Source organism: Peromyscus leucopus, chromosome 4 (assembly GCF_004664715.2).
Source record: "Peromyscus leucopus breed LL Stock chromosome 4, UCI_PerLeu_2.1, whole genome shotgun sequence".
Taxonomy (NCBI): Eukaryota; Metazoa; Chordata; class Mammalia; order Rodentia; family Cricetidae; genus Peromyscus; species Peromyscus leucopus.
Genome location: NC_051066.1, coordinates 8,377,291 through 8,518,061, shown reverse-complemented (window position 1 = coordinate 8,518,061; position 140,771 = coordinate 8,377,291). Strand labels below are relative to the sequence as shown.

The window sequence follows — 140,771 nt, the reverse complement described above, 5'->3', positions numbered from 1 at the left end:
AAGTATTTGTCTAATAGAACAAGGTTTGCAAGCGCTGTGTGATTTAGCAGGACTATTCTGTGTACACATCATTCTTTAAATGGATTTTATATTCTTAAGGCAATGACTGCTTCAGCAAGGGCTTTGTCCAATAAGAAAATACATTTAATGACAGCCTTCGCCTTGTTGTTTGTTCTGGGGACAGGGTCTCACTGTGTAGCCCAGGCTGGCCTGGAACTCACAGAGGACTGCCTGCCTCTTGCCTCCTGAGTGCTGAGACTAAAGGCATGTGCTACCATGCCTGGTCCTAATGGTATCTTACTTTCAAGTCCTCCAAAATGAATACAAAGTGAATGCTTTTTCTAACAAACCATTTCAAGGTACCTGTTATAATAACTTTGATCTTTAATAAATAATTTTAATTTTGTTAAGAAAGCAAGACTATTGATGTAGTTTACCTATGTAACTGTTGGGTATCTAAGATACCATATGTTTTCTGTGTTTTAAATACAGCCTCCTGAGCTTTTATTGAAAATCACCTCATTAAAATGTTTTCCAAATTTTGTAGCAACAATGATAATGTTAAAGTTAAAGTATGTTGTAAAAAAATAAATATAGTTGTGCCAGGCACGGCGCGCGCCTTTGATCCCAGCACTCAGAAGGCAGAGGAAGATGGACCTCTGTGATTTTGAAGCCAGCCTGGTCTACACAGTGAGTTCCATGACAGTCAGCGCTACACAGAGAGACCTTACCTCAAAACACCAAACTTTAACATAAACAAATAAGGTGGTTGAGTAGTGTGAGGATGGTAACGTAATTCTATTTAAAAAATTTTTTTGAAACAGCCTCTAACTCACAGAGATTCATCTTCCTCTGCATCCCAGAGATGGAATTGAAGATATGGCCCTCCTGGCTGAGTGTAGGCAGTGACTTCTCCTCCTCTGCCTTCAGATCTATTTATTTTATTTTTGTGCGTATGGGTGTTTTGGCTACATGTATGTCTGCGAAGCTCATGTACACCATGCCTGTGGAGTCCGGAAGAGTGCACTGGAGCCCCTGGAATGGGAGTTACAGATCCTTGTGAGCTGCCAGGTGGGTGCTGGGAATAGAACCCAGGTCCTCTGGAAGAGCAGCCCCTACTCTCGAGGGCTGAGCCAACTCTAGTCCCAGGTCCATGGGCTTGTTACGAGAGAGGCCGGATTTCTTTGATTTTTAAGGGATGTGCTTGTTATCTCTCCCTTGCCACAGGCTGGGGGTCATGTGCAGGAGATGAGTGGAGAGAAGCCTTGAGATTTTTTTTCCCTCTCTTGATCTGGCTAGCAGGACTCTAGCCAAGAGGGGCCGTCCTGGAACTGCCTGGAGTTTACCACAACTCCCTCCTCGGCATTTCCCGGGGATCAGTGAAGCAGCTGTTGGAATTGGCCAAATCTGAGGACTAGGTCACAGGACTCTGAAGAGCCGAGGAAGTGACTCCACCCCAGCTACTGGCTCCTGACCCCTGGCCCCTGGAGTAAGAGACTAGGTTTCCCGCAGCCAGAGACAGGGAAAGCAACCCTCTGGGGTAAAAAACTAACACTAAACGGACTGTATCCGAGTGATCTTTGAAGTCAGGCTTGCACTGTGGTCCTCACCCTGCCTGACCCTGCAGAGGTCAGAGGTCAACTCTCAGAAGTTCTCTTCCACCTTGTTGAAACAGAGATTCTGGCTTTCTGTGGCTTCGCTGCTGTGCAAGCAAACTGGCTTTTGAACTCCTGGGCCATCCTCCTGAATCGGGTTCGAATCTCATTTTAGGGGTTTGTTCATTACAGATGTGGGACTCCGTGGGTTCCTGGGATGAGACTAGGGTCATTAAGCTTGGGCTGTCACCCTGGCCCCAGTGATGCCCAACTCCACAAACCAGGCGAGCATGCCCACAGTCCCAGTCCATGTGTCTGCCATGTGACCCAGAACAGTCAATAAAGTTCTTGACATCTAATAATGGTGACTGGTCCAAGCAGAGACCTCCCGTGAGAGTTTCTGTGCTGACTGCCAGGGAGATCTTTTTGGGTTCTGAGATGAGTTGATGAGATGTTGACCTGAGTAGGTATGCAGCCTCGTCTCTTCCTCCAAGCTGCCCATACGCAGAGGAAGAAAGAAGCCCAGCCATTGGCTCTGCCTAAAAATCCAGAACTTTCCATCTTCGCTCAAATGAAAACACCCTTCCCTTGTTCGGAACCCTGCGATGGCTCCCAGCTCAGGCAAAGGAAAAGGCTGAACTGTCCCTGTGTCCCCAGCCTCCTGTTCCCTCCCAGTCACACCACTCTCCTCAGGTGAGGTCCGATCCCTCCCTCATGCCTCTGAGCCTTCCCTCTGGCTGGTCCCTCTGCCTGGAATTCTCCCTGAGGACCCAATGGCTGTCACCTCACCTCTTTCCAAGGCTATGCTGGCGTCTAGAACCTGACCCATTTCTCAGTGAGGCCCACCCCGAGCTTCTTAGCGGTCCCTGTCTGCTGCAGCCACAGGCTCGGAGCCAAGCCCTGTCTCGGCTCTTTCCACAGAAAGGATCTCCCAAGGCCACCCATGCCACACAGCCACAGCGGACTACAGAGGGAGGCAGATGAGAGGAGAGAACGGAAGAGTCCTGGGTAACTGGCTTTACTTTCTTCCTTCGTGTTTCTTTATTGTGTGTGTGTACGTGCGGGCATGTGCACCCCAGCACATACGTGGAGGCCAAAGGACAACTTGCAGATGTCAAGTTTTCTTCCTTCCCCCTCGTGGCACTGGGAGATTGAATTCGGGGCATCAGGCTTGGCAGCAAGCACCTTTGCCTAGTGACCACCTTACCGGCTCCGCTCACTCACTGGCTGCGACCTTTACCCACATCACACAGATAGAGCAAACACAGTTTGGTGAACTGAGTTCAGTTAAACCAAGTGATCTTGTCCCTCATAACCTGGACTCCAAACCGAGACTGGTGGCGCTCTTCCTCTTCCGGGATCTGGTTCTGGCTCCTGCTCTGGTCTGCCAACCTCCCGGAACACCTCGGGCCGCAGGCTCTTGAAGTCTGGGTGGAGCAGGCTGCCAGGAAGGCTAGGACAGAACTGAACAACAGGAACTGCCCCAGGCACCTGTTCTGGTGACCACTGAGTTAGGAATAAGAAAGATGGAGGGTTCCCTCCACTTTTGTGTGTAAAGATCAGGTCTCACACTGTAGCCTGAAACTCACGGTGTAGCTGCAACTTGGCCTCAGAGTTGCAGCTATCCTCCTGCCTCAGCTTCCCGAGGCACTGAGATTAGAGGTGTGCTCTGCCAGGCACAGCAGAGATGGAGTGTATTGTGTTTAGTCTGTTTGGTGAGGGAATAAACCTCACCCAGCGGTAAGGAAGCCCAGAAACTGACATTTACTGACAGCATAAGAACTAGATAGCAAGAAGCCTGCCATGGCCATACAGTTTATAAGTAATATAAGTCTCTGTGTGTTTACTTGGGTCTGAGAGGCTGCGGGCCCTGGTGGGACTGGAGAAAACTCCAGCTACAAGAAATGGATTAAGCCGGGCAGTGGTGGCGCACGCCTTTAATCCCAGCACTCGGGAGGCAGAGCCAGGCGGATCTCTGTGAGTTCGAGGCCAGCCTGGGCTACCAAGTGAGCTCCAGGAAAGGCGCAAAGCTACGCAGAGAAACCCTGTCTCGAAAAAACCAAAAAGAAATGGATTAAGTTGTGAGTTCCAGGACAGCCAGGACTGTTACACAGAGAAACCCTGTCTCGAAAGACAAACAAACAAAAACAAAAAAACAAACAAAAAAAGAAGTGGATTAAGTTGTAAGAGCTAGTTAGTAACAAGCTTGAGCTATTGGCTGAGCATTTATAATTAATATAAGCCTTAGTGTGTTTATTTGAGAGCTGCTGCCAGACAGGAAAGCTCTGCCTACACGTGACTGCTCTTAAGTATGGCGGAGGAGAGGTTTATTGTAGATAAAGGGAGACATAAAGAGGCAGGTACATCTTGGAGAGTCCAGAGTGGACATGACCCTTAGCTGGGCAGTATGAGGAGAGGGGGGGAGGGGAGAGCAGCTGCTGATCAAAAGAGGCAGACTGGGTGGAGAGACTGTCCAAGAGAGTAAGTTGAAAGAGACCAGAAAGCCAAAGTGGTTGGATTACATGTGCAGGGCAGCTAGGAAGGCAGCCCAGCCCTGCCTGGCCTGGAGAATTTAGGGTAGGGGTCGTGTTAATCCCACTGGTCAAGAATAAGACCATGCCACAGTTGAAAGTCAAATTTGGAGCAAGATTTAATTAAATAATGGCTAGGTGGATGGACTCTGGCCAGGTCCACACCTGGGTTTCCAAGAAATAGCCTGATCACGTTTTGCAGGGATTTAAAAAGGCAAAATCCATAATTCACCAAATTTTCCATGAGATCCAATCAGGGGCAAGGGTGAAACCTGATACTTTTCCTACCCACATCCCTCCCACTCACATGTGATCAAGCACGTCCCGTGAAAATGGGTCAAACAAACTTGCTTAGGGGAATAAAAAACATGTGGCTTGTTATCGCCCATAAACAACAGCCTCCAGCATTTCTGGCACTCTCTGTCCTTGGGCAAGGGGCTTGCAGATCAGAGGCATTTTTGTTTCATGGATCTCTTGGGCATAGTAATGCCTTTGGCTCTCACATTGGGCATGCCAGCCAGGAGGGCCCTGAACCAGGTAAGGACTGAGGGATGCAGCTCGTAGGCCAGTGTCTGCTTTGACACATTAAATAGGCGTCTCAGCTTTTTGTCCCAGGTTAGAAACCTAACACTACATATATGGGATGAGTGTGTGTGTGCACCCTACATGATGCACGTATAGAGGTCAGTACAACTTTTCGGAATCGAATCTCTCCTTCCAGCAAGTCACCAGCAAGTACCCACCGAGTCATCTCAAAACCCTAATCCCGCCTGAAAAGCTAAGGTGGACCTGAAGGCGACCTCTGGTCTCCACACACACACATGACCATGTAGATACAGACAGAGAGGGTAAGGGAGGGGAGGAGAGAGGCCGAGAAGCTCAGCCTTCTGTCTTAGTGGTGGCTACCTTCGCAGTGGCTACCATTGTGTGTTAGCAAAGCAGAGCTTGGTAATTACTTGCTGACTCGGGCCGTCTGCTGCTTCAGGATTTGAGGACTTGAATCCCATCACAGAGCTTGGGGTGGGAGGAAGCATTTCCTAGAACTAGGTGACAGAGAGGCTGATGGGATAGTTCCAGGGAATCTACTGTTTTCTGAGTACAATCTTTGGAGTCAGGAATCCCAAGATCTTCCCAGGCTGGTGGCCACCCAGGCAGCTCACGTGCATGGCACCCACCCACAGATGCCGCTATCCCAGAGGCTACGGTGCAGATGGGCGATTTGGGTGTTCCGTAATCTGTTTGGCCACTTCAGGGACCTTGTGGGGACACTTGGCGTTCTTCAAGGGTTCGGCCAGTGATGGCTGTGCTTTCAAAGGCTGGACTGATAAGAATCCTTCCCAGTCCTCTGACTCATACAGCAGCCTCCAAGAACCGTAACAATTCCCTATTCTCTGCACACACAGCACCACCCCTCCCCTCTGGCTTGTCCTGGAATCACACTTCATGCCTGCTTTGTGACAGTCGTTGAGTATGCCAGCTGCTGACATTCTCAGGCAGCCCAGTGCCTGCTTCCTCCTGTCCTCGTGACGTCAAGTTCATCTCTGCACCACGCTGAATGCCTGCCTCAGCCTCAGCTTTATACTGTAGTAACCACAGCAAAGGCAGGCATCCTTCTCCAGCCTGCTCCAGAGAGCCTGGCGCCCTCTGGATGCTCTGCAGACAAGTCGACCACTTCATCCTTTTAGCAGGCTGAAGGTGCAGCTCAGGACGCAAGCCTGGAGCTGTGCGTGTCTTATCAAAAGCCCCTGGGGTGGACGGAAGCAGAGTCATCTCCAGGCAGAGGATGAGAAACTCACCCTAAAAGAGCTGGAATCAGGCAGGCACTTCTCACCTTGCAAGCTTTCCACACCCGCTGTTCCTGAGAGCTGAGCCTGATCAGATGGGCACTTTAGGGCGCTGTAGGAGACACACCTCTCCCCTCCCCCACTGCTCTTCAGCGCTAAATCAGGCCTCCGGATCAAACACTGGCCCTCGTGGGTTCTCTAGCCTGCATACCAGATCTGTCCGGCATGTGCAAGTCCCGCATAGAGGGCCGTGCCCCACATTCAGGGCCATGCCCCGCATTCCAGAACCCAGGGCAGGAAATCTGTTTCCAGGAAACCTATCACTGCCGAGGGCACAGGAAGAATTGGGACTCCGAGCAGGTCTGGCCATGTCCTTTATGCAGCCAGAAACAAAATGAAAATGCAGAGTCCTTTATTCAAAAGTTAAGAATGTTAAAGGGCTTGGGTGTAGTTCAGTGGTAGAGCGTGTGCAGAGCGTGTTCAAGGCCTGTGGTCAAGCCCCAGTGCTTGTGATAATGCGTGGACTTCAAGGCAGGGACAGTAGAGGCAGGCGTGGTGGCACGTGCCTATAATCTCAGCACTTGAGACAGAGCCAGAGTGATCAGGAGTTCATCCTTTGCTGCATAAAGAACCAGGGCCATCTTGAGCTACATGAAACCCTGCCTCAAAGACAAAGCAGACGCACTATGTATACTGGCAAAGGTCTACATACAGTCCCAGCACTCCAGAGGCAGAGACAGGCGGATTTCTGTGAGTTGGAGGACAGCCTGGTCTGCCTAGCAGGCTCCAAGCCATGCAGGGCTACATAGTGAAACCCTGTTTTTTTGTTTTTTTTTTGTTTGTTTCAATTAATTTACTTTTGCTTTTTGAGGCAGGTCTTACTATGTAGCTCTGGCTGTCCTGGAACTCACTCTGTAGACCAGGCTGGCCTGAAACTCAGAGATCTGCTTGCCTCTGCCTCCCAAGTGCTGGGATCAAAGGTGTGCACCACCATGCTAAGCCCAAGACCCTGTTTTAAGACAAACATCAACAAAAACTAAAGAAAATAAGTGCAAAAGAACGATGGGGGTGGGGGGGGGGGGGGCGGGGCGGGGGTGGAGAGACCGTGGTGAGAGCAGGTGCTGATCACACAGAGGACCAGAGTTCAATAACAGCCCATGCTGGGCGACTCCCCACCACAGGTAACCCCAGCTCCGGGCCTTTGACATTCTCTTCTAACTACTACAGATACCACGCACGTGGGCTATACACACAGAAACACAGATACAAAAATAAAAAGAATACTTTAAAAATTCCATTTTTTTAAAAAAAGACAGGGACAATGAAAATATGAAACTCAGTAGACGAAGCCGGTCGGTGGGATGCTTACTTCCCACTCGAGAAGCCCTGGGTCCGTCCCCAGGACAGTATGGACCTGGCATGGTGGTGCACACATGGTTTTCTTTTGGTTTGGTTTTTGGTTTTTGAGACAGGATTTCTCTGTTTAGCCCTGGCTGCCCTGGAACTCGCTCTGTAGACCAGGCTGGCCTTGAACTCAGAGATCCAACTGCCTCTGCCTCCCGGGTGCTGGGATTAAAGACGTGAGGCACCGCCCACTGGTGGTGTACACTTGTAATCTCAGAAATCAAGAGATGGAGGTAGGAGGATCAGAAGTTCAAGGCTGGACACATATCCATTTCCAAGCCAGCCTGGACTATATAAGACGCTGTCTTAAAAAAATTAATCAAATAAGCATCAACAGCCATGAAATAAAAAGTCCTTTCTAAGCATGGGTGGCCGGGTGTGCCCACATGAAACTGGATCTGAGTCTCATCCAGAATGAGTCAACACAGCTAATAGGCAAGGTTGTTCTAGCCAAAGCCAGCCTAGGCTGACATCAGCACCTCACCTGCTCTGTCAAATCTCCAGGGCCAGGAGCCTTGGCTTCTCATTATTTCCCCTCAGTGTTTATCTTGAAAGATACCATGAGCCACAGCAGACTCTGGAGCCAAACTTCCTGCAATATATGTTTTTTTTTTTGTTTTTGTTTTGTTTTGTTTTGGCTTTTTTGAGACAGGGTTTCTTTGTGTAGCTTTGCGCCTTTCCTGGAACTCACTTGGTAGACCAGGCTGGCCTCGAACTCACAGAGATCCACCTGCCTCTGCCTCCTCCCGAGTGCTGGGATTAAAGGCGTGTGCCACCACCGCCCGGCAATATTTGTTTTTATGGCACTTATATAATGCTTACCACGTGCCAGGATTAACTAATCTAATCTTCATATTACCCAGATGAGGTAGGCTTTTGTAAATGCATTATTATTATTCTATGTGCGTGAATGTTTTACCTGCATGTATGTATGTGTATCGTGTATGTGTAAGGACCTCTGAAGTCAGAAGAGGGAATTGGATCCCCTTGGGACTGGAGTTTAGGGATGGGTTGTGAGCAGCCATGTGGGTGCTGGGAATCTAACTGAGTCCTCTGAAAGAGCAGTTAGTGCTCTTAACTGCTCAGCCAACTCTCTGGCAGCACCCCGCCCCTTTTGAGACAGGGTCTTACTATGTAGCCCTCCCTGACTGACCTGCACAAAGCTATGGAGACAAAGTTACCCTCAGACTCACAGAGATACACCTGTCTCTGCCTCCCAAGGACTGGAATTAAAGGCGTGCACCACCATGCCCAGAGAGGTAGATTGTATTATTCCTGTTTTATGGATGAGAAAACTGGAACACAGGAACTTGGGGGTGGCTCAGTTGGCACAGTGATTGGCTGGTACACAAAGCCCTGGGTTCCACCACCAGGGCTAAGAAAACAGGTGTGGTGATGGATGTCTGCAGCCCACAGCTGTTCAGTGAATTCAAGGCCCACCTGAGTACATGAGACCCTGTGTGGGGTGGGGGACTAACCCAGTGGTTACGGGTGTGTAGTGCTCTCACTGAAGACCTGAATTCAGTTCCCAGCACCTATATTGGTTAGCTCACAGCCACCTGTAACTCCAGCTCAAGGATGCCCTCTTCTGGCCCCCACAGCGCTTCATTAGAACACACACCCCACACACAGGCACACACACACACACACACACACACACACACACACACACACATATTCTTAAGATTTACTTATTTTATGTGTATGGGTGTGTGTCTCTGCACATGTGTACAGTGTCCACAGAGGCCAGAAGAGGGCATCAGATCCCCTGAGACTAGAGTTACAGATAATCGTGAGCCACCATCTGGGTGCTGGGAACCAAACCAAGGTCCTCTGAAAGAGCAGTCAGAGATTTTAACCCCAGCCACCTCTCTAGGCCCTCACGTAATTTAAAAGAGATGAGGGGCAGGGCACGATGGAGCACAGAGCAACCATATAACATACCAGTTACGGCCCACCTGAGCTCTTATTTCAGAGAGGTTTCCTGAGGCTCAGAGGACACATAGCCACAATGTACTGATCTCAAGTGGGGGAGTCAAATCCAGAACCTCCAGTTCTGGAGCCCACACTCTGAGTTCTTTGCATCCAGTTCTCACCAAGGACCCAGGCTACAAGCATGCCTTCGGTAAAAGGAAAATCTTAACCTCCCCTTTACCCCCCACCCCTTGCCCCAAAGAAAAGTCCGCATCATAGCTCCTGGTACCTGGGAGTGTGAAATCATTTGGAAACAGTGTTTGAAGTAGCAGCCTCCAGAGGGACAGTCCATAGGATATGCATGTGTACATATACATATACATATACATATACATATACATATACATATACATGTGTGTAGTGTTGGGTATATAATGAGGCTTACTTTGCGCGCGCACGTGTGTGTGTGTGTGTGTGTGTGTGTGTGTGTGCAAGAGCAGATGTGCACATGTCAGAGTGCCCTTGGAAGTCAGAGAAGACTCAGTTGTCAGCACTTGCCTCCCCCCCCTCACTTGAGGCACCAAACACTCCAGGCTGGCAGGCTAGCAGGCCTTCTCGCTTCCGGAAGTTCTCATCCCACTCTCATGTTCCTATCAGAATCCTGGGGCTACAGGCCCATGCTGCGGTGGCTGTCTTTATGTAGATGTTTCAGATCCAGACTCAGGTCCTCACACTTTACTCACTGAACCACTTCCTCAGCCCCAGGAGAGCTATGCCAGTGTATAATTGGCTCCTGTATAATGATAATGAATAATTGTTTGGAAAGTCCTGTAAGCTGTGCATAGAGGTGCACATCTTTAATCCCGGCACTTGGGAAGAAGAGGCAGGTGTATCTCTGTGAGTTCAAGGCCAGCCCTGTCTACATAGTGAGACACTGTCTACATACATACATACATACATACATACATACATACATACATAGTTCTCCATATAGATTCTCTACAGGCTACAAACCCAGGGAGGTCAACAATATAGTTCAGTTCAAGGTCAAAGGCAGATGGTGGGGGCTGGAGAGATAGTTTAGTTGTTTAGAGCACTTGCTGCTCCTGCAGAGGACCCAAGTTCAGTTCCCAGCACCCACATCAGGCTGCTCAAAACCTCCTGTAACTCTAGCTCCAGGAGATCCGAGACCTTCTGCCCTCTAGGAGCACTCACAGAGACATATCACCAAAAATAGACCTAAAAGAAAGAAAGGTTGATGGTATAAATCCATCTGAAGATGGCAGATCAGAGATGTCACAGCTCATGTCTAGCTTGAAGAAGACCTCCTCCTTCTGCTGTCTGTTCTGGTCCAGCCTGAGTGAGCGGGCTGTGGATTGGGTGGTGAGGACCCTCTGTGTGTCCATGAAGGACCCTTTGTGTGTCCATGAGTTCAACATTTAACTTCATACGGAAATACCCGAAGACGCACCCACAAATAATGCTTTAATCTGGGCATGTGGTGGCTGGTTAGGTTGGCTCAGAAAATTAAACCACTACAAATCCACCCTGTGTGGATTTTGAATCCAGACACATCTCCTGAAACCACCCTTAATCTCCCAACAATGGCAGCAGAAAACCTAATCCCATCAGGCATGATCCAGCTGTCCAACCCAGCCCCGAACACACTGGTCTCTCTTCCCGGAAGAAGAAGGAAGTCCCCAGCCTGTCATCCTCTGAAGTTCCCACATTGTGCGGTAAAGTCCGAAGCCCTTAGCAGCTCAGCCTCCCCCAGAGCTTAGATCACACATGTGTCTCCATGTTGTGCTCATGGCTGGCTTCTTTCTTTCTTTCTTGAATATAATTTATTTATTTTTATTTATTTGCACTGGTGTTTTGAAGCACATATGTCTGTGTGAGGGTGTCAGATCTTAGAATTACAGACAGACAGCTGTGAGCTGCCATGTGGGTGCTAGGACTTGAAGCCAGGTCCTCTGGAAGAACAGTCAGTGCTCTTAACCACACTTTTTTTTTTTTTTTAAAGATTTATTTATTTATTATGTATACATTGTTCTGTCTGTATGTATCCCCACAGGCCAGAAGAGGGCACCAGATCTCATTACAGATGGTTGTGAGCCACCATGTGGTTGCTGGGAATTGAACTCAGGACCTTTGGAAGAGCACCTTTGGAAGAGCAAGCAGTGCTCTTAACCTCTGAGCCATCTCTCCAGTCCCCTTTAACCACACTCTTAACCACGCTCTTAACCATTGAGCCATCTCTCCAGCCCCAGCAACAAACACTCTTAACTGCTGAGACATCTTTCCAGCCTCTCTCTCTTCTTCCTTCCTTCCTTCCTTCCTTCCTCCCTCCCTCCCTCCCTCCCTCCCTCCCTCCCTCCCTTCCTTCCTCCCTCCCTCCCTCCCTCCCTCCCTCCCTCCCTCCCTCCCTTCCTTCCTTCCTCTTTCCTTCTCTTCTTCTTTCGGTTGGTTGGCTGATTTTTGAGATAGATTCTCACAGTGCAGCCTGACCGGCCTAGAACTTGCTGTCAGTCACGCTGTCCTCAGACTTACAGAGATTCATCTACCTACCTCTGTCTCCAGAGGGCCAGGATTAAAGGTGTCTGCTACCAAGCCTGATAATGATAGTTGGTTGAAAAATATATTTTAGCTAGGCTCAAGCCTTTAATCCCAGCACTCGGGAGGAGAGGCAGGCAGATCTCTGAGTTTAAGACCAGCCTGGTCTACAGAGTGAATTCCAGGACAGCTAGAGCTACATAGAGAAACCCTGTCTTGAAAAACCAATATATGTAATATGTGTATATATATATATATATATATATATATATATATATATATATATATATACACACACACATGTTTTCATTCAGCATGTTTGTGTGTGTGTGTGTGTGTGTGTGTGTGTGTGTGTGTGTATTACAGTGCATGTATGGAGGTTAGAAGACAATTTATGAAAATATATTCTCTCCTTCCACCTTATGGTTCCCAGGGATTGAATACAGGTCATGAGCTTGGCGGCAAGCATCTTTACCCCCGGCCCCCTTGCAGGCCTGTATGGCTGATATTTGTGACTCCTTCCCTGTGCCCTCAGTAAGGCCCCTCAGCTGACACTGGTCCTTGGTCATGTGAGGTGACCCAAATATTCGTGCCCGAGTATCCTGGGTAATGACTGAGTAGTCATTTTCCCTCGACCTAACTTAAAAATTGGTTTGAGCCGGTGGTGGTGGTGGCGCATGCCGGTAGGATTTGCTGAAGGAGGCGGAGGCAGGAGGATCACGAGTTTGAGGCCAGTAAGAAAAAAATAATAATAATAATAAAAAAGTAAATTGGTTTGCCCATAGTTGTGTGTGTGCTGGGGTGGAGCAGCACTCCACACAGAACATGTGTGGCGGTCAGAGGACCGGTCTGTGGAGCTGGTTCTCTCCTCCCCTCCATGTGAGCTCTAGGGACTGAACTCAGCCTGGCAATGCTTGGCCTTGCCGAGCCGGCTCACCAGACCCCTCACTGGGGCTCCCGTACCCCTGTAGATGTCTCTCTCTCTCCTTCATTGAGAAACAGCGTCCAGTTTCCCCATCCTGGAGAGACCAGAGTGTTTAGTCACCCAGCCAGCACCGTGACTCAGAAGCACGGTGGAGTTTAGCTCATGAGTCTCAGCCTCCTGGAGGAAGATCCTCCCTCTGGGGTGAGGCAAATGTTTTGCCAGTAGGTCACCGGGTAATGGAGAGCGACCCTCCTTCCATGTCCATCCTTCACCCCACACTGGCTGTATTAGCCGGCGTTCTCTAGAGGAACAGAACCCTTGGAATAACACACTTGACCAAAGGGGATTGCTCAGATTGGCTTACATAACATGGGGCTGAGAACTGAAGACACTCCATCCCTGAGGCTGCTGCTGAAGGCCTGGGGGATTCCTGGGGAGCAGGCAGTCCTCAGTCCATATGGGAAGGCCGAATAGCCTGGGTCCTGATGTTAGCCAAGGAAGCATCGACAAAACAGCTTCCCTTGCTGAAGGAGGACAGATAAACGCAGCCGCTTCCTGGTCAGACCTCTTCGTCAGGGGTGCACCAGAACGATCCTTCCAGAACATGGTCTCACAGACCTGCACAGAGGTGTGCCTGTGGGTTGAACCCAGATCCAATCCAATGGACACTGAGACGAACCATTACCCGGGTGAGCCCTCCTACTGTACTGGATTTTGACTCAGAGCTCATGGAAGCTTCTGGAAAGCCTCATCTCAGCCCTGCTGGCAGGGGCTGCCTGAGTCTTCAAGGTGGTGACAGTTTCAGTGACTTCCATGAGCAGGGCTTTCGGGCGGCACTTCTCCTACTGTAAAGTGGACTGGAACTTGTTGTGATCCTCCTGCCTCAGCCTCCTACGTGCTGACATTCTTGGTTATTTTACATTTTTAAAATTTGTGTAAAGTCTGGAACCCTGTTGTGAGTTCACGCTTGCACACCTCCCCTAGCCTTCTGCACTCCCTGTGTTTGGGTACTCAGTGACCACATCTGGTTTGTGGCAGTCATGATGGGCAGTTCAAGGTTCTGTGATGACAGACTGAGCCCCACACCCTTTTTCCCTGTGTGACAAAGAGCTCCAGGGATCACACTTTTCTGACTTTATGTATTTTTTAAAAAAAGATTTATCTATTTTTTTAATGTGTCTGAGCATTCTGCATGTACACCACATGTGTGCCTGGTGCATGGGGAGGCCAGAGAGGGTGTTGGGCTCCCTGGAACTGGAATAATAGACAGCCCCGAACAACCATGTGGGTGCTGGGAACCAAACCCAGTGCCATCTCTCCAGCCCCACGTTTCTGGTTTTCGTAAGACATGTAGCACAAAGGTCATGAACATGGGTAGATTCTCAGATGAAGCACATGTCTGCTGGATCAAACCCCAAGCCCTGTGAGTCTGGGGCAGCTCCCCTTGAGGTGGGTGAGCACCCAAACCATGGCACCGTGGCTGATGTCACGTGTGCTGGTCATCACTGACAAGAGTAGGGTGTGATGACGCATGCGGGCAGCAGCATTAGGAGTTCACGCCAGCCTGGGTACGTACTAAGTCTGGGGACAGCATAGGTTATATGACTCAAAAAACCAAAATGCCCACCATCAGCGATAACTGTGCTACCTAGAAGGTGTTTCGGTGAGAAAAGTTCTTATTTTTCTCTGACTGCCCCATGCATTAGGTCCACATTCTTATTTACTTTGTGTGTGGGGGGGGTGAGTGCCACAGCTTGAACGTGGAGGTCAGAGGTCACTGGTAGGACTCGGTTTTCTCCTTCCACCGTGTGGATCCCGGGATCAAGCTCAGGCTGTTACACTTGGTGGCGGCAGCCTTTTACCTCGCGCCATCTTCCCAGCTCCTTATCACACTCTTAAAAGAGGGGGAAACTGAGGCCTGGAGAGACCAAGGAACCTGCCCATGGTGAATTGACTAAGAAGCAAGGAGGAGCCCAGGTTGGAAGCTACGCCTGGTTCCTGTTTAGAGCGCCTCCCTGAGCCTCAACTTCTGTCTATAAAACGTGCTTCTTGGAATGTTCCAGACTGCAGGAGCTGTAAGTGCCCTAAGGGTAAGCTATTGCTGCTGAGAGTGTTGCTGTTACTGTGTATGCATGCATGTGTGCGTGTGTGTATGTGTGCATGTGTGTATGCATGAGTATATGTGTGCATGTGTGTATGTGTGTATGCATGTGTGTATGTATGAGTGTATGAATGAGTGTATGCATGTGTGTATGTGTGCATGTGTGTATGTGTGTATGTGTGTATGCATGAGTGTATGTATGCATGCATGCATGTATGCATGAGTGTATGTGTGTATGCATTCGGTGTGCATGTGTATGCAGAGACTAGGGGTTGAAGTTGGATGTCTTCCTCTATTGCTCTTTCCTTGTTTTTGTTCTTAAAATTTCCATGTCTGTGTCTGGGTGAGAGTGCCATGTGTCCAAGTGCCTGCTGGGGGCATACAATCCCCTGGAGCTGGAATTGCAGGTGGTTGCGAGTCCTCTGACCAAACTCAGGTCCTCTGTGACAGCAGCCAGTGCTCTTAACTGATGAGCCATCTCTCCAGCCTTCCACTTGTTTGTTTGTTTGTCGAGACAGGGTTTCTCTGTGTAACAGTCCTGGCTATCCTGGAACTCGATCTGTAGACCAGGCTGGCCCTGAACTCAGAGACCTACCTGTCACCTTACATTTTTCAGACAGGGTCTCTTACTGAACCTGGAGCTCTCTGACTGGGCTAGGCTGGCTACCCAGGGAGCCCCAGGGGTCTGCATGTCCCTTCTTAGGTCTAGGACCCAGCCACGCACCGCCACACTGGGTTTTCACATGGGCACCCTGGGCTCTACCTCCGATGCCAGGCTTGTATGGCAAGCCCCCCCACTGAGCCTTTTCTCCAGCCTCTGCTGTCGCTGTTTCCAGAACTGAGATTCAGCCAGGCCAGGCTCCTTCCCCAGGCAGAGCGTTTACACAGAGGATGAGCTGTATCCAATCCAGCCAGCTACGGGGGGCAGGAAATGAGTCCCCAACATTTACTTAGAGTCAACAAACATCTAACAGCCACTTAGACACTCAAGGAAGTTGGCTCATCTGCGAATGTCCCTGCATCTCAAATCCAGGCCAGCACAGGCAGAGGAGGGAAATTTGGGGGCGAATTATGCAACACCTCACTTCCCTAAGCTGGGTGAGGCTGGCATCTTTCTCCGGGGGTCATCTGGCAAACACACACAGAACCTCTGACAGAGGCCCAGAGGCTGGGGACACTGGTGATGCTTGTGACCTCCACACACAACAAAGCAGTCCTAGAGGAGTGCAGAGAACCAAGAAGGGCTTCAGGGGTCTCCCAGAACCTGGCAGGCAGCCAAGCATATACCGAACGGGGTCCAGAGCTCAGGCCTCTGCAAGATCCCTGGGAAGCTTCTTTCATATACACAGATGGACACAACATCCCCCAGACCAGCAGCCATAGGCAACTGCTCCTGCCACAGGGGCGCAGCTAACTGGACAGCAGAGAGCGCCTGACCACAGGTAGCCAGTGTATGCTTGGCAACCACCAATGAGCTCACAGCCCAGTGATGGCACACATGGTCCTCTGAGGAACCCAAACAGACCCAGAGGAAATGGAGCTGCGGGCAGCTGGGACACAAAGGCTACACCCTCAGGCTTAGAGAGACGGCTCAGTTGTTAAGAGCACTGGCTGCTCCAGCAGAGGACTTGGGTTCCATTCCCAGATGGTGGCTCCTCTGTAACTCCAGTCCCAGGGGAGTCTGATGCCCTCTTTTGGTCTCTTCAGGCACTACATACATGTGGCGAGCATACAGACAAGCACACACACACACACACACACACACACACACACACACACACAAATAAATTTTAACGGGAGGGTCATGAACTCATCTGAAGATGACAAAAGACCCTTCTGGAAATCTCCTTCAGACACTGACTGGCTCCTCACCTGACTGCCATGTTGTGAGGCCTCAGGCCCCGAGAGTGCCCTCCTCAGGCCTCCTTCTCCTCGAGTCCTCATGGCACCTCTGGCCCGCCACAGCACACCAGCTGACAACGGTCACAAACCAGAGGGGCTCCTAGACTCCTTCCGCCCAGGGACTGGGGACCTCACTTCCTCTGGATACCTTAGGGTTTATGACATTTTGTGTGCATAGCCCCTTGATTCTCCGTGTCTCCCCATCCCATAGCTCCACCTTGTCTCTAGACCCTCCCCAGCACAGATGCCTCAGTGATACCTCAGGATGAGCCCCTGGCTGCCAGAGAGGCAGCCTGATCGCACTTGGGACGAGGCTCTTCTCCAGGCATGGTTCTGGCCACGAGAGTGTCCACTGGTGCTGTGTGTCACGCTGTAAGCCTGCTGGTAGCAGTGGCTGAGAAAAGAGGCCACTCTGTACCCTGGAGAGGGGACCACACCAAGGCACAGGGAATTTCTGGCCAAGCAGACGACCTGGCAGGAGATGGGGCTTTGCTGCCCAGCCAGCAGAGCCCAGAGACTCACTTGTGCTGCAGCTGGCGCAGGAGTGAGCAGTGAGGCAAGCGGAAATGGCCGCTGCATGCTCGCACAGGTGACAAGCAGACCCACGCTCAGCTTCAGCCAACAGACACGTGCCCAGGGCTCTGTGTATTCCCTCATTGTCCCGATATCCAACCTGCTGTTACTCATACTTCAATTTTTTAGGTTTTGGGTTTTTGTTTTTTGTTTTTGAGATAGGGCATCACTATGTAGCACTGGCCTGGAACTTGCTGTGTAGACCAGGCTGGCCTTGAACTCACAGAGGTCTGCCTGCTTTTTACCTCCCCGGTGCTGGGATTAAAGGTGTGCACCACCAGGCTGGCTTCACTTTATGGATTTTTTTTTTTTTTTTTTTTTTTTGAGACAGGGTTTCTCTATATAACAGCTCTGGTTGTCCTGGAATTTGCTCTGTAGACCTGGCTGGGCTCGAACTCACAGAGATCTGCCTGCGTCTGCCTCCCAAGTGCTGGGATGAAAGGTGTGCTCCACCACCGCCCTGACACTTGAGGGTTTTATTAATTTGTTTCTTTTTTCAGGCAGGGTTTCATGCTCCCCAGCCAGGCCTTGAACTTGCTATGTAGCCAAAGATGACCTTGAACCACTGATCCTCCTGCCTCTTTCTCCCATTCCTGGGATCACAAGTGTGTGCCACTGAACCTGCTTTGTGAGGCGCTGGGACGGGACTTGGGGCCTTGCGCAGGCTGAGCAGGTGCTCTATCCACTGAGCCCCACCCGAGCCCCACACATACCTCAGGGATGAGGAAACCGGGGTTCAGAGGAGGGGCATGACTCAGTCAATGAATGACATGCTCTAGATAGCAGACTGAATTTGGATACGTGAAGTCCCCCAGAGAGCCCCGGAGGACCGAGCTGAGAAGCAGCTGGTGGCCAGGAGGGCCAATCTGGGCTCTCAGAACTGTAGTAAGGGAGCAGGCACCTAAGAACATCCTTAGTCATTCAGATTCCCACCCCAAGCACAACGGACAACCAAGGACCTAGACATGTGAGCCCGACAGTGCCAGGGCTTGCCCTGATCTCACCCTCAGGGTGTTGGGAAGCCCTGGGAACTGCTCTGCCTTGCGCTCTGAATTGTACCACATTCTAGAAGACATTTCTCTTCGTCCTCTTGGCTGGGGGTGGTGTTTGCAGTGGCCGTTAGCTCTCCCCAGCTCCACATACACTGAGTCTGCACATCTGAGAAGTAGACATTAGGCTCCAGCTGAAAAGCTAAGGCAGATCCTTGAGGGAGCCAAAGAGGGAGCACCCCGGAGGAGCAGTCAGCGAAAGGCTGGCCTTCCAGCTGGGTGTGTCTGGGGTCTCTCCAAGACTGTGCTCACCCTGACCCTCCAGGAGCCAGCCAGTCTCAGCCCTTGCTGGCCTCTTACTTGTCCCCAGGTGCCTCTGCTGAGCTCATCCGTAATGACTTCCCCATGTCACACTGGAGGCCTTGGCAGCTTGATATCCAAGGGGTTTCAGGGTTCTCTCTCTCCTTCCTTTCAGTATGACTCAGGCCAGGAGACACAGGCTGGGGCAAGGCTGTCCATTCTTGCACAATTGCTGTCCTCATTCAAACCACAGCCCTGTGGGCCGCCTCAGGCTCTCAGCCACCTGAGGGTCAGCGTTCAGAGCCAGCCCACTCTTCTGCTGGTGCCAATGCTAAAGATGGCGTCCTTCTCCAATGCCTTGTGACCTGTACATCCATGCCTCTTCTGGGGCTCCTCTGATCCTCCTCCCTTCCCCCTCCTCCTCCTGGTTTCTCTTTCTGAACACAAAACTCACTTTATAACCAAATTCTCCCAGGCAGTGATGGGACACAGATTTCCCAGAGGATGGCCATGTTTCTGAAAGTGTAAGCCTGAAATAGATCATCCACCCACCCACCCACCCACCATCCATCCATCCATGCAGAGGTGGTAGAGTATTTTGAAAGCATGGATTCAGACAGGTATGGCAGCACAATCCCATAATGCTAGCACTTGAGAGGTGGAAGCAGGAGGATCCAGAGCTCGAGGCTAAGGGGCTGGAGAGGTGGGTTAGTGATTAAGAGCATTTAAACTGCTCCTCCAAAAGACGGGAGTTTAAAGCCCAGCACCCACAGAACACCTCACAACCATCTTTAACTCCAGTTCCAAGCAGCACCCTCTCCTGGCCACTGAGAGCACTGCATTCACTTGGTGCACAGAAAAACACCCATACATGCAAAAATAAATAAACCTAAAAAAAAGGAATTACAAAAAAAAAAAAAAAAAAAAAGTTTGAGGCTGGGCCTGGAAAGATGTTGCAGCAGTTAGGAACACATGCTGCTCTTGCAGAGGATCAGGGTTTCATTCCTAGAACCCCCACATGGCTGCAACTCGCTTTCCATGGGAATCCGATGCCCTCTTCTGGCCTCCTTGGGCTGTTGCGCATGTGCAGTGCATATGAACTTATAAAAGCACACACACATACATATGGAGTTTGAGAGTTGGGCATGGCGGTGCATATCTTTTTTTTTTTTTTTTTTTTTTTTTTTTTTAGGATTTATTTATTTATTATGTATACAGTGTTCTGTCTGCACATATCCCTGAAGGCCAGAAGAGAGCGCCAGATCTCATTACAGATGGTTGTGAGCCACCATGTGGTTGCTGGGAATTGAACTCAGGACCTTTGGAAGAAGAAGCAGTGCTCTTAACCTCTGAGCCATCTCTCCAGGCCCTGGTGGTGCATATCTTTAATCCCAGCACTTGAGAGGGAGAGGCAGGCGGATCTTTGTGAATTGAAGGCCAGCCTAGTCCACTGAGCAGTTCCAGCAAAGCCTGGGCTACATAGTGAGACCCCCCTCCCCACTCCCAAAACAAATAAACAAAACAAAACCAAGCAGAGCTTGAGGACAAGCAGACCACATAGGGAGACCCTAACAAGGACACAATCACGACCTCAGGAGTAGGACAACTTGGGTGGGTCCCAGCTCTATAAAGAGTCGCCTTTGCCCCTGTGAACCAGTGAAGTCCCACCATGGGACATGCCTCCATTCCCTCACACCTCCACTGAGAGCCAGCGTGAAGCTTCAGTGAGGGCGCTCGGCTGTCAGAACCCAGCCCAGGACACGGGGTGGGGTGTGGGTGGGGTGGGGTGGGGGGTGGGTGGGTGGGTGGGGGTGGGTGGGTGGGTGGGTACAGAGCTCCAGGGGGATAGACTTCACCTCACACTCCGGGGAGCTTTTGGGGAACCTCGGCCCAGGGCCGGGATAGGATTAGGTGTCCGGCCGGGAGGTGGCCAGGGCCAGGGGAGCCAGGATGGGAGAGGAGGAGGCTGTGGAGGGAGGAGGGGTCTTTCCAACACTGAGAGACAAAGACTAAGAAGGAGTGTTGACCACAGGCAGCTTTTCGCGCCTTTTCTTAAGCAGTTAAACAGGAGAGCCGGTGCTGAAAGTGCTTCACCGCAGGGGCTGGAGAGGGAGAAGAACGAAGAAAGGCCCAGATCCGGATGAGCGGGGCTGAGCTCCTGCAGGAGAGTGGGGGTCAGGGCAGAATTTTGTTTCGTTTTATTTATTTTGCTACAGGGTCTCCCGTAGCCCAGGCTGACTTCAAATTCACTAGGTACCCAAGGATTACCTTGAATTTCTGATCCTCCTGCCTCCACCTTTCAGTGGCTGGGATTATGGGGATGCACCACCACGCCCTCTCTAATATGGTGCTGGAGATGGAACCCTGGCCTTCGTGGACAATAGGAAAGCGCTCTACCAGCACCCCCAGTCCCCTTTTAAAAGTGCGTGCTTGTGTGTGTGTGTTTATGTGTGCACATGTGTGTGTGTGTGTGTGTGTGTGTGTGTTTACATGTGAACATGCACGTGGTGGTCAGAGGGCAGCCTTGGGAGTCTTTTGAAATGGTCTCTCGTTGGCCCAGAGCACACCGGATTTGGCAAGGCTGACTGATCAATGAGCCCCGCTGCCTCTGCCATCCCAGGACTAGAACGACAATGCGCAGGTGCCAGGGATCAGATTCTCCAAGGTCTTTAAACATTTTTTTCAATCGATTTTGTTTATTTTGCTTTTTCGAGGCAGGGTCTCATGTCACACAGGCTGGCGTCAAAGTCACTGTGCAGCCAAGGATGATCCCCACAATCCTCCTGCCTCTGCCTCTCCGGTGCTTGGTTAGTTTTCTTTTCTCCTGCTAGAGACAGAACTTAGGACATGGCGTGTGCATGCCCTCTGCCCCTGAGCTTCACCTGTCTCCCTCACTGGGGATCTGAAAGCTGAGGACTTTCCCAGTCCCCTTTGGCTGTGACAGGAAAGGAATTGTGGCCTGGTGGGCAGAGAAGTCAAGTACCCCCGAATAAGTCATATGTTCTCATCCCTAGGAGTCACTGCTTCAAGCATCCTTGATGGCCACACGGAACCACCAGCACCCCAACACAAAACCAGAATGCTTCTTTAGTCTGTGAGAGCCAATGTGAGCTCTGCTGACAGAGAATCACAATCTAGAACCCTCCCTCTACCTACAGGGTATGACCTGCAGGTCCCCCCTCCCCGCTAGGGGCATGTGGGTTCCTGGAGCCAATCAAGAGAAGACTGGCTGTCTCCAAAGGGGACTGGCTGAAGAGTCTACAAGCCAGAGGCGGAGCTGGCCCCAAGACCAGATGTGTTGCGGAATATTTGTTTACACTGTGAAGATGAATCTTTGCCAATGGGCCATCTGATTGGTTTAATAAAGAGCTAAATGGCTGATAGCTAGGCAGGAAGAGGTTAGGCAGGACTTCCAGGCAGAGAGCGAGAAGCCGGGAGAAGGAATCTGGGCACACGATTTTGCCAACTGACTCAGAGCAAGTCAGAATTGTTGTACTAAGAAGAGGTAACCAAACCACGTGGCAGAACGTAGATTAAAAAAGAAATTGGGTTAGTTAAGTTATAAGAGCTAGTTGGGAAGAAGCCCAAGCTAAGGTCAAGCTTTCATAATTAATAATAAATCTCCAGGTCATTATTTATGGGCTGGCAGTCCAAAATAGTCCAACAAGAAAGCTTGCTACATTGGTACTTTTTCAAAGGAAGTGTTTTCCAACCACTTGGAGACTCTGGGGACAAGGACACACATCCTGAGATCTGAGCATCCTCATGGAGTCTATCCCAAGGCTTAGGGGAGGGATGAGGAAATTTTGGCACTCCAAAGAGGAAGGGCTAGAAGCCCACCTCTACCCCTACTGCTAGCCTGTCTATTGGGCTTGGCTGCCATAAAAAAAGAAAATGCCACTGAGAGGCACATGCCACAGGAGTACACATGACCCAGTCTTCTGAGAACTGGGAGTCCCATCTGGTGTCTCTCACTGGCTCCTCACACTGCAGTTGAAGGCTATCTGGCCCATCCTCAGTAGACCAATTAAGACAGGCAAAGAAGGCTTATCCAATGCAGTCACATTGGGAAGAGGACCACCCTTGCCCCCCTACAAGTATTTCTTAGGGTCCCAACATGAGGTTCAGATTTACATAGAGGGCAACCGGTATTCGTAAACACAGTGGTCCTGGGCAAGGTGTGGCCCTGCCCATCAATGACCCATCAAAGTCTCAGCTCTACTCTCCTGACAAGATGCGGGAGCTGCGAGATCCCCTTCCTGGACACAAGCCCATGTCTAGCTGGTTCAGCCTTTCCTTCTCTCAGCCCGAGATCCCTGGGAAAGTCCAATACCTTGGGATCCGTTGTTTCAATAGTGAGATAGCTGGGGGAGGGGTGTCTTTAAAATATATCTGTTCTCTGGGAAGGAAGTATGTGTGGATTCTTCTTACAGAGACGTTCACTGCGGAAACCCACACTCACAGCCTTGTCTGACCCTGACTAACCACACCCGAGACTGAACCAGACTTTTTCTTTTAGGCCACCAACCAGCTCCCAAATCATGACACGGAGACTTCTAATTAGTTATGAATGCTTGGCCTTGGCTTAGCTCTATTTTAATCCGTTTCTCCTTACGTTTTGCCTTTGGGCTTTTTACCTTCTTTATGTCTTACTTTCCTGCTGTGTCTATGACCAGCAGCTACCTGACTTCTGGCCCCGTGCACATTTCTCTTTCCCCTCATTCTTTTCTCCTTCACTTTTCTTTTTCTCCTGTGCCTAGATTTCTCCTATTTATTCTCTCTGCCCGCCAGCCCCGCCTACCCCTCTCCTGCCCAGCTATTGTCTGTTCAGCTTTTATTAGACCAGTCAGGTGCCTTAGGCAGGCAAGGTGAAACAAATGTAACACATCATAACATCATTAGACACACATCCTTCCATCGTTAAACAATTGCAGCAGAAACAAATGTAACACAGCTTTACACAGTTAAAGTCATTTCCACAACACCTCGCCTCCAGCGCCTCTCACCAGGCATTAGGCGTTCAACACACTGATCCCAGGGACACAATTCCACCCCAGTGGTCTGTGGCTGCCCTGCTCAGGTTCCCTGCCTCCTGGAACGGTACCCCACCACCATCTCAGAGCAAGCCCCAGGGCAGTCTCCTCATGTTGTCTGAGAAACACTGAAGTGTCCTGTGCTGGGCATTGACTTGGGTGTGGGCACAACAGTGGGTATGGTGGCTGAGTCTCTGCCCCGGTGTGCGCACACCTGCTGCAGCTGGAGGGTGAGGCTGCGGCTGGTGGAGCCAGGGGCCAGGGCAGGTCCATTCTGCCTGGCAACTGTCTAGAATGTCCTTCAGTCCTCTTTCCCAGTTATAGGACAGAGGTTACCTCGCTTCTGTAACCAGAGCTCAAATCCAAAGCTTTTAGACACCGCTATTGGGCAAAACCATTCTAGAGCCGGGGAGGTGGCTCAGTTGGATATGTGCTTGCCACACAAGCGTGAGGGTCTGAGTTCTAATCCCCAACACCCATGTGAAAAGCTGAGCATGATGGCACACACCTGTAATTCCCATGCCCAGAAAGTGAAGACAGAAGGGACCCTGGGGCTTGATGACCAGCCGGTCTACTGGAATAAATAAGCTCCAGGCTCAGTGTGATCCAGGCTCAGTGAGAAATCCTGCCTCAAAAAACTAGGTGAGGTGGTTAAAGAAGCATCTATGTAGCTCTCCAGTCTCCACACATATGGACTCTCTCTTTTGTCCGCCCGCCCGCCCGCCCGCGCTCACGCGAGCACACACACACACACACACACACACACACACACACCACAGTCTTTTAAAAGCTGACATTATTTAATAACCTGGTACAAGGCCCTGGGTTCTATCCCCAGCCCCATGATGAAAAAGTTTAAAACATCATTAACTATGTAAATATATACATCATACATAGCATATAGAACATGCATCTCCTTAGGAGTACTTTATCCCTGCCTTAATTCGTAATTCTCAAGTCAGAATTTGTGGTTATATCAGTTCATAGAATCTGTCCCTTCCCCAAGCCCCAGGCCTGGTCCTGGGGGTGACAAGGGGTCATGCCCCATGACCCACTGGGGCAGGTCTGCCGGCCCACTTTGGCGGATGGCTGTCCTGTAGCTCAGAGCCTTATCTGTAAGGCAGTGATGGGGACAGACGGCCATAGCACACTGCTTCACGTCTTCAAACAGCAACATCTACGTGTCCAGTTTTTTATTTTATTGTATTTTTTTAAGAAAAAAAAAAGCTAACAGGAAGATGGCTGACTGGGTAGTAGGGGCTTTACCACCAAGACTGATGAGCCGGTCCATTCCTGGGACTGACTCCCATAGGGGAAGAAGAGAACCAGCTCCCATAGTTACCTTCCAACCTCCACATGCCCACAGACAATAAATAGATGCAAAAACATCCCTGTACGCTGTGCCTGGAGTTACAGACCTCCTGATGGGAATCCCACCCAAGTCCTGCAATCAGAGCTACAGGAGCCGCCGCCATCTCTCCAGCTCCTGTCCACTGTAAAACACTTACTAATGTGTGTGTGGAACGTGTAGGTATGAGTGTGGGTGTGGTGTAGAAGTCTGAAGGTTCTTAGATCACCTTGTTTTTATAATTTTTGCTTAATTAATCTATTTATTTAACTCATTTTAATATTTATTTTATTTACATTTATTTATTTTATATTTTGGGGGAGGGGGTTTTGAGATAGGGTTTCTCTGTGTAGCCCTGGCTGTCCTAGAACTCTCTCTGTAGACCAGGCTGGCCTCGAACTCACAGAGATCTGCCTGCCTCCGCCTCCCGAGTGCTGGGATTAAAGGTGAGCAGCCCCACCTCCCCGGCTTCTCTCCAGTGTTCTGAGGCAGCCTCTCTCTTGCCATTTCTGCTCTGCCGTGTTCTCCAGTAGGCTCATGAGCTTCTAGGTGATCCTCCTGTCTCCACCTTCCATCTCACCGTAGGAGATGGGACTCTGGCCTGCACGCCACTACAGCCGCTGTTTTCCTGGGTTCCAGGGACAGAACTCTGGTTGCAGGCTTCTGTGGCTCCTGCTTTTGCCGGCTGAGCTGCCTCCTGAACCCCTTTATCTTTTCTTTTGTTTAACACTTTTCTTTGTTACTTTTTTTTTTTTTTCTCTGTGTAGCTTTGCGCCTTTCCTGGAACTCACTTGGTAGCCCAGGCTGGCTTCGAACTCGCAGAGATCCACCTGGCTCTGCCTCCCGAGTGCTGGGATTAAAGGCGTGCACCACCACTGCCCGGCTTTCTTTGTTACTTTTTAGACAGGGTCTCTTGTAGCCAAAGTTATGTAGCTGAGCATGACCTTGAACGGCTGAGCCTCTTGCCTTCACCTCCCAAATGCTGAAGTTACAGGTGTGCATCACACAGGTGTGCATCACTCTATCCAGGTTATTTGGTGCTGAGGATCAAACCCAGGCTGTGGCTCTAACCACTGGGCCCTCGGCCGGAACCCTCACAGTTTAACTAAGGACAGTAAAGCAGACGGGACACAGGTTGAGCAATGCCACGGGGCAGCCAGAGCCCACTCCCGAGGGTGGGACTTCCCGTGATTCCCGCGTGGGTCTCCGTGGCTCTGCTCTCGATCGACGGTTCTTGAGGTCCCACAGCCTGGAGGGGCACAAGGCCTGCGTAGGAGACGCCCACGTACAAACCAACCGGGAAGGATGGCTGGGGCTCGGGGAGGAAGTCTTAGTAAGACCGCGTGGTTTGGATTCTTTGGTTTACCAGGCTCTGAGGCAACCACGCTTCATCCCATACCAGACGAAACAGTTCTGCGCTGGAAAATGTGAAGTCACTGTTTATAAAACCACATGCTTTGTTACCAAAACGATTACCACACCGTGCTCCTTAAGTGGCCTCTCCTGAGGACCGCGACACCTCCGGCAGAAGCTCCGCTCCTCCTCCTGCTTGACTCTGGCCCCAGGAGACTGGAAAACTGAGTCAAGATGCCCTTCTGTGAGCATGGGCATGCCTGGTGCCGGCCTGGAGGCTGGTGCTGACGGGAGATATGGGCTGGAAATGACGAGGCTGTGCTGGAGTAGGGGGTTTCTGTTTATTTTTTCTCATTGTTTTGTATTTTTTGAGTTTTTTTTTTAGATTTTAGAGACAAAGTCTTAGTAGGTAGGTTGATTAGAATGATCTCAAGCATACTTTCCTATGTATGGTGTATTTACTGACTGTGTGTTGACGGGGTGTGTATGTGTGTGGAGGCCAGAGACAGATGCCAGCTGTCTTCCTCTGTCTCTTTCCACATTATTTATTTATTAATTATTATTTTTTTCCAGACAGGGTTTCTCTGTGTAGCCCTGGCTCTCTTGGAACTCTCTGTAGCCCAGGCTGGCCTCAAACTCACAGAGATCCACCTCCTGAGTGCTGGGATTAAGGTATGCGCCACCACATCTGGCTAGGCTCACCTTGCTTTTTGAGACAGGGTTTCTCATTGGAGCACAGATTGCTGATTCAACTAATCGATCTGGTTCTCTAGTCCCAAGAGCCCCAGAGGGACCTGCCTTCCGCTGCCTCACCCCACACTGGGAATATAGACGCACACCTCCAAACCCTGCTTATGTGGGTGCTGGGATCTGAACTCAGGTCCTCAGGCTTGCCCAGCAAGCGCTTTACTGAAAGAGCCATCTCCCCAGTCCCTGCTGACTATTTTAAAAATACCACAAACCGTTGTTTGATGGGGCGGATGAGATGGCACAGCCGTTCAGACTATGTTCTGCATCGAATGTGCAGGGCTCTGGTTCCCAAAACAAACAAAACAAAACAAAAAACCCAAGAAGGAACGTACATAGTGTTCCACATTGTGAAGCTATGAGGTTTCTAGCTGGTCCTGTTATTATCGCTAGTCTGTAGATGAGAATTTACAGAGAGGTTAAGATAGTTTGCCTAGAGCTGCACAGCCACTCAGGGCCAGAGCCAGGATAGCTGGCGCCTTGCACCCAGACCCAGGTACCCCAGCAAATGCCTCCGAACCTCCTGCAGTCGGGGCCCCCAGCAAGTCAGCGCACCTCTGAGTCACTCAGTGAGCAAGAGCAGAACGTTATCGGACATCAGTACAGGAACTGGAATTTCCCAGAACCCCTCGTTGACATCTATTTTGCTGAGTTACAGCTGCGTTTGCGGTGATTTTTAAAGACTAGGGAAAAAGTTAACATCTGCGAAGGGTTCTGCTTCAGCAGGGGTTCTTTGGTTACCTGCGGTCTCCTGTGGGCAGTTCTCAGCCTCTGACTCTGGGGTAGAACCACAAGCAACCAGAGTCTCCCTGCAGGTCTGTGCTTATCTGTGCCTGCTCTGCCACCTAGTGGCCAGAAGTGGAAAGTGCTCCTCCTCTTCTGACCGAGTTCGCAAGGTGATACTTTGTGACCTTCGGTTCAACCACGAAAATATTAATAATGACACTCTTCAGGTTAGAGGCCAGGTTCGCCAGACGTGAGCTCTTTTGGGTTGGATTTTTGTGGGAGTTCTGTGGAGTTTGACAGGGTCTCATAACAAAACAACGCAAACAAACGAAAACAACCAAACCACAAAAAAGTTGTCATCAGAGGATCCAGTGGTGAGAACTGGACACACCAGACACCACCACGCCCTCTGTGCGCGCGCGCGCGTGCACACACACACACACACACACACACACACACACACACACACACACACGTCCCATTTCTGCAGTACTGGAACTGAATCTGAAGGATGCACTATCTGGACCAGGCTGGCTGTCTTGTTCAAGGCTGGAGAAGACGGGACCTCAGCTTTCAAGTGAATAAAAATATGGGAGATGCATTGAGCATCAGGGAGAAGGACCTGAGTCCTCAGGCCCAAGGGAGGAGTCATGGTCCCCACATGGCCCCCTTCCCCCTGAGGTTGGAAAAGGCTGGAAGGGAAGATTCAGGAACGGCACACCAGGTTAAGCTCCTGCCTTCGGCTCCTCTGCACATCAGCAACATTAGCTTAGCAGAGAGATGGAGCAAGAAACGTGGGTTCAACTGTTAGCCCAGACACCCCAACAGAGACCATGCCTCTCCTCACTTTCCAGCACCAGGCTGCCTCGGTGTATGAGAACAGTGTATGAGGCAGGCACTGTGAGGTTGAAGGAGGAGCCTGATGGAGGACGGCATCAGAGTGCAGAGCACTGTGGTGACTTTCTGCTCCCCCAGAGTCCTGGGTCACAGCAGTCAGTCAGAGTCAGCTGCACCGCCCCCACCCCCACCCCACCCCCAGCCAGGCCAGGGTAAGAAGCCCACAGCTTCTGCCTGTTAGTATCCACTGCTAAAAACTGTTCTGGGAGGCCGACCGTGGTACTCAAGAGCATCGTGAACCATAGTCGTTATTACTCAAGATGGTTACATTTTGGCTGGAGAGGTGGCCCAGCGGCTGAAGTAGCCTTGGCTACACAGGGAGTTGAATGTTTGTCTGGGCTATGCTAGACTTCACCTCAAAACAAACATACACACACCAACAAAATCAAAACAGAAATGAGAGAACTCTGAGCAAGATGTGGTGGTGTTTACCTGTAATTCTGGCACTCAGGGCTGAGGCAGGAGAATTTCTAAGAGTTCAAGACCAGCCTAGGTTACATAGAAAGACACTATCTCAAAAAAGTGTGTGTGGGGGGTGGAACAGTAGTAAAATGCTTGCTTCACATTCATGAGGACCTGAGTTCGAATCCTCAGCATCCATCTGACAGTCAAGAAAATGCAACGTAGACTTGCCACAGGCCACTCTGATGGGCCCTTTCCTCCGCTGAGGCTCATTCCTCCAGACGACTCCAGCTTGTGTCAAGTTAACTCGTACTAACTAGTACTAACTAGTATGGTCACTGATGCTTGTTCTGAACTCTGCTCCTCTGGGGAACCTTGGGGATACAGTAGCTTATGTGACGCACATAGAGCAATAATGCCAGAGAACAGAGCGTTGGCTGACGGGAGTATGAGGAGACAGGTGGAGCAGGGACAGCAGGAAGCCACGAGAGAGGGTGGGCACGCTCATTTTTTTGTATCATTTGTCAATGATTTTGTGGCATGAGTGGATGTTAACACTTACCACATTGTACAGAGGAGTCAGTCTATTGTCTCAGCTGTATATCAATAAAACGGGTAGAAAGTTAAGTATTGCGCCTTTAGAGAAATATTGTGAACACACCTGAAATCCTGGCATTTGGGGGTGTAGTTGGTTGCTTTTTACTCTTTTTACTCTTTGTTTTTTGTCTGCCACCCAGCTCCCAAATACACATAGGCTTATTCTTACTTATAAATGCCCAGCCTTAGTTTGGCTTGTTTCTGGCCAGCTTGTCTTAAATTATCCCATCTACCTTTTGCCTCTGGGCTTTATCTTTCTCTATTCTGTATACTTTTCATTACTTCTTACTCCATGGTTTGCTGTGTAGCTGAGTGGCTGGCCCCTGGAGTCCTTCTCTCTTTCTTTTTTTGCTTGCTCTTTGATCTTTTTTCCCCCTGTCTCCTCCTATTTATTCTCTCGGCCTGCCAGCCTCGCCTATCCTCTCTCCTGCCTTGCTATTGGCAGTTCATCTCTTTATTAGACCATCAGGTGTTTTAGACAGGCACAGTAACACAGCTTTACAGAGTTAAACAAGTGCAACATAAAAAAATTCAACACATCTTTGCATCATTAAACAAAGGTTCCACAGCATAAACAAATGTAACACATCTTAAAATAATGCTCTACAACAGGGAGGTGGAGATAGAAGGATCGGAAGTTCAAGGTCATTGTTAGCTACGCAGAGCTGTGTCTCAAACAGACAAACAGAAAGGTTTTTAGACAAACAGGGCCAGTGAGATGACTCAGCAGGTAAAGGCACTTGCCACCATGTGGGAGACCAGCTCCCCCCGCCAGGGTACACTTGCCGGTCTGGTGGTGTTGGGTTCCACAGAATTTTCCTAGTGAGAACTGAGCTTGCTTTACACAGCAGGGCTGCATAAGGGGATGGATGAGGGATAAGAGATTTAGATAGAAATATAGAGGAGAGAGACAGAAACACAGGATAGCCTCTGGAGGGCCCAGGTCAAAACCTACCAGCCCCTTCTGTCTCTGCTAAAGGGCTTTTAAAGGAATGCCAAGGAGTGGAACAAAAGACCTCCCCCCAGCACAGCCTAGTGCAGACCATCCCAGACACCTGGTTAACCACACACATGGTCAATCCATCCCCTATGCAGCCCTGCTGTGTAAAGCAAGCTCAGTTCTCACTAGGAAAACTCTGGCAATCTGACCCCCAGAACCCACATCTAGTTAGGGTTTCTATTGCTGTAAAGAGACATTCACAACCACAGCAACTCTGTGTGTGTGTGTGTGGGGGGGGGAGTTGGTTTTTTTTCAAGACAGAGTCTCTCTGTGTAGTTTTGGTGCCTGTCCTAGAACTCACTCTGTAGCCCAGGCTGGCCTTGAACTCACAGAGATCCACCTGGCTCTGCCTCCCCAGTGCTGGGATTAAAGGCAGGAGCCACCACCACTGCCCGGCTCACAGCAACTCTTATAAAGGAAAACATTTAATTGGGGTGGCTTACAGTTCAGAAATTTAATTCATTATCATCATGGCAGGACATGGCAGGCAGACTTGGTGCTGGAGAAGGAGCTGAGAGTTCTACACCTTGATCCGCAGTCAACAGGACGTGAAGTGTGTCACTGGGTGGAGCTTGAGCATATGAGACTTCAAATCCCACTCTCACAGAGACACACTTCCTCCAACAAGGCCACACCTCCTAATAGTGCCACTCCCTGTGGGAGGCACTTTCTTTCAAACCACCACACCACAGGATGCAAAAGTGTTTTAGTCATATAAAAAGGATTTATCAGAGTGACTTACAGGCTGTGGTCTGACTAGTACAGCAATGGAAAGTCCAAGAACCCAATAGTTGTTTGGTCCATGAGGCTGGATGTCTCACTGGCCTTCAGTAGACACCAGAATCCTGAGGAAGTAAACTCTGATGCCAGTGAAGGAATGGACGTGCCAGCCAGAGTGAGCACAAGCTGGTGAAGAGCAAATGCCCCCTTCTCCCAGGTCCTTACACAGGCTGCCCGCAGAAGGGGTGGCCCAGATCAGAGGTGGGTCTTCCCACCTCAGATTTTCCAACCAAGAAAGATCCCTGATAGGTGTACTCAGCAGCTTGGGTTTTAGTTAATTCCAGATGTAGTCAGTCATGATGACAAGAACAGCCACCGTAAAAGGGAAAACTGACTCTCAAAAGTTGTCCTCTAACCCTACACTTCACTATGAGACACACACAGACACACACACAGACACAGACACACAGACACACAGACACAGACACACACACACACACACACACAGAGTGAAATAATTGAATGTAATTTAGTTTGTTTTGAGAGAGTTCCACTACGTAGCTCTGACTGGTCTGGAACTCGCTCTGTAGGCCAGCCTGGTGTGGACACACAGAGACTCCCTACCTCTGTGTTCCCAGTGTTAGAATTAAAGGCGTGTTGCTGCCATATCAGGCGAATGTAATTAAAAGTAGAAGAAATCAGGGCTGGAGGCATGGCTCAGCAGTTTAGAGCACTGGTCCTCTTGTAGAGGATCTGGGTTCTGTTCCCAGCACCCCATGGCAGCTCACAACCACCTGTAACTCCAGTTCTAGAGAACCTGACCCTCACTTTTGACCTCTGTGGGCTCCAGCATACACACACAATTAAAATAATTTTTTTAAAATGTAGTGTGTGTGTGTGTGTGTATGTGTGTGAAAGCCATATCTCACATGAGTTCCTGAGTGTAGCACTAAGAGCTTAATGGAAAACAGCTGGCATTTTTTCCCTTTAAATCTGAAATTTAAATAAAAAGTAATGCTTTGCCAGGTGGTGGTGGCACATGCCTTTAATCCCAGCACTTGGGAGGCAGAGGCAGGTGGATCTCTGTGAGTTTAAGGTCATGCTAGTCTACAGAGCAAGATCCAGGACAGGCACCAAAACTACACAGAGAAACCCTGTCTCGAAAAAACAAACAAACAAACAAATAAACAGCAATATTTTTTGTTTTGTTTTTTGAGACAGGGTTTCTCTGTGTAGCCCTCGCTGACCTGGAACTCACTCTGTAGACCACCTGGCCTTGAACTCAGAGATCCACCTGCCTCTGTCTCCGAGTGCTGGGATAAAGGTGTTCGCCACCAGGGCTGGAGAGATGGCTCAGCGGTTAAGAGCACTGACTGCTTTTCCAGAGGACTCAAGTTTGATTCCCAGAACTTACATGGCAGCTCCAAACCATCCATAACTCCAGTTCCAGGGATCCAATGTTCTCTTCTGGCCTCTGAGGGCACCAAAGACAAGGCACACAGACATGCATGCAAGCAAAACATTATACATGTAAAATAAATAATAAAAACTTAAAAATTAAACCTGGAGGCCGGAAAGATGGTTCCGTGGGTAAAAACGCTGCCATGCAAGCCTGATGATGTTTGATTTCCTGGAGTCCGTGGGTCTTGGTCACTTTTCTGTTACTGTGATAAAACACCATGACCAATGCAACTTACAGAAGGGAGGGTTTCTTTGGCCTTACAATTCCAGAGGGTTAACGTCCATAATGGCCAGAACAACATGGAAGCAGCTGGCTGGGCTGGAAGCTGAGAGCTCGCACATCAAACCACAAAAAGGATGCAGAGAACGCACTGGAAGGATCTGCTAAGCCCGCCCCCAGTGACATACTTCCTCCAGCCAAGCTGCACCTCCTGCACCTACCCAAACAGGGCCATCAAATGGGGACTAGGTATTCAATCATCTGAACCTACTGGGGGACGTCCCATTCAAAACACCACACCATTTAAGGGCAGAAGGCAAGAATCAACTCCACAGGCACCATGAATATCCACCCACACATCACTCACATGCACAATAATAGCAAGCTGGGACTTGATTTTTTTTTTTTTTTTTCTGATAAGGTGTTGTTTATATACCCACACCTATACCCAGTCCATCCTCAGGAGGGCAAATAACAACCGAGAGGGCGCGATTTGAATGCGTGTGAGGCCGCAGACTTGCAGCTCTCTGGCCCCCTCTAGCGCTCGTTTGGTATAAGTACACGTGTCTTCTCGGTATCCTCACATCCCCAGCTCCCCTGGCAAACAGGTGAGGACCAGGGAGCGCTGTCTCTGGTCCTGAAAAATCTCCTCCAGCGTCCAAACCGAAGCATAGAGTCCTGTCCACAGCAGAGGCGCCATCCGAGCCCTTTTCGCTGTTGTTCCCTTTTTAATTTTTGAAGCCCCCAGAGGCCCCTCGGAATGTTGTTGGAGTAACAACGGAAACACTCTAGGCAGTGCTTCAAGAGAGCCACAGTAGGAAGTGCAAAGGAGAGCAGGGAATGGAGAGGGTCCAGGGAGCCAGCAAAGGAGCGGCATCTACCATAGGCTCAGGAAACTCATGGCAATCAAACACACTGTCTTTAAACCGAGCCAGGGGTCTGGGGGGATGGCGCAGTAGGTATGGTGCATGACAAACAGGCATGATAACCTGAGTTCTGTCTCCAGCATCTACATAAGCACAGCATAAAGCCAAGCATGGTGGTGCACGCCTTTAAGCACTGGGGAGGCGGAAGCAGGTGGATCTCTGTGAATCCGGTTATCCATGGCTACAGTGAGACCTCATCTAAAAGCAGAGCATGGTAGCCAGGTGGATACCGGGGCTCCAGCCTCTCCCAACCACTGAGTTCCAGGTCAGTGAGAGACCTTATCTCAAGTCACAAGGTGGGGACTGGGAGGATGTCAGTGGTCCTTGTAAAAGCCAAGTACAGTGGCCTCTGCCTGCAGTCTCAGCACCGGGAGCTGGAGGGAGAGACAGGCAGATCCCTGGTGCTTGTTGGCCAGCCAGGCTTTGGTGAGCCCCAGGTTCAGACAAAGACTGTGTCTTAGGTTATAAGGTGGAGTGAGATGAAGGAAGGCATGTGATGTTCATCTCTGACTTCCATGTGCCCATGCTCACACATGTGAACACACATGTGTGCATACACACTGTACATACACACATGGAAACAAAAAACATTTCTGAAGAAAGGCAGACAGGGTTGACTTCTGGCCTCTACACACTTCTGCACATACGTCAGTTCACATGAGCACACACACAAAATGCAGGCCTATAATCCCAGCTACTTAGGAAGAAGAAGCAAGGGGGAGTTGCAAGTTCAAGGCCACCCTGCACTACAGAGTCAAACTAGAACCAAGCGAGCATTCTACTACTGAGCTCCACCCCGAGCCCAAATTTCTTGTTCACTAGCCTGCAGCTCACTGTATGTCAGAGAATGACCGTGAAATATTGGTTCTCCAGTCTCTGCCTCCAAAGGACCAGGTTTACAGACACCTGTCACCATGCCCATAATTTCATGTGGAACTGGGGATTGAACCTAGAGTTTCTTGGATCCTGGACAAGCACTCTATGAACTGAGATACATCCTCAGACCCCAAACACTTACACACTGTGGTGGGGTATTTTGGTTTAATTAGATTTATTCACTTATTATCTATCTATTTATCTATCTATCTATCATTTATCTATCTTATCTATTTGTTTATTTATTTATTTTTGGTTTTGCAAGGCAGGGTTTCTCTGTGTAGTTTTGGTTCCTGTCCTGGATCTCACTCTGTAGCCCAGGCTGGCCTTGAACTTACAGAGATCCACCTGGCTCTGCCTCCCAGGAGCTGGGATTAAAGGCGTGCCCCACCTTTATTAAAGGCATGCGCCCGGCTTTATTCACTTATTTTATGTGTGTTCCAGAGAGCCTGCCATGCCGGGCACACGGAAGTAAGAGAACAACCTGTGTACACTGGCCTCTCCCTCCACCGTGTGGCTGCTGGTGGTTAAATTCAGGAGCTGAGGCTTGGTCCAAGCACTTTTACCCACTAAGCCATCTTGCCTGAAGAATGCGTTTGCTTTAGAGACGGGGTCTCACCATGTGGCCCGGGCACTCAATATGTATCACAAGATCTTGCCTGGGTCCTGGGATCAAAGGTGTTGCTGCCATGCCTGGCTGGATTTTTTTAAATTTAAAGATAGGGTCTCAGCTTAGGTAGTCCAGATGAACTGTGGGAGCTCGTTCTCGGGTTCCTTGTGGCTTTACCCAGCAGGTCCTCATAGAGGATGATTAGGACCATGGGCCGGAGTGCAGGTGTCTGAGATGGTCTGCACTTGGCTGTGCTGGGGGAGGAGGTCTTTTGCTCCATCCCTTGGCATCTCTATAAAAACCCTGGGGCAGAGACAGTCGGGGCCAGTGGAAAAGGTTCAAGGGCCTCTCGAGGCTATCCTTTATTTTCTTTCTGTTTATCTCCACAAGATTCTCCACAATAAATCCTATCTAATTTTCCTGCTGTTCTCACTCAAGAAAACTCTGGGGAGCCATGGGGTTGGTGGGTAAACACCCCACAATGAACTGAGCATGCCGGTGTACACTTTAAATCCCAGCACTTGGGAGGCAGAGGCAGGTGGATCTCTGTGAGTTCCAGGCCAGCCTGGTCTACATATTGAGTTCCAGGGCTACATAATGATATCTTGTCTCAAAACAAATAAGAATCTGTAATCCAGGCTTGCCTGGAACTTATGGCCATCCTCCTACCTCAGCCTCCTGAATAGTAGTATTACAGGCATGAGCCACCATACCCTAAAATTTCATGTATATGTTTTTCTGGTGACCACAGAGCTGCCAATGTTAAAGGTATTTGGGGAATTATTTTTAGCATATGATTGCCAACAAACAACAGTAACACATTATAAATTTTAAAGTAATTATTCGTGGTAGTCAAATTAGAACTTTATGGACTGTATCTTTTTTTTTTTTTTAAAGATTTATTTATTTATTATGTATACAGTATTCTGCCTGCATGTGTCCCTGCAGGCCAGAAGAGGGCACCGGATCCCATTACAAGTGGTTGTGAGCCACTATGTGGTTTCTGGGAATTGAACTCAGGACCTCTGGAAGAGCAGTCAGTGCTCTTAACCACTGATCCATCTCTCCAGCCCCTATGGACTGTATCTTTACACTTATTTTTATATAGGCAGAAGTTTCTCTCCCACCTGCCTGTTTCCAAATACCCAGCAGCCACTTCCCAGATAATTGACTCAGAGACTTAATATTATTTATAAATAATGTTCAGCCAGTAACTCAGGTTTATCACTAACCCTTACACTTACATTTACCCATAATTTTTTTTAAAGATTTATTTATTTATTATGTATGCAGGATGTATGACTGCAGGCCAGAAGAGGGCACCAGATCTCATTACAGATGGTTGTGAGCCACCATGTGGTTGCTGGGAATTGAACTCAGGACCTTTGGAAGAACAAGCAGTGCTCTTAACAAATCTCAACACAGTGTACAAATATCCTGTAACATGTATCTTAGTAAGATGGGTCAGGAATGCTGGCTTAAGTCAAGGAAAGACCAAAGGACTGCCTCCCCCGTGCCCACGTCAAATTGGTTCAGTCCTTTCCTGTCATCATGGAGGAAACTCCTTCCTAGAGCAATTAAAGAACTCAATGCCTATTGTAAAAACAAGCAAACAAAAACCATACTGCTCTGGATGATAAAACAGCTATGGAAGAAGGAAGAAAAAATTCAGGAGAAATCATAAAGCAAATATTTTGGCAAACTTCTATAAATGAACAAAGACAAAAATTAAAAACATGAATAAATGACATTGTTATTGAAGGTCTTGTAGTCACAGGTGTGGATATAACTATAATTGCACCAGAATCTTGGCATCCAAATTGGCCTCTTCAGAAGATAAATGTTTAGCTTTTAGGGATTGGAACTTTATCTCACATAAAACAGAGTGTGAGATGGGTCAAATGTATAAGGCCAAAAAGACAGAGAGGAAAATTAAAGCCATATGTGGCTAACATAGCAATGAATTTATGGGAACATGATTTGTTACAGCAATGGAATACTCAGATTAACATTCCTCCAATCTCAGAAACAAATCATAAATTAACATATGTTTCTGGGAAATATATTAGAGAGTATTATAAAGAACAATCACTGACCATTCAGGTTGTACAAGAACAGGGCACAACATCTGCTGATCTTTCAAAGACATCAACAGCCCTACCTTTAAAATGGTCAACAGACAAGCCTATATGGTTTCAGCAATGGCCTTTAACAACAGAGAAACTGTAGACCTTAGAACAGCTAGCTGGCACAGGAGCAGCTAAATGCTCAGCATATTGAGGAAACAACCAGCCCTTGGAATTCTCCTGCATTTGTTATTAAAAAGAAATCTGGAAAATGGAGAATGGTAACAGATCTAAGAGCTGTTGATAAGGTGATTCAGCCAATGGGTTCTCTACAGCCTGGAATTCCTTTGCCCTCTCTATTACCTAAAGAATGGCCTCTTATAGTTATTGATTTAAAAGATAGTTTCTTCATGATATCTTTACAAGAAAAAGACAGAGAAAATTTGCCTTCATGGTGCCTACTTATACTAATTCTCAGCCTGTTAAGAGATATCAATGGAAGGTCCTCCCATAGGGAATGTTAAATAGCTCAACCCTGTGCCAATCTTTTGTATGACTGCTATTGGAAATGTATACATAAGCAATTTCTTCAATCTATAGTTTACCATTATATGGACAATATATTACTAGCTGATTCAAATGTAGACAATTTAGAAGGAATGTTTGAAGAAGTAAAGAAAAATTTGCCTTTTTGGGGATTACAAATTGCTCCTGAAAAATATAAAGGAGGAGCTGGGCGGTGGTGGTGCATGTCTTTGATCCCAGCACTTGGGAAGCAGAACCAGGCAGATCTCTGTGAGTTCAAGGCCAGCCTGGTCTACAGAGTGAGATCCAGGACAGGCACCAAAACTATACAGAGAAAACCCATCTCAAATAAACCAAAAAAAAAAAAAACCACAAAGAGGAGAATCTTAATGACTTTCAGAAATTGCTAGGAGACATTGCCTATCTATGGCCCACTAGTAGAGTAACAAATCCAGAAATGAATAATTTGTTCCAAACCTTAAAAGGTGACAAGGACTTAAATAGTCCAAGAGAATTATCAGCTGAAGCTGAGACAGAATTGGCATTGAATCGTTTGGATCCAGAGCTTGATTGCATTCTGGTTATTTTACCCTCTATGCATTCCCCTACAGGAATATTAATGCAGAAGGAAGATGTTATTTTAGAGTGGATCTTTTTACCACATAAACAAAGTAAAAAATTAAAACTTATGTGGAAAATGTAAGCATTGCAGCTGGGATGGAAAGGTTTCCTGGCAACTGGAAGCCAAGGAATACCACAAAGTCACACCTCACAACAAACCTCACACAAGAGATTTATTAGGAGGGAAAAAACCAGGAGGATGGCTGCTTCTGCTGGAGCAAGAAACAGCAGCAAACTGAACAGGATAGAGGGCTTATATAGAGCTTCTTGGGAAGGGGGTGGAACTTTTCAGGGTGGAGCTTTCCAGGGTGGAGATTGGTAGGATTTCATGTCCAGAGGTTGGGCTTTTTTCTCTGCATGGTGGGGGCAGGGTCCATCAGTTAGGGCAGTTAGAGTGTTCTGTGGGTGGAACCTGGCAGTTAGAGGCCTTGGGGGAGGGGCCTGACCACTCCTGTGCAGGGTGGGGGCAGGGTCCAACAGTAGGGAAGTTATTCTGTGGGTGGAACCTGGCAGTTAGAGGTCCTGGGGGAGGGGCCTGGGCCACTCAAATGGCTTGAGGGGCTTACATTCCCCCTTTTTTGTTTATTATTAATAAACAATCAGGTCACAGGAAAGAAGGGGGGCGACATTATCATTAGACTTCTTCCTGCTAAATCAGGGCTTTGAGATTTTTTTGGGCAATCTTGATCTTCATCATCAGGAAGTAATCAAGTGCTGCAGGTCTCTGGCTCTGTAGCTAGGGGCTGGTAATCCTGTAATAGTAACTGGTTAAAAGTCTGGTTAGAAATCTCTTGAATCTATTGTTAAAGAAATCTAGACAAGAAGTTTATAAAGCAGGGTGCAACTAGTAGGGTTAGGAAAAGAGAGTTGAGAAGGGTAGCATCCAATTTCATGTTGGACTATCAGTGATCCACTGAACAGAGTTATCAAGATGTTTCTTATGTTTTGAAGGTCTGTCTGAAGTTGCCGGATCTTATCTTTTGTAGGACTGCTAAGGGCAGCCTACATCTGGCCAACATTGACAGTGATTTCTAGTTTGATCACAGAGAAAGAAGGAATAGAGTACAGGTATTTTAGAAGTTGATTTAGGTGTCACCGGGATAAGTATCTCCTTTTGGCAACCCGCTGGTGAGAAGTCTCCAGAACCTACTGTGCAAGTGGTCTAGTTGAATCATTAAGTATAGATTTAACAATAGCATAAAGGGGAAAGAAACCTGAAACATTTTCCATTATCCTAAGTCACTTTCTTTCTTTTTTTTTTTTTGGTTTTTTGAGACAGGGTTTCTCTGTGTAGCTTTGTGCCTTTCCTGGAACTCACTTGGTAGCCCAGACTGGCCTTGAACTCACAGAGATCCGCCTGGCTCTGCCTCCCGAGTGCTGGGATTAAAGGAGTGCACCACCACCGCCCGGCCTAAGTCACTTTCTTATACCTCCAGAATATGACACTTTAAGACACTTTCTTAAACCTTCAGAACTTTCATGGCTGGAGAGATGGCTCTGTGGTTAAGAGCACTGACTGCTCTTCCAGAGGACCTAGGTTCAATTCCCAACACCCATATGGCAGCTCACAACTGTCTGTAGCTCCAGTTCCAGGAGACCTGACACCTTCACACAGACATACATGCAGGCAAAACGCTAAAGCTCATAAAATAAAATTAAAAAAAAAAAAGAAAAAAAAACCCTTCAGAACTTTCATTTCCATAACACTTTCTTGTACCTTCAAAAGTTACTTATGCTTTCACATCCTCAGACAGTGCTTTCTTAGACCCTCAGAACTAAAGTTATCCTCAGTGCTTCCTAAGATTTCACACTCTCAGACCTTTATAACACTTGTACATTCCTGTATGAGTACATGAAGGTACAGCTTTAGTACCTTACTAAACAAGCATTGTTTTTTAAATTCTATCATAAACCCTGTTTTATGATTTCTGTTTTCAGAATTGGAATTATCATAGAAGAATAGAGAAACCATGCATAGGTGATAAGCCCTAGTGAAGGAGAGATGGAAAGGGGAGTTATAAGGGACTGAATTGGCCTTTGACAGACTGGTACAGAGTAATTTCCTGACCCTATTATGATGGGCTGTTGATTAGAGGTAAGGGTCTCTTAGACGATAAACATCCATATATAAGGGCTGCTCCAGATAGGTGTCGGTAAGAAGAAATAGAGAAGAAAGCAGGTGTAGATATAAGAGAATTTTGGATAATTTGTTTGTGGCAGAAGTTTTCATCACTGAATATCGAAAATGCCAGTTTTGGCTGTTTGAACTGTACTACAGCTAGAGAGAGACTTTAATAAAATCAGAGTCTGTGGAGGAAGAGGGGAAGAGTCACAAAGTGAACTCCGCTGGAGGGACTTTCTACAAGCTCCAAGTGGGAGCGGAGAGACAGGAGACACAAGGTTGAAGAGACTCAGATGGGCTTCTGGGAGCTGTGTGGAGATTAACAGGCGGCTCCTAGGGGGAGGAGGCCAGGAAACAGGAACGGTTCCAATAGCTGCCTGCGTGGTGAGGCTTCGGAAATTTCAAGGCCCAGTCTCTTAATTTCCTTCCCAGGGGGCCCAGAAGAGACACTACCAACAGCACAGAAATGAATCTAGTTACACCAGGCTCTTTTGTCTGTTTACTTTATTCCTCTATGACAAAATTCCGTCTATACAGCTTCAGCTCCATCCTCACATTCAGCTCCTCTCTGTGCCCACTTTTCCTGTCCTCAGAGTTTTAGTAAGCTCCTATGCTTTTGACCTCATCTTCCTCCCCTGTGCCTTCGTCCTCCATCTTGCCTTCCTGACTCCTTACTCCTGGCTCTCAGAAAACTCTACCCAAGATCTGCTTTACCCTCTACAGAATCTTTGTCCTCCTCTCTTCTCTCTGGCCACAGAGTTCTGTGTCTCAGGAATCCTATTCCACCTTTCACACCACCTGGATATGCAAAAACCTCCTTTGTTCTCAGTCAATTGCTCTGGAAAGCCACTAGGCCTGAAGGCAAGGGATGGTCTGGGCGACATCTGCACAAGAAACAAAGCTATGCATCTAGGAGCCAGGTTGCCTCCAAAAGGACATTTTACCTTCGTTCAGGGGCATCAGGCACCTAGCAGGTGGTCTGGTAGCTATTCTGTTCCTTAATTGTCCTTCAATGCTTTGTTTGGAGCTGGCCCTATCTTTGGATATAGCTAAAAGGGGGTAATTGCAAAAGGCAGATACTCAATTCACATGCTAAAAAGGGAGCAGGGAGCTCAGAGGCAGAAGGCCCTGACTAGGTGACCTTATCCAAGTACTGGCCTGAGCAGGATGTTCACACATACATTGTCCTATAGGAATTATGAGCACAAGAAATTCATAACGAGGAGCAGCTGAATATTAAAGCTGAACAACACCAAATATTCCATGATAAATGGCTTCCCACTAGAAAAGTGCCTTTCTAGGTATAGCTTTAATACACAGCTGAATCTCTATAATATATTCTTGTGGCCCCCAAGAGTGAAGCCCTGGAGGGTGCAGCAGGCTCCAGGAGCCAGTGAGAGGACATTTACCAAGTAGGTGAGGAGAGATGGATGGTTAGAGCAGGTGGAGGAAGAAGAATTTGGAACCCAATAGATGGGCAGCAGAAGCCAGCAGAAACAAGGGGTCTGCACACATCTTCGGGGCCAAATCAGCAACTGGAGTCATTTTGAAATGTTAAGGCATGGGAGCTACAGGCTGAAGGGAAACTACTGCTGAGTTGATAATTTGGAGACCCTGAGCCAAGCCTTAGGTTCCACTGGTTTTTATAGCTGCGAGGATGGGGGTAGTAAAGGGAGAAGTGGGGAGCAGAAGATTCTTTCTTCAGTCAGAGATGAGAGGCTTAAGTCCCCTGAGGCTTTGGAAAGAAAGTGGGTATTGAGCCTGGGTTATATATTTGGTGGGGTTTTGTGGTTGAATGATAAGGGGTGCGATGTTTGGCTATAGAGGGGTTTTAGGTGTCCCATACTTAGGGATCTACCTGAGAGGTTGGTAAGGGAAGAGGTATGTCAGATCGTGTGGTTTGGAGGAGAAGGAGGAGGGGAATGGCTGGTGAGCCTGGGGTCAAGCAGATGGGGGAGCAAAAGAAACAGAGGTGCCCACTTTGACTAGGAGGTCATTTCCCATCAAGAGGTTGGGACAGGTTGGCACCATTAGGAAGGAATGGGTGAGGGGATACCCCTAAAGATACAGCTAAGTGCTGGGGTTTGGTGAGCCTGGTAAGGCTGTCTCCTTGCTCCAATAATAGAAGAACGAGAAGGAGAGGTAGGTCCCCAGAACTTCATCAGGACCAAAGAAGTGGGCCCAGTGTCCAGAAGGAAGGAGATGAATCGCCCTGATACTGGGATAACTACCCTAGGCTCCTGTTGGAGACAGCGGTGGTCAGGCCAAGGGAGCCCAGGCCCCTCAGTCTTTCATGGCCAGACCAAGGCGGTCAGATGAGGGGTGATCTGGGCTTGATGTCCCTATGCCACAAGGGACATGGGGGCAATCAACACCCCAATGTCCTTCTTGATGGCACCGTGGACATAGTCTGGGTGGCTTATGAGGGTTCGGATAGATCTGAGCCCAGTGACCCTCCTGAGCACATTGGAACAAGGATACAGAGGTTCTCGGGCTTTAGGAGACCAGGGAGCCTGGCCAGCTGAGAGGCCTAAGCCGTCATTGGGTGTTTTTGTTTTGGGGCTTTTTCCTCTCTCCATGGTACACCTTGAAGGCCACAGTGAAGACTTGCCTGTGGAATCAGGGGTCCTCTCACTAGACATTTGAGTTTGGCCCTAATATCAGGGAAATTCTGGGAGGAGTAGGTCATAAGGACTTGTTTCCCATCTGGGGTCTCATGATCCAGATTGGGATACTGCAAGAGGGCCTTTGCAGGTCAGTCTAGGAATCGAGATGGGTTTTCGCGTCTTTCCTGGATGATCCCTTGGACTTTTTCATAATTTACCACCTTAAGGGTGGCCTTGTGGATACCAGCCAGGAGGCAAATTATAAATCGATTCCTAGCTAGGATACCTTCTGGGATATTGTAATCCCATTCAGAGTCTTTGTTGGGGATTGCCACAGCCTAGTCCCAGACTTGCCTATGCTCCCCTGGGAGAAAGAAGATTGTTGGCAAGAATCATCTAAACATCATGGAAGGTGAGGTTGTAACATTGGGTAATATATTGGATATACAGTTGGTTTTCATAGAGCAAGGTCTCATGTGATAGTGGAGTGCTCTGCTTAATGCCACAGCCCTGACTGGTGGGCAGCCTGTTGCTGAGGAGGGGGAAAGGGAAACTATAGAAAGAGAAGGGACTATTGGTTGAGGCTGATAAGGGGAAAGTTCACTGGTGTGATAGAAAATAGTGGAGGAATTATTTGGTTTGGGCTTCAGAGCTGGGAGTTGTTTTCCTCCTTGGTTGGTTTATCCTAAAATGGCATCCCACCACATGGTTCCTTTAAGATTACCTAAGTATACATTTTTAACTATTAGCCACAGTGTTGCAGATTTCTCAGACTTGTAACCTTTTTTACAGGTCTCTGAGGCAAGATTTACACCTTAGCAAACGTTTTAGAGAACAAAACCAAAAAGCCTATGAGATGAGTAGCAATGGTCCCCAGTGGGAGTAGTCTGTCCCTTTGTTTTGTTTTGCTCTCCTTTCTGTCACATAGCAGGTGGCTCACCTGCTATGGGACAGAGATTTTGGAGGAAATCTTGTAAATAAGCATGCTTGGGTTAGAAGAGGGGGAGCCATACCCTAACTCCAGAGCCAGCTTTTAATTGCAGTGGGACAGCATAAAAGTGGTCCAACGCCACTCATACCTAAAAGACACCTGAATCCTGGTAAAACTGAATCCAGTAAGCTAACAAGGGAGGCTTAAGATAGGAATTTTTGATCCCTGGACACAGACAGAGGACCCCACAGGAAGGAGCTGAGAGATGCGCCAGCCAGGCAGGAGTGTGTGCAGGATGTGTGCATGCGCAGCTAGGTCTCCTCGGAGCTCCCACTTTGCAACAAACTTACGGATCCATCTATGGTCACTTCAAAGACAGGCCATTCACACAGCGTGGGGGTGGGGGACTAGATAAAAACATAGAGGACTCGGGCAGAGAAATAGGGAATGGGGAATCTCTTTCCCTGATCACTCACAGTATTTGTAAAGGTCCCAAATAATAATGGGATCTAAGGTGCCATTAGGTGGCCCTTTGGAATGATTATCTAAGGGGTATTGAAGACAAATTTGATTGCAAAAGTGGATAAATTTAGTGCCCTTTAGGTCGGATGTCAGGGGAAGAGGCTGGAGGTTTTCTAAAGGGGGAATGGCAGGATATGGCGTGTGGAGTTCCCATGGATGAGAGAGGTGAGGAAAAAGGTCACTACAGCCTGTAGTCTCAGGTGTCCCCTGGACTCATGGAGGACCAATCCGCTCAGAGGGTCGTCACCCAACTCAACGGGGGTCAAGTGTAGCAAGCTCAGCCTGGCTAAGCCAGTGGAGAGACTCAGTGCCTGGTACCAGGGCTTCCATAGAGTCGAGAAGGCAAGAAAAAAAGAAGCTCTAAGGGGAGGAGAGTCTCATCCAGAGGAAAGGGCTGGAAAAAGGAGGCTTTTGTGAGGAAGACAGGGAGAGAGCACAGGAAGGGATGTTATAACCCAACCGGGCCTAAGGAAACTGCCTGAATGCCTCTCCAAGGGTGGGGGGTGTGGTCAGGTGAAGAGGGCTAGCCATAGGTAGCCTTAAAGACCGTGGCTGGGGGTACCTCCGCTTCCAACAGTACTAGAGGGATGCCGGACACGCAAAGGTCACTTCCTCAGACTCAGGGAAACATTTACACTGACCAAAGAGAAAACTTACCTAATTGATTCTGGTGGATGGGGTGCTGAGTGATAGGTGAGCCAAAAGGTGAGTCTGTTTCCGGAAGACTGGAGATGAGGGATGGGGTCCCAGTGCAGCTTAGATCATGAGGGGAAATGCAGGCATTAGGAGAGCCCATCCAAGCCACATCACCAAATGTAAGCATTGCAGCTGGGATGGAAAGGTTTCCTGGTAGCTGGAAGCCAAGGAATACCACAAAGTCACACCACACAACAAACCTCACATAAGAGATTTATTAGGAGGGAAAAAACCAGGAGGATGGCTGCTTCTGCTCGAGCAAGAAACAGCAGCAAAGTGAACAGGATAGAGAGCTTATATAGAGCTTCTTGGGAAGGGGGTGGAACTTTTCAGGGTGGAGCTTTCCAGGGTGGAGATTGTTGGGATTTCATGTCCAGGGATTGGGCTTTTTTCTCTGCATGGTGGGGGCAGGGTCCATCAGTTAGGACAGTTAGAGTATTCTGTGGGTGGAACCTGGCAGTTGGAGGGGGGGTGGCTTAAGGGGCTTACAGAAAAGGTCTCTGAGTTGATTTAAAAAGGGAAATTGAGACTTCAAGTAGCAGGAATAGACCCAGCAGAAACTGTAGTACCTTTTACTAATGCTGAAATTGACTAATGCTGAAAATGAACATTGGCAAAGAGCTTGCAATCATTTTTTGGGAGAGATTAACAACAAATATCCCAAAAGCAAGAGAATTCAGTTTATAAAGAGAACTAACTGGATTCTTCCTCATATTGTATGAGGAACACCAATTTCTGGAGCCCCTACATTCTATACTGATGAAAACAAATTGGGAAAGGCAGGTTATAAATCAGGAAATTTAAATAAAGTGGCTCAAAGCCCTTAGGATTCTGTCCAAAAGTCAGAATTGTATGCTATTCTTGTGGTATTAATGGATTTTACAGAATCTCTTAACATAGTTACTGGCTCTCAGTATGCAGAAAGAGTTGTTTTACACATTGAAACTGCTGAATTTATTCCTGATGAATCAGAATTAACTTTGTTATTTATACGATTACAAGAAATAATCAGGAATAGGAATCATCCTTTATATATAACACACATCAGATCCCATACGGGTCTGCCAGGACCTCTAGCACAAGGTAAAATGAAATGGATTGATTATTAGCAGAAAATGTGCTAGAAGCCTCAAAATTTCATAAAAAACACCATGTCAATAACAAAGGTTTTTTATTGCTTTATTAGAAGGATTTTTCCATCACTTGGCTATAAGCCAAGGAAATGTTCTACTTGTTCTTTTTTTTTTTTTTTTTTTTTTTTGGTTTTTTGAGACAGGGTTTCTCTGTGTAGCTTTGCGCCTTTCCTGGAACTCACTTGGTAGACCAGGCTGGCCTCGAACTCACAGAGATCCGCCTGGCTCTGCCTCCCGAGTGCTGGGATTAAAGGCGTGCGCCACCACCGCCCAGCTTCTACTTGTTCTTTATACAACCAAACTCCACTACCTACAGGAAGTACCCAAAGGGTACTCAAAGGAATGAAATTTGGCAGATGGATGACGGGAGCCATAGGCCTAAGCGATCCTTGACACACATGCTGCCATATTTGGGTTTCTCTCCTCTTTTCTTAGATCTAGGCCTTGCTTAAGTCTCCATAGCACCAGAACCTCTTCCCACAGATACCAGAACCTCTTCTCAGATAGCAGGTGAATGAGCTGCAGTTAAGCAATTTGGCAGTTAGACAAGGGTAAATAGATAACCCTCAGAGCAACATTTCCTGCTGGCCAAACAGCCCATAATTAAGTCCCTTCCTGCTTTATTAAGTCCCTTCCTGCTTGCAACCCCCATTACTAAGTCCCTTCCTGCTCTCAACCCCCTTTGCCTACTTATGTATGCCTTGAGAGTAAAATAAAATTTTGGAGCTTGATCAGACGTCCTGTCTTGCTCTCATTCTTTGTGTCTCTTGTCCCTTTCATTCGCTGGCCCTCCCTTTAGGTCCCTGTTGAAGACCCTGCTGGCCGGGGCAGATGGATGTGTTTCATTTTGCAGAATTTGGAAAATTAAAATATGTACATCATATCATAGATACCTGTTCAGGATTTCAATGAGCAACTGCTCTGAGTTTTGAAAAGGCTGATTCTGTAATTACACATCTATTAGAAGTCATGGCCATCATGGGAATATCTGTACAAATTAAAACTGACAATACCCCAGCATATGTCTCTAGTAAAATGAAACAGGTTTTTTTTTTTTTTTTTTTTTTTTTTTTTGCTTATTACAATATAAAGCATATTACAGGCATACCACACAATCCTACAGAACTAGCAGTTATAGAAAGATCAAATCAAATCACACTCTAAAGGATATGCTAAATAAACAGAAAGGGGTAAAAAAGACCCCCAGAAATAGACTGCATAATGCTCTAATAACTCCGAATTTTCCAAATGCTAGGGAGAAAGTAAAAACAGCTGCAGAGAGACATTGGATAATAGAAAAAAAAAAACAAACTATGGAATTAAATCAGCCTGTATACTTTAAAGATGTGTTGATCTCAGAATGGGAACCAGGATATGTGTTATGTTGAGGAAAAGGTTTTGCTTTTGTTTCCACAGGAGAAGAAAAGCTAAGGATACCATCAAAATTGATAAAGGTTTGATTTGAACAAGAAAAACCTCTTAATTAGAAGAGGTGATAGTTCATCAACCAGTGTGACCATTCAGTTTAAACTAACTTATACAAATAATAAATGCTTTTCATTTGATCAGTTATAACCTGTCAAAAGGGAACCTCGAACCTCCCCAAAGTTAGGGATGGGGAAGAGTTTTGTTTTTGTCGGGTTTTTTTTTTTTGAGCTGAGGACTGAACCCAGGGCCTTGTGTTTGCTAGGCAAGCGCTCTACCACTGAGCTAAATCCCCAACCCCTATTGCCACTAATCTCATGATCCTTTGGTTTTATTTTGACTCTTTAAAACTTTCTTTTTTTTTTTTTTTTTTGGAGCTGAGGATCGAACCCAGGGCCTTGTGCCACTGAGCTAAATTCCCAACCCTTACTTTAAAACTTTCTTAAGCTATGAATAGTATATCAAAATTTATGAGATTAATATATACTTTAAACTTTTTGTTGTGATATTAATGGTCATATGGTGTACTAATTTTAGAAAAAGGACTTATCTAGCTTCCTGTACATGATTTCAGGTTTGAATCTCTGTCAAGTAACTAGGAATTAAGTTTTTGTACTCTAGATCTACATAATAAATATTGATCCTTTAACCTTTTTGAGATCTGTTACATATGACATTTAAAATGTTTACATTTTCTGCAGTGAACCAAGACCATAACTAACAGCCATCTTTGAAGTCTCCAAAAGGATGATGGGGCCCCACAACAACAATTCCACCTGGATTATGGTAACACCATTAAGCTGACAAATACTACCTAAAGATCAGCTTTGGACTACAAACTGCTTAGGACAATTTTGAGATGGCTAGCTGAGATGGTCAGCTTCACAGACTACTCTAGCTAGGACTTGAGACAAGCCCTGCATTTTCCCATTACTCGGAGATTGGACAACAAATGATTCAGCTAGCTCTCCCAGGACTTGATAATTATCCCATTTTTTTCAGAGTCCCCTAAAGATGCCATTGCCCCCAAACAGCAGGAAGTAATTTTAAGAACATGATGCCCACATTTCCAAGAGGTGGGACAGGCAGTTTTTGGTCATTCAGTGGGTTACGGATATTTGTCATTGTTTAGGGTGGTTGCTTATAAGTTGTTATTGGTAATAGTCAGGTAAAAATCTGAACAAAGGAAATTAGATTCAGGGTTCTTGTTTTGAAAAGAAAAAAAGGGCCCATAGAAATGATAGGATGAAAGGATAGATTATTGAATCTACTCTGAAAAGAAAAAAGGGGGATGTAGCATGAATCTTAAAGAGTCTTATTAATAAGAGCTAACCTGAGCCAGGTATTGGGGTGAACAATGGAAGATCAGAGAGACAGAACAAGCCACAGCTAACCTCACCTGGCCAAATTCTCAGCTGATCTTGTTTCCTCAGACTAGAAGCTTCTGAGTCCTGATCCAAATGGATCTCAGCTGAACTGTGCTGCTAGAAAGCCTGAAAGCTTAACCAGCCAAATGCTTCTAGTTTCTAGTCCTCACACCTTCTATACCTTTCTGCTTTCTACCACCATTCCCTGGGATTAAAGTCTCTCTTTCTGGGATTAAAGGCATGAGTCACCATGCTTGGCTGTATCCTTGAACAGATGGATTTCTGCCTCTGGAATGCTAGGATTAAAGGTGTGTGCTACCACTGCCTATTCTAAGTATCTAGTGGCTTATCTGACCCCAGATAAGTTTATTAGGGTACACAATATTTTGGGGAACACAATGCTACCACAGGGGGATGTAGATAAGTTAGGATAAAAGGGTAGATTATTGAATCTATTTTATTTATTTATTTATTTATTTATTTATTTATTTATTTATTTATTTTTATAAACAATTTTTTCCCTTTTATTTTATTTTACAATACCATTCAGTTCTACATATCAGCCACGGATTCCTTTGTTCTCCCCCCTCCTGCCCCTCCCCTTCCCCCCAGCCCATCCCCCATTCCCACTTCCTCCAGGGCAAAGCCTCCCCCTAGGACTGTGATCAACCTGGTAGACTCAGTCCAGGCAGGTCCAGTCCCCTCCTCCCAGACTGAGCCAAGCAACCCTGCATAAGCTCCATGTTTCAAACAGCCAACTCATGCAACGAGCACAGGACCTAGTACCACTGCATAGATGCCTCCCAAACAGATCAAGCCAATCAAAAATATGGAACGCTTCACAAATTTGCGTGTCATCCTTGTGCAGGGGCCATGCTAATCTTCTCTGTATCGTTCTAATTTTTAGTATATGTGCTGCCGAAGTGAGCACGAATCTATTTTTAAAAATAACTACTTGTTTAAAAATTTTTGCATTGATGTGAATCTTTGTATATTGATACAAATTTAAGATTATTTTTGTTAGAACATACTGTACATACATTTCTGCTATTGTTCAAGATATTGTACCTACACAACTCATTTAACAATGTAATGCAAATTTCAAGTCCTTGAAAGTTATTATTATCAACTATTTAGGATAATAAGAAAATGCAAGTTAGTAATTAGTCACTTGTCATATTAGGTATGTTATTCAAGGTCAAACAGAGATGTATTTTAGATAGACAGGTCATCTTCAAACACTTCAGAGATCTACTTAATATGGCATTTAAGATGTTTTAATAACATAGGTTATGATGGGAATCAAAGAAACTCCATATGGAGTATACATTCTTTGTGGCAAAAGTTAGCCACTGGGCAGTAAAGAGCCCTTGCCTGGACTGCTGACAGTATGCTGTCCAAATTGGACAAGCAGGACACAAAAGAAAGTGACTGCCAAACTTTACCAAGACAAGGCAGGACAGCCCTTCAGAATATCCTGCTTCATAGAAAAGTCTGTCAGATATTCTAGGCCTGTAGGCCAAAGATGGATGCCCCAACAGTACAGAGGAACCTTGGTGACTGTCCAGGCATCCAGCTGTTTCTGTCATTCCTCACATTTTTTGGAAGTTGCTTGCTTGCACTTCCTGCTTACTCAGGTAATATTATTTTCTTCTCAGGTCTCTGATGGAGTTGGAGACTTTATAGTTATAGTTATAGTTTTCCTTGTTACCAGATTCAGAAAAGAAATCCACCAAAGAAGTGTAAAGTGTATAGGGTTGAGAGACATGAAAAGATAGTTTTGGTAATGCAAGTAGAATAGAAAGTGAATTACAATCTTTTGGACTCACCAAGATAGGATAAATACGGAATATTTTGTCTGAATTTGTCAAATGTTTATGGACTTGACATTGTTGATGTATTTATTACCTGTATATATTGTATATAGTTATTGTACTTATTGTACATAGTTTTCCTTTTTTAAAATTTTATTTATGATTACTATTTTTTATTTTATGTTCGTTGGTGTTCTGCCCATATGTATGTCTGTGTGATGGTGTCAAAACACCTGGAACTGGAGTTATAGACAGTTGTGAACTGCCCTGTGGGTGCTAGGAATTGAACCCGGGTCCTCTGGAAGAGCAGCCAGTGCTCTTAACTACTGAGCCATCTCTCCAGCCCTGTGGTTTTTCTTATATTAGTTATAACCTTCTTTTCTTATTATAGACAAAAAGGGAGAAATGGGGTGATATTTTGTTTGTGCTCTAACAAATAAAGCTTGCCTGAAGATCAGAGGGTGGAGCTAGCCATTAGTTAGCCATAGAGGTCTGGAGGTCCATATAGACAGGAGACAGGAAGTGATATGGCTGAGTGGAGAGAGGAATATAAGGTGGTGATGGCAGGAGCTCAGCCCCTTTTTGGTCTGAGATGTCATGGAGGTCAGAGGTGACTTTAACTGCTCCTTTACTTCTCTGATCTTTCAGCATTTACTCCAATATCTGACTCCAGGTTTTTATTTTTATTATTATTTTTTTTTTTTTTTGGTTTTTCGAGACAGGGTTTCTCTGTGTAGCTTTGCGCCTTTCCTGGAACTCACTCTGTAGCCCAGGCTGGCCTCGAACTCACAGAGATCCGCCTGGCTCTGCCTCCCGAGTGCTGGGATTAAAGGCGTGCACCACCACCGCCCGGCTTCAGGTTTTTATTATTAAGACCAATAATAATATTTGTTTATGCTGTGGGATATTTGTTTAATGATGCAAAGATGTATTGCATTATTTGTGGAGGCCCAAATTACTCAGGGTCAGAGAATCTGAGCTTGTTTTACCCAGCAGGGCTGCATAGGGGATTATTTGACCACAGACATGCTTACCAGGTGTCTGGAAGGGTCTACACCTGGCTGTGTGGTGTGCTTTGATCTAACAAGAGGGAGGTCTTTTGCCCCACCCCTTGGCATTGTTATAAAAAGCCCTTTTGAAGAGACAGAAGGGGCCATTGGGTATTGACCCAGGTCCTCCCAAAGCTATCCTGTGTTTCTTTCTTTCTCGTCTTCGCTATCTTTCTAATATTTTCTTATCCCTCTCTCTTCCTCATAGGAACCCTGGAAAAGGTGGGAGCTGGCCTCTCACAATTATTTTATGTTGCATTTGTTTAACTCTGTAAAAGCCTGTTTAAAACACCTGATTGGTCTAGTAAAGAGCTGAATGGCCAATAGGTAGGCAGGCGGAGAGATAGGCAGGGCTGGCAGTTAGAGAGAATAAATAGAAGAATGAAGGGGAGGAGTGGGGAAAGGAGGAGAGGAGAACACCAGGAGCCATCCACGGAGAAAGAAGGAAAGAAAGGTACATAGAATAGACAAAGGTAAAAGCCCAGAGACAAAAGGTAGATGGGATACTTTAAGTTAAGAAAAGCCAGCTAGAATTAAGCCAAGCTAAGGCAGGGCATTCATAAGTAAGAATATATCTGCATGTATTTATTTGGGAGCTGGGTGGTGAGAGCCCCCTAAGAACAAGGAGTAAAAGAATCCAACTACAGGTATTTGTCATTTTATCTGTTCTTCAGCTGGTCCCAGGATGGAGAGCAGGCATGCAGTTGGGCAGGCCTAGTGTGTCCCTTGGAGTGTAGCCACAGGAGGTAGAGAAGCAGCCCAGAGCCTTGGCATCAGCCCTGGTCCCTCTCTTCCTATCTGAGTGACTTTGGACATGTGATGGCAATGTCCTGTGCCTCAGTTTCCCTATCTGTAGGGTGGGGGTGTTTTTCCTTCTTGAAGTTACTGAGGGACCAATGACACATGCCAGCCATGCAGAGGAAGTGACAGGTATGACCCCAGCTCTGACTTTCGTAAGTCCAGAGAGCCTGCTCAGGCCATGCCTGTTTGAAAGAGAAGGTTCACTGACTCTGGTGTTGCCACAGTTTCTGGGAGGATTTGGAGTGGCACTATGGAGTCATGAAAGCTTAGTCACTGGTACCTGTGACTAGTGAGATCACAAAGCACGCAGGGTCCTGTAAACATAGCGGATTGCTGCTGCGGTTGGAAAGCTGCTCTCTAAGATCCATGTGGGGACTTAAACTCCCACCGCAGTCGTGCTAAGAACAAGGGGGCTGGGAGGTGGCTCGAATGGCAAAGGACTCGAGTGAAGACCCTCAGCACTCATAGAAAAGGGCCAGACACTGCTGCATGCCTGCCCCGGAACCCTGCAATGGGAGATGGAGGGATGGAGACAGGTGGATCCCTGGAGATCGCTGGGCAGCTTGTCTAGCCAAATTGATGAGCTTCGGACTCAGTGAGGAATCTTGTGCCAAAATAGAAGGTGGAGGACAAAACAACAACAACAACAACAACAAAAAGAAAAACCCAAAAGAGAAGGTGTACAACATGGTCATAAAATCCTTTAAGTGGATCCCAGATCTCTGTGAGTTCAAGTCTCAAACCCAGCCTGTTCTACATAGCTAGTTCCAGGTCAGCAAGGGCTATGTACTGAGATTCTCACTCTCTCTCTCTCTCTCTCTCTCTCTCTCTCTCTCTCTCTCTCAGGAGATACCAAACATTGACCTCTGGCCTCTACACAAACATTCTGATGCATGTGTAGCTACACACACACACACACAGACTTGAGAGGTGGTCTGGCTCCGTCCTCAGCTGTTACACATAAGATGAACACTGGTGAGGCCTTCCTTGTCCTTTTACCTTCTGCATGGAGGACACAGAAGGAAGGCATTATGTGACAAGTCTTTCTCTGTACCACCAACTCCCAAATAATGGCATGGAGACTTATTAATTATGAAATCTTGGCCTTAGCTTAGGCTTGTTCTACTAGCTCTTATAACTTAAATCAACTCATTTATTTATTTTTTTAAAGATTTATTTATTTATTATGTATACAGAAGAGGGCACCAGATCTCATTACAGATGGTTGTGAGCCACCATGTGGTTGCTGGGAATTGAACTCAGGACCTCTGGAAGAGCAGTCAGTGCTCTTAGCCTCTGAGCCATTTCTCCAGCCCTCAACTCATTTATTTTAATCTACATTCTGTTGAATGGCTCACTACTTCATCTCTGTACTGTTCATGCAGCTTTCTCTGGGAAGAAGAAGGCAGAATCTGGCTAGTGACTCCGCCTTCTTCCCAGAGTTCTCTCCTCCCCACCCCTTTGCCCAGATGTCCAGTCTGTACCTCCTGTCTAGCTATTGGCCATTCAGCTTTTATTACACCAGTCACAACAGTACATTTTCACACAGTGTGTTGCTTGGATCCCAACGACTCCCTTGGGGGAGGGGGTGAGAAGGCACAGCATCAATGTCACAGACACCAGGAGTCAGGTGAAGGCAAACAGCAGACTTATTATTTAATAATGGGGAAGGCTTTATATTCCCTCCTCCCGGCACCCAGGCTGTGTCACAATCTGGTGGTATTGCATGGTTGTCCCTCATTGGCTGGGCATGCTCAGGAACTCTGACAGTGACCAGGAACTCTGACAGTAGGCCCTCAGGCTGACTCCAGGTTGGCTTATAAAGAAGTACATTATGTGCATGCCTTGGCAACTAGTTTGAGCCTATGGGCCTGTCCTACTACGTATCTACTCTTTTAATATGTGGGTGCTCAGTGGGAGAGTTCTTTGCTCCAGCCTTGTTGACCCCACCTCAGGGGGGGCGGGGCTTAGCAACTGGATTGTGTCTATCTTAGGTTGGCTTGCCAAACAAGCTGTTTTGTTTTTTTTTTTTTAAAAAAAAGATTTATATATTTAATGTATATGAATATTCTATCTGCATGCACAATTTTATGCCAGGAGAGGGCATCAGATCCCATTACAGATGGTTGTGAGCCACCATGTGGTTGCTGGGAATTGAACTCAGGACTTCTGAAAGAGCGGCCAGGGCTCTTAACTGCTGAGCTGTCTCTCCAGCCCCCAAAGAAGCTCTTACTAGTCATTGACTATCAGCCCTCAAAGAGCGTCCATCCCTGGGGAGTCTTCCTGGGTGGGGAGGGTCAGGCAATAGTCTTCTGAATTTCAGAAAGCCAGGCATGCCTAGCCTCCTGTGGAGGACTATGAGTTGGATGTCTAAGAGCCAGTAACACCTGTACAGTCTCCTTAGAGGCCACCTGTTGTTGCCAGATGTGCTGTAGGAGACACTTAAAAAGGAGAAAGATTAAAAAACCACCCTGCCAATCAAAGCATAAGTGAGAATGTAGGAGAGATCAAACAGCCTTTTTATATTATGCCAAACCCTTTCAAAAAATAATCAGCTGGGCGGTGGTGGCACTCACCTTTAATTCCAGCACTCGGGAGGCAGAGGCAGGAGGATCTCTGAGTTTGAGGCCAGCCTGGGCTACAAAGTGAGTTCCAGGACAGGCTCCAAAACTACACAGAGAAACTCTGTCTCAGAAAACCCAAATAAATAAGTAAGTAAATAAATAAATAAATAAATAAATAAATAAATAAGTCAAAGGCCATAACCTCTGCCTTTGTCTGATTTAATTAGAAAATTTCATGTGTTAGCTGTAATAAATAATATAGAAACTTAGCTGACCCTGAGCCCTTAATACATTTAGCTAGCTCCCGGCTTGCTAAACTAACATTCCTCATCTCAAAAGGCATCATACAAAATGAGGAAAAGCGAGGGTCCACAAGTCTTCAGCCTTTAGAGGGGCAATGAGAACAAGAAAGGGGAGTATACACATTACCCACCCTGGGTTATTTCCTCCTTGGTGGAAGCAGGCTGATCTGTGGCCGGGTGCGCATCTCTTGCTGGGACCCATATGGGAGTAGTGTCACTCTGAGGAAAAACGCAAACATACCCTCTCCCACGGGTTAGCAGCGGGGCTGGTGGCTGCCATTGGAGAGAGATAGGATCTCTCCATCTCACCAGGGGCAGGGGTGTGTTCTTTGGCAGAGATGCCCAGTGCTTGTAGGCTGGGCTGAGCTCCTTGTAATCAAAACTGAGAAAGTTCATATGGAGAAGGACTTCTGTTAAGGCCAGATGAGGATCTCTCCTAGCCTCTGGCTAGATAGTCCTGGCCAGCAGCTCCTTAAGAGTTCTCTTGGTCCTCTCCACAATGGCTTGTCCCTGTGGATAGTAGGGAATGCCAGTGGTAAGGGAAATCTTCCAGGACCTCAGAAGGTCATTGAATTGAGATGCATAGGCAGGGCCATTGTCAGTCTTAAGTGCCCAAGGTACCCCCATAACTACCATGGATGACTTAAGGGCCTTGATAGCACTGACAGCTTCTCCCCAGAAAGGGCAAGGTCATAAACAAAGGAGGAACAGGTATCTGTTACTACATTAACATTTTAAGAGCATGTGTGTAAGCACATGCCAAAAGGAGCATAATGTGTAACATCCATTTGCCAAATGGCAACAAGCCACAGGGGTTGACCCTGTGCACTGAAGCGGTCTTAAGGGGTTAAGGAGGGTGCAAGGTGCACATTCCCAGGACAAACGTTAACATTGGGAAACCAGTAATTCTGGAAGAAGTCTATGCAAATTCTGCGGAGACAGATGGAAATGGTGGTGAAGAGCCCTGGCTTGCTCTAGGAGATCCATACTGGCTGTTAATATGATGGTGTCTGTGACCTCATTTCCTCGAGTCAATATTCCGGGTAATTTGGAATGAGATCTAACATGTGACAGGTACCAAGGCTCAGTCCTCTGATTTAGGACACCTTGTACGAGCAGCATGGTGCTGGCAATGGGGGTCAGTGAGTCTTTGACTCAAGGAAAAACCAGCCCATGAACTGCCTGTACATCTTTATTGGAAGTGTGAGGAGTTCTGCTAAGATCTTGTTTTTTGGCAAATGAATGTCAATAGTTCCCGTGAATCCTGCAACTATTTCCTGGGATGAGATAGAATCTGTCCAGAGGGACTGGGTGTTCTTTAAAGCAAAGGGGAAGACAAGCTTAGCTGGCTCTTGTTCATATGTTCTCTGTGCCAGCATCCTTACCTTAAGGCCGAGTTGGGAAGACTGGTCAAACTTAGTAGTGACCTGGTGCAGGTTAGAATATGCTTGATGTATCCATATAAGGGGTTCAGATTGCCATATCACTCCCAAAAATCCCTTGGGTGTCCAGAGAGCCATTGCTAGTAAGAGTCTTTGGGGATCATGGTGTTGCAGGCTGGAGGTGACTAGAATGACCAAAACCTTCTGTAGCAACTCGTTAGCTTCTTGGGTAAGCCTAACCTGTGGAAGGACAGGTGAGGCCCTCCAACAATGGAGAGAGGTATCTCATCTCTTGGTCAGGGATGGGTAAGAAAGGTTCAAGGCCAATTGACCATGTCTCATAATTGTAATTCTGAGAGTGAGTACAACTCCTTCATTTCCAATTTACAGGAAAGGGGTGGACCTGCTTAGCAATGGGAAATCCTAAAAAGGTAAATGGGGGTACCATTTGGATCTTATCTGGAGCCACCATCAGATGTAACAATGTAAGATCTTCTAATACTCCCCTGGAGGTCTTTTGCAGAAAGGCTGCATCTGAGTGTGACAGGGGGAGATCATCCATATAATGGATCAAAAGGACATCCCTGGGGACATTGACCAAAGCTTGAGAAACATAATTGGCAAATAGTGGGGCTATTCTCCTTTCCTGGGGGCAAAACAGTCCACTGATATCTCTTGGCTGGTTTTTGCATATTGGGTTTCCATACAGTAAAGGCAAAATGATCTCTATCCTGCGGTGCCAGGGGAATTTGAAAAAAGCAATACTTAATATCTAAAACTAATAAATAATAATGAGGAATCATGCTAGGGTAGGGGAGGCCTGGCAGTGTAGACTCCGTTTTTCCCATTAGACCATTAACTACATGAAGATTCTGCAGGAGGCAGTAGCATCTGATCTCTTGGGGTAACAAGTATGGGGGTGTCATGTTTACTTGTGGATGGGTCTACGTGCCTTGTCTTTAGCTGTTCTGCAACTGATTCCTTTAGGATTGACAGCTCGGGTTCAATTACAGGCCACTCTTCCACCCATACTTCTTGAGAGCCATGTCAATGGAATGGGGAGGGGGCTCAGTCACGGTGGATATCATGGGGACAGTGGCCTGTAGCAGGAATCTTAAAAAGTTCTTATTAATAAAATCAAACCCGAGGCCAGGTATTGGGGTGAATACTGGAAGATCAGAGAGACAGAATGAGCCACAGCTAACCTCACCTGGCCAACTTCTCAGCTGGTCCTATTTTCTCAGACTGGAAGCTTTTGAGTCCTCATCCCAATGGCTCTCAGCTGAACTGCTGCTGGAAAGCCTGAAGTTTAACCAGCTAAAAGCTTAACCAGCCAAATGCTTAACCAGGCCAAATGCTTCTAGTTTCTGGTCCTCACGCTTTATATATCTTTCTGCTTTCTACCATCACTCCCTGGGATTAAAGGCTCGCTGTCTGGGATTAAAGGCGTGAGTCACCATGCTTGGCTATATCCTTGAACACATGGATTTCTACTCTGGAATGCTAGGATTAAAGGCGTGTGCTACCACTGCCTATCCTTTATGTTTAATATTGTGGCTGTTCTGTCTCTGACCCCAGATAAGTGCCCTGCCTGGAGTTTAAAGGGGTTGGTGTTTCGGCAGGCTGCGACCTGCCATCGTTTGCTCAATGACATCCCTTATTGCATCTGGGGCGTTGGGTCCTAGGTTTTGCCCAGGATCAGTCACACCACAAATGGCCTGGTTTGCCACATCCCCAGCAAGTTCTGTCTGCCTGGCGGCCCTTGGGGTGTCATCAGCAAGCTGCCTGTCAGTGAGGAGAGTGTCCAGGGAGGCAGTAATAGCGACGATGGGACCAGTGTCGGGGTCGAGATCTCTGGTGGCCTGCACCCATTTATGTGTGTCCTCTTTCTGCACAGCTGCAACCACATTACAGGTTTGGACACTGAGCCCCTCCCAAGGCAGCTGTTTAATCAACATATCTCTAGTGGGGCCGGCATCCACTCTCTGCTCTACGGCCTCATTGACATGGGCCAGGAAGTCAGTGAAGAGCTCCCCTGGCTGTTGGATAAGATTGTGAAAGTAAGCCAAGGGATCCCGGGGAGGACAGGCTCTGAGGGCCTTGAAGGCCAGGTCCGAGACCTGTTCAAAATAAGCCTTCAAGCCAATCTGTGTCTGGTGCACAGGAGGGACATATTCCCCAAGCCCTGTGAGCATATCATAGGTCACCAGGATGTTAAGTAAGATGTTCATCCTGGGATTCTGCCTGATCCTCATAGACTGCAGGCTCTAACACAGCTTTAAGCAAATGGTACCAATTGAAGTAAGTTTGTAACTTCTTGGACCATTGAGGGAGGACCTGCTGAAAGTAGGGGGAATCTGGGCCTGACTCATTGACTGCCTTACGGGTGAGGGAGAGTTCAGCTGTGGGGGTGGGAATCCAGGGCCGGTCATCGGCATTGGGCCCACATTGCCTGGGAAGGCTTCTATGGGCCTGTGGGCTGACAGTGGTGCAGGCCGTGAGGGCTGTAAGATGCCTGGCACTGCAGGAGAGGAGCCACCTCCTGAGGCAGCCGGGTTCTGGGGTAGATCACCCCAAGAATGCTGTGGAGAAGGCATAGCTGCCCCTGTGGTGACAGAGTAGAGAGGGGAGCAGCACATGACTTAATGACAGATCTCTCTGGGCCCAAACTGTCTCCTCCTCCTCCTCTCCCCCCTCCTCCTCCCCCTCCTCCTCCTCAGGTATTGTAGAGATATCCGACATGGAAGTGGTGGGGTGATGAAAAGATGACCCATCTTCTAGAGGGAAACAGTAAGCAAACAACAGTCAGAAGATGGCAGTCAACAGGGTGACAGTTTGTATTGGACCCTTATGTCTTGTGCTTAGTGGGGGACTTCCATGGTGTTTTAGGCTACGGCCGTATGCCCACACAGTGTCATCAGATAAGGGACGGCATTTGGGAGCCAAGCCCTGGTTCCACCTCCTGGAGGGTAAATCCTTATGTGGAGGTGCCAGCCGAACCAAAACAGAAAAAAAAAAAAAAACCTGTGCCTTCCTAACAGGACAGGCAGACAAACATGACAGACAACACAAAAGAAGGAAAGAAGTGGGGGTCCCAACATTTACCTGCTGAAGGGACTGAAAAAACATAACACTGAGGGGACTTCTCACTGAAACACACCGTCTTGGGGGCGCTGTCAAGCACTGTGAGTAAAGAGAGGGAGATGACCAGAACCTGTGCTGGGAAAGAGAAAGTAACAGAAACCCCATGTTCAGCCATCAGATATTGCTTGGATCTTAACGGCTCCCTTGGGGGAGGGGGTGAGCAGGCGCGGCATTAGTGAAACAGAGACCGGGAGTCAGGTGAAGGCAAACAGCAGACTCGTTTATTTAAAAACATGGAAGGCCTTATATACCCTCCTCCCAGCACCCAGGCTGTGTCCCAAACTGGTGGCATTTTGTGGTCATCCCTCATTGGCTGGGCACGCTCAGAAACTCTGACAGCGCCTGCTGCTAGGCCCCCAGGCAGACTCCAGGTTGGTTCATAAGGAAGTACATTATGTATATACCTTGGCAACTGGTTCGAGCCAATTTCTTTGACCCTGTGGGCCTGTCCTACTCCAACAGTGTCCAAATATCCCACAACAGCACCATCTTGGAAGCACTGAGCAGCAAGAATCCTCAACTGATGCTGAATCTATGGCCCTCAGGTCTTGGCTACTCCAGTTATTCAGAACCACCAAACAGACAAGACCATAGGATCTGAACAATTGAAGGCCACGCTGTCCTCCCCGATCATCTGTTCTCCATCTGTCTCCATGGTGTTCCTGCCCCCAGGAATCACGCCCTGGGCCTGGCTCCAGGTCAATTCTCAAGTCCCTTTCTCTGCCTGCCACTGCTTGTGTTTTTAGCTCACGCCACCAGCTGCTCCCTGAAGGAATTATTTCAGCTACAGAACTGGTCCCTCCCTTCTATGGACTTGACCCCTGCTAGTTCAATATAGGTCCGAAGTGATCAGAATGTGACAGGCACTGTCTCCTTGCTTGGAGGCAGTCCCTCGAGGTGACTAAAGCACTGTGAAGCCCTGCAATTGCATCTCATTGCGTCTCTCTCTCTTTTTTTTTTTTTTTGGTTTTTCGAGACAGGGTTTCTCTGCGTAGCTTTGTGCCTTTCCTGGAGCTCACTTGGTAGCCCAGGCTGGCCTTGAACTCACAGAGATCTGTCTGGCTCTGCCTCCTGAGTGCTGGGATTAAAGGCGTGCGCCACCACCGCCTGGCTCTCTTTTTTTTTTTTTTAAAATTATTTATTTATTGGTCTTTCAAGACAGGTTTTCTCTGTATAACAGCCCTGGCTGTCATGGAACTTGCTCTGTACACCTAGCTGGCCTTGAACTCACAGAGATCTGCCTGCCTCTGCCTCCCGAGTGCTGGGGCTAAAGGAATGAGTCACCACGGCCCAGTGTCTCTTCTCTTCTTGTCTCCCTCCCTCCCTCCTTCCCTCCCTCCCTCCCTCCTTTCCTTTCTTCCTTCGTGTGTGTGTGTGTGTGTGTGTGTGTGTGTGTATGTGTGTTTTGAGACAGGGTCTTATGTAACCCAGACTAGCCTCAAATTCACTGTGTACCAAGGATGGCGGCCTTTAACTCCTAATGTTTTAGCCTCTGTCTCCCAGTTGTTGAGATTACAGGTAGCTACTGTCAGCTTTTTGTTGTTGTTTGTCTTTTGGGTTTCTGTTGTTGTCTTTTGTTTTGTTTTGTTTTTTTAGATAGGATTTCTCTGTGCAGCCCTGGCTGTCCTGGAACTCACTCTGTAGACCTGGCTGGCCTCGAACTGAGTGATCTTCCTGCCTCTGCCTCCTGAGTGCTGAGACTGAAGGCGTGCACCACTGCACATGACTTAACTGTCTGATTTTACAGTATTGTACTTCAGACTGCCAAAGTGGGTTCCAGCCACCGTCCTGACCCAGTCAGCTTGGATTCCTGGAACAGGACTGATCAATCAACATCCATATGACAAGGACCTACACCAATGGCAAGCATGGGCGAGCCAGCACACCATCCCGTGAGGGTGCTTGTCTCTGAAGGGATGACTGGAGCAAGCTCCTGGGAACTGACTTGTCCCTTTAAAGAGTATGGACTCCTGTGAGCCATCATCCAGAACTAGACTGAGATAATGATCAACCAGACCACCCTTTGACCAGAAGTGCTTACCTATGAGTGCCTCTTGTCCCAATTCCTCCTCTATCTGAACCTAAAGCTCATGTCAGTGTCCAGAAGATGGACTTGGGGTCGGTCACTGGCCCCCCTTATCTGCTCCTCTTCCTAATGTTGATGAAAGCTCTTTATCTGCTTTTCACTATTAATCATCTCTTTAATTAGTCCACTGGGACAGGTCACTGAGACCAGCCTTCAAGAGCCCTGGGAGCCTTAGCTCTTTCTGGGAACCCCCAGAAATAAGAACAGTCATGATCAGTGACTCTGTAGTGAGGTCAGGAACCACACCTGTCCTGTCTTCTGATGTAAGCCTGATACTGTATATGGTGCTGGATCTGACACACAGTCAGAGTTCATGAGATACTTGTTGCAGATTGACTGTCCAAAGAACTCAGCCAAGCTTGGCAAAGCCTGGGCTAAGTATCTGTGGACTGCTGTGATAGTTTCTCTCCCTGGTGACTGATCTCTGCGTTGGCTCCCAACTCTCCCCCAGAACACAAGCTAACTTCTTTCAGCGTCTGAAGACGCTTTGCCTTCCAGTCTCGGCGCTGCCCTCCAGCCTCACCTCCTAACACTCTCCGTCCGCAATGGACAGCAGTCTCAGCCCTTCAAACTGGCGTCTACAAACTCTACTCTCTAAATAGACCATGCCACTGCTTGTTCTTTGGTTGGCCGACTCCTTGGGTTTTTGTTTGGATAATACCTTTAATCTCCAGCTTAGGCAAAAGCTTCCCTACTCCAGGGTCCCTGAACTTTGATGGCTCAGTATTGTTCCTTGTCCTCTTGCCTGCCTCCCACAAAGCCTGTAAGTCCTGAAAAGCAGGACCAGTTTGGTCTGCTGCACTCCTGTCTTCCCAGAAGGCAGCCTGGGGCCTGCCAGGGGACATGCAGCATGGATGGATGTCTGCATTTCCTTGTCAGACCCCAGCATGTGTCTCTAAGTGTTCTGTGCCCCTGATGCTTAGCCCTAGGCCTTGCTCATCACAGTCCAGGGGAAATGAGACAGGATGACAAATCCCAAATTTGGGATTCTGAGGGGCTCTTTAAAAAGGTCCTATGAGCTGGTCATTGGTGGAGCACGCCTTTAATCCCAGCACTTCAGAGGCAGACAAGACAGATCTCTGAGTTTGAGGCCAGCCTGGTCTACAGAGTGAGTTCCAGGACAGCCAGGGACGGAGAAACCCTGTCTCAAACAAGCAAACAAAGGCCCTGTGAATTTTGGGTGTAGTTTAGTAGCAGAGTGGTTGCTGAAGAAGAAAAAGAAAAGAAAGAAAAAGTAGGTCTGTAGAGATGGCTCTGTTGGGTAAGAACCCCTGCTGTGCAGGCATGCTGACCTGAGTTGGAGATCCAGCTGTTGTGGAATAGTCTTTTTGTACACTGTGAAGTTGTGTCACTGATTGTTTTAATAAAAACCTGATTGGCCAGGAGCTAGGCAGGATTTCTGGGAAGAGGGGATCCTGGGAAGAAGGGAGATGGCCAAGAGATGAGGAGGAAGCTGCAGGGGCAGGCAATACAGAGTAAAGGTAACCGAGCCATGTAAAAAAAAATGTATATTAAAAATATGGGTGAATTGGCCGGGCGTTGGTGGCACACGCCTTTAATCCCAGCACTCGGGAGGCAGAGCCAGGCGGATCTCTGTGAGTTCGAGGCCAGCCTGGGCTACCAAGTGAGCTCCAGGAAAGGCGCAAAGCTACACAGAGAAACCCTGTCTCGAAAAACCAAAAAAAAAAAAAAAAAAGGGTGAATTTAAGTTGTAAGAGATAAGTTAGAAACAAGCTTGAGCTATTAGCTGAGCTTTCATAATTAATAAGTCACTGTGTCATTATTGGGGACCATGGGTCCTGACAAAAAAATCTGACTACACCCAGCACCCGTGACAAATGCTAGGTGGGATGGCATCTGTAACACCCACCCCCACCAGAGAGAAAGGCGGCCAGGGAGTCCTGACCACAGCCCTCGCTCCAGGTTCAAGGTTCACCGAGCTTCCTATCACAAAGGAAGATGAGGTAAAGCAAGAAATCTGACATTCTCCTCTGGCCTCATACAACACACACACACACACACACACACACACACACACACTCACTATTATTATTGTTTGGTTTTATTTATTCATTTATGTATTAGTTTATGTGTATGTTTGTGCCTGAGTTTATATATACGCACCCCATACATGGAGGTGCCCACAAAGGACAGAAGAGGATGCCTGGAGAAACAGGCAGTTATAAGCCGACAGATGTGGGGGTGGGGGGGTAGGGGGGGTAGGGGTGGTGGGGGTGGGTGGGGTGGTGGTGCTGGGAATACAAACTTGCTTCCTTGCAAGAGCATAAGTACTCTTAGCCACTGAGCCGTCTCTCCAAACCCATTTGGTTTTTTTCGATTTTTATTTTTTTTGTGTGTATGGTTTTTCAATTATTTTATGTATATGAGTGTTTTGCTTGCATGTATGTGTTGTGTGTGCAATGCTCACAGAGGCCAGAAGAGGGTGTCAGAACCCCTGGAACTATATATATACACACACACACACACACACATATATATATATATATATACTATATGTACATATACTATATATACACATATATGCACATTTTAATTTAGAAAAAGAAAACTAGAAAGCAAACAAACAAATAAGACCTCTTAAAGACAAGTGTGAAGCTGGGTGGCTCTCGCCTTTAATCCCAGTAGAGGCAGAGGCAGTCGGATGTTTGAGTTCAAGGCCAGCTGATCTACAGAGCGAGATCCAAAACTACACAGAGAAACCCTGTCTTGAAAAAAACAAAAACAAACAAACAAACAAACAAAAAAGACAGGCATGACACTCATAAATGGATTCTAGATATAAAATAAAGAACAACCAGACCACAACCCATAGAACCATGGAGGCTATATATATAGCATGGAGGTCCCTAGGACGACTGTGGCTTATAATAAATTTCGGATTTACACAATTATTGAAAAAACAAAAAAACAGCCAAACGAATGGAAACACATGAACTATGAACCAAAGGCTGAGGGGCCCCCAGCTGGATCAGGCCCTCTGAATAGGTGAGACAGTTGATTGGCTTGATCTGTTTGGGAGGCAACTAGGCAGTGGGACCAAGTCCTGTGCTCATTGCATGAGTTGGCTGTCTGAAACCTGGAGCTTATGCAGGGACGCTTGGCTCAGTCTGGGAGGAGGGGACTGAACCTGCCTGGACTGAGTCTACCAGGTTGATCGCAGTCCTGGGGGGGGAGGGAGGCTTTGCCCTGGAGGAAGTGGGAATGGGGGGTGGGCTGGGGTAAGGGGAGGGGGTGGGAGGGGGAGAACAGGGGAACCCGTGGCTGATATGTAGAACTGAATGGTATTGTAAAATAAATTAAAAGGAAAAAAAACCAGATAATACATATTTTTGATCGCAAACATTGCATGTTGAGATTATGAATCACAAATTATTTAATTAATAAACATTTTCCTAAAATGCAAAAAAAAAAAAAAAAAGACAGGCATGAAATGCCTTCGAAGGTCCCTAGAGGGTTTCCTGCCACTCACAAGGATGGCGCCTCAAGCCTCCCGCCCCTTTCCAGTACGGCAGGCGGAAGTGACGCGCCGTACCGGAAGTAGGTCTGCTGCACAGCTGGGACTGAATCCGAGCGGTGCACTCCTCTCGGTGGCGGTGGCGCGCGATGGGGAGGAACGGGGCGTTCGGGGGCTCGGCCGTGCTGTGGGCTCTGCTGGCCGCCCACATAACGATGGCGTTCGAGCCGGTGAGCGTGGGCATCGCCATCGGGGCCGTGTCGCTCACCGGCTACCTGTCCTACTCCGACTGGTACTGCCGCTTCACCGAGTGCTGCCGCGAGGACCGGCCCCTCAACGCCTCGGGTAGGTGCCTGCGGGGCGCGGGCGGGCGGGGACCCACTCGGCCGATCTCGCCACACCTTCGCAGGCCTTGCGATGGCCGCCGGGGAGCTGAAGGCAGCGGGGCCGGCTGTGCGCCCCCTCAGGCGCGCACCTCCGTCCAGAAAGCCCGCCTTTGGCTCTTGCATTTTTTCCGAGCCCGCAGGGGTGGCGGGAAAGCTAGCTTGGAGCTCAGCCGCGAGGTGGCTTTTCCCTGGGTGGAAGAATCCGAGTAGCTTCCTTGTCAGACGCTGCCACTTAGGGGTCTGACTCTAGATCCTTAAGGTTGGGTTCTGGAGCCTGGCAGAGACGCTGCTGCTGGATCAGTCGCTAAGCCGTGCCCCTCTCTGGCCAGTTTCGGGTGCTTTTTGTAACGTATATTTTTCTTTCTGTTCCGGCCTGGCCTCCGCAGCCCTCAAGCTGGACCTGGAGGAGAAGCTGTTTGGACAGCACCTTGCCACAGAAGTGATTCTCAAGGCACTGACCGGCTTCAGGAACAATAAAAATCCCAAGAAACCACTGACTCTGTCCTTACACGGCTGGGCTGGCACGGGCAAGAATTTTGTCAGCCAGATTGTGGCTGAGAACCTTTACCCCAAAGGCCTGAAGAGTAACTTTGTCCACCTCTTCGTCTCGACTCTGCACTTCCCTCATGAGCAGAAGACAAAACTGTACCAGGCAAGGAAACCTATTGCTATCCGCTCAGCAGCTCTGGCCTCTGCTTCACTCTGCCTTGTAATGGTTCCATCTGGCCTCTCCCCTACGCTTCTTCCTTTTCTGTTATTTGTTTACAGTTTCACTCTAGCTCTGGCAGGCCTCGAACTCAGAGATCCACCTGCCCCTCCCTTCCTCCCAGGTGCTGGGATTGAAGGTGTGAGCCTCCATGCCTAGCCTGTAGTTATTTATACTTTGAGTTAAGGTCTCATTATGTAGTTCAGGCTGGCCTTGATGTTAGGGATCCTACTACCTCAGCTTTCTGAGGATGAGATTAACAGGCATCCACCACTTTGTCCATCTTATGGCACATGTGTTTGTGTGTATTGGGGGGTTGTCTTAGATAGTCTCATGTAGCCCAGGTTGGCATCAAATTCATTATATAGCTGAGGCTGGTTTTGAACTTCTGATTCTTCTACCTTCACCTTCTAAGTGTTGGGATTATAGGTGTGCCTCACCATATTTAGCCTTCTCTCCTTTTTAAAATTGTTCTTCCAAAATAATCCAGTGTGGGGGCCCCCAGAGGCTCCCTATTAAGGCTTTACTCTGGGTCAGAGAACCTGAGCTTGCTTTACCCAGCAGGGCTGCATAAATGGATGACTTGGCCACAGGTGTGGTTACCAGGTGTTTTGAAGGGTCTACACTTGACTGTACGGTATGCTTTGATCTAGCAAGGGGAAGTCTTTTGCCTCGCCCCTTGGTGTTGTACAAAAAAACCCTTTTGAGTAAACGACTAGGCAGCTGGGTATTGACCCAGGGCTCTCCCGCAGCTATCCTGTGTCTCTGTGTCTCCTATCTTTCTATCATTTCCTCATTCCCCTCCTCCCCCCAATAACTCTTCGACAGGTCAGAGCTGGACTCCAACAGACTCCCACAATCCAGTGAGGTAGGGGATGCTATGAACCTTGAAAGAAGGAGCCAGCCGCTGGGCGTGGTGGTGCACGCCTTTAATCCCAGAACTCGGAAGGCAGAGGCAGGTGGATTTCTGAGTTTGAGGCCTGGTCTACAGAGTGAGTTCCAGGACAGCCAGGGTTAAACAGAGAGAAACCCTGTCCTGAAGAAAAAAAAGGGGGGGACGGGATATGGAGCCAGCTAGTGTGTGTGAGACCATAGGTTCAATCCCTGGAATTTGGGGAGGGAGAAGGGGGCAGGAATGAGAAAAGATGGGCAAGAGAGGCAAGGTGACTTATCTTACAGCCTCTACTGTCACCTCCCTTCTGTCTCTAGCATGTCTCAGGCACCCATAAAGGGATTAGCCTGCCCAGCAGGGCTTGGGTGTTAGGTGGGGCAGTCTTAGTTGACTTGGGCATGGCCTCATCTAAAGCTCTCCATCTGTGCTTCAGCCTGGGCTTTGCTTGCGTGTTTTGCAGGGTGCAGAGAAGATTTCCTCTTACCAGTTTTGATTCCCATTGTCTCCTCCCACCCCTCACGTCTCAAAGAGCCAAACCTCCAGACTTTGTGCTTGTGAGCGCTCTGCACGTTTCCTTGGCTGATTCCGACTTAAATGATTGTCTTAGGGTGCTAGTCCTTCAAGGACTGGGACAGCAAACCGAAACCCAATCGAGGAAGGAAATGAAAGTGAATCCTTGTCTTCACATGAGGCAGGGCGGAGTGCCAAAGGGAAGAAATGGTTTTATTTATTTTAAGGTGCTGGGGATAGAAACATCATGTTTTGCTCATGCTGAGGAAATGCTATCCCTACCAGGCTACAGTTCCTACCACAAAGTAATGTTCATGTTTTCCAAACTGGATTATAGCTCTCTCAAGATAGAGTATTTGCAAGGGGTAGTTCATGGTGTGGCCTCCCGTATTTCGGGAATATGAGGCTGTTGCTTGGGTGTTTCAAGAAAGCAAGAGGGTTAGAGATGTGGCTCAGGGCTTTTCCTGCCAGCCAGGTCAGCACCTGTCCTCACCGCATCAACAGTCCAGAGCCTCGGTCCCCTGCGAGGCGAAGGTCTGAATCTGGTGGTCATTTCTGTGTGCCTGGTGTCTTTTCCTGTTGCTGTGATGAATAGCCTGGCTGAAGCAACTCCAGGCTTCTTTCCTTCCTTCTCTGAGGCTGCTGTATATATGCTGAGGGTGAGCTGGCCAACCAGCTTCCGCCTGATTGTCTACTTCCCATTTTGTGGCGGAGGGCTGTTACACACGCACGCATTGGCACACTGTGGGAATGTATGTGGAGGTCAGTACACGGCTTTCGGAGGTCGGTTCTCTCCTTCCACCGTGTGGGTCCCAGGGGTTGAGCTCAGGTGGCCAGGCTTACATGGCTAGTGCCTTTCTGCTTGTGGTGACCTCTGGAAAGTGTCTGCACCTGTTGTGTGGGGCAGGTATGCAGGTTTTGGCTTCTCAAAGCCCAGGGGGCTCTTCCCCCTCATCCCCTGGAACATCCTCTGAGCTGTGCCTCTCTTTACGGTTGGTCTAGGACCAGCTCCAGAAGTGGATCCGAGGCAATGTGAGCGCGTGTGCCAGCTCCGTCTTCATCTTTGACGAGATGGATAAGTTGCATCCCGGGATCATTGATGCAATCAAGCCCTTCCTAGACTACTATGAGCAGGTGGATGGGATTTCCTACCGCAAAGCCATCTTCATCTTCCTCAGGTCAGCCAAGGAGGCTTCTCAGGGACTATAGGTGCTAGAACGAGGTTCTGGCCATCCAGGACAGAGCTGCCGGCTTGGCCAAGCCATGGCTCATGTGCCATTTTTACTTCCCAGTCAGTCTGCCATAGAAACTGGCTTGAGGATGAGCCAGTGATCCCTCAGTGAGGCACTTGGTGCTCCTGCCAGCCCGTGTTTAAAATCTAAACACAGCATTTACATTCCTTGCAGGCAGACATGCTTCTTTTTGTCCTTGTCTGGTAGCATGTTGCGAACAGTCCTGGATTAAAGCTTTGGAGCGCTAGCCTGGCAGTGGTGGTGGCACATGCCTTTAATCCCAGCACTCAGGAGACAGAGGCAGGTGGATCTCTGTTAAGTTCAAGGCCAACCTGGTCTACAGATAGAGTTTCAGGGCAGCCAGGGCTACATAGAAAAATTCTGTCTCAAAAAACCAACAAGGCTTTGGAGCATTAGAAGTGGCGCACACCCGGAAGCGGGGTGTCCTATGATGCTGTGGGGACACCTACTCAGCATGCCCGCGACCCCGGGGTCAGTTCTAGCATTTGAAAAGGAACGAAGCCTTGGGTGAATGTATTTGGCAAAGAGATGGGGATAACTGAAGTGTTGCATCTCTGGCCAACTCAGTAATGCAGGTGGAGACCTGATCACCAAGACGACCCTGGACTTCTGGCGGGCAGGAAGGAAGAGGGAAGAGATCCAGCTGAAGGACCTGGAGCCCGTGCTGTCTGTGGGCGTCTTCAACAACAAACACAGTGAGTCCATGTGGAGCTGGGGCACTGGGTTCTGCCGGCATCGAGCTGCCGCTTCTCAGCTTAGGAAGCCGGCGTCACTCCTGCTTGTGGCTTTGCTGCCCCAGGGAGTTTCCTCGGAGTGTTAGAGGGCGCCTGTCTGTCACTTGACGGTCTCTGGAAGGGTAAAGACGAGAAGAATGAACTGGGATCAGATCCGGTGTGGCCAGGTGGCAGTGACAGGACCCTCTGTCTTGTTCCGCAGGTGGTCTGTGGCACAGTGGGCTGATAGACAAAAACCTCATCGACTACTTTATCCCTTTCCTGCCCTTGGAGTACAGACACGTGAAGATGTGTGTGCGGGCAGAGATGCGGGCACGAGGGGCTGCCGTCGATGAAGACATCGTCACGAGGGTGGCGGATGAAATGACCTTTTTCCCCAAGGACGAGAAGATCTTCTCGGACAAGGGCTGCAAGACTGTGCAGTCACGGCTGGATTTTCATTGAGCTCTTCACCCCACGGGGTGGGAGGGTTCAGGGGAGCCTCCCACCACCTCCACGGCCTTGCCTTGCCCAAGTACTTTGAAGACCCCCTTGGGGCTTTGCACATTTGCACCTGTGGACTCTGGGGATGCTGCCGACGCTGCCTGGCAGCAGCTGAATGTTTAGAACCCTTACACTGTTACTGTGAATCAAGTGCCTCGGAACATCTGAACACGGGAGGCCAATGGCAGCCGTGCCTCAGAGGCCACTGACGGGCTACAGCACCCTGCTGCAGCCTTGGGGAAGCACCCGAGGCTTTTAGTCTTGCCCTGAGCTGGCACTGTCAGTTTAAAGCTGGTGCACTGGTTCAGTCTGAGGGAGCATGTGGGCTTGACCTTGGCCGAACCGTCAGGGCGAGCAGTGAGGACTCCCTCTGAGGCCCGTCACACACTGCACACAGAGCCTTGGAGGCTGGACCTTAGCGCCTGCTCAGGTCCTGGCTGTGGACTGTGTCCCACTGTGTAGGGGCTGCAGCCTGCCTCAGACACTGTCTCCTCAACTGTTAGATTCACCGAAGCCTCATCCCTGGTCATGTCAGAACGGGCTGTCAACGTTGGAGGACTTTGGGGTTGGCCTGTTACACTTGCTCTGAAGGTCAAGTCAGCCGTCCGGCACCAGTTACATGCATAGGAAGAGCAAGCTCTAAGCCACACCCCTGGGCTGCTGACTGCATCTGAGGAGTGCCACACACCAGAGATGCCTTTTTAAAAAAAAAAACATGTCTTATTTCTTTTCTTTTTTTTTTTTAGTGAGCGCCAGAGAACCCCTGTCTTTTATTTCTAAACCTTAGGTAATAAAGTATAAGATGCCATGTATTTTAAAACCTAGGAAGCACCCAGTGGTGGTGGCTCACGCCTTTAATCAAGCACTTGGGAGGCCAGGCAGACAAGACAGATCTCTGAGTTCAAGGCCAGCCTGGTCTACAAAGTGAGTTCCAGGACAGCCAGGGCTACACAGAAATGCTGTTTCAAAAAACAACAAAAACCTAGGAAGGACATAGAATAAGTATTCCTAGTCTTCTCAGGTTGTATTGTTGCTGGGTATGGGGGCACAATGTGCATGATCCTAGCAGGAAGATCAGGGTTCCTCTGCAGGTTGTGAGTTTGAGGCTAGCCTGAGCTACATGAAACTTAAAAGGGGAAAAAAAAAAAAGGTTTTATTGTCAATGTCTATGTGTAGAGAGTGGAACTATATGGGCACAGTTTTAGACCCCCGGTCCTCAGTTTATGGTGGATCCTGGGTGTAATCTCAGGGTGATGCCTTGAGTGAGGTCCTAGGCCGGGCTGCTCTGACTGTAGGAAGTAAGCCTGCGATTCCGGCCTCAAAGTGAACCTCTCTGTGCCATAGTTGCAAGGCAGCTGCAGACATGAGAACATTGGCGTATTTTTATGGAATGTGAAGAATGACTATTTTTATAACATGGAAATGCCTTCTAGAGAATCACATTTAGTCTTTTAAAAATGCCAAGGTCAGCTGGGTGTGGTGGTGCCCACCTTCAGTCCCAGTACCTAGGAGGCCAAGCAGGACTGTCTCAACTCTGAGGCCAGCCTAGGCTACACAAGTGAATAGCAGGCCTGTGGTGTACACACGTGTAATCTCAGCACTTAGGAAGATGCGTTTGAAGTCAGCCGAGCTCCAGACAGAGACCCTGTCTCAAAGTAGAAAGCACACAGAAGCCTGCTAAGGTGAGGCTGAGTGTCATGCCATATTCTTGGGTTGGAGCCAAGTTACCATTTATAACCTGTTGGGTGCCTACTCAAGAAGAAACAAGCTTTTCTGTTTACAATGATGCAATGTGGACACGTGTTGGCCACCTTTGGACTGCTCTTACTGATCTGTAACTTAGAAAGGCCGGGCTGGCTGCCCCAGCCTCCCCGACCTGCCTGTAAGAAGGCATGAACGCAGACTAATAAAGCCAGTGTGGTGCACTGTGACATGTCACTTTCACTAAGTTTTCCCTCATTGGTGTGGTAGCACAGAGCTCAGAATGAGGGCTCGAGCTGCCCATGTATTCCTTCCTTTCCACACCTGGATGCGCGGGTTGGCCGAATCACACAATCAGTGTTTGCCCTTGGCTTTTCTGTGTGGTATGTTTGCACACGTGAGGGGTAGGCAATCACATGCATGCACGCACAGAGGCCGAAGTTGGGCACATTTCTCAGTTTTCTATCTTCCCGAGACAGGCTCTGGAGTTCAGAGGCAGAGGGCTGCCAGAGGTGGGCTTTTCTACCACATAACCTCCCCCTAATGGCGATCTATCTACCTGGCCATAGCGGTCTTCATCCTAGCTCGAGAGAGGAGACCCAGCTGCTGGCTGTTTTGGACCAGGACTGGTAAAGAACCTGATTCTAGTCTGTTTGTGGGCCAGATCTCAGCATAACTAAGCTGGCTTCTCAAGCAGCACTGATAATATGGCTCCATCACAGGACACAAGTCTAGAAGGTAAGTCCTCTTCACTGTCACCCCGCTGCTCCCTTTCTTAGTTGAACATCGAGGAGCCCAACACAGTACCCACTCTGTCATATCTACAAAGACAGGACTTAGAACAGGACTCTGCTCCTCAGTTAGGGCTCAGTGCTTGGGTTCCAGCCTTAGGTGAGTGGTAAGACCTGACATGATCCTGGGGACTTAGGACCATCACTGGGAGCCCCGCACAGGCTGGTAGAGGCAGAGGGTGGTTCTGCCAGCCGCTGACCTAGTTTTTGACTTGTTGAACCTTTGGGTCCTTTTCTCCTTGCTAAGCCCAGCCCTGTGAGTGCCCTGAATGGCAGCCACACCTACAGGAGCCCTACCCATTGGCAGGCACTGTGTGTGCATAAGACAAGCCCATCTGGAGCTCTGCCTGCTGGACATCTGGAGTGGACCTGACAATCAGTGCCACTAAACTTGTTCCCATACTACTGAGTCCAGGGAGAGCACACAGGTGCATTTGTGACAGTGTTCCAGTCTTATCCAACCACTGCATGGCCCCTGGCAGGGCTGGCTTCAGTCCCCTAGGGTCAGTCCCTTGTTCCCAAGATGTCATCCAGCCCGTGCTTGGGCTTCTGCAGTAGGAACCCTGGTGATGTCAGCCTGAGTTTCAAAAGACACACAAAGCCAACAGCTGAAAGGCTTTCATATATTAAAAACCATTTAAAAGAAAGTTATCACATTTGCAGTAAAACTTGTTCTGCCTCAAAACAGAAACACCTGAAATTAAAACATAATTTAAAAAAAAATCATGAGCCCGGGAAGGGGCAGGCTAGGGGGTTTCATCCCCTGGAGGCTCCAGGAAGCTTTGGGTCCATGTTGTGTCTGTGGTCCCTACAGCATGGCCACCTGCAGGCTCTGAGGAGCAGAAACAGTCCCCAAGGCAGTACCTGGTCACCTCGGCAGGAAGTGTCCTGAGCCGCCCGCCTCCCAGGAGAGGAGTGGCCTGACGGTCTGCCCCAGACTCAGTCATCCAGGTAGTAGTCCAGTTTGGTGAACACGGTCTTGCAGCCCTTGTCTGAGAAGACTCTCTCCTCCTTGGGAAAGAACGTCATCTCTTCAGCCACCTTGCTCACAATGTCCTCATCTACTTCATAGCCACGGGACCGCATCTCCACTCTGATGCACATTTTCAGGTGTTTATACTCCAGGGGCAGGAAGGGGACGAAATAATCAATGAGGTTCCGGGCAATGAGGCTGCTGTGCCAGAAGCCACCTGGGAAAAAGACAAAAATGTGCCACTCACTCTTCATCTGTCCAAGTATAACTAAGTGTCCACTGGAGACCATCCCCAATACCACCCCGTCTTCATACAGTGAGGGAGAGACAGGAGCTGCCTTGTGATGCTGCTCTGACAGCAAGGGCAGGCTGACATAAAGGGACACCTTTGGGCTGGAGAGATGGCTCAGTAGTTAAAAAGGCCTGTTGCTCTTTGCAGAGGACCTGAGTTAGGTCCCGATAATCACAACCACATGTAACTCTGGGTCCAGTGGATGCAACACCCTCTCTGGACAACCGCATGCACATATACAAAAATGAAAACAAAAAAAGCTTGAAAAGGGACACTTTGGTGCTGTGGGCTTGGAAAGGCCTCTCCAGGGTACCTTGGAGGTGGGAGACGGCCTAGAGGACCACACGCACCATACTGTGTGCCATGTGGGATCCAGGCAGGGTGGGCAGAAGCTGAGGGACAGGTTGGAAGAGGTGCAAAGAGAGAAGGGAGGGCATCCCCAGAGACAGACTCCACCAGTCAGTCTCCATCTAGGAAACCACAGTCCGGAGAACCCACTGCTGCTGCCAGTGCTCAAACCTAGACTCCCCCGGGTGGTAATGTGCAGACAAGGCTGTGCAGCTCAAGGGTCTGACTCTGACAAGTGCTTCGCTGCAGAAGCCGAGCTCTGCATGGCTCAGCCTCCCAGTCCTGAGAACACTTGACTCAGCTCCTGCTGGATGCCCCAGGAGCTCCTGACATGTCTTCACGCCCTGCCTAACTCGTTCATCTTTGTGTTCTGGCTTCCCGTGCAAGCTGTGCCGAGAGCCCAGTTCCCAATGGAGCCCTGCACTCTGACGGTCCTCAGTGAGGGCCTGTGGCCACAGCAAAGACCAAAACTATGAACAGCCACCAGTGTGACTGCTGTCTTGAAGACCTACTCTGTGCCAGGTGCACACGGAGCCCTGGGGATCGTGGCTGGGGGCATCTGGCCTGGCTGGGGAGGAAACCCCGAGCACAGCCTGAATGACGAGGACCCAGCCACCTGACCCAGCAGGTGCTCAGCAGAACCAGTAGACAAGATGATGACATGGCCTTAAACACCAGCGGGGGCAGGGTCAGCTTAGTGGGAGGCACACAGCTGGCAGGTGTAAGGTCCTGGGCTTGTGTCTCAACATGAAAGGAACAACACTCATATACTGCCACCTCAGATGTGTGTCCTGAGTCAAATGTCTCCTTCCTGCTCCTCCTCCTACCAGGATGACTCAAGCACATGTCTCCTCCTTCTCCTCCTCAGACGCTCTCCACTGTGCACTCCAGCCCTCCTGTCAGCACACCGCCACCCAAGCCAGATGCCTTGCCTGTCTCTTCTCCATCTACAGCCCTGCAGGAGGTCTTCGCTACCTTCAGCACACAGTGTGCTCATGTACTGCTGCCAATCAATCTGTACTTCCTGCTGTGTGTCGTCATCCTTTTTAGCACGAAGAGAGACTTTAACATTTAACCCCGTCCGTCTGTCCTCGGTAGTATCCCCTTGGCACAGGATAACACCACACTGTGCGGGTCACCTCACTTCAGTAGAGAGCTCTTGGTGAGCGTGTTTCCAATGAGACCTACGGCCTTCTGTTTTGTCATCTCAACAACCGGAGACCAGCGAAGAGCTGGTGAGATGACCAGTGAGTCACCCTCATGGCTGGCTGCCTCCTGAGGTTCAAGGTCAAAGGTTGCAGGGCAGTGGCTGGAGGAGCAGCTGAGCTGAGAGTTAAGAGCGCTGAGCGCAGGATGGAGAGATGCCACACAGGCTCCTGCACTGAGCCTGGTGTCCTCTGTAACGACGGGACAACAGGCGTCTGTTCTCTACAAGGGAGCAGGTCAAATGTCTGCGTGTCCAGTAGAGTGGGAAGGCCCAGGCATGGCTGCAGAGTCCTAGGGCACTTGCCCAGTTACCAACCTCCCTGCAGTCACAAGTGGCCTTCTCCTGGTCCAACTACCTGCGTTTCCCCTACAAGGAGTGACCAGTGGTGCAGCCCAGCGTCAGCGTTCATAAAACAGCTGTGGCTGGTTAGCAGATTTCACTCAGGGATTCGGCTGGGTCAGGGAAGCACCGAGACCACATGAAGTGTGGCTCCTAGGCCGGGCAGAACCGACAGTGCAGGGCTAGGAGGTCGGTTTCACGAGGGACGGCCATACTTACTGTTCTTGTTATTGAAGACCGACACGGCCAGGGCATGCTCCATGTCTCTGAGCTTGATGTCTTCCCTCTGCTTCCCACTCTTCCAGAAATCCAAAGCCACGTCAGTGATCCTCTCTGCCCCCGCATTGCTGCAGAAATACTTGCAGTGAGGAGGGGCTGCACTTCTCCCCAGAGCCCCCAGGTCCGGGAGCAAGGGTCTCCCGCCACGTCCCAGCCACAGCCTCACCTGAGGAAGATGAAGATGGCCTTCTGATAGGAGACCTCATCTACCACATCGTAATAGTCTAGGAAAGGCTTGATGGCATCGATGAGGCCTGCGTGCATCTTGTCCATCTCGTCAAAGATGAAGACGGACCGAGCACAGGCGCTCACGTTGCCTCGAATCCACATCTGTAATTGGTCCTGGAGACAAGAGGGCCCAATTCAGAGCTCTAGTGGGTGCAATGCTCTCAGCTTAGGTTTCTTTGTTTTTGTGAAGCTCTACCCAGAGCCTCACTAGGGCTAAGCAGCCCTCTACCGGAGCCACACCCAGGCCCTGAGGACAGTGTTACCGCTAAGGCCAATGGCTGCACTTCTGGAGCACCGGGCTCTGAGCATTACACACATATACCTTTCCCTCCCAATCACTTCGTGTGTAAGAAGCATCACACCCATGCCAGGCCACAGGTGAGGACGCCGAGGGACAGAGCACTTCATCAGCTTGTCTAAGACAAGATAATTAAGCTGGGGCAAACCGGGAACTCAATTCAGCCCTGCCCTATGCCAAAGCTCCAGGTTTGTGACACTGTGACCACACCGATGCTGTTGTCAGCCAGGCACCAGCTCTGTCCTCACAATGGCAATGTCACGTATGTCCTGTGGATGACGATCTCTCTCTTGGTAAGAGACAGAAAGCTACTATCATTTCATCCCTTGCTCCGCAGTCCAGCCTGGAGAGGCACTGACTCCCAGGTGGGAAACCGCGCACAGGGCTCCCTCAGGGAGTCTGAACTTGAGCACTCAGCATTCCAGGAGGGGAGGAGGCGGCTTTCGGAAATCCATCGACTGGCCAGAAGAACACATTTGGAGAGGGACTTGGTGATATGCATCTGTGACCCCAGCTGAGACAGAGCTAGAGTTCCAGGCCAGGGGTGGGAGGAAAGCTTACTGGGTAAAGCGCCTGCCTTCTAAGCACCCTAAGGAGGAAGCCAGGTGTGGCAAATGCAGGATCTTTGGGGCTTGCCTAACTGGCAGCCCCAGGTCTCAGCGAGACACCCTGTGTCCAAAAAAGTGGACAGATTCTGAGGAACAGCACCAGAGACAGACCCATGGCCCCTATGCACACATGTACACAGACACACAAAATTGAAAAACAAAAACTAAACTAATAATGATACAATAAAGCAGAGCACATGAGCAGCTGGCTCCAAAAAAAAAAAAAAAAAACTTAAAATGACATCAGCGTCTCTCACTAGCCCAGTTACACACTAAGCCACCAAGATGAGACACACAGACCTCTTCAAGCATTATCCTCATAAAACTGAGCCAAATTCTACAGTTTGTAGGTATTTCCACCCTCCTCCTGAAGTGAGGTGGAGAAATCAGCTATGCATTTTTCTAAAGAACACACTAGCAGTTACATTGTACATCTGTTTGGGGTTCTTCCCTTGGCTCCTGTGACCAAGGTTACAGTGTTCCATTTGTATCTAATGGAAGCAGCAGATCTGCAGGTATGGACCACCTTCCCCTAAGAGCAGTGGTTCTCAACCTGTGGGACTCAACCCCTTTGGGGTCAAATGACCCTTTCAGAGACTACATATCAGATATTTATGATTCATAACAGTAGCAAAATTACTGTTAGGAAGTAGCAACGAAATAATTTTATGGTTGGGGGTCACCACAACATGAGGAACTGTATTAAAAGGTCGCAACAGGTCAGTGGTAGCATGCTCCTTTAATCCCAGCACTCGGGAGGCAGAGCCAGGTGGATCTCTGTGAGTTCAAGACCAGCCTGGTCTACAGAGCAAGATCCAGGACAGGCACCAAAACTACACAGAGAAACCCTGTCTCGAAAAAACCAAAAAAAGAAAAGAAGAAGAAGAAAAAAAAAGGTCGAAGCATTAGGAAAGTTGAGAACCACTGCCTTAGAGGACCCTTCAGAGACCCGAAGTGGCCTGCTAACACCATGAGGCAACTGACCATTTACACAGAGCTCACTCAATTGTTCGAACCCAACAGACAAAGTTTGCCCAGTTTCCTACCAGAACAACAGACTGTGCAGGCCACTACATAAGACACCGTTCTAAGCATTGGTCCCTGGACATTTTAGACACCTCCCAAAAGCCACTGAGGAAATACTATTGGGCCCTTATTTTTTTTTCTTTATCCTTCCATTTGTCCTCCTCTCCTCTGTTTTCAAACAGAGGCTCACTATGTAGCCTAGCCCAGACTAGCCTCAAACATGTGATCCTCCTGCCTCAGCCTGCTGAGAATACAGGTGTGTAGAAAACACCCAGCTGATCACAGGCACAGAGATTAAACAACCTGCCCAAAGCCACACAGTTATGGTGACCTAGATGTTTAACAGAAAGCAGTGGTGGTGTGTTTCGCACAAATGAGGGCAAAGCACCATTCTGTATCCAAGAGCGTGCCTCTCAGAAAGGTTAGCAGACAGTCCCCACACTGACAGCTGGAGGGAGCGTTAGGACCCGATTCAGGTGTGGGCTGTTAACCAGAGAGACACTCCAAAAGCAGGTTGCAACAGCCAGGTCAAAGCAAACTTGGACCTCCATGTTTCCTTTTCACAATGCGGGTGGGACCTGAAGACCCTGAAGCTGGATTGGATTATGTCCCCCCTTGTCCACTGCCATGTGTTACCGAACCTAGAGGTCACCCCTAAAACTTTGGTGGTCTAATTGCTCTATGTATCACAAACCCTCTGTAACGTACATGTCCACTACCACTCCCGCTGCAGGGGGCAGGGCCAGGGTGTGGGCAAGAGCTCTACCCTGGGCTACCTGAGCCCTCAATGTTTTCCTCTGAAACACGCTCACGAGCCGCTCTGCACAGGCTATCCTCAACTGTAGCAGTCCCTCCAGCCTCTCTCTCCCTCCAGAATAGCAGACATGACCACAGCCAGCTGTGCCCACAGCTTTTAAAGAGGAACTGACATACAAAGAGCCATATTGAGGCTCACTCACTGACGTGGAATTCCCACATCTCATCCCACAACAGAGAAACCCCAAATCCGGGTCATCCACGATGGCGGCCAATTAATGCTCTTGCCTTATACAGGGTGATGTTAGAGGCGTGGGGGAAGTGCAGCGTGGCCACAAACAGGTGCACATAGTCACTGTTGAGCCCACCCTCGTAAATATTCTCTGCGATGATCTTGCTGGCGAAGTTTTTGCCGGTGCCTGTCCACCCATGCAGGGAGAGGGTAAGGGGCTTCTTGGGCTTCGGGTTGCTTAGGAAACCAGACACGGCGTTTAAGATGACTTTCTTTGCAAGATGCTGTCCAAAGAGCTTGTTATCCAGATCCTTCTGCAGCGCTGGGAACGGAAAGATCACTCTGGTCAGGAGAGAAGCAAGCAGGCAAAATGCAGCCTCATTTCCAGGCCATCAGAGCCCGCGGAGCCCGGTCTAGGGATCGCTGAAGGACCCTGGTGCCGCGAACCCTGCCCTTCCTAAGGCCTGGGCTTGGGGATGTTCCCCAAAGCCAAGCGGAAGAGACGCGGTGAGGCCACCCCGGTGAGCTCCGCGCAGGGCTGACACCCTAGCTCCCCGCCTGGCAACTCATCTCTCAGGCCTCGGGCCAAGTTTGGCCTGGCCGCGGAGCATCCCCCTGCCGCAGCGCCCCGGCCGCCTACCGCCCGTCCCTGGTGCCCGCCTACCCTCCCGGCTGAGGCTCCGCTTCTGACCGCAGCACTCGGCAAAGAGGCAGTAGAGGCGCGGGTAGGAGATGTAGCCAGTCAGTACGCCGGCCAGGGCCAGGCCCAGGCTGATGGGCTCCACCGCACGAACCACGCACGGCGCCAGCAGCAGCAGGGCCAGGGCGGCCCGGCCCAGCTTCATGCCCGGACCCGCGCCGCTTGAGCGTCGCAGCGCCCACCGTACCCTGCGCACCGCCAGACGCGAACTTCCGGTTCCTGTCTGCCGGGCCGCCCTCTTTGTCTCGGGCAGGCCGTCCCCAGACGCTAATGGCTGTCATCTTTGTAAAGGGCAAAGCCCTTTCTGCTTGTGAACCTTGATAGGAATCAGGTGTGATTACACCCCCCCCCCCCCCCGTCAAATAACAGAATGTCTTATAACAGTTTTTTAAAAATGACGCAGGCATCTATATGCACCAGCTGCACATAATCTCATGTAGGTATACACATAATACATAAATGAATAAATAATGTGAGAATATAGTGAGTTCCCATATGACACCCCCTACCTCTGGTTCCCTATTATTAAAATCTGACGTTGGGTCAAGGTGCGGTGGGTGGTGTGGGCCTTTAATCCCAGTACTCAAGAAGCTGAGGCAGGAGGATCTGTACAAGTTTGAGGCACATCAAAAATACATAGTGGACTCTGTCTCAAAAAAATAAAAAGTAAATAAATCTGACATTTGAGAGCTGGGTACTGTGACACACACCTTTAATCCTAGTACTCTTAGAGGCCGAGGTAGGTGGATCTCTGTAAATTGGAGCCACCCTGGCCTACATAGCAAATTATAGGGGCAGCCAGGGCTATACAATGAGACTCCCATGTCAAAAGAAATAAAAAAAAAAATTGACATCTGTATATTATACTTGTCAAAATCCATGAACCACTATATTAACTAAAGCCCATAGTTACTTAGGGAACCCATCCAGCTCCCCACAGCACTGACTCCCCAACTCCTCTTGGATGCTTCTGACATGCACCTTGTTTTTTAAATGACTTGGGAGTTTTGAGGAATACTAGATAGACACTTGGGGGGCACTAGGATGAATCCCAGGTGGCTGTGGAATAATCCTTATGTACATTGTGAAGATGTATTACTCTCATTAGTTTTAATAAAGAGCCAATTGGCCAATAGCTAGGCAGGAAGAGGTTAGGTGGGAGGCCCAGACAGAGAATGCTGGGAAGAAGGAGGGCAGAGTCGCCATCTAGATGCAGAGGAAGCTGGAGATGAACATGTCGTGCTGAAAAAAGGTAGGACCACATGATAGCGCATAGATAAGAAATGCGGATTAATTTAAGTTGAAAGAGCTGGTTAGTAACAAGCCTGAATCGGCCAAGCATCTACAATGAATAAGCCTGTGGTTATTTGGTAGTGGGCTGTTGGGACAGGAAAGCCTGCCTGCACCAGGGCCTCATGCACTGGCAATGCCATCGTGGAGGGACACCTCAGACCTCGTTTCTTGATTCATTTTAAAATTTCTTTGGGGTGTGGGGAACAAAGTGGGTGCTAGGAATTGAACTCAGGTTTGTATAAGAATGACACTCTTAACTTGTTAGCGTCTCTCCAGCCTCTGACAGTCCTACTTTGCTTTCAATGACTATGATGAACACGATGACCAAAAGCCACTTATGGGAGGAAAGGGTTTATTTCATCTTCCAGGTATATTCCATCAAGAGAGGCCAAGGCAGGAACTCAAGGCAGGAACCTGAGGGCCTAAACTGAAGAGCCTGTGAAAGAGCAATGTTTACCAGCGTGTTCCCTCTGGCTTGCTTTTTCTTTTATTTATTATTTTTATGTGCAGTTTTTTGACTGCATGTCTGTCTGTGAGGGTGTCGAATCCACTGGAAATGGAGTTAGACAGCCGTGAGCTACCATGTCAGTGCTGGGAATTGAACCCAGGTCCTTTAGCAGGGCAGTCAATGCTCTTAATCACTGAGCCATCTCTCCAGCCCCTCAGCTACAGGTCTACATTCCTAGAGATAGCACCACCCACAGCAGCCTGGGCCCTCCTACATCCATTAGTAATCAAGAAAAAGCCCCCCAGCCTAATCTGAGGGAGGAAATTTCTCAGGTGAGGTTTCCTCTTCCCATGTATGTTTAGGTTTGTGTCACTGACAAAAATGAATCAGCACAAGGCTGCATCTACGTGTTTTCCCACTGTGAGGTTCTCTGTGGATCTCTCTCTTCTTTGGAGGTCAGTGTGCAAGGCCCACACTTAGGCAGTGGAGAGTTATGCTCAACTTTGTTGAGGGCAAAATGACTACAGAAATCACCTGTGCCAGGAATTGTGGTGCTAAACCAATTCCAGGAGGTAAAGGTAGGAGGACAAGAAGCCAAGGTCACTCTTAGCTATATTAAGATCAAGACCAATCTAGGACCAAAGGGGGAACAAAACAAAACAGGGTTTCTCTGTGTAACTTTGGTGTCCTGGAACTCGCTCTGTAGATCAGGCTGGCCTCGAACTCACAGAGATCTGCCTGCCTCTGCTTTTCCTTCTTAATCAAAAGAACTTGTAGCTCTGTAAGAGTCAGGTAATGACAGTGTATCTGAACCATCCTCCATTTTTCTGCTGTGAACTGGACAGATGTATTTTTCTTTCTTTCTTTCTTTTCTTTTTAAGATACGGTCTCTCCTGGTTGTCTGCTCTGTAGACCAGGTAGATCTCGAACTCACAGAGATCTCCTTGCCTCTCCCTCCCGAGTGTGAGGATTAAAGGCATGTACCACCACACCCAGCAAGGACAGATGTATTTTTCAAGCCATTTCAAACAGTGACGGAAACCATGGTTATGTATAAAACCACAAAACACAATGTAAATAGACTAGAGAAGATGGTTCAGTGGTTAAGAGCACAGGCTGCTCTTCCCGAGGACCTGGGTTAGATTCCTAGCATGAATGTGACGGTTCCCAACCATGGGTAACCCCAGTTCCAAGATAGCTGACACCCTCCTCTGGCCTCCATAGGCACTGTGTGCATACACAGGGTACACAGACATTCGTGAAGACAAAACATCCATATACATAAATAAATCGTAAATAAACAAGGGGGGGGGCTGGCGGGGGCGGCGGCGGCAGTGGCGGCACACGACACCTTTAATCCCAGCACTTGGGAGGCAGAGCCAGGCGATCTCTGAGTTCGAGGTCAGTCTGGGCTACAGAGTGAGATCCAGGACAGGCTCCAAAATTACATAGAGAAACCCTGTCTTGAGAAACCAAAACCAAAACAAACCCACAATGAACACATCTAGGTCTTCCTGAGCTGGAACAACATTAAGACAAAGACAACATATTTACAAACAATTTAATAACACTCTTGAGAATGGTTTGCCCCAGGTAGGAAACAACGCAGACATAGATATATTGTTTTACTTTGAAAATTACAAAGTTAGTGCTTGAAAATGCCAGTCAGGTGGGGGGGGGGGCTCTAAAGTCCCAGTAGGGAGGAAGAGGGAGTTCAAGGCCAGTCCCTGGGATACACAGAGAGGCGCAGTCTCCAACCCAAACCAGAACAGAAATTTAGCAGGTAAGCAGAAGCGCCGTCTGATGGGGAACCCCAATAACTAACCGGCGGGTTCTATGCAGGGCGTTGTTTGTACCTGGACATGTGTGAGTGTGTGCGCATGTGTGCTGTCTGCCCCTCCCTCCCCGCTCATCTTCTTAAACTTCTCACGTTGTGTGTACGCTATCCAGCCCCTCAGTAGCGCCTGTTCATCTTCTTGAACTTCTCGTAGTGGTAGTCATCTGTGGCCTTCTCGTTAGCAGGACGCTTGCGGTTGGGAGGGGACCCTAAGGAGAGCAGAGGCTGCCTGTCACGGTGGAACCAGCAGAGACTACTATTCCAAAGTGAGGATCTGGTTGGCGTTGTCCACTACAACAGCCCAGCACTGAGGCTCAGGTGAGCCTTGCCATGTGGCTCTTATTTCCTGGTGTTTTGCTTTTCCCTTTCTGAAACTTTCAAACTCAGTCTCTACTAGCTTGACAGCTTGGGGTCCCCAAGCAACCAATGGACTGCCCCTACACCTCTCTTCATTTTACCAAGGAGGAGCCCCCAGCTTGGGCAGGGGAAGGCACATGGCCATGGTCCTCAGCAGGAGTCTGGGTCAGATGCCTTGGTCCCCTAGGGCTTCAGCATTGCCCTGCCCAGCAGGACTCTGTCTACACAGGCCACTTAAGTGCCACCCAGGGCTGTACTCACGTTCAGGCTCCGGCTTCTCTGTGTCACCCACTCGCAAGGGCCGGGCTTTGGGCTCTTCTTTGTTTCTTCGGATGGGTGCATTGAGCTCTTCATGATAAACTGAGCAGAGAAAGAACAAGGGACCATGAGGCCGGAGGTGGGGCTTTTAGACTCATGGGGTGTGGGGCAGGCAGGGCACTCACAGCGGTTGTGCTGGACATAGTTCACAGCCATGTTGGTGGGCACGAATGAAGTCTCACTATCCTTCTTCTTGTTCTGCTGCTCTGCCAGCAGCCGGGCCTTGGCGTCCTCCGTGGAAATGATATTTTTTATTTTGGCACTATGGAAAGAGAAAGAGGCACACCTCATACGAGACCAGCACACCTGTGGAACTAACCAGTGAGGCTGGCCACTCCTACTGCACGAGGGAAAGCTTTGGCCCCAGAGCACAGAGCTCTACAGTGTACCAGGCTGCTTCATGCCTTCCCTTCTTCCCTTTTGGTTTTGGTTTTTCAAGACAGGGTAGTCCTGTGTAGCCTTGCCTGTCCTGAATCTTGCTCTGTAGACCAGGCTGGCCTTGAGTTCACAGAGATCCTCCTGCCTCTGCCTCCCGAGTGCTGGGTTAAAGGTGTGCACCACCACCACATGGCTCCTTTTTGTTTTTAGGACAAGGCTTTCTACGAAGCCCCAGTTGGCCTGGAACTCAAGATCCATCTCCTCTTGCCTCAGCTTCCCCAGGGTTCAGATACCAATGTGTGCCACCCTACCTGGCCTGACCCTGTCATCACATCGGTATGGAGAACTCAGAGCCACGGGAGAACAGATGTGTTCTCTTTGACAAAGAGGAAATCTTGGAGCCTGGCAGTGGTGGCGCACACCTTTAACCACATCACTCAGAGGACAGGCAGGAGGATCTGTGAGTTTGAGGCCAGCCTGCTCTATAGTGAGTTCCAGGACAGCCAGAGCTACAGAGAGAAACCCTGTCTCAAACAAACAAAAAACAAAACAAAAAGGAAATCTTAGGCTGGGATGCAGCTTTGTGGCAGAGTACTTACCTAGCATGAGTGAGGTCCTGGTTCAAATCCCCAGAAACACACATGTGCACACACATAAGAAATCATGTCCCACAAGAATGAAGCAGGCTGCCTAAGGTTAAGCCCTGCCAGGCCAGAAAGAGACCAGAATGCACACGCCGCCTCCTAGCCCTTTACTCTAAGCAATGTAGTTGCTGACCACTCACTGTGCTTGTTTCCCTGCAGGGGAGAAACAGCTCACAGAGGAGGCATGGAGCAGCCTTTTACACAGCCCTTGATGGAAATAAACAGAAAGGGGTGGCTAAGGAGACACTTTTTGCTTCCAGAGGTCAGGGGCCCTCAAGTCTCTTCAGCCAGAGACCAGGTGTAACAAGAAACCTCTGGAGACAACTTGCCTGAGAGAGCCTGTCTGTAGGTTCCCAAGGAGACTGAGAAGGACCTCCATAACTTTTGTGAGCACTCGTGCTTCTGTGTGTGTGTGCACATGCATGTGTGTGTGCATGCGGATGAGCGTGCATGGGAAGGCCAGAGGACCACCTCAGATTATAGAAGCCGCCCACCTTGTTTCGGGCAGGGTGTCTCACTGGCCTGGAGCTCACTAAGTAGGCGAGGCCGGCTGGCCAAGGAGCCCAAACAGCTCTCCCATCTCCACCTGCCCAGTGTGCCCTCTCTACCTGGCTTTTCTGGCATGGGTTCTGGGAATCAAACTGAAGTCCTCATGCCTACAATCACAAGTCTTAACTAACTGAGCCAGCTCCCCAGCTCCCCAGAACTTGTAGGAATGCTAGGCAAGTGCTCTGTGCTCTAGGCTCTGTGCTCTGTGTAACCGACCGCTAACTGGATGGTTGGTGGCTCTTCCCAAGGGCAGGGGCACAGCCAGGGCTGGGAGACATACTCTATCCCCAGGTCCACCTCGGGGATGCCGCTCAGCATCTGGTTGGACAGCATCTCCTCCGTCTTCTTGGCGGACGAGACGCGGATGTTCTCTGGCAGTTCATAGAGGCAGTCCTCGGCATTCTTGGGCTTGGCCTTCTGTTCCTCTTGCTCCACAATCCCCTTCCTCTTCTTCAGCTCCGTCTCAATGTACTTCATCCTGAGAGGGGACGACATGCTCAGGGGGCCGGAGAGGCCACCACAGGCCTCTGCTAAGGAGCATTTTAATGAAATCCTTTTCACCTTTTACTTCATGTACCAAGTATGTGCAGAGCATGTACACAACAACACACGTGGGAGCTGACATCTCCTCCCACATGCGGGTCCTGGAGACTCAGCACAGTCCTAAGGCTGGTGGCAGAGGTCTCTACCCATTGAGCCATCTCACCTATCACTACAGGAAAACTGTTTTGAAGACAGGTTCTCATTATGAAGCCCTGGCTAGCCTCAAACTCTTTATACAGACCAGGCTGGCCTTGAACTCAGAGACCTACCTGCCTCTATTTCTCAAGTGTTGGGATTAAATTCAAGTGTCAACACACCTGTCTCCAATGAGGAAATTATCAGTTCATGGAGAAATTAAGAAAAATAAAAATACCTGGAGGCTACTTTTGACAGTCTCACACTGTGTGACCTAGATGGTTTCAAATTTGAGATCCTCCTGCCTCAGCCTCCTTGATGTTAGAATTACAGGTGTGTGCCACCATACCTGACTTGAGTTCATTCAAGTTTTGAAAATTTCAACTGAAAACATAGTGTGTACTGGAGACTACAACACCTAATCTCCAGATGTGACCATAGCCAAGGCTCTTTGAAGACAGAAGGTGGCATTATGTTTCTCTTTTCCCACCCCCCCACCCCCCCACCCCCCCAGCAGAATGAACTGGATTTATCAAGATAAAGAGTGGGTAGGGCTCTAGGGAGGGACTCTGGAACGTTTTGAAGGCCTTGATGGAAAAGAAGTGGAGACAGTCCTTGTGTTTGGGGGAAATATCACTAGTCAAAAAAATCCAAGGGCTGAGAATGTACTGTCTGGTGTCTGTCCCTCCAGAGAAAGGAAGGAAGGAGAGGGAGGAGGGAGGGACAGAAATGTGAGCGCAAAGACCCGCCCTTTGAAAGGACTTTTAAGAGGCTTTCAAAGACCTCAAGCCTGAGAAGTTGGGAGGGCATGGCTAAGGGAACCCGAAAGAGGCACTATCTGTGACTAGACATTTGTGACAGTCTGGCTGGGGCTGACTCCAGTGTTACAGACACTGAGACACACTGGTACCTACATGTCTGCATCCTCATCCCTCCGGTTAGTTTCTGCAGAAAAGGATGTCCCCAGGTGCAGGTCCTCCTCTTCACTGACCCTGAGAGGAGGGAGAAGGTCACATTCATTGAGGCCAGGTTACATCAGACAGCTCCGATCCAACAGAAAATAAAACCTATGACACAGCATGGTATATAAAGGGAAAAAACCCTAGACACGTATGCAAGCAACAGGCGGCAGCAGCTTTTAGACTTAGAGAATGAGTGCATGCTTTCTTTTGCAAACGTGTATAGTAGGTAGTTCCTGAGTACGCATGTGTGACCCTGCATGCACATGTGGAAGTCAGAGGTTGTGTCAGAGTGCCCCCCATGGCTCCTTCCCTTTATCTTTTGAGATGAGCTTTTACTAGCCCACAGCTCATTATTTTGGATAGACAGGTTGCCCACCAAGTCCCCAGGACCCACTGCCTGCACTCCCTAATGCAGGGGTTACAGACACATGCTGCCACACTTGGGTTTTATGTGTCGGGGATCTCAACCCAGGCCCTTCACTTTACTCACTATCCCATCTCCCTAGTTCCTTAAATACACTTTTTTTCTTTTTTTAAAGAGGGTCTCATACAGTCTAATCTGGCCTTGAACTCCCAATCCTCCTCTTTTCGTTTCCTGAGTGCTGGGGTTTTCAGTGCATTATTTTTTGTCAGAAGCCATGCCGTCACCCCTGGGAATGGTGCATATTTTACGAATGGAACTCTCTAAGGCAAGGTCCTTTGGAGAATCCCATCTACCTGGAAGGACCTGTGGAAGGGATGCTGCAGACCCCTGGGCTGATCCCAGGGAGCTCAGATGCTGCAGACCCCTGGGCTGAGCCCAGGGAGCTCAGGTGCTGCAGACCCCCGGGCTGAGCCCAGGGAGCTCAGGTGCTGCAGACCCCCGGGCTGAGCCCAGGGAGCTCAGATGTTGCAGACCCCCGGGCTGAGCCCAGGGAGCTCAGGTGCTGCAGACCCCCGGGCTGAGCCCAGGGAGCTCAGATGTTGCAGACCCCTGGGCTGAGCCCAGGGAGCTCAGATGCTGCAGACCCCTGGGCTGATCCCAGGGAGCTCAGGTGCTGCAGACCTCTGTGCTGATCCCAGGGAGCTCAGGTGCTGCAGACCTCTGTGCTGATCCCAGGGAGCTCAGGTGCTGCAGACCTCTGTGCTGATCCCAGGGAGCTCAGGTGCTGCAGACCTCTGTGCTGATCCCAGGGAGCTCAGGTGCTGCAGACCTCTGTGCTGATCCCAGGGAGCTCAGGTGCTGCAGACCTCTGTGCTGATCCCAGGGAGCTCAGGTGCTGCAGACCTCTGTGCTGATCCCAGGGAGCTCAGGTGCTGCAGACCTCTGTGCTGATCCCAGGGAGCTCAGGTGCTGCAGACCACCAGGCTGGTCCTAGGGAGGCTTCAGGCCTCTCTAACTCTCGCCATGCTCATTCTCATGGTGATTCTTAGATTTTCTTTGCCAATTGTGATTGTAGTTGAATTTACTGGAAACAAAAGCTGATACTTTTTTTCTCAAAGTCTCTCCAAGGAAATTGAACCTCTCTGCAATCATTCACAGAAACCAGTTCCTCCGGTCGGTCACCCCGGGCTGCCTTTGCAGTCATTCTCAGTGAGCAGGAGGAACTCACTAAGGTTAATGATCCTTGCTTACTTAACTAGCCTAAAAAAGAAATAACTTTATTGGGAGATAGTTTCTGAAAAGATGACATTAAAAACTTACAGGAACATATAAGGAAAAGGCAAAGGACATGAAAGGTCAGACATCTCTCTGGTGCCAGGACATGAACGGTTAGATGTTTTTTCAGTTAAAACTCCCAGTTCCCTTGGAAGTAAAAGTACACGGAGAAACTGCCAGGAAGAATATAAACTTGGTCCCAAAAGTTAGAGAATTAGGTAATCACTACCATTTTGAGAATTTATAAATAGGATTACAACTGTTGTCCACATAAAAGTGATATACAGATTATTTAGAAATTGACTTACACTTGAAAATAATATCCTAGGTATGGCTGATTACAAAAATATAAAAAATATGACATTGTTAAGGACTAATCATAAGACTTGAATCTCTTTCTTTATAACCGCATGCTTGCTGCTGGCTGGGCACAGTATGGATAAGATGTTCCTGGCTAGATATAACCATTTGGCTTGCAATATAAAAATTAATGAGATAAGGAAAAGGTCAATGACGTCAAGGGAGTGGGGAAGAGGAAAAGAAACTAAATTGGGTAAATGGTAATGATTCTTGGAAAATGATTAAAGAGAAATGTATTCAAACTGCTCATGCCTGGATGCACTAGAACTCATATAAAAACAATGGCTTGAGTTATTCAGGGCACCTGTTTGAAAGACAACCAGTGGTCAGCCTCTTCATTTTCACCGACTACACACCTCCGCCCTGCAGCTCAGAATCCCGCTAGAGCTGGACTCTGGTCATTTTTGTAACTAGGTTTTCACACAAAGCTTCCCCGTGTTTGAAATAATGAACAAGGCCCCTTACAAAAGGATTCTTCTCTCTTGGCTCTGAGCCCTGCACTGGGGTTGTTTCTATAGCACACCCCGGCAGAGCACAGAGGCTGCAGCTCTGTGCAGGATGTCTCAGCAGCCCTCGCCTCCCTGCCTGCTCAGGCCCAGGCGACAGTGCCTGCCTGTGCCCTAGCTCCCTCCACTTACTTATCTTTGCCTCTCTCCTTCAGCTTCTTCATGTCCACCATGCCGCCTGTCGTCATTTGGAAAGGGTCATCCTGCAGAAAGCACACAGCTTAGAGGAAGCATCTAGAATAGCCGCAGCTGAGTTAGTGTGATCTGTGAGTGTGCAGGTGCACGTACACATACATGTACATACCCATGAAGGTCAGAGGTCAATGTTGTGTGTCCTCAATCATTCTCCACCTTATTTTTCTTCTTTATTTTTGTTTTTTGAGACAGGACAGCCAAGCTGTCCTGGAACTTGCTCTGTAGCCCAGGCTGGCCTCAAACTCAGAGATCCACCTGACTCTGCCTCCCAAGTGCTGAGATTAAAGGTGTGCGCCACCACCACCCAGCTTTCCTTACTTTGTATGTGTATGTGTGCTGTGAGCTGCAGAAATATGAAGTAGGAATTCAGCTGACACTGACTAAAAAAACCTGGCAGAGCCAAGGAGTTTTAGCTCAAAACTCAAGGAGTTTTGGTGATATTAGCTTTTGCATGTATTAGCTGTTTCCTGCAGTGAATTTCTTGTGTGCTATTATAGTCTTCCCATTTGAATCTTTGCCCAAGAACTTCTAACACTGTGATCGATCACTTATTGGGCACTACTTCCCCTATACATTTTGAGGTATTTGGGTAACATCCCCCAGCTGTGTTTGAAAACAGTCACATAGTCAAGACCCCTTTCCCATAACCAGGCCTTTGTTCCTTTTATTCTAGCATAGACTTAGAGTCTGCCTTTCTGTAATTACCTTCATTAGCAGACATCTGGCCAGGGCCATCTCTGGATAAAGAGACACCTGGAGACACTTCTCATACATCCAAGGACAGACTGCAGACAGATGAGCATTAGTGTCTCTGAGCTCATCTTGCCTACAAGAGAAGCTAACCTCACTAAACTTAAATCCTTACCTTCACCCCCGTTCATTAACACAAGACCCTAATTTAAGAGATTACTGCCTGCAAAGACCAATCAGACTGCAACCCACAGAACCAGGGAGGCTATATGGCAGGGGGGACCCTAGGATGACTGTGGCTTAGAATAAGTTTTGGTTTTACTAAAATAAATAAATAAATAAATAAACAAAACAATACAAACAAACAAACAAACAAAAAGAGATTACTGCCTGCAAAATTACCAGGATGGTATTGGGCCATCTTCTAGTTACTACAGTAAGGTAAATACTCCCACTGACCTATGAGACAAGACCAGTGGGATGATTGGTGCCGAGCTTCGTTTCTTGTGAAAATTAAGCTTAAGTCCTCCTCTTTTATCCCATAGCCCAGTTGTTATCCTTAGTTCTAAGATTCCTCCCTTTAGCAACCAACTCAGGGTGAAAGTGCTTTTATAAACCGGATGTTCCATGTGGTGATGCAGAAGGTGGTGCTGATGGGGGACAAGCTTAGCCAGAAGCGCTGCCCAGGGAAACGCCAGTGTCATTGTACTTATGACTTATACTGACACACAGACTCCTAACCTTTTACCTAGCCACTTCTAAGAATACAGTCTGAGCACATAACATTGCTCTTTAGATGATTTTAGCCTTTAGTTGACTCTACCTCCACTAGTCACTCCCCTTTGGGGTTGTAAATGAAAGCCGACAATTACTGCTTTATGTGTGGATCTTATCACCTCTCTCTATGACCCTGAAAACTTTAAGCTTCGCATTGCACTGCCAAAGAATTGCTGCTTGTAAGTGCATATAAACTGGTACCCCCACGGCACGTGTAGAACTGACTCAAGAATAAGTGAATGGACTGAAAGAGTTCAGTGTGTGTAGATTCATTTAATATCCCTCAGATTAGATCCCAGCTGCTTAAAGCATCTTCCCCTGAACTCTGGGAAAAAACCCCATGGGGCAGATACCCGGGGGCTCTCGATATATGTGACCATGCCTGTTAGTTTTGTGTGTGGAGTGTATATGCACGTTTGTGGGTACAAATGTGTGGTTGTGGAGACAAAAGACCAAAGTCAGGTATCTGCTTCAATCACTTTCCAGCTTAAGTATCTCAGACAGAGGTTACTGCTTTGGGTAGACTGCTGGCCAGTCAACTCTAGAACTCCACTGTCTCCACTCCAACCCGCTAGGGTTATAGATGTATGTCATCACATATGGCTTTTGTGTTGGTACGAGGGGCCTGAGTCAGGTCCCCATACTTCAGCAGCAACAACTTGGGCACTTTACCCACAGGGCCGTTCCCCAATCCTTTGACTTACAGGCTTTGAGACAGGGTCTCTGAGCTTGCTTATCAGCACCTCGTCCTGCCTCTGCCTCCCCAGGGCTCGGATTATAGGTGTGTGCCACCTTCATGTGGGCGCCAGGGATCCAAGCTTGGACCCTTGTGCTTGCACAGCAAGGACTCTGACCGAGCCATCTCTCTGGCACCATGGTTATACCTTAGGAAGACACACAGAAGAGCAGCCCCAGAGCGGCCCACACTCACCACCAGAGTCGTTTCCTCTTGAACCTTCTCTCCCACCAGCAGGGCGGCAGCACTGAGCAAAAGAAAAGAAAAACACAAAGAGAAATGACACAGAGACAAGGAGGAAATCCATGTGCTGGCTAGGTATTTTGTCAACGGACACAAGCGAGAGTCATCTGGGAAGAGGAAACTTCAATTGAGAAAATGCCTCCATCACACTGGCCTGTAGGCAAGCCTGTGGGGCAGTTTCTTATGATTGGTGTGTGCAGGGCTCCCTTCCCCTGGGTGTGTGGTCCTGTGTTGTATAAGGTAGCTGAATGTAAACCTGGGGAGCAAGCCAATAAGCAGTGTTCCTCCACGGTCTCTGCTTCAGTTCCTGCCTCAGGTTCCTGCCATGACTTCCCCCAATAACTGAATGTGATCAAAATATGTACACCAAATAAACCCTTTCCTCTGCAAGTTGTTTCTGGTCATGGTCACAGCAACAGGAAGCTCACTGGGACAATCAGGTTTGCAGGCTGGAGTACTGAGGGGAGGTAGGAAAGTAGCTGCAAAAGCCGAAGGAGGACACAGTGCTGGCACTCTGTGAGTGGGAGGAGAGAGGACACAGTGCTGGCACTCCGTGAGTGGGAGGAGAGAGGACACAGTGATGGCACTCCGTGAGTGGGAGGAGAGAGGACACAGTGATGGCACTCCGTGAGTGGGAGGGAGAGAGGACACAGTGCTGGCACTCCGTGAGTGGGAGGAGGGAGGACACAGTGCTGGCACTCCGTGAGTGGGAGGAGAGAGGACACAGTGCTGGCACTCCGTGAGTGGGAGGGAGAGGCAAGGGAGACACCTAGTGCATGTTCTTGCACGACCATTTGATATCATTGTGGTCTGGAAATCCCAGTATAAGATTCTGCCAGCCAAGGAAACTGTAACAGAAGACAAATGCCAGGGAATATGCACCACGTATTTATAGCTGATGGTGAAATTTACAAAATGACCCACAGAGATTGAAGTCAGGGCCTCACAGAGGCTGGGCTCTCAGACTATCACTGAGCTACCCCGACGCTTTTTGTTTGTTTGGTTTTTGAGATATGGTCTCATTAAGTTGCCCAGGCAGGCCTTAAACTTGTGGCTGTCCCACTTCAGCCTCCCAGGTAGCTGGGCCGAGGGCTTTGTGGCACTAGGACCGGCTGTGTTGTCGCTGAGAGGAGGTTTCACTCTGTGGCCGGGGCTGGCATCAAACTTGTGGTACTCCCTATTTCAGTCTCTCAAGTCTGGAATTACAGGTGTGAGCCAATGCACCCACCGAGGCTGTCGACTAACAAATTACAGCACATACTCCTGGGGTACAGCACATACTCCTGGGGTACAGCATTCTACAGTCTTCTGAAAAGATTTCCTGAAAAACACACAATATGGGCAGCTCCTCACAACATCATAATGAGTTGATGTTTAAAAAGCATGGGGAAAAAGTAGATATAAAATTGATTAAAATCTTCAACAATAAAAAAGAACCAGATGGGAAAGAACTTTAGATGCTAACAATGGTTACCAATGCATGGAAAGATTATGAATGCTATCTCTCTACCTCAGCGTTTTTTTTTTTTTTTTTGGTTGGTTTTTGTTTTTGTTTTGATGACTGTTCTGTCTGCATGTACGCTTGCAGGCCAGAAGAGGGCATCAGATCCCATTGTAGATGGTTGTGAGGTACCATGTGGGTGCTGGGAATTGAACCTGGGTCCTCTGGGAGAGCAGCCAGTGCTCTTAACTGTTGTGCCATCTCTCCAGCCCACCAGGTTTTTTAATAAAGGGTCTTGCTATGTAGCCCAGGTTGCCCTCAAACTCCCAGTGTTAGGATTAGAGATATGCACCAACTACCACACCAGGCTATTGTTTATTTTATTTTTTATTTTTTGGTTCTTTGAGATAGGGTTTCTCCATGTAACAGTCCTGACTGTCCTGGAACTCATTCTGTAGACCAGGCTGGCCTCAAACTCAGAGAACCACCTGCCTCTGCCTCCCAAGTACTGGAATTAAAGGTGTGCGCGCCACTGCCTGGCTTATTTCTTAATTATACTTCTCTAAGTTTTCCAAACTCTTATCTGTCAACATGTTGTCAGTCACAGTTCATTGGTGCAATTAAAAACTTGAGTTAGAAAAAAAAAAAAAGAAGGCTGGAGAGATGGCTCAGAGGTTAAGAGCACTGCTTGCTCTTCCAAAGGTCCTGAGTTCAATTCCCAGCAACCACTTGGTGGCTCACAACCATCTGTAATGAGATCTGGTGCCCTCTGCTGGCCTGCAGGAATACGTGCAGACAGAACACTGTATACATGATAAATAAATAAATCTTAAACAAACAAACAAAAACAAAAAACAAAACAAAACAAAAAACCAAACTCGAGTTAGTGACCTGAAGCAGATTCTGAGACCACCAGGCTCAGGGCATGTGGCAAGTTAAACATTTGTAAAGAACGTTGGCCCCCTCTGTGACCAGTGGAAGGTGCATATCTAGAGAAAGCACTATGTTGAAGGAGGAGAGATTTGTAACTGAGACCCTAGCTGGGAAGTGTCTGTGTCTCAATGATGCCGCTCCCACCCCCATGGTACCCACCTCACCCCATTTGGCCTCTTCCTTAAGTTCTGCACCTCTCGGGTTTCTTCAAGTTTTAACCTGGGAGAAAATGAATAAACAGTAATGTAGAGGCTGAGAGATGCTCTGCGAAATTCAAGGAGACCCACAGAGGTTTCCTAGTGAGATCTGAGCTTGTTTTATCTAGCAGGGCTGCACAAGGGGATGACTGGACCGCAGGCCTGGTTACCAGGTGTTTGGAAGGGTCTGCACTTGGTTGCACGATGTGCTTTGATCTATTAAAGGGGTCTTTTGCCCACACCTTGGCATTGTTATAAAAAAGCCTTTTTGAAGAGCCAGAAGGGGCCAGTGGATTTTGATAAGGTCCTCCCGAAGCTATCCTGTGTTTCTGTTTGTTTCCTCTCCGCTACCTTTCTATCTAAAAGTTTCTTATTCCTCTCTCCTCCTCATAGGAATCCTTTAAAAGGTGGGCACAGGCCTCCCACAGGTGGTGCCCTGAACAGGGACATAGGTTCAGGGACTCCCACACTAACTCAGTTCCAAGGACATCCGTCTCCCTTGGCCGAGTCCCTGGCACGGTAGATCACCGGCAGTCAGACCCATACGACCCCGGAACACCTCTCCCAGCTTCGCAGCCAGGAAAATGTGGCCTTATCCCCAGGAGCCTCTGAAAGACAACCGTGGCTCCCGGTCAACGGTGTCAGCGCGGTGCCAGCCGGTAGCCAGCCGCAAGCCTGTCTCCCCCTTCCTGGACCGCGGAGGTCCTACCACACACGTACCGAACCTCCTCTGATTCCTGCTCATCTTCCTCCGACTCCGAGTCAGCCCGCCGGCGGCGGAAAGTCTTTCGGATCCGCATAGCGGCGCCAGACTTTCGGAGCGATGTTACCAGCCGCGTAGTACAGGGAACCCCTTTCGCTTCCGGCGCGCAAAAGTGTCGTCAGACCGCCGGCTGCCTGCAGGCCCGCCTCCGGCTTGCCAGGCCCCGCCCCAGCAGCACGGCCCCCAGATCCCAGCTCGGAAAAGCAAAGGCAGGTACCGCCGCGTAGCCACACCCTCGGCCGCTCCCCAGCGATGTAACCATGCTCACCACCAGCGTGACAGCCTTCCAACCATATGGCCACGCCCCAGCAGCACGGCCACGCCCCCTACTCCCGGCATGCACGGGCACTCAACACTCGTGCGGCCACGCCCCCAGCGCGCACGGTCCCGCCTCCTAGTAGGCAGCGCCGTGTGACCCCGCCCCCTTCCCTGGCATAGGCTCTTCCGATTGGGCGGCTGGCAGTGAGGAGGCGGGGCGCGGCAGGCAGAGCCACAAGACTCTGCGCGGCGTCGCGGTGGGCGCGCTTGACTGACAGGCGGCGCGGTTGCGACGGCAGGTGAGTTCCGGACGGCTGCTGCCTGATGTCGTGGGCTGGGCCGCTAGAGCAGGGACGATCGCGCCGCCGCTGCGAACAGGGGAGGCCTAGATTTGCGGGGCCGCCGCGACATGGGGAGAGGTCCCCGCCGCCCACCATCCCATCGACCGGCTTCTCTGTCCGCCCCAAGACCCCACGGCCCTGGCTTCTTCCAAGCAGGCCGCATGTCGCTCCGAAGGCCAGCGCGAGGCCACTCGGGCTCCGGGCCCAGACGTGCAGATTTATTCCCCACGGAGAAACACTGAGCGCCTGGGCGGGGGTGAATATCAGTCCCGGTGCCAACTGCCAGTACCAGGGTGGCCTGCAGCCATTGGTCCCTAGGAGGGGTGCCACTGACGTTCAGAGGCCGCTCCAAGGGTGTGAGGCCGGGGACTGCCCTTCGAGAGCTTGGGGTGTCTCCTTTGGCCTGGAGGAGTGCCGCTCTACCCTACACACTTTCCACCCCCAAGATGTTGCAAGGGTAGTTAGCTTTCAAAGGTGTCCATAAACACTTAAGAGATGGATAAATGCATGCGTAATGGCTCACCTGGGACTTTTAGGGACTCCTTAATTGCTAGTTTCTTCTGGAGCAAAGCACTTTTTACTGGATACTTAACTGGCAGTCACTGGGCTAAGCATTCTCTCCCAGAAGTCTCCCGTCTAATCCTACGAAGTAAACGCAGTTGGGTCTGCCTTCCAACTGAGGAAGTTAGAAAAGGCTGAGGCTTACAGAAGTAACTGGTGCTTCAAGTTTCACAGCTGGGAAGTGGGGCGGGGGCATAGTGTTGTCGGCTGGGCTGCGGGAGTTGCATCAGGGACAGCGGGCCTCTATGGGTATTTGCTGCTGCTATTGCACCTGGCAGTCCAGCTCTTGGGCTGGGGGAGGGGCTGATGGAGACTTTTTCTGGAAGACTGTTCTAAAGCAGGGAGGCAAGTCTGCCATACCTTGGCTTTTCTCCAGAACACTTTTCTCGAAGGTTGTCATTCTCTTTACATTAGGACAAAGAAAAGACTGGGATGTCTTGAAACAGCCTTTTGGCTTTGATCAAAAAGGCATTAAGTATCAGAGTCTTGACATCCCCGCCCCCCCAGACTGTTTCAGCTGTCCTCAGTATAAGGCACTCATTGGATTGCCTCTGTTGACTGAAAAAGAGGCTCTTTGGGAACTGCTGCGGGAACCCAGGGACTTGTGTGTACAACTCTCAAGGCTCAGAGGTGGTTCTTAATTCCCCTGCCTGGCCGTGTGTGCCCTGCCCTGCCCTATAGCCCCTAGGGTCCTGGGCCACTCTGGTACCTTCAAGGAAAGAGTCAAAGTCAGGAACATTTCCAGACAGTCCTCATTTGACAATACAGAGAGACATTAGATGCAAAGCTGTTGCCCCTCTCCTACCCTCCTCCTTGAAGCCAGAATGCCAGGTGGCATCCACTTGCTGGGCTGTGGCAGATGGAGTTGATTCTTGTAACACAAGTACTGATTAGAGCCTGACAGCCGGGAATTTGACCTCGGTGCCTGGGTGGAGAGACAGCAGCCCCTCTGAGTCAGGCTCTTGAAAGTGAGGCTGCTTCACAGAGGGATCCTTTAGGAAAGTAAGGGGTTTTCCTCTTCTAGTTCCAAGATGAGTCTCTGGTTTCAGTTTGGCTTGGGAGTTGGGAATAGGTGCTGGTTTCTCTAAAGCTAGGTGGATGCCCAAAGAGCATTCACATCTGGATGGCCCCTGCCATTGTAAGCAAGCAAGAAATGCTTGTTTGAGCCAGGTGGTGGAGGCGGCGGCGGTGGCACACACCTTTAATCTCAGTGCTCAGGAGGTAGAGGCAGGCAGAGTGAGTTCGAGGCCAGCCTGGTCTACAGAGCAAGTTCTAGGACAGCCAGGGCTACACAGACAAGTTCTGTCTCAAGGAGAGAGAGAGAGAGAGAGAGAGAGAGAGAGAGAGAGAGAGAGAGAGAGAGAGAGAGAGAGAGAAGGAAAGAAAAATAATCCTGGTTTGAAGGACTGAGTATGTGGTTCAGCTGGTAGAGTTCTTACCTAGCATGCATGATGAACCTTGGGTTCAATCTCCAGCATTGCATGAACCTGGCATACAGTTTCATGCCTGTAGGCCCAACCCTTGGTAGGGTCAGAAGTTCAGGGTCATACTCAGCTATATAGAGAATTTGAAGCTAGCCAGCCTGAGTCTAGGCTACATTTGACTATCTCACCATTAAAAAGTCATTTAAAAAAAAATCCAGGCATGGGGCTGGAGAGATGGCTCAGAGGTTAAGAGCACCGACTGCTCTTCCAGAGGTCCTGAGTTCAATTCCCAGCAACCACATGGTGGCTCACAACCATCTGTAATGAGATCTGGCGCCCTCCTCTGTATACATAATAAATAAATAAATCTTTAAAAAAAAAAATCCAGGCATGATGGGGCAGGTTTTTAATCCCAGCACTTGGGAGGCAGAGGCAGGTGGATCTCTGAGTTTGAGGCCAGCCTGGTCTACAGAGTGAGTTCCAGGCTAGCCAGACTACCTCCTAGCTCCAACGGAAGCCTTCCTTCCCACCCTCTCCTGAGCCATCCTCCAGAGAGCAGTTCACTGCTCCACACAGCTTCAAGAAGTGTAGAACAGGGCCTGAACCTGAACCTCTGCTGGCGGCTTTTAGGAGTCAGTGAAAAGGAACGGAGTAGGTTTGGGCTTCCCCAGGCTGGCACGATTTTTTCTTTTCCTCTCAAAACAAAGCAAGGCCTTGCTGTGTAGTCGTAGCTGGATCTTGGAGGTGAAATTGGTCCCTGTGCCCTGCTGGCTGGCACATTGGGGTGTCGGAAGCCACAGTTCATTTAGAGCACTGGCTGCAGGGCAGGTCCCCCAGGTTTGGGTCCTGGCTCTGGGGCTCCAGGGATCTGGCTCAGCCAGTTACTCCTGTACTCCGAGGCTCACATTCCCCACCTTTGGTGATGGCTGGGTTGCGTCCTGGCCTCCCCGGGCAGTGTGACCGTCCTGCGGAGCTATTCTTGGGAAAGTTCAAGACTTGGAGCTGTTAGCAGAGCTCCTAAGGTGGGGTCCGTGGTGGGCAGGGAGACCCGGAGGTGAGAGAAGCTGGCCTAGTCCAGGCAGGGGCTGGGGTGCCACATGGCCCTAGATGAAGAGTCAAAGGGATGGGGACTTAGGGAAGTAAGACTGGGATGGGGAGGTGGGCAGTGTCTGGAAAAGGATGGTGCATGTGTCAGCAAGGGGTGTGTTTGTGCGGGGAGGGGGGGTGGCTAGTGAGAGGATCTGGGTGGTAGTTGTGGGAACCTGTGTGGGCGGAGGCCCGGCAGTGCCACCTTCAGATCCCAAAGGACCAGCGACTCCCTGGGAGTTGGAGGAATATTACCAGAAGCGCTGGGGAAAGTGATGAGTAACGGGCACCTGAAGCTGCCAGGCCTTGGGAGTGAGTGCGCAGTCGCGCTGCCTCTTGTAGGCCCCGCCTCCACCCGGCCCCTGAGGGTGGGGCTTCCTCCATTGCCAGCTCCCTGGGAAGGTGCCAGAGGCTGTCCTTGCAGGTGCAGAAGCTTAAGGTCTCACAGGGCAGGAGAGGTGGGCTCTTTGTCTCCATCCTTACTCTCCAGCTCCAAGACATGGGGTGTAGTCTAGTGCGTCCCTGAGGATGGTGGCCCAGTAGGACCAGCTGCTCTTCAGGGGACCGGTACCCAGCACCGTGGGCTTTACCAGGTCTTCCCTTTCAGCCTTGATTAGGCCTGCTGGCACCCCCTTCCAGCTGTGTCCCTCCTCACTGTGTGACCTCCGGCTTTGCTCTTCTGTCAGAAGCGAAGCTGCCATTCCTCCCAGAGAGGGTTGCTTGAGTAATCCGATGAGCCCTCATTCTGCCGCCACCGATTATTGGCTTTTCCCCTTTATTTTTCCATATCTGTGTCTCATAATGTCACTGTTGCTGATTCATGGGAAAGTAAGCCCAGGCAGTCTGGCCTTTGATGCCCAAGTATCTCAAGCAGTCATCAGAGAATAAGGAGGGTTATCATCGTGCGCAGCCAGAGAACGATGTTCTCCTGTGAAACCTTTACAACAACCGTCCTCCCAGGATGCTGTGACAACAGGCCACGGGAGGGGCTGCTTAAGCAATTCCAATTAGTGGTCTCCAGTTCTGGAGGGGGTTAGGTTTCAGACACCACTTCTCATTGGACGCTTGCGGCCTTCCGTGTGACAGCCTCCATTGCTTCTTTGTGCTTGAGTCCCGTCAGGGCCACCACAGAGACCTGCTTTTCACTTATTTCTCCCAAGTCCTTACCTCCAAATACATGCTGGAGTGAGGGTGCTTGGGATCTCAGTGTAGGCGTTTTGGGGTGGGGTGGGACAGTTTGGTTGTTATCGGGGGGTGGGGAGGTGCTCAGCCAGCTTAGTGCTTTCCTAGCCAGCACGAGGACCTGAGTGCAGTCGTCATGTGAAAAATCTGGGTATGTGGTATGTGTCTGTAATCCAGCACTGGAGGGGAAAGATGGGGAGACCCGTGGGGTTCAGTGGCCAGCTAGTCTAGCTTAATCAATGAGCTGCAGGTTCTGTGAGAGACCCTGTCTCAAGAAATAAGGTGGACAGCTCCAGGGAAGGTGACACCCACACTTGGCCACTGGCTTCCGCACACATAAGCACCCATGTGCACCCTCACCCACACCCCCAGGTAAATTCTTAAAAATACTGTTGTCTAAAGTCTAGTCCGGATGCTAGCTTGCTAATTGTTCAGTAATTCCACCACCACCCTTAATTTAAAGAGAAGAGGGTCACCCTTTCCCTCCCTTCCTCAGTTTCCCGCCCCCTTTCTCTGTGGCTTGTTTGTTTGTTTGTTTTTGTTTTTTTTTTTTTTTTTGAGACAGGGTTTCTCTGTGTAACAGCCCTGGCTGCCCTGGAACTCACTCTGTAGACCAGGCTGGTCTCAAACTCAGAGATTCGCCTGCCTCTGCCTCCCAAGTGCTGGGATTAAAGTGTTTTAAAAAGATTTCTTTTGATTAGTTTTTTGTTTGGAGACAAGGTCTCACTATGTAACCTGACTGGCTAGAATTCATTTCTGTAGACCAAACTGGCCTCCAGTTGAGAGATTTCACCTACCTCTGTCCGCCCCCACCCTGAGGGATTAAAGGCATGTGCCACTGCACCTGGCTTATTGCTTTTATTTTTATTTATTTATTCATTTGTGTGTGTGCATGTCTGGTGTGGACATGTCTCCACTCTTGGAGAAGTTCCCATTGTGAGTGTTGGGAACTGAACTGAGGCCCTCTGAAAAAGCAAGTGTTCTTCTTAATGGCTGAGCCATATCTTCAGCTCCCCCTCTCTTTTTCTTGTGTTTTAATTAATTAATTTATTTTTGAAACAAACAGGGTCTTGCTGTGTATCCTTGGCTGGCCTGGAACTTGCTCTGTAGACCAGGCTGGCCTTGAATTTACAGAGATCCACCTGCCTCTGCTTCCCAAGTGCTGGGATTAAAGGGATGCGCCACTGTGCCCAGTTTACGAAGTGCTGAGACTCAAACCCAGGCCTTTATACTTGCCAGGCAAGCACTGTGCCAACTAAGCCATGTCCCCAGCCCTCTTAGTTGGGTTTGTTTTTTAGAAAAGGCCCTTCTCTGTAGCCCAGGCAGATCTGGACCTCACAATCCTCCTGCCTCAGCAGCCTGAGTGCTGAGGTGAAAAGTGTGTGTCATTACACGTGGGCTGCACTCTCATTTAAACTGCCTTGTGTGAAGCTGTGGATGGGATGCTCATGCTTCAGAACCAAATACTATAGCAACGTACAGCAGGCGCCAGCAACTGATGCAGCGAGCCAGGGTTGTCTTGTAGGGTCCTAAGAAACCTCGATGTGACCCATAAAGTCCAGCTATTTATGTCTGCTCATTTGGAAAGATTGCCAACTGATTTAAAATCAGGTTCTGTGTGGACCAATACCAATTGTTTGCAAAGCTGACTGCCATCCAACCAGCCAGGTGCTTGACCATGGACAAACTCAATGGCACAACCGCCTGTTTCCTCCTGTGAGGATTAGGGCTTGTGACGATTCGGAGGCTTTAGCCGTGGGGCATTTTTTGTTGGTTTTTTTTTTCCTCTCAAGTTGTGGGAACTGGACTCCATTTGCTCTTGTGAATTAAAAGTATGTCTGACACTGGGTGTGTGGATGCTTGTCTGCAGTCCCAGGTCCAAGGGTAGGAATATCACCAGTTTGAAGCCAGGCTGGGCTATACAGTGAATTCTAGGCCAGCCTGGGCTATATAGTGAGACTTTGTGTGTGTGGGGAAAATGGGCCTGTCATTGTCATTCTGTTGTGGGCACCAAGATCATAACTAGACTCCTCCTTCCTCAGCACATCCCTCTGGAATGCTGGTACAGGTGACAGAGACACTAAAACCCCACCTCTGCCCAATATAGCTCTGGGCCTGTGCCAGCAGGCACTCGGCCTCTGAACAGACCACCCAACCTGTCTGCAAGTAGGTTTGGAATTTAGAACTTTGAACCCTGTTGTTGTCATGTGGCCATTTGAGAAGTTACCTTCTGACTACCCCTCCCTCTTTGAACGCCACATCCGGGAGACTGCGCCCACTTAGGAGCAGGGGCAGCGGCAACTCTGATCAACCTAGTGGTGTTGTAGCCCCCGGTGGCTGAAGACTTGGGGGTTCAGAGCAGCTCAGGGCTTTGGAAAGGCTCAAAGGGTAATCTGAGGGGCTCGGTGGCATGGGTGGAGGGGCCAGGCCTTGTCGTCCAGAGCTCCTGCCAGTTCTATGCCCATCCTAGAAGCAGGCTGTCACCGTCCATGAGGAACACAAAGCCTGTGGAAGCCCCAGACAGCCAGCCCACTGTGTGTGGCCTCCCCCAGGCGGTGTGGGATGTTTTCAACCAAGAGAAATTTTTAAAAAATTTATTTATTTTATGTATATGAGTGACCTGTCTTCATGTACACCAGAAGAGGTGATCAGATCTCATTACAGATGGTTGTGAGCCACCATGTGGTTGCCGGGAATTGAACTCAGGACCTCTGGAAGAACAGCCAGTGCTCTTAACCTCTGAGCCATTTCTCCAGCCCAACCAAGAGAAATTTTAAAGTAGATTCTGTTTTGTTTACCCCCAGGTGCAGACCTCCTCAGCAGCCAGTCACTGTCAACAGAGAATGTGCATGCTGGCCTCCTCCTGCATGTGCCTTTGACTCAGGTAGGTCCCACCTCCTCCTCTAAGGTGTACCCTTCAAATACTGACAGGGGAGCTGGTTGTCCTAGAAGACCGTGGGATTATACTCACAGGTCGCTTTTGCTGATATGTGGCTCTTGTGCTGGGCATTTGCCGTTTGAGGCAGATGCGGGGTGAAACCACACTGGTCCCAGGATGCTCAGGATAAAAGTGAGTGGGGAGTGTGGAATGCATGCCGAAGCTTCGCCTTTATTTGCTGTTTTTGTTTGTTTTTAATTTAGAGAACAAGGGCCAGCAAGATGGTTCTGCAGGTCAAGGCGCTTGCATCCAAAGGCTGCCAACCTGAGTGCCAACCCCGGGGACCCACATAGTGCAAGGAGAGAACTGACTCCCATAGCTGTCCTCTGACCTCCACATACATGCCGTTGGACACACACACATAAATAAAAATTAACACATTTTATTTTATTTATATATGTATGTATTTATTTATTTTGGTTTTTCGAGACAGGGTTTCTCTGTAGTTTTGGTGCCCGTCCCGGATCTCGCTCTATAGACCAGGCTAACACATTTTAGAGAGAGAAAGAGAGCACTCACAAATGAGCGAGTGAGAGAGGCCTGAAGCCTATTGGCCACCTTTTGGCCCTGGCTCCGGGATGGCCCTTGATGAGATGTGAGACGGGAAGGACCTATCTCCAGGTCTGTGCTACTGGGGCCATCACAGCCGCGGAAACAACAGGGAGGCTTTGATTGGGCCGGCACAGGACTGTGTCCAGCCTAGTGGCTCGCCCTGTCAGCCTAGTGCCTCATGTTCTGCCTGGCTGACCCTGACCCTGGGGGTGGAGAGGGAATGCACTGTGTCTGCCTTTGGGCTTTGGGAGAACGCAGCCCTGGCTGTTGATAAGGGCACTCTACACTCTACCCACACCTGTGGCTGATTTGAACCTTTCTTTTGTTTTGTTTTGTTCTTCGAGACAGGATTTCTCTGTGTATGGCTTTGTGCCTTTCCTGGAACTCACTCTGTAGCCCAGGCTGGCCTCGAACTCACAGAGATCCACCTGCCTCTACCTCCTGAGTGCTGGGATTAAAGTTGTGCACCGCCACTGCCTGACCCTAAAGCGGGTTTTTTTTTTTTTAATTGTTATTTATTTTGAATTCTTTCTCTCTTCTCTCTCTCTCTCTCTCTCTCTCTCTCTCTCTCTCTCTCTCTCTCTCTCTCACTTTTGAGACAAGGTCTCTCCATGTAGCCCTGGTTGGCCTGGAACTCAGTATGTAGACCAGGCTAGTCCTCACCTCACAGAGATGAGCCTCTGCCTCTGGAGTGTTGGGATTAAAGGCGTGCCACTAAGCCTGGTTTTGTTTTGTTTTGTTTTTTAAGACAAGATCTCATATACCCAAGGCTAGTCTCCAACTTTCTGTGTAGCAGAGGTGATATTGAACTTTTTTTTTTAGTTATTTTATTTTGCGTGTGTGTGTGTGTGTGTGTGTGTGTGTGTGATTGTGTGATTGTGTGATTGTGTGATTGTGTGATTGTGTTGTCAGCATATATGTGTATGCACCATTTGCTCACCTTGTTCCTGCAGCAGGTAGAAAAGGGTGTCTGACCCTCTGGAGTTACAGATGGTTGTGAGCCATGCACCATGTGGGTGCTGGAAACCAAACCCAGGTCCTCAGGAAGAGCAGCCAGTGCTCTTAACTGCTGAGCCATCTCTCCAGCCCCAGCCTTTAACTTGTCCTGCTCCCTCTCAGGTGCTGAGATTATAGACATGACCACTACAGACCTGGTGTCTCCTTTTAAAATGATCAGATTCCCAGGATTTTGCAAAAGCATGCCAGGATATCCTGTGTGCCCTCCCCCAGCCTGCCTGCCTAGTGTAGCACCTCTGCCTTGTGACCAGACTATATAGCCTGGGTGGTCAGAATGCGCCCCCAGCTGGCAGGAAAGCATTGGTTTTTCCAGACAGATTTCCTTTTTCTTCTTCTGATTAAAGAGAAGTGGTTTACAGATGAACATCAGGAGGGACGTCTGTCACGAATGAAGGGACCTAGCTATTCTGCCCTAGTACTTTTGTGTCTGAGTTTGCTTTTCCTGTGAGTGTGTCACTTACCACAGCAGCAAAGCTAACTTTTCTACTCCGTGACATCTGTCACCCAGATACGCTGCTGTTGACACTTTGGCGACCTCTTCCATCCTGCTTCCTGGGTGAGTCTTGCGCCAGTGCTCAGCCACTCTCCCTGTCCTCGGGTGCTCCTGAAGGCAGGGCCACTTGGGCCGCCTCTGACGTGACCTCCAGTTGAGCTTCTCCACAGAGACTGCCGCTTCAGGCACTCAGCCTCCCCTGGGCTCCTTAGAGGACGGCCCTGCCGGTCAGGGAAGGCAGTTCTGAAAGCCAGCCATTCCTCTGCCTCCCCACTCGGTGGAGGAGATGACAGACATGAATTTGACCTCTTCCTAAATCACCTACAGCTCCTGTGGGTCTGGACAGGGTAGTGTGCAGTTCCTGGGGATTGGCAGGGCTCCAGTGTCTCCCACCAGTGAGCATTGTCCCAAATGCTGTCTCAAGCCACGTGCCAGCCCTGCTCTGACACCCTTAGCTCTGTGGACCCTCATACCAACCCAGTGAGACAGCGGCCCTCTCCTCAGACCAGGAGAGGGGGCCCGGGGAGACGGAGCAGCCTGCTGGCTGAGCGGCTGGTGTGAGATGGGGCTGGGGGCCAGTGACCTCTCGTTCCCTCGTATCGTCACCAGGGGCTGCTGCTAACCTGCTCTGTCTCCTTCCAGGGAAGCCTGGGTCAGAATGGGAGACGCCAGAGACATCTGCCCTCACCTGGACTCCATAGGGGAGGTGACCAAAGAGGACTTGCTGTTTAAGTCTAAGGTAGAGGAACAGTCCTCAGCAACTGGGGCCCAGCCCTGGGCTGCCATATGCTTGGGGGACCTTTGTGAGGCAGGGCGGTGTCGCCCCGCCCCCAGCTCTGAAAGCCTTCTGTGTGTAATGCCCTGCTGGCCTCTGCTTGGGAGCTTTCTTCCGGCACCGGGTCCTGCTGCCATTAATCAGCTTAGATCAACCCCCTGAGAGTCACTAATGGCTCCATCCATTTCCACTGGCTGGGTGCTCAGCCTTCGTAAGGCAGGCATGATCGTACAGAGGTGGTTCTTGTTTTTCTTCTGCACTCTGGGCAAGTACAGAACTGCTGAGCCACACCCTAGCCTCCCATCCCTTCTTACAGATGTAGCCCCTAGCTTGCTTGGGGTGCCAGCAGGAGGAAGATGAGCTTCCTCCCTGAGTGACAGGTAGTCCTTGTCTTCTAGGTGTTGAAGTGAAATTCTGTAAAAAGCCTGCAAGGACTGAGGGTGTGGCTCCGTGCTGGAGTGCAAGCAAGGCCCTGGGTTGTTAGGTTTGGTGGCACAGGACTTTAATCCTAGCACTTGGGAAGCAGGGGCAGATGGATCTCTGAGTTCCAGGCCAGCCACAGCTACATAGTGAGACCTTGTCTCAAAACAAAATAAAAGAAGTGAGCAGACCACAGGTTTTCTTCAAAGGAGGCTGAAGTTAGTGTAGGGAGGAAGAGGAGGAGTGCGGGAGGATTGGCTGGGTCCGGCAGAAAGACCAAGCCGTCTGAGCATCTCTCTGGATATCAGAAAGTTCCAGAATAAGGCCAGTAGTGTTAAAAGCCTCTGAGGGACAAGGACGAAAGCAGGTGTGGACAGTGAGTCCAGTACGGACATCCGGGGACTGCTGGCTGACTCCTTGCTGGAATGTTGCTAATGGAAACCGAGACTGCCTTTCAGGTGGGGGTGGAGTCCCTCCCCTCAGCTGACGTCACAGAAGAACTGGGGGGGGGGTCAGTGTGAGGCGTCTGCTGTCCACTTAAGGTTTAAGTGATTTGACGTGAAATACCTTTGCAAACATGTGATTTAAAAAACTCGCTCAGACAAAGTACCCACAGGCCCCTGTGTAGATGGTAGGTTGAGAAAGGGCTCTGAAGCCAAGGCCTTTGGGATACATGAGCGGCAGCTGACGGAGAGGATGCCCTGTACTTGTCCGCCTTGGCCGCTTACACCTTTCTCCCTCCCTCCCTCCCTCCCTCCCTCAGGGAACCTGCCAGTCATGTGGTGTTGCTGGACCTAACCTATGGGCCTGCCTCCAGGTAAAGAATCCTCATGGTCCACGGGTGGGTTCAGTCTGAACTCTGGCCTGGGAGTACTGAGCCCCACTGGGTACTATGCAAGTTCAGGCTCCAGGGATAGTTCCTGGGGTGGCTGCTCAGGCAGCCTTGAAGATCGACAAGGAAAGTGGGGAAGACGCTGAGCCAGGTGGGCTGTCTCCACGACCTCTGCTTGTGTGGAGTCTTGGCTGGGGCCTGAGCCTCCTGGCAGGAGCAGTGTCTCCAGGGCCTCACTTCCCTCCCTGTGGTGAACTACGGTAGTCACGCTGTCTGCAGGCCCTCCAGTGGGGACACCGTGGGGTAACCAGCTGCTGTGACGGGTTGTGAAGGCCTAAGGTGGTCTGCAGCCCTCACTAGCATCCGGGGAGTCCCTTAGTGCCGTGAATGCCGTCATCAGAAAGAGTGAAGTGGGGAGGTGTGGTGGCACAGCCTGGTCTACATAGCGAATTTCAGGATAGCCTGGACTACATGGACTCTGTGTCAAAGAAAAAAGAAAGAATGAAAGTAGATGTATCAGGATGTGCCACTTTTCTCTGGGGTGTAGAATTACAAGTAGTACTCAAATTTCCTATAAATATGTGGTAAATTTTATAATGACTCTCAAAAATGTTATTTAAAATTTCTTTTTAAAAGTCCATGTATGGGCTGGGCGATGGTGACACACACCTTTAATCCCAGCACTTGGGAGACAGAGGCAGGTGGATCTCTGTGAGTTCAAGGTCAGGCTGGCCTACAGAGTGAGATCCAGGACAGGCACCAAAACTACACAGAGAAACCCTGTCGCGAAAAAACCAACCAACCAACCAACCAAACAAACAAACAAACCCAAAAACAAAAACAACAACAACAACAAAAAGTATGGTAGTACACATCTTTAATCTCATCACTCAGAAGAAGGCAGAGACAGGGAGACAGGAAGATTTCTGTGAGTTTAAGACCAACCTGTTCTACATAGTGAACTCTAGGACAGCCAGGGCTACACAGACCCTGTCTGTTTAAAACAAATCCTTTTTTTTTTTTTTTTTTTTGAGATAGGGTTTCTCTGTATAGTCCCTGGTTGTGCTGGAACTCCTTTGTAGACCAGGCTGGCATTGAAATCAGAGAACTACCTGCCTCTGCCTCCCAAATGCTGGGATTAAAGGCATGTGACCCAGCCCCCAAAATTTTCAGCTATTTATTTAGAATCAGGATCTCTCTACATAGTCCTGACTGTCCTGAAAAATCACTATGGAGATCAGGCTGGCCTTGAATTCATAGAGATCCATCTGCCTCTGCCTCCTGAAGGGAGTAAAAGCATATGCCACCATGCTCAGGGAAAAAATGTTAAAAAATAAACTCTAGCAAGCTGGCTGTGCTGATGCAAACTGTACTCCTAATGTGTGAGAGGCAGAAGCAGGAAGATGGTCACAGGTTTGCACTCAGCCTGATCTACACAGCCAGCCTGGGTTACCTGGCATACTTCGTCTTAAAAAGTCAGTCTCCAGCAGGAGCAAAAGATGTGAAGTGAGGAAAACACCAAGTCAATCTTTGCAGAAGTTGTAGGACCCCAGAGGTACCCTGACCTGTCACTCAGAATGAGGATTGTAGCGCACCAGGTACTCAGGAGACAGCCAGAAGGGCTTGTAGGGACATAGTCCTACTGCATGGGAACCCCAGGTTCTCCAGAGGACAGATGTGGGAGCCTGATACCAGGAGTGGTATGCTTTGACCACGGATTTATGGTCAAGACAGTGGTCTTCCCTAGACTGTCTGTCCGTGGCACCAGGCCCTCCTGGAGAAGGGAGACTGGTGTCTGCTGTCTTCCACACTGGGGTAAAGGCCCGTGAAAGAGACTCTGAAACTGGGTTTGGGGGAGGCAGAGCCGGGAGAGACAAATGTGAGGCCAAAGGCAGGGGTCAGAGGTGAGCAGACCCGATTATGGGATGTTGGGATAGTGTTGGGCTCTGGCTGCTGACACTCTGTTATTTTGAACACCCACAGGCCTTTTAGTGTCCCTTGTTCCTGGCCCATGAAGTAAGGGACAGGCACTGGCCCCAGCATCTGGGCCCAGTGTCTCCTTCACTCAGTGCAGGGCCACTTGTTTTTGGTGGTCACCCTCATCTTTGGTTGCATAGGCCTTTGTTGTTTTAGGGGGGAGCCCCTCAGGCATGTGTTGGATAGCTCCAAGTCATACTGCCTTGGGGTAGAGCTAGGGACTTACTGTCTCTGCTGCGGGCTCCAGGCCACTCTCGTGTCTCTCTCCCCAGGTCACCTGCCCCTACGTTGGCTGTGGAGAGTCGTTTGCTGACCACAGCACCATTCACGCACAGGTGGGTGTGGCGGGGGAGCCCTGGCCCAGCCCTTACCAGCAGCCTCCTCGCTCCACCCGCCCAAGGTGCTGGCAACTGGGCCTAGAAAGCAGCACAGTTGCTGCAGACAGAGCTGCCGGAAGGGAAGCAGACATAGCCTCCCATACGAGCCCTGTCTGTCTGGTGGATGCTGCCCTGGCGGAGGAGGAGCGAGCCTCAGCTCCTGGACACTGACCAGGCTGCCTCTTCCTGTGGTGCGGGGGGCTGACTGGGTCAGGGCATCTGCTCGGCCATGTTGTCTTCAGCCTTCTTTGGGGTCTCCCCCTCCAGGTGAAAAAGCACAACCTGACTGTGAACCTGACCACGTTCCGGGTGTGGTGCTACGCCTGTGAGCGCGAAGTCTTCCTGGAGCAGCGCCTGGCAGTCCACCTGCCCAGCTCCTCAGCCAAGCTCTCCGAGCAGGTAGAGGCGCAGAGTTCAGGCTGGTGGTGGACAACAGTGTCCAGATGGGGCAGTGTGACCTGAGCCAGGGAGTCCAGAGGAAGTATGTAACAAGGATCTCAGTGCTCACTGAGCCCAGTTATGATAGGACCCGTGTAAGGCTGTGAGGGGACAGATGAGCAGGGCAGGGAGGGTTGGGTAGGTGCAGGGGTCCATTCATGGCTCTAGGAGGACTCAGCAAAGTCACAGGTAGTCAGTCCCTGGCAGTCCCACACCTAAAGCATATCCCGAGGAACCCAAGAGTAGTTACTGTGGCATGCTCCTTTGTGGAAACCCCTGTGAGAGAACTGTCCCTTTGGCAGCAGGGCACTGGGCACGCCTCAGGATGGCAGGCTCCATCCACCCTTGCCTGGCTGGTGCTTGGTAGGGGCCAGCAAACCCATCTGTCAGGCTAGACTAGCAACCCTGGAAGGCCAGGGTATTGTGGGCAGAGATGTGTGCGGGTGTGTGGGTAGGTGCAGGAGGGTTTGGATATGTGCAGGTGGGGTGTGTGTGTGCATGTTTCTCTGTTGGCTTCTTGCTGAGACAGCATATCATAGCTAAAAGCATTTATTGAATACAGTGTGACCGGGAGCTGTTTGCAAAAGTTTTTATTTTTAATTTTTAGAAAGGGGAGGGAGGAAGATTGTATTTTTCTTCTGCATGTGTGCATATGTTTGTGCATATGAGTTTAGGAGCCTGAGGAAGCAAGAGGGAATTATCAGATGCCCTGGAGCTGGGATAGGCGCTGTGAGTCTCCTGATGTGGGTCCTTTGCAAAAGCAGTGTGCTCCCCTACCCACTGAGATGCCTCCCCAGCCCTTAAGTTTTTCGGCCTATGATAGTGTATAATATCTGTTGTTGTGTGTCAAGTGGTAAACATGTCCAGATGTGTACAGTAGTTAGCAGTGCTTGCTCGAGAAACTGGGATTGTGTGGTTTTTCTTTGCTCCTCCTCTGCCTCCCATGTCTTCTAAAGGAAACAGCAGTTCTTACAAATTAAACACAAGACTGGGAGTTCCCAGGGCAAGGTCCCCAACTTCCCCTCTTGCATGATATCCTCCACTTTGTTGGGTCACTCAGGGCTAGCTAGATGCCGAGGGGCTGCACATGCTTCCCTTGGGAGGAGGTGAGTGCATCAGGTCCTCCTCTTCACCCCCGTTTCCTCACTTGGGTCTTTACCACAGGACTCCCCACCCCCCTCTCACCCTCTGAAGGCCGTCCCCATTGCTGTGGCTGATGAAGGAGAGTCTGAGTCTGAGGACGATGACCTGAAACCTCGAGGTAATGGCTGACAACAGGGGAGCCGTTGGGCCAGGCTGGGCATGAAGAGCACCAGGGGCTTGTCTCTGCTGGCTCCACCTGCCATGGTGCAGTGAGCAGGGTGGCATGTGCACAGAACGTGCCGTCCCTAGTGACGCGGTCATTGCTTTCTCAGCTGCGTGAAGTGTTGGTCATAGGCCCTGTGTGTGTGGCTTCCTTACCCATGTGGTTGGGAGCCTGAGCTTGGCAGCGTAGCTAAGGGGCCCTTTTGTTTGGCACACCCAGCCCTGCTTAGGTGTTCTGAGGGATCTCTGGGTGGAATACAGTTATGCTCCAGTAGGTCCTGGGGTGGGGCTCCTCAGTGGAGGAGGCTTGTGAGGGTCCTTCTGGACAGGGTTTTCAGTCCTTCTCCATGTTGTTTTCAGGCCTTACAGGCATGAAGAACCTGGGGAACTCCTGTTACATGAACGCTGCCCTGCAGGCCTTGTCAAATTGGTAGGTTGTCCTCTCCTAAGGGAGGGCAGGAGGTGTCCCTGGCAAAGCCCTAGGAAGAGCAGCTGTCTCCGCTTTGTGCATTGGCCATGGCCGTGGCCACGGGATAAGACAGACTCCAAAAGCCCTAGAAGCAGGCATGCCCAATGACTGCCATCCCTGTTAGCCTCATGCCAGCCCTCACATGACCAGAGAGGAGGAGGCATGACAGGCACAGGGGTGCCCAGCACCAGTGACTAGGGAGGGTTGACCTAGCATGTGCGAGTCCCTGGGTTCCACCCTAATACTGTGGGCACGTGGCCTGTCTGCAAGAGAATAAGTTTGTTGTATCTCAGTCCTTTGGGGAATGTCGGCCAACATTTGCTGACGGGAGGGGTGCAGAACCTGGCAGGTAGAAGGGAGGTTGCCAGGTGTGGTGCAGGCCTGTTTAGTGGGGGTCTCTAGACAGTTGTGATTGAGAGTATGTGGGTTCATCATACACACACACACACACACACACACACACACACACAGCTGACCCAGTAATGATAGGGCAAACCCAGCAGCCTTCCCCTTTTCCCTATGTATATATAGTTTGTATGTTAACAGCCAATATACATGCAGAAAGGAGGGGAGGAGGGGGAAGGGAACAGATAAGAACACCTAGAAAAGTCTGGAAGGACAGGCCCCAAAGGTTCACGGTGGCTGTCTCATGGCTATGTGGTCAATTGACATTGTTTGCATATGTTTGACATATGTGTGTGTATGCACCAGTGTGTGCATGCTCATACATGCGAATATGTGGTTTCCTGCAGTGTGATAACTCCTAAAACATGTGGAAAGGCAATTGAGGAGGTGCCCTCCCACCTGACAAGTCCTGCAGTGTAGGCTCTGGGGGGGCAGGGGGCGCTCCACCTCTGTTCATACAGAGTCCCAGCCGGCCTCAAGACCTGTGGCAGGGAGCCCCCATCTGACTCAGGAGAGAGGGGCATTTGTTTGCTGCAGCTGACAGGGCCTTCCTGGCTCTCAATCCTGGAGACCCGCTGTCAGCAGTTTCTCCCCAGGCCCTTCTCCTCCAGTAGGTAGTCACATTCTCATGAGGTCTTTTCCTCTGTACCCCCCAAAATTCCTCTGTCCAGCACTCCCTTCATAGTGATCTGACTACTACTTAAAGGTCCCGTCTCTTGTGCAGTCACATACTGAGACATGAGGGGTCAGGACTTTAACATGAATTTGGAGAGTTTTGGTCTAGGTGGGGTCCTTCTAGTCATCTACAGGGAGTTCTGGGTGTGGGGGCCTCATCTTCCATGGCCATTTTGGTCTTTTGTTGCTCACTTTGCTCCTTTAAAAAAAAAAAGGTATTTTATTTATTTATTGTGAATGTGTGTGTGAGCATGGATGGAGTCATGGGCAGCCTTAGGAGTTGGCTGTTCCTTTCACCATTTAGGTCCTGGATTGAACTCGGCTACCAGGCTCCGTGACTCACTGAGCCATCTCTCAGCCCTCACCTAGCTCCTTCTGAATAACACTGTGTTCCTCCCATTTCTTTTCTGTCCTGGCTGTCCACCCACAACCCAGCCCCCCACTCACCCAGTTCTTCCTGGAGTGTGGTGGCCTGGTGCGCACGGACAAGAAGCCAGCCTTGTGCAGAAGTTACCAGAAGTTGATCTCTGAGGTCTGGCACAAGAGACGGTGAGTGTCTGAGTCTGACCTTGACTCGGTCTGTGGGGCAGGACAGCCTGTGCTCTCTTGATGGAGCACATCCTCTGGATTCTCCAGAGCGCCCGAATGCTCACAGCAAGGCTGCACCGCGTATCTGGTTTGATCTAGTTCTGTCTGATGAATGGGGAGTCAGGTACAGAGCTGGAGGCGTGATTCTTGTACCCAGCCATGGAGCTCGTGACCGTGGAGCTAGGGTCTGAACTCACATCAAGTCTGGGCGACAGATGTTTTGACAGGTGTCTCTGCAGAGAGCTGCAGACCATCCTGCCAGTGTCGGGTCTCAGTTGAGGCTGTAGTTGGGGGTGGGGTGCTTGTACAGGAGTGTTGGGTGCTGCTGGCCAGGCCAGGGTTGTGGCAGAGTAAACAGCATGTAAAGATGAGAAGCATGATCTCCTCTGGGCAAGTGGAAGGGGAGGCAGTTGCTTACAGACCCTCACTAAGTTCCCTCTGTCCCTGCCTCACATCCTGGCCGAAACCCTCAGCCTGCTTGTTCTGGCCCTTGGGGCTTCTCACCCTTTCCTGAAGGGCCCTCCCATCAGCTGCTTGCCAACCGAGCCTGCTCTGGGAGTCCCTAACTCACAGGGCGTGGCCGACTCTCCCTTCTCCTTCTGTCCCTTCTCCCTGACACTGCAAGGTTACAGCATGCCTGCCCTGTTTTTTCTCTCAAACTCTAACAAAACAGTCCTCAAGCTTACAAACGCAAGCAAACAAAAGAACAAATGTAAAATAAAGAAAGTGAAGTAGGGAGAACTTGAACTTGCCCACAGGCACACACACTAGGTGTGGAGATGGATTAAGAAACTAACAGTGCAGCCGGGCGGCGGTGGTGGCACACACCTTTAGTCCCAGCACTCGAGAGACAGAGGCAGGCGGATCTCTGTGAGTTCGAGGCCAGCCTGGGCTACAGAGCAAATTCCAGGAAGCCAGGGCTACACAGAGAAACCCTATCTCGGAGAGGGGGAAAAAAGAAAGGAGAGAGGGAGAAAAGAAAGAAAAGAAACTGATTACACTGTTCTACGGGTCAGAGGTCAGAGTTGCTGTTGGGGTTCCTGGGTGCACTTTAGCCTGCTCTTCTAGGGACCACTAGGGTCTTGATGTGTCCTCTTTGGTGGGGACACATTGGTGATAGTATTTCATTGTACTTCTGTGAAGCTTTAGGTTTTTTAGCAGTGGACCCTGTGGGCTTGTCTCCTGGCCAGCAGGGCCAGTGGGGGTGGTGGGAACAGTCCCTGTGGGGTCTGATCTGCCTTGTCCTCTTGCCTCTCATGGCGTAGCTCCAGGCTGGCCACCTGTGCTAGCAGGTTTGGTCTCCCCACAGGCCAAGCTATGTGGTCCCCACCAGCCTGTCCCATGGGATCAAGTTGGTCAACCCGATGTTCCGAGGCTATGCCCAGCAGGTAAGCTGTCTAGCTGCTTGGGACACTGGCCCAGCCAGAACAGACCTCACAGAAGGCAGAAAGACCGGGCATCTCCTGTCAGGGCCTTTTACTACCGGTGAGAGGTTATTCCTCCCCCTGATATGGGGCTATTACCGATAGTAGCAATGAGGCGTTTATACACAGTCGCTACACATTTGACTGCTTTGTAGGCTAGCCTACTGCTTGCACCGACACACAAAGTGGAACATGAGGTGGGTATTAAGGGCGAATCACAAGTCACATCCGCGAGAGGACAACACGCACTACAATAATTCATTAGGTATTAATTATAATGTAGCAATTGCTAGTGTGAGAAGAAAGAGTGTTTGTTCATGGTTGGAGAAGAAAAAGACAGAGCTCTCCAGAATCGCCAATGACACTAGCACAAGCAAGACCCCATCTGCCTTGCAGCTAATTTCATGATGCGCCATTCGGTTGTGTGGATTGAGGTCCTATTCCGCCTTAGCTGAATATCTTACATATGAGTGTGTAAGGCTTAGTGTTGGATGAGATGTGTGGTGTGGGTGAAGGGTGGAATAGAAACATCAGAGAATGCTGACATCCTTGTACTCTGCTCTCACCAGAGCTCCCTATGAAACATTTCCCGATTTTAGAAAAAAATAATGTTGGACGAGTCATACTTCTGTGGCACCTCAAGGTAGGCTCACATCAATCCTATCATTGCAAATTGATGCAATTCTTATCATAAGTCTTTGGGGATATGTCCAAAACAATTCTAGATGCCTCAAATAGTCACTGAAATGCCTTTATAGGGCTCTTTTCGCTTTCTGATACTCACTCCTTTGTATGCAAATAATGTTGACATCGGCCCGTTTAAATTGCCTCTGAAATTTCCATTGTTTCGTGTTGTCAAATCTGGCTAAGTCTACTTTTTTTCTCTTCAATATTTGAAAGTATATAGGGTTAATGTACGGTCTCACGTCTCGTTTTTTTCTCTCGTGTGACAAAAAGAGTCAAGGAAATAAAATTGTTAATGATTATATAAAACTTGTCTTTGCTTAAAAGTCATTTTCATGGAGAACACCTTAAATTAGGGACCCGTGCCAGCTACATTCTACCCTCGGATCTTATTATGTCTCTTGACGTCTTATGACAGTTACTGCAAATAAGAAAAAAAACATTTCCATAGCGACTATGACGAAAGATAAATCAGCTCTGAGGGGTGTTGTCTTAAGATGTGAAACGCTGACAAGATTAGAGCTGTCTGGTAAAACTGTAGATTTGGACTTCTAAAGAGCCAGGGACTAGGAAATGTTTCTCATCGCTGGACGGTTCCTGTTTGCAGAGGTAAAATCGCAGGAGAGAGTACTGAGTTAATAAGCATAAGTGATTTATTAATTTTCCAACTCTACCAAACTTATGTTATCTGTCGCTTCTTCCACCCCATTCACCCTAGCAGAAAAGTACTTCTCTTTACAGAATCCCTCACCTGTGAAAATATACGACCTTTCCTTTGTTTTGACTGGTAATCAGGTTGTAGATTGAAATCTCACATTTTAAATAAGAGAGATTATTTTTTTATAAGATCAGAATAAAAGCTCAATATCTGGATCCTCTCTTACTTCTTGTTAAGTTTTGTGGGAAACATAATGCTCGTTTTTTTTCTCAGATGGACAGCATTTATAAAAGACAGAAAGGCACATGCATCATTTGCTGCTGTCGCACTGTCGCTTTATTTCCGGATGTTATAAACACATCTATCTTGGCACAAGCAAGCAGGCTTAACTAAGTAAATGTTTGCTGGCAAAGCCTTACATGTGCGCTTACAATAAGAAGACTCAGAACATAAGGCGAAGCGTAGGTGAAGGATACTACAAAATGACAACCATGGGAGAGCAATAGGCATCAAGTGTGTGTTGGAAGAGGAGAGCAGAGTACGATGATGTGATTCGATTTCGATGTAGTATTTCTGTCTTCGCGATATGAGTCATTCGACATACTCCTCACCCAGCGGTACTTTGTGTTATTTGGAGACTCGAGTGAAGTATCATAGATATAAAAGACCTGGAACTCACCATTATTAATAGAAACTGCGCAAAGACGCATTAATTCTGTGCGTACAGACTGACATTATAATGCCCCAGTTACACACTGCTAACAATATAGAGTACGCAACTTTTAGATACTACAAAGGGCTCCCTGGGATTTACAAAGTTAGCGTGCATGAGCTCATGATGAGCCACTCCACATCCATAGGGCATCTTCTATACAGATGTTGAGTGTGGATTATACCGAGAGGTCCTTACCCAAGCATGCGTGTGGCTGGGAGTTCTGCGGGCTGAAGTGACACACTGAGATTACGAATCTCCTCTGCTCACATATCAGGTAAGAATCCTAGGCGCTAGTGTTGCGGATCTCTTTTTCTTGCAGGAGTTGGATGGGAGTTATTTGATTCGGCATATTTTGGAGTTTTTTCTTGTATTTGCTCTCTTATTTACTCTATGCTTGTGGTGAATTTTTTTTTGTTTTATTTGTTGAAGGGACGAGCACCGGAGATACTTGGAGTGTTCTTCACTGTGTAGTGTCTATCATCTAGGAGACCTATGATGCCTGGACTCTCCATTGTCTACTTGAAGCATTACACTATGGCTGGACCTCTATGGTCTAGACAAAGAGACTTCACCAGAACGATGCTAGTCACATATGGCTTCTGCCTCCCACCTCGACCGTAGCTTGTGGATTCTCAATATATTATGGCGGTTGCTCGTCCTCATTCTTTACAATCTCCGATAATGGGCTGGGATCTTCGCTATGTGTTGGGCATAGTGGTATTATTCATATTGTTTATACTAGTTGGCTCCTTGTCTCTCATGCCCTAAATGGCATCGGTAATGCTTTAGTTGTGAGTCTCTGGTACACTGAAATCCACACATGTCATTAACTGCCCAAGACTACGAAGGGAATACTTTGTCTGTTGAAGGAAATCGAATCGCAATAGAGCACATCTCAGTAGTCCCCTCCATAATCATATCTTAGTAGAAATTAGAGTGAGTGCCCATATAATCTCATAATAATCGACAATGGTATTTGTGTTAATACTTCGAGTAGCCCACTTCACGTCAGAATAGCAGTGGAGCATCGCTCCACCTGCTTGTGCCAGAGGCAATAATAAACTATATTATTTTAACCAGCTCACTCAGGGTTCTGAGTAGGCTCTGTAGATGAATTGGAAAATAGATTTTGGTAAATACGACACACTAAACAAGCGGATGAGTCGAGCATCATGAGAGGATTTGAAGAGCAATTCTATACTGACACCTTATTTGGTGTCATGCCTGAGACACGACTTACAAGGAACGGCACTCAGATTCCAGTAGGCTCGGATTGCAGCTGTTGAGGTCATGAGAGAGAGAGCCAGGCGCCATGGTCACCCTAGTCATTCAGTTGATGGCGCCCAAGCGAGCGTGCTATAAAATAAAAGAGCGATTTGATTCGTGCGACATGGAGAGGATAGACCACTCCTATAGGGAATAGGTGCACATATGCGTACATGAGTTCTCATCCAGTTGCGCGACTTACTGGGGTCTAAATGAAATATCCAACAATGGAGTCTCGTGATATTAATAGTGTGGACACAGAAATGGCTAGCGCGGTAAAAAGAAGCAGGAACTGTCAGTTGGAGAACCGTGGAAATCCTAGTATCGAAAGCAGACACAAAAATGATACTATTCATCAACACATTGTTCGTATAAGTAGAAGCTTCTCGCAGTAAGGTACACGAGTGAGAAACGAGAAAGCAAGTAGTGATGAGAAGTCTACACAGATATCAAATAGCGAAGGTACAAAAGCCTTGAGCTATACAGAAGTATTCACACATCGTGCTTGGTCCTGACTACACCTTCCCCAGTCGCACGAGCATGCGGGTGAGGAGCGCCATTACTACTGGAGCATGTACAGCTCAAGCGTCCTTGTTGAGTGGGTAACCACGTACCTGAGCGAGTAGGCATTTGGCTGGTATAGACATGATGGGGCTCTAGGACAGAAATGAAGCAATAGAAATGCTAAACAGCTGGTTGGATAAGGGTACCGCAAATTTAACAGCAAATTATAAGTGAGGAAAAGAAACATCTGGGTAACGATGAAAACTAGCCAAGTGAAGGGGAGCAAGATTGGCCGGTGAGTATGGAGAGGCACTAAACAACCAAAAAGAAGAGCACTACACAACAAGAATTAAGTGAAAATTTAGAAAATATGAGTGGAAATTTTTAAATTTAAAGGTGTAATATATATTACCCATATATATATATATGTATATATATATAATTATATATAAGTATATCAGGGCTATGGTATCGTACCCTGAGAAAAGGTACGTAGACGAAGAATGAGAGCCTTCGATACTAAGCCTGATTTGTCGAGAGAGGAGACAATGAACGTAGGAGATAAACGGGAAAAAAAGAAGTCTGAAGGATTCTAAGGGGAGGTGATGATGTTACATGAATATGAAAGTTTTAAGTAGGGACCACATCAAACACCTAAAGGTAGGCCGTGACTATAGCGGGTCCATAGATTGTACTTCCAGCAAGGGGGCTTGTTGCCCACATGTCCCAGGGAGAGCAAAGGAACTCAGTTAAGGGATATGAGCACGAGTGCGCAGGCCGCAGCACACTGAGAGAGGCAGAAAGGAGATGGTGCTAACGCATGAGGGGAGAGCAAAGAGGTAAAACCAAGAGCAGTGATTGTGCGCTTCAACACCAAATGCAAGTGGATACATCAACCGAGTCCAGTTGTATGCTTGCTTGGCTGTGCTTGTGACATTCCATCGCACCCAGCAGAAGCTGCTTCATTCCTGGTCCTTGTACTTATCTGTCAGACATTTTCTAAGTGCTTGTTTATTTATTGGTTTATTTAATTGGTTTTCTGAAAGACAGGGTTTTCTCTGTATCTTAACTAGATCTAGGCTGGCCTCGCTACCTTCACAATGTACTTTTCCATGATGGAGGCTAGATATTCACACAGATGTGCCACACATCTAAACCACCTGAGCTAAATAAATATTGGTTCTTTACTTGGAGCCGGCTGGAGGATCTGCTCTGGGTAAAATGGTTAAGAGCACCTGGCTGCTCTTTCCAGAGGGGTGCTACGGAGATTTTCAGTTTGTCCTTATCTCAAGCACATTCCACATGGTTGGCTAAATCACAACACATCGTGTAAATATGAACCTGGTGCTTATAAAGGGGTCTGTTTACATCTTGCGTGAGGTTCTGCAGGGACCAACAATATGGTATGATTAGGACAAAGAACATCTGTATTACTCATTAAAACGAAATAATATCTAAAATTTTGTTTCTCATTTATAAAAAGATTGTGAGATCCGATGTGTCGCTCGGTTGTCCGTGATGGTGTTGGTGTTGTGTGGTGTGTTGTGCTACGTGTACATGCAATCTGCACTTGGAGAGGATTTGGTTGGAAGGTGACCTGCAGGGACCACACCTGTGAACACCACCCCCTTGCTTTGATCAGAAACCATGGATGCTAGCATGCTTCTTAATGGAATGTGAGCTCAATCGAGAGTTAGACTGGGTTGAGCCTGGCTGACCAGATATACGCCCGGTGGATCTGTCTTGTCTCTGCGCCCACAGTGCTGGGACTATGGACGGGAAGAGACACACCAGTCATGGTACTACAATCACTAATGTTTTTTGTTGTTAATGTGGTTTCACCTATGGTGCTTGAACTCAGTCTATATGACTTTGGATTGACACTAATGAAATGCACTGTATTGGAGCGAGCTCATCCATCACCCCTAATCTTGTAAAAAAATTTAGAGGAGCCATAGTGTGTGGAACAAATTGCTTGCTCGTGAGCCCTCGCTGCGATGGACAGAGAGGTGCACCCTTGGTTTTGGGGTCCCACTGACTCTCCTGGGGATGGCTCTGGAAATGCCTATGAGCCTACTTCCTCTGGGGTCCAGGAGTAGCTTCAGGGGTTCGTCAAGCCCATGCTGCTATGAGGCGACTGCTGAGAGGCCAAATGTCTTATTGGAATCGCACTTCTCAGTCCCACTTGAGGTCAGACTGCAAATCACACACGCTTGCGGTCACAAGAGAGATGGACTTTCTTTGAGGCCTGCATGTGTGCGCACGGCTCCCCGGTTTGCTTCTCTGCAGGCTGGGTTGAGGATCGGAAGTCTCACGGGTAACTGCAGGTAAAGAGTCGCCACTGCCTACAGTTCTGAGTACCATATGGGAATCCTATAATTTTGTTACATCCCAGTATTCCAATTCCTGCTCGCGGCAGAAAGCTAACTGTGGTATACCCTTCTGTCCCGCCTAGCCGGAAGGGTCCGCAATATGGAGAGGAACGTGACCAGGAGACCGTGGGCGTACTGAATCTCCAGGTTGCCTTCTTGCCCCAGTGGTCCACGGCACAATGGCGGCAACCCAACGTGTGCGGGAAGCAGGTAAGACCGCAACCCAGTGGGAGAAGGGGTCAGCTCGGCTGCCTGGCTTGTGGGTTAGCACTGTCCAGTGCTTTTTTTCTTTGTGCTTTTCTTTTCTTTCTTTTTACACGTTTTCCCACTTTTTTTATGTGTAGTATTTCACTTTTATGTCTCTCAATGAGGTCATACCAGCTATGGTGGAGTGGACTGCAGGCCCAGAAACACAGTGGCACCAATTCTCCATTACAGATGGTTGTGAGCCACATGTGGTTGCTGGGCAACTGATACTCAGGTCCTCTGGAAGAGCAACAGTGCTCCTAACCTCTGAGTTCCCAAATCTACTCCGCAGCCTTCACAAAGTGTGAGCAAGAGAATATTCTTGACAGGTCTGTGCTTTGACAGCATCCACTAATAAACTATCTATTCTTCTAACTCTCCACTCTCTTTCCTCCAGTCCTGCCTATCACTTCGTTGTTTCTTCCGACCTCTTGTCTCCAGGAGCAAGGAGATGTCAGTGGGCTAGGATGTGGAGCTGTACCGTAACAGCAAGAATCAGTAATAGAAAACCTCGAGGTTCTGTGTGCCCCTGGCTGTGTGACACGCTGAGGAGGAGCTTCCCAATAAGGCTACATCTCATGGCCGCTGGTTGGAAGAGTTGTGAGAGCGCAAGAGATAATAAAGTCACAGACACAGAGTGGTATAGTGGAGTATTGCGCCTATGGCAGTGGTTAAAGACACTGCTTAGGTTACTGACAGCAAGGAGGGTGGAGGGGAAAGGGGGGGGGGGGGGGGTATGGGTGCCTATCACACGTAGTTGTACACGATCCTGCTGGATGTAGGCTGGCGGCCTTATGTGGGCAGAAAGCAGCAGTCAAACCATGTGGCTTAAATATCCCTGGAAAGCCCCTGTGAACATGCCTGGTTGCAGGAAGCCCCAGGAGTTCCTACGCTGCCATGAATGAGAGGAAAAAGTAAAGAACCCCAATCACCTTATGAGGAGGCTCAAAGGAAAGATCCCAATGCGTAGCCACATAATCACGCTGTGACAGCACTCAGTGATAGCCAGGAATCAGATTCCAGTTGACAACATCGGATGAGAGGCGCGCCATGATGCGAACGGCACAAGCCCGTCAGAGGACGAGTTTCTGTCCTGTGACTCGAGCAGTGAACAGGGGTGAGGGTGACCGGATCTGGCCTGGAGCATTTCTTCTGTTGCTTTTTCTTTTTCGGTGATCGGGAGTGCAGCCGGGCGATGGTGGAGGCTGATTGAGGTAAACTCGCGAAGGGGGTGCCATGTAGTATGGAGTCTGACTTGACTTAGCCCAGATGAGGGGGCCCGAGCCATAATCCTGAGTAAGAGCGCATAGAATAGGAACCCAACAGAAAATAGGCAAGATCTCTCGTTGGAGGATCTGCGGGATATCAGCCAGCGCATACTGTTTCAACTTCACGCAACTATCAGAGTCCAAGTACTGAGGATAGGATACAAGTGAATTTGCTTTTCCAGATTTCTCCCAAATTTTGTGGTTGGTATGAGAACACGACGGCTGAGCACCCTGGACTATTCCACCAAAGACTGCCCATCGAGAGCTCAAATTAGTTTATTCAGCCTACCCAAGGTGCACTTTATATGGCCCTAGGGCAGCACCTGCCGGGAGGAGCTTCCTCTAGGTATCAGCTCAACCCGGTTCAACTGGTTGGGCCACTGAAAGTTTCACTGCTTTTGCCGCCTAGTGATGGATGTTTCCCTTGTTGTTTGTTACTCTGAGACCTAGCGGAATAAGGCAATGCAGGCAAGCCAATATGGCGTGGGCCCATGGCTCTGTCAAGCTGGTTGGGCCCCTTTCGAGCGTACAGCGACTGGTGACAGTTCCCTCAGTGCCAAAGGTTCACTGGATTTCAAGAGTCACAAGCCCTGCCTTTACTCTTGAGCCTTAGTTGGAATACTGACTGGATTCGCTATATGTCCGCGGTGTATTGATGGGTTGGGGATGGACAAACAAGGAAGGTGTGGGAGGAGACTCTGTCCGGCTTAGGTTTCTCTCCTTTTGTCTGGCCGCAGAGCTGGGCATGGAAAGTGGGCACTATGCTCGTGGACCGCACCCCTGGCCCCTATCTATTCTTCTCACTTGCTGTTTCCCCAGCAGCCCATGACAACGAAGCCCAACATCTTTCGCAGCTCCTCTTCGCCCGCTGCAGCCCCGTCCTACACACCATGAGGGCCACACGAAGCTGTCTCAGCCAGCCCCCGCTCGTGCAAACCAGTGAAGGATGGGGCCAGTGCGTAACGTGCTCAAAGAAAGGTTACGGAGGGCAAGACTTAGGCCTAGGGATGTCATAGTTATAAGGGAGACACTTACAATAAATTTTAACACTATCGGTCCAGATTGTGTGCTCTCTGACTCACTTTGAGCCTATTAAACCTTTGTTGGCATGCCTTGGGATAGGGAGGGGAGAAAATCCAATTTATAAACACGGTGTGCCTAGATTGCCAAGTAGGGTGACGTAATATGACAATCCTAGTGATCCACATGGAGGGCTGCCCGCGTGGCTGAGGTGCCTCTTGTCTGTGCCTGTGTCCTGCCATGGCGGGGAGGGAGGAAAGCTGAGCCTAACGTTCTTGTGCTGGTTCCCAGCCCAGGTAGCCAGTGCTGGTGGGCCGGCATGAAATCAGAGCGGAAGGTAGCAAGTAGGCTTTCCGAATTGGTTTTTATGTACTAAGGTCCAGTAAAGAGATGTTAATGCCTTTTTGAATTTCCACCATTCAGGAATAACAAATAATGAGTTTAATAAATTTTGCAGCGAATATTCTCCGGCGCGTCTTCACATGGCTCCTGATCACTACAGATTTCGCTGGTGGGCATGTTGGGTGCTATAGCTAGTCACACCCTGTATTTGACCGGGATTGTGAGTCAGTGGCCGGAGGCAGTCTGGCATTATTCCTACCCTATGGACGCGCAGGGGGAGACCTACTCCTCTCCACCGGCGAGTAGTGAGGGTTCCAGCTCTTATCACAGAGATTCAGTATTCGTGCTGCTGCTCCTTTAAGGTGTACGTCCGAAGGAGCAACAGGAGACCACGGACTGTCTTCACCTGTCTGGCCCTCGCAGAGCAGAGCTATTCTCTCGTTTCCGGTGGGCAGAGAGTGGGGGCCAACTGCCAGGTCTGGTCTTTACCGTTCCCATAGGGTGTGTAGCCCTAAACGGATGCGTAGGAATCGAATTCCAGGGACCTGCCTCTCATTATGAACTCCACATAACCTTTGGCATAAGGTGCCTGAAGGACCCTACCATGAGGATACGAGAGCCAAACGACAGTACTCAATTATCATTGAGGCCATTCTTCACACCCAGAGAATGTACCAGCCACAGTCCGGGAGCCTGTGGGGGACTGGCCTACTCTCCTGCCCAGGGGCTGGCTGGCCTTCAATCGTGGAGCTACATCTCGACGGTACGTCAGGCACCCCCGTTGCCATTCACATGCCACTCACCGCCAAGCTGGGTGCTCACTCCGGCCTGGCCTGCGCTGCCACGAACCTGGGTCTACCAGAAGTGCAGAACAGGCATATAAATTCTATCGGAGCCAGGAGAGTATACTCCACTCATAGTGACTCGGTTCAAAAATAAAGGGAGACATAGGAAAGGCCAAAAGAAATGCTATCGATCCTAGATATATATAACATGGGAGTTCATACACGTCTTTGGGTCACATATACTACAGAGGGAATATAAAGACAAGCCTTGACTACATCTCGCATATGTGAAAGCTAGGAAGGGGTAAGTGACAAAACCACCAGAACGAGTGAGCCAAGCCACACACGTAAAAAGTGTAAGGGCAGACATCTGGGCTCCAATGCGTGACTGAGAGGATCACCGGGCAGCTTCCTATATCTGCCAAGAGGCAATGCTTGGCCTCAGTGAAGGGCTATCAGTAAGTCATTTTTCTTGGGTCTCCCGTCTCTTCCTGCATAGCTCTACTTGGACCAGAAAAGTGAGCTCACCCAGCTCAAGGCCCCAGATCTCCCAATGCTGTGTCAGGCATGCCAAGGTCCAGGCGACACCGACAGTACACCTTCAGCCACATCCCCAATTACATAAAAGACACACAGGCGCCCACTTGACATAACTGGGGCACAGCTTTCTGCCTTATCACCCTTAGTCCGCTGTTCTGTCCAGGTATCGATGGGGTATCTGTACCCCCAGCTGGTTTTGGGGGCCTGTCGTCACATTGGAGGACTGCCTGGCTGCTTTCTTTGCTGCTGATGAGCTGAAGGGTGAGCGGCCTGCTGCCGGAATGGGACTGCAGGGAGCGGGGGTGGGGGTGGGGTGGTGCAAAGAGCCCATCCATCATGGCTGTGCCTCAGCTAGCCTACAGCCCAGCGCTAATGACTCATGGCCACTGTGCTTTACAGACTGACCTGCTAGAGTCCACTGCCAGCCTACAGGGGGTGCACACCTGTGACCCCAGCCCTCCAGGGGTGGAGGCAAGAGATGAAGGTTTGGGGTCATCCTGGGCTACATAGTGAGTTCAAGACCAGCCTGGGCTACATGAGAGTGTTCCAAACATGAGATAGTTGTTCACCTGCTCCCCACCAGGGAAGGCTTAGACACCTGTCCTCCCAAACTGTTGCCTGGGACTCTTGGCTGTTGACCTGTTGTTATCTTCTACAGGCCAGTGGGTGGGAGGGATACCCCACTTTAGCCTTCTGCTTCCTCGGTTGTTAAAGAAGTGGTTTGTTTTTGTTTTGAGACAAGGTCTTGGTGCAGCCCAGGCTGGCCTCAGATTCATTGTGTAGCCCAGGCTGGCCTTAAACCACTGTTCCTCTAGCCTCCACTTCTCCAGCTGAGATTATAGATGTCACCACCAATGTCCAACTTGAATGCTTAAATGTAATTTAAAATATTTACCTATTTACTTAATGCGTGCACACTACTGTCCTGGTATGGAGCAAGAAGACAGCTGGGCGTTGAATCTGTCCTTGCAGCATGTGGGTCTTGGGATCGAACTCAGGCTGTCAGGCTTGATGGCAAGCATTTTACCTGCTGATCCATAACACTGAGTTCACGATTTAAAAAAAAAATTTTTTTTGCTTTCTTTTCCAATTGTAAAATACAAATAATGCCAATTTTGCTACCATAACTATTTTAATTGTTTTTTGACTTCAGATGTACAGTTCAGTAGTGTTGTGTATATTAACATCACTGTGCAGCCACCACCTCCATTTCCAGAATATTTTCATCCTGCCAAACCAAAACTGTGCCACTAAACGGCTCCTGCCCCCCTCCCGTCCCTGATAGCCACCACTCTACTTGGTTGTGTGGCAGCCCCACAGTGTCCTTTTTGTGGGGCTGGGGATTGAATTCAGAGCCTTGCATTGGCTAGGCTTGTGCTTGACCACTGGGCCCCACCCAGCCCTTCTTCCTTCTGAATGGGTGAGACTGACTCCTCCCCCAGCCCTTCTTCCTTCTGAATGGGTGAGACTGACTCCTCCTCGCGCTCAGACCTCTTCCCCCTTGTGGAAACAAGGTTTTTATCTGTCTCTGGATGGACCCCGCCTCTGTGACTCCATCATCTGCTGTGATGTCACTACCGCGGACATCCATGATCTGACGTAACATGAACATAACGCTGTCTGGGTGCGCTTGGGAGCACTCCTGCTAGATCCTGTGGGAACGGCAGTTTACAACCCAGTCATGGAAGAGTTCCACGCAGTTCGTGTTTCCCCAGGTTCCAGCTCATTGCTGTTTTTTTTTTTTTTTTTCCCCGGAGCAGTTGCAAGCTTCCTGGGCATGCGGTGGTGCCACTGTGGTTTTGATCTGTATCCTCTGATGATGAGTGATGCTGAGCACCTTAAATATATTTCCGTGGGGAGCTAAGGGGGCTGTGAGGCGGCCCACAGTCCGAGCAGTTGCTGTTTCGTCCCCCACACCACATGGCAGCTCACAACCAACTCGAGTGACCAGTTTCAGGGTAACCAATGCCCTCTTCTGATCTCTCGGGCACTGCACACATGATGTGTAGACATGCATGACACAATACCCGTACCCAGAAAATAAATCAATAATCTATTTTAAAAACCTCCCGTTTGTTAGTGGGGAGGGAGACGGTTGAGTGAGTAGTGTTTGCTGAGTTCAGCTCCCCACAGCCAGGGATGGTGGTGTGTGTCTATAACCCCATAATCTGGGTGGGCAGAGCTGGGAGGACCCCAGGCCTCACTGACCAGCCAGTCTAGATGAGCTGATGAACTCCAGGGGTGTGGTGGGAGACCCTGTCTCAACAGACAAGGTAGAGAGCAATAGAGGAAGATGACCCGATAGTGAACGCTCGCCCCTGCACATGCGCACACAGGCGAGTGCTCAGCTGTGCAGCCACGATGCAGGTGCATACACATGCATGTTAGTCTCTGTCTGCTCCCATAGCAGGTCACTTGGTTGTTGAGTTTCAGGAGGTCTTTCTGTGCACCCTTCTCTGGTACAGAATTTGAAGCGGCTGCGGGTATGGCTCAGGTGGTAGAGCTTGTCCAGTCCACCAGGCCCTGGGCTCAGTCACCAGGGCTGCACAGACCGCACACCTGGAATGTTATAATCTAAACATCTACATTTTCTTAGATTTTTGATCCATTTTCGAAGTTTAAAAAAATTAATTTTTAATTTTTTAGTTTAATTAATTAATTGTTGGGATAGGGTTTCTCTGTGGAGTCCTAGCTGTCCTGGAACTCACTTGGTAGCCCAGGCTGGCCTCGAACTCAGAGATCCGCCTGTCTCTGTCTCCCGAGTGCTGGGATTAAAGGTGTGTACTGTTACACCTGATGGAGTTTTACCTTTTGAAGAATATTTGTAGAGTTCTGCGTGTTCACATGTCACATTGCATTTGTGGAAGTCAGAGGACAGCTTGAGTTAGCTCTCTGCTTTCACCACATAAGTCCAGGGAGGAACCACGTTCCTTTTGTAAGCAGTGTGTAGTATTAAATCTTTGTTTCTTCTTGTTCTGTCTCTGGAATCCCGTTACTTCCTGCCATTTCCCCCTAAACATAATTCTTATTTGCCCTCTCTGTCCCCATTTCCTGTCCCTGCTGACCTCTGACCTTTGCTCCTCTGCACTAGGTGACAACATGTACAGCTGTGAGCGGTGTAAGAAGTAAGTTGTGCCCCAGGGCCTGTCCCCAGCTCCCTGTCCCCAGAGTTCTCCTGCTTACACTTACCCAGGGTTCCCTCGGGTAGCCCTGTGCTAACCTCCCAGATGGCAAGGGTCTGGAGGGGACCGTACCCTGGTCCCTCTACTGACTCCTTCCCTACAGGACACTGACCGTGGCTCTGTGTCCTCCTCTGCAGGCTTCGGAATGGTGTGAAGTACTGTAAAGTCCTGTGTCTGCCTGAGGTGAGTCAGCCACTTTGGCTGTTAGGCTGGGGCCCATGTGGAGAGGATGTTTGCTGGCCTGTGAGGCCGTGTGAGGACTGGCCTGTCCCTCACAAGCACAGAAGGGCCATGAAGCTTGCACAGTCCTTGGGGTGAGACACCCAGGGAGTGCTGACAGGGTCCATCGTAACAGGTGTCCTCGGACTTCAGTCCCCTCTTCTCCTGGGGGCTTGGGGCCCCCCAGGTGAGCAGCGTCGCTGGGGTTGGCACAGTCTCTGTAGTTGGAACAGAGACAAGGCTCAGGCTGCGGCTGGATGGTGTCCTGAGGAGGCTCCTCAAAGTCCCCAAACCAGTGTCAGAATTCTTGGAAAGTAAACATGGCAAGCTGGGGCAGAGTCAGCTTCCTAAGGGACCAGCTCAGCTCGCCTCTCTGGCAGCCACACCATAGGCCGCCAGTCCTCGTGAGGGAAAATGGGGCTGTTAGCTCCCCCGTGGGGGTCTCTGACGTGTGGTGGATTCTAAGCAAATCCAACAGGCCTAGGCCTGTGTGGGAGTCCTGTCTGTGAGCTTCCCTGTCATCCCCCCTAGATGGCCAGGGTGACTGGCGCCTGCCCTCTCCCCTCAGATTCTGTGTGTCCACCTGAAGCGCTTCCGGCATGAGGTAATGTACTCCTTCAAAGTCAGCAGCCATGTCTCCTTCCCCCTCGAGGGACTCGACCTACGCCCTTTTCTGGCCAAGGAATGCACGTCTCAGGTCACCACATATGACCTCCTCTCTGTCATTTGTCACCATGGCACAGCAGGCAGTGAGTATATGCCCCACACTCCAACCAGCCCTCCTCCACTGTCCGTGCCCTGGGTCTCCATAACCTGTTCTTGTCTGCCAGGCGGGCACTACATTGCCTATTGTCAGAATGTGATCAATGGGCAGTGGTATGAATTCGATGATCAGTATGTCACCGAGGTCCATGAGACGGTGGTGCAGAATGTGGAGGCCTACGTGCTCTTCTACAGGTGTGTCTGTGGGGAACCCCACTCAGTGTGTCTGTCTGTATCTGCAGTTTCTGTAAGCCTGCTTTCCTGAGCTTTTCTGTGGTGGCCCTGTGAGAGGGTCAGGCCACACCCCAGCATGCACACTTGGCATGGCTTGGCATGACTTGGTGTCTATGCACAACCTGGACCGAGGCCTATTGGCTCATCCCCCCCCCCATTCTCAGGAAGAGCAGCGAGGAGGCCATGCGCGAGCGGCAGCAGGTGGTGTCCCTGGCTGCCATGCGGGAGCCCAGCCTGCTGCGGTTCTATGTGTCTCGAGAATGGCTGAACAAGTTCAACACCTTTGCGGAGCCAGGGCCCATCACCAACCACACCTTCCTGTGTTCGCACGGAGGTGAGGTCTCCCCTGGGAGAGCTGGTGTGGTGGGGGTGCCCAGCTGGGCCCAAGCCCCAGCTCTCCCTCCCTGTGCCTCCCTTCACAGGAATCCCACCCAACAAATACCACTACATCGATGACCTGGTGGTCATCCTGCCACAGAGCGTCTGGGAGCACCTGTATGTCAGGTGAGTCCTGGGAGCTGGCCGGAGTGGTGACTGACCCCACTGTCCCGCTTCCTGGGCAGCACAGTTCCAGCCAAGGTGACACAGTGGCTGCTGGGAATCCAGCCGGCCTGTCGGCCCTGCCACGGAAAGAAAGCCCTTGGCTCTTGCCTGCAGGGCTGAGGTGGGGGTAGTCTTAGGCCTCTGACCTCCACTCAGCACAGGCTCTCTGGAGTCTGGAGTGGGGCCAGGACTGGGGACTTCTAGGGTTAAGTGCGGTGACCCCAAGAGCAGGCAGTCCTCCCACGGCAGCCTAGCCCAGTCCCAGGCCCCTGTAGAGCTGGGTATGTGGGGTCTGCCCCTGGGAAGGAGGGGCCCTCCTGCCAGCTACCAGTGGGTGGTGGGGAGCAGCCCTTGATCCTGGAAGGCCCCAGGCCAGGGCCACTATCTCCCGCTACAGCCTCACTGCACTGAGGCCACACAGCTGGGTGGCCGGCCCGGAGGAAGCAGAGCTCTAGGCACCTCTTACAGAGAAGCAGGCACAGAGGACCCTTGACAGCCCTTGTGCTGAGTGTGCTGGAGATGGCTGAGGGCACGGGGCGGGGGCACTGCCCCTGCTTGATGCTGGCTCTTTCTCCTTTCCCGAGCAGGTTTGGGGGCGGCCCTGCTGTGAATCATCTGTTCGTGTGCTCCATCTGCCAGGTGGAGATTGAGGCCCTGGCCAAGCGCAGGAGGGTGGAGATTGACACTTTCATCAAGGTGCATTTGGGGAGTTGGGACTTGGGGACCCAAGGCCGTGCTCTGCAGAGAGTAGAGGGTAGGGAATGGAGAGAAGAGCCTCTGGCGTCAGTGAGAGGCTAGCCTGCTCTACTTGCGCCTGTCTCAGTGGTCCAGACTGAGTGCCTCTTGACTGTGGTTACCATCCTGTGCCCCACAGGAGCACCGCTGTCCCTGGGGGATGGAGCACTCCTAGCTGAGGACTGCTGGGCTCTGCACCCTCACGTGGAAGGTGCCTGAGACTCACAGAAAGTGTGAGGAGTGTGGGGCCCATCAGAAGAGGGGCTGCTGGGACAGGGACTGCTGTGGGTGGGGCCGCTCCCTCCTCATGGTGCTTACAACAGGGCATAGTATGAGACCTCGAGCACTTAACATAGTGGGTAGAAGTATTTGAGGCCTCTGCCTTGTAGCCACGGAGAAGTGCCAGTGAGGGCCTCTAGGTGTGGCTCGGCACCTGTGAGGCCCTGGCATCCTCTCCAGCACCAGCGTTAGAGCTGTTGGAACAGTGAACCGCGTGAGCTGATGCTACGTCTAGTGAGTGGAGAAAATAGCATCTTCTGTGTGCTTGTCCTTTGGGAAAGTGCTACAGGCATTATCTTTTGTGACCTAGCTGGTCAGTATGGAAACTGGCCTTTTTTGTTTAAGGTTTATTTTATGTGTTTGAATGTTTTGCCTGCATATATATGTATAAGCACCATGTGCATGCCTGGTGCCCTCAGAGGTCCGAGAAGAACATTGGAATTGGAGTTATGGATGGCTGTGAGCCACCATGTGGGTGCTGGGAATTGAACTCAGGACCTCTGCAAGAGCAGTGAGTAGTGCTCTTAACCCCTGAGCTGTCTCTCCAGCCCTTCAAATTTTCTCTTTTCTTGAACATGTCAAGGAGTCATTGATTTTCTGCCTGGGGCATCCAGTGTTTGTGAGGGTCAGGGGCTGAGGTGGGGCTTTGGGAAGTCATGAGGAACAGGGACCAGACTGACCCCCTGCCTGCCTTCTCCCACAGCTGAACAAGGCGTTCCAAGCTGAGGAGTCTCCCGGAGTCATCTACTGCATCAGCATGCACTGGTTCCGAGAGTGGGAGGCTTTCGTCAAGGGGAAGGACAGCGGTGAGTGGGGAGGCCTGGGCAGGCCGCCACCGCCGGGTCGTTGGTGCGCTCCATCCAGGGATGCAGAGCACTGTTCTCAGGCCTGGCTGGCACTGCTGCTCTCCGGCCACTGTGGCAGAGCAGCGTGCCCACCCCATCCGTCGTCCACTCCTGCTGACCCCGGGGCGGGTGCCCTCCTCCTGTAAGGCCGTGTCCTTGGGTTCTGCACCTCCTGGGTAGCTAGCTCTAGACCCTTAGGAAGGCTGGGGTACTTGTCTGACCACTCCGATTTGCAGAAATGAAGACAGCCCTGTAATAAGTGATCTATCAGGATCCTGAAAGTTACCAGCAAAGAGTAGCCCATGGATCTGGGCCACCTTCCCAGCCAGCCACTCAGGCTCCCAGGCTAGGCCTGGCAGCTTGGCAGAGCCCATGCATGCCATGTGCTAGGCATTTGCCTGCTTCTCAGAGCACAGCCAGTTCTGGAGAGGGTATTGGATCCCCTTTCCCAGCCCCGTCCTTTCTGGTTGAAGCAGTCAGGTGGCTGTGGTCAGGAGCGTAGCCCTGGGTTCTGTCCATGGTCTGGCTTCTGGCCTTGCCTTCCTCCAGCTCTGAGCTGGTTGGGTCTCTCCAGCTGGCCGAACCTTTGTCCCGTGTAAACAGTCCTCACTTCCCATCGTTGCTGAGGGTTAGATGAGATGGTAGGAGACCAGGAAAGGACACTCAGCTGGTGGCAGCTACCACCAATGCCCATCACTGAAACATTGGTCTAAAACAATCCCATGCCCCCTGGAGGTACCACTTCTGGGTCTGGAGTACTGAGAGGCTGACGTGAAATCCAGAGAGAAGGCATCTGTGCACCAGTGTCTGTTGGCCCTGGCTCTGGTCTGAGGCCGGGATGGTCGCTGTGGGCTCCAGGTGATAAGCCTTGCTGAAGGGCAGCCCTGTCTCGAACACCGAAGCCAGCCCTCTCTGTTGCAGAGCCTCCTGGGCCCATCGACAACAGCAGGATTGCTCAGGTCAAAGGCAATGGCCATATCCAGCTAAAGCAGGGTGAGTCCCCAGCCCCCCAGCCCAGCCAGGCTGCCCTTGGTACCTTCATGCCACCAGGTTGACACGAGGGCCTGTCCTTCCAGGAAGCTTTGCCACCTGTCAAAGTCCTGTTATCCAAGTCCAGGCCCAGAGGTCATGGTGCGGGTCCTCAGGCCCTCACCACACCCCGCCTCTTCTGCCTCCTGCTAGCCTGCTTGACGCTTCCGTCATCTAACCCTGGGAAAGAGACAAGTCAGAGACCTGTCCTCGGGGCCCTACAAGAATGGCACTTGTACATGCAGCAGCTTTCGGGAGGGTCTGGGGTTACTCTCCCTCCCTTCTGGGGCACGGTCCCATCCTCATCCCAGGGGTTCTGACTACCCAGAAGGTGTTTCCTCTGAGGACTGGTATACAATGTGGACTCTGTAAATATGCTTCTCTTGTTCCACAGGAGCCGATTATGGGCAGATTTCCGAGGAGACCTGGACCTATCTGAACAGCCTGTATGGGGGTGGCCCTGAGATCGCCATCCGGCAGAGTGTAGCCCAGCTCCCAGACCCAGAGAGCTTGCACGGAGAGCAAAAGATCGAGGCTGAGACCCGGGCTGTGTGACTGGGGCCAGGCTGAGTGGCTGTGGCTGGTCCTACTCCCTCTCCAGACAGCCCTGCATCCCTCTGAAGGCTGCGTCCTGCTGAGTGCCGTTGTCCCTGAAGGCTGGTACTTGCCATTCCCCGAGGGTGTGTCTGTGCCCTGCAGCTGTGCTGCTGTGTACTGGCGCAGAGGCCAAGTGCGGCTGGTCCGTCTGCCAGGAGAGATGCTGTGCTGGGAAATATATTCTCTCAGACCTGGAGGACTCTGACGTCATCACCATGTCCCCAAACCTGCCCTCTTGCTAGCTCGGGCCCAGCTTTTGTCCCAGGAGCCCCATGCTGCCCCTCAGCCCATGCTGGCCCCTGGGATGGGGTGCTGGGAGTGCCTGCCACTTCTGGGGTGCTTTCTGCTGTGTACTGGGTCCAACACCTTAGCGACTCACAGAGGTAGATTTCCATGCCCGGGGTTGGGGGGGGGGGCCAGAATGGTTGTGAGGGGCTCTGCATGTTGGCCAGCAGCCCCTCACATCATGTTGGTTACCGGAGTCCCCTGGAGGTGCAGGCCGCCCCATGTGTGTTATTGACTATAGAAACAGGACTCGTGGTTGGAATGGAACGTGGGCAGTTGAGACTTGGAGAGGACCTACCACCTTGTCTGCTGAGCCGCTGGCTGATTGGGTGTCATCTGCCCTGTGGGGTGGCTCCTGAGCCCCTGTGGGGTGGGGTGAAACAGATACCTCATGCGCTAGTGCACTGTTGGTTGCTCGCTCAGCTTCCTGTGTAGCCTAGAGTGACCCTGATCCCCAACACCCCACACCCCCACACCTCCCCCAGCCTTGGTGTCTAGGGCCACCTCTGGGGAGGTGATCTGTGGCCACTGCAGAGGTACTGGGACCCCCTGAGCCTAGAGAGGCTGTCCTGTTTCTGGGGTCCTTGAGAAGTCTGAACAGAACATTTAGGGCAAGATTTTCAAAGTCTGGGGTGGTGAGGGGATCCGGGACCAAGAGGTCTCCAGAGGGCAGTGACCTCCAGGCTCTGCAGAAGTGGGCGCCAGCAGCCCAGGTCTGGGCATTTGCTGTCCCCTAGACCTACTTCTTCCCACTGAGGTGGCATGCAGCCCCTGGCCAGCTGCTACTGGGACTTGCCCTGCTGGCTGCCATCTCTTGACGCCTCTGCTGAGAGCCCTTGGCTCCTTGCACTACCGTGGTGCAGTCTGGTTTGTGTTGAGAATGTCACAATAAACATGCATTCCTCCCCTGCCCCTAGCTTGTACTGTAGCGTCTGCCTCCAGTGGTGGTGAACACAAGCCAGAGGCCCTGGGGAAGCCTTGGGAAGCCAGCCTGAGGAGGCTGGAACACTTGAAATACCAGCTGTGTCTCTCCTTTCCTGGAACCCACCAAACCCTAAGGGCCCCAGCAGGGATGTGTTTAGTGGCCAGCATGTCCCATGTGTGGTCATCCCTCCTGCCTCACACCTAATAAGACCACTGCAACCAATGTACTTCACAGCAACATCAGCAGCCTCAACAGACCTCAGTGTCCTCTGCGACCGACGAAGATCCGTGCGGCCAACGGTTCCTAACCACCACACACCTCAGACTATCCCCTACAGCTCTGTTTCCCATCTCTCTTTTCTCATCTCGAGACACCTCTAAAGAATTTATGTCCATTCACCTTCTTAAAAGCAGCTTGAAGCTAGGAGAGCTTGCGGTTCATCAGCTCGAGTGTTCACAGCGTGCGTTAGCAGGGCCCAGATATTAACTGTCCTGCATTGTAAGGAGCCAGCGAGACTGGTGCATCTATCTCGTGAGTCCATGTGCCCAAATTCATCCTAGATTATTTCTAGGTAGTTTTTGCACCTGGGCTTGTATTCCTTTTATCCTAAAGTTCAGATAGAAACATTCAGTGATTTTTAAGTATCTCTCTTGCCTGATACAGTCTCTCTTGTAGTGCAAGCACAAGCATAATGCACTCACAGCTTCGTTGTCCATTGCACTTCCTTGCATAAGGTACAGAGAGCAAGAGCGACAGGCACGTAGTTCACCGAGCTTCAGTCTCACGCTGGTTTCACTCAGCATTACATTAAATTAATCTGACCAGAACCAGTCAGCCTGTAGGAAGCTACGTGCTCACTACCTATATCTCTCAAATAATATCCAAAACTCTTCTCACCCTCACATAATCACTCCATTAACAAAAACACTCTGTTCTACGGATCTTGTGGCTATGGACACTTACGCCCTCATCAGAACTCGATACCTAGAGCGCTTTTTCTCTCTATACTCTCCATCAACAACGTGCAACATTTGACACCCCATGACGATATCCGTTACATATTCCGCACCTCCATAACCACAAAATTAATCCCTCCACCCAGGCCATGGCGCGACACCTAAGGCTCGGTCATCGCAAGCTGGTTCTGAGCATCCCTGGTAAGGAGGCAGCGAAGCCATAACCAATCTTGAGTTAGCCCCTAGGTATCTTCATATAGAAAGCTTCCTCGGTATCCGTTTTTTTCACTTCATGCTCTCAGTTGCATGGTTTTACAATAGTATACTAACTGCACGTTGCTGTGTGAGCTAAAGTGCTGTGCTCTAGAATGTGTTGTATGAAGATTGTGCTCCACTTCGCGAATGTAGTCTATTCAACTTACTTGAGGTTGCTGAACCCACAACCACTCTGACTTTAGTGTGCCTTCATGCGTGGAGCATGTTCTGTTCTGGAGCGTTCTACATCCGTCAAGGGAAAAAACTGCGTGGGAGTCACACGCACTATATCCGCGACTGACCTTGTTAACATGCCCGCCGGAATAAATGCGAGAACACTGCTAGCAACACCTCAGCACCCCATCGCACTTTGTGCCTCCATAATAACACTCTTCCTCTAGGTCTTGATGTGTCTAGCCCATGTTCAGCATAAGATTTCACCCAGCACCAACACCGGTAGCTCCTTTAAGCACGATTCCTCCCGTTTAGGACCCTAGCTAAGAGCTAACTGGGACTAGCACAAGCTACCGCTAGTAAAAAGCCTGGTTAGCAATACTAGAGGAAAGTCTTCAAAGAGGGCTCAGGAAGGAGCGCCACTCCTCTGTTTCCCTATTGTGACTCGAGATTCTGTGAGGTAAGTAGCTCTCCGGATAGTATCTCTACGTGCCCCCTCTGTAGAAGAGAGGCATCGTTATGCCATTCACACTGCAAGAGCAGAGTGTTCAGCGCTGCAGCTTGGAGGTATCATGACAAGGTACTAAAGTTGCTCTTCTGTGTTCGCCCGCCGAGTTTCCTGCTATTATGACTCTTTAGCATCTATGTTCAGCAGAGACGGTGTCGCTAACGTATTCCACCGCTCTCTCGCTATTTAGATCTCAGCAGTGACTTTGCCTGAACTAGCTAAGCACTACCCATGAATCTTCTTGTCTCATCTGCCCTACAGTCTCGAAGCAAGAAATAAGTAAGAATTCCACTGGCTATAGCTAGAGTGCTGACCTTGACTCCCAGGCTAGAGGTGACTTGGCCATGGGCTAGATCAGCTTGGGTACGGTAGTGGTGTAGACACACGTATTCGAACTTCTCCCTGGGCATGGGAGCCTGAAGTAAAGACGCAGCAGCTTGAGTGAGTTGCTAGTCCCTCTACTGTGTCCTTCACGTTTTTGTCACGGGGTATGATGCTTGTGCTTGTGCGAGGTTTTCTGTCCGCTAGGCGTGACGAACCCGGCATATTCTGAGGCCGCACACGCCCGAGGCTCCTCTTGCTGGCCGAATATGTGCAGTGTCCTGTACACAGGCACTCTTGATTGTTCTGTCCCTGTTTGGGCCTTGTGCATTGTATTGTCCTATGTAGAGGGCACATGCAGAGAACATGAGTATGACTTCAAGCACCTCATCCCTGCCCCGCATTCTGGTAGGACCGGGCATTGTGTAAGATGCCTCGCCAATTTGCTTATTAGCTGGTATCTTCTATCTGTGTCAGTCCCTGATTGTTACTGTCCTCTCAGTTTTCATGTTCACTTGAGAGAATTCCTTATCTTGGTCAGAGCTGGAAAATGTTTTCGGATCTGTCTGAGCGTTCATGGCACTTCGCACCAGTATGCGGTGTTCACGCTTGACTGCATGTGTTCTGTGGCTGCGGACTGACCATGAGGCATAAGTCATACTCATGTGGACTACTTCGAAAGTCTGGTTTCTCGAGTATGTCAGGGTATTCATTTCCTGAGTTATTGGTGCTCCTGCAGTGAAACCTGATCTATAGATGCCTCGAGCACCCCTATCTAAGCTGCTCAGCGCCATTTTGATGAATTCGCTTATGGCTGTACAATCGAGGTTTTGGACTGTATGTAGCTGCAGGGCGGCCCTCCGATACTTCGCTGAAAGTCTGCGCGATCATCCAAGCTACTGCTACACAAGTATTTGTCCGCTACAGCTGTCCCTTCTTCAACACTGTCCACACTCGCCTGCTTCTCAGTACCCGCATATTAGTGGGCTTCTCCTTTGGTAACGGCTATTATAGTATTTTTTTAAATTACGACTTTTTATTTTTGCTGTTGGTCAGTGTGATGTTATGAGGTGTTGCATAATGTGTGTTTATGTACTCGAGCAGCTGGACAAGGTCAGAGAATACCATCCTCAAAGTCAGTTCTTTCGTCTCCACTACGAATATTTAGGTGTCGCCATTCTTTATGGCGAATAGAGTCCAGGTCCACGTCTCGACCCGGCACTCTAATCTGTCAGCTCGTAAACAGTCCTACTCCCACTTATAACGCAGGTAGGAGAATGTGACTTTGAGAATTGCCTGCCTCAAAACGTTGTGTGAACTCACCAACAGACCACTCAAAAGTGTGTATATGTGTCCGATGAGGCTGCGGATTGTCAGCACCTAAAGAACTTTTCACTACGATAATGGCACTGCAACGAAGGTTGTACGACTTGAGGAGCATGCGCAGGTAGCAAGCCATGGGGCGAGTGTGTGTAGGCCGCTTGCTCCCGTCCCCACTCTTCTGCAGGGTTCGGTGTGTAAGACTTCCCTCTCCATAGTCTTGTCTCCAGTTTGCTTAATGGGATCCACTATTATCTCAAAGTTTATGCCTTTTCTCACTTTACTATGGGGGCGGCACTTGTCCCAAACTCACCCACAATGCGCTGATGGCCTGCCGCCTACTTGTGGCAGAAGAAATAGTCTGCCAGTGGCTGGGGTCCTTGGGCCACTTGGCTATTTTCCAGATTACTGTGAATAGAAACCATCTCTGCCTAAGAGGGGCTGTTTTTAGCTGCTCTCTCTTGGTATCCTGTGAAATCAAAGACATCTTCATTTCTCTGCATACCCTTTATTTTTCTGGTAGTACAGTGTAGAACACCAAAACCGACCTAACTCCCCGGATTCGTAGCCATGGTTGCCCCTTTCGTGTAGGAGTGATTCTAGGACCCTTTGCAGGCTCAAGCGCATGTTCCCCAGCCAGGCGGCAAGACTCTGAGGGACTTGCTCTATCAAAGAAGGGTTTTATGGTGCCAGGCCGTACATCCTTGGTCCACGAAGATTCGACTTCTTCTACGATCCGGAGAACAACCAAGTCCTCACCAAGAAATTCTGGAAACATGCTCTATCCCAAAAAACTAATCTCTTCTGCTAGCAAAACAGTCACCTCGTCCGCAACACTACTGTCGCTATGGGCAATGCATG

At 49.5% G+C, this 140,771-nt stretch overlaps 4 protein-coding genes and 1 non-coding gene across 7 annotated transcripts; 2 read left to right on the top strand and 3 right to left on the bottom strand.

Moving 5' to 3' along the window:
* Positions 1 to 50,324: 50,324 nt before the first annotated feature.
* On the bottom strand, positions 50,325 to 50,432 carry LOC114703843. The gene has a single exon (XR_003736194.1). It is a non-coding gene; the product is annotated as a U6 spliceosomal RNA (small nuclear RNA).
* A 15,769-nt stretch (positions 50,433 to 66,201) lies between these two features.
* Positions 66,202 to 71,906, top strand: Tor1b (torsin family 1 member B). Of its 2 annotated transcripts, XM_028884634.2 has the most exons (5): positions 66,204 to 66,463; positions 66,891 to 67,156; positions 69,615 to 69,790; positions 70,433 to 70,560; positions 70,802 to 71,906. In XM_028884634.2, exons 1-5 carry the CDS (start codon positions 66,268 to 66,270, stop codon positions 71,041 to 71,043), a joined length of 1,008 nt encoding a protein of 335 aa, XP_028740467.1. In that variant the 5' UTR covers positions 66,204 to 66,267; the 3' UTR covers positions 71,044 to 71,906. The 2 variants fall into 2 exon arrangements, with proteins under 2 accessions (XP_028740468.1, XP_028740467.1); XM_028884635.2 differs by lacking the exons at positions 69,615 to 69,790; positions 70,802 to 71,906 and having other exon boundaries at positions 66,202 to 66,463; positions 70,433 to 70,516.
* A 2,271-nt stretch (positions 71,907 to 74,177) lies between these two features.
* Positions 74,178 to 81,054, bottom strand: Tor1a (torsin family 1 member A). Its single transcript, XM_028884636.2, has 5 exons — positions 80,825 to 81,054; positions 80,217 to 80,482; positions 77,179 to 77,354; positions 76,953 to 77,080; positions 74,178 to 74,764 (listed from the first exon to the last, which is right to left on the bottom strand). Exons 1-5 carry the CDS (start codon positions 81,003 to 81,005, stop codon positions 74,514 to 74,516), a joined length of 1,002 nt encoding a protein of 333 aa, XP_028740469.1. The 5' UTR covers positions 81,006 to 81,054; the 3' UTR covers positions 74,178 to 74,513.
* Positions 81,055 to 84,209: 3,155 nt separating this feature from the next.
* On the bottom strand, positions 84,210 to 96,942 carry C4H9orf78 (chromosome 4 C9orf78 homolog). Of its 2 annotated transcripts, none has more exons than XM_028884637.2 (9): positions 96,762 to 96,942; positions 96,004 to 96,063; positions 93,423 to 93,474; positions 90,962 to 91,032; positions 88,277 to 88,354; positions 86,965 to 87,162; positions 85,239 to 85,375; positions 85,057 to 85,155; positions 84,210 to 84,647 (listed from the first exon to the last, which is right to left on the bottom strand). In XM_028884637.2, the coding sequence occupies exons 1-9, from the start codon at positions 96,839 to 96,841 to the stop codon at positions 84,556 to 84,558; spliced, it is 867 nt and encodes a 288-aa protein (XP_028740470.1). In that variant the 5' UTR covers positions 96,842 to 96,942; the 3' UTR covers positions 84,210 to 84,555. The 2 variants fall into 2 exon arrangements, with proteins under 2 accessions (XP_028740470.1, XP_028740471.1); XM_028884638.2 differs by having other exon boundaries at positions 96,009 to 96,063; positions 96,762 to 96,778.
* Positions 96,943 to 97,258: 316 nt separating this feature from the next.
* Positions 97,259 to 136,362, top strand: Usp20 (ubiquitin specific peptidase 20). Its single transcript, XM_037204362.1, has 27 exons — positions 97,259 to 97,361; positions 104,461 to 104,540; positions 106,672 to 106,719; positions 107,299 to 107,395; positions 108,615 to 108,668; positions 110,933 to 110,995; positions 111,305 to 111,436; positions 112,640 to 112,736; positions 113,141 to 113,210; positions 114,765 to 114,878; positions 116,227 to 116,402; positions 122,262 to 122,358; positions 122,624 to 122,750; positions 124,792 to 125,013; positions 125,779 to 125,863; positions 126,083 to 126,179; positions 126,905 to 127,002; positions 129,833 to 129,866; positions 130,061 to 130,106; positions 130,711 to 130,891; positions 130,973 to 131,099; positions 131,303 to 131,472; positions 131,561 to 131,642; positions 132,269 to 132,377; positions 133,399 to 133,501; positions 134,462 to 134,533; positions 134,964 to 136,362. Exons 4-27 carry the CDS (start codon positions 107,315 to 107,317, stop codon positions 135,122 to 135,124), a joined length of 2,598 nt encoding a protein of 865 aa, XP_037060257.1. The 5' UTR covers positions 97,259 to 97,361; positions 104,461 to 104,540; positions 106,672 to 106,719; positions 107,299 to 107,314; the 3' UTR covers positions 135,125 to 136,362.
* Positions 136,363 to 140,771: the final 4,409 nt, after the last annotated feature.

Bases quoted from the DNA above. Each gene is read 5' to 3' on its own strand.
- Tor1b (XM_028884634.2), top strand. From the start codon at position 66,268: ATGGGGAGGAACGGGGCGTTCGGGGGCTCGGCCGTGCTGTGGGCTCTG. The intron at 67,157-69,614 runs GCAAGGAAACCT...CGGTTGGTCTAG, and splicing joins AGAAGACAAAACTGTACCAG to GACCAGCTCCAGAAGTGGAT. The intron at 69,791-70,432 runs GTCAGCCAAGGA...TGGCCAACTCAG, and splicing joins GCCATCTTCATCTTCCTCAG to TAATGCAGGTGGAGACCTGA.
- Tor1a (XM_028884636.2), bottom strand. From the start codon at position 81,005: ATGAAGCTGGGCCGGGCCGCCCTGGCCCTGCTGCTGCTGGCGCCGTGC. The intron at 77,355-80,216 runs GCAAGAGCATTA...TCTTGTCTCCAG, and splicing joins CTAACATCACCCTGTATAAG to GACCAATTACAGATGTGGAT. The intron at 74,765-76,952 runs GTAAGTATGGCC...TCTTTTTCCCAG, and splicing joins GGTCTTCAATAACAAGAACA to GTGGCTTCTGGCACAGCAGC.
- C4H9orf78 (XM_028884637.2), bottom strand. From the start codon at position 96,841: ATGCGGATCCGAAAGACTTTCCGCCGCCGGCGGGCTGACTCGGAGTCG. The intron at 91,033-93,422 runs GTGAGTGTGGGC...TGCTTTCTGCAG, and splicing joins AAGAGGAAACGACTCTGGTG to GATGACCCTTTCCAAATGAC. The intron at 85,376-86,964 runs GTATGTCTCCCA...CTCTTTCCATAG, and splicing joins GAGGTGGACCTGGGGATAGA to TGCCAAAATAAAAAATATCA.
- Usp20 (XM_037204362.1), top strand. From the start codon at position 107,315: ATGGGAGACGCCAGAGACATCTGCCCTCACCTGGACTCCATAGGGGAG. The intron at 113,211-114,764 runs GTAGGTTGTCCT...CCCACAACCCAG, and splicing joins CTGCAGGCCTTGTCAAATTG to CCCCCCACTCACCCAGTTCT. The intron at 129,867-130,060 runs GTAAGTTGTGCC...CCTCCTCTGCAG, and splicing joins AGCTGTGAGCGGTGTAAGAA to GCTTCGGAATGGTGTGAAGT.